This window comes from Staurois parvus, unplaced genomic scaffold, assembly GCF_062004578.1.
Source record: "Staurois parvus isolate SC_StPar_1 unplaced genomic scaffold, SC_StPar_1.0 ptg001396l, whole genome shotgun sequence".
In the NCBI taxonomy this organism is placed as follows: Eukaryota; Metazoa; Chordata; class Amphibia; order Anura; family Ranidae; genus Staurois; species Staurois parvus.
This window is the reverse complement of record NW_028319192.1, coordinates 1,181,552-1,325,730: the sequence shown is the minus strand read 5'-3', so window position 1 is coordinate 1,325,730 and position 144,179 is coordinate 1,181,552. Positions and strand designations below refer to the sequence as shown.

Below are 144,179 nucleotides of genomic sequence, written 5' to 3'. Positions count from 1 at the left end.
AGATGTTCTTACAGTCATGTAAATGATCCTGGCTGAAGCTGTAGGAACTCATGTTACATATACCTCATATAGAGGGGGAGGGGAGATGGGCGGGGTCAATGAGGGGAGGGGAGAAGGGTGGGGTCAATGAGGGGAGGGGAGAAGGGCGGGGTCAATGAGCAGAGGCTTTTTAAGCTGAAAGAGAGCTGAATATTGGGGCCAATTCAGCTCACACTGGACAAAGGGGCCACACAGGCAGAGGAGAGGAACCCGACCAGAGGAGAGTCATCAGAGGAGCTCCACATCCAGACCAGGACACCATCAGCCAGGTATTCATCCCCCAATTCACCCTACTACCCCCCCACTGCTCCTCATCCACCCGTCTGTCCCCCCCCCACTGCTCCTCGTCCACCCGTCTGCCCCCCCCACTGCTCCTCATCCACCCGTCTGTCCCCCCCACTGCTCCTCATCCACCCGTCTGTCCCCCCCACTGCTCCTCATCCACCCGTCTGTCCCCCCCCACTGCTCCTCATCCACCCGTCTGTCCCCCCCCCCCCACTGCTCCTCATCCACCCGTAATAAACCTCCTACAAAACAAATTGTGCAGCTAGCATATAATGTGTTCCCACATGGAAACCGTAAATCACAATACAAAATGCAGCGCAGCAATATAAACTCCAATGGTGCTAATAATACAAATGTACATATATGAAGAGTGAGAACAGAAATGGTGTTTGTGACAATAAATATGTGCTACACCCAATATCTTCACAATGCAGACACATAAATAATCACAGACTTGCACATAACAGTGCTGAAATAAACAGAAATACCAAATAAAATGTACTCAATAGTGAACTGTCCCTTTAACCACTTCCCGTCCGGCTGTTGTATATAAACGGCCGGACGGTGGCACTGCAGGGTCAGGTGTCCGTCTATAAACGGCCTCCCCGCACCCTGCTTGTGCGCGCTCCCTAGGAGCGTGCAGCACCGCGATCCGGTGCCCGCTGTGTCCTCCGGACACAGTGAAACACCGATCGTCGGACGGGACCTCTGTACGAGGTCCCGATCATGTGATCACTGATTGGCCAATCAGTGATCACATGCAAAGTGGTAAGCAAGATGTCACTTCTGACATCATTGCTTACTATGTGTGAAATCTGTGAATGATCACAGAGGTCACATGGTACAAGGCTATTCACAAAAGCCTTGTACCATGTGACAAGCTGTGACCAATCACAGCTCACTCAGTACTTCTCAATGAGTGCAGGAATGCAGACAGAGAGAAAGAGAAATGATTGCTTTTACATCCTATATGGGTGTGAAAGCAATCAGTGTAAAAAAAAAAAAAAAATCTCCATCACCCCTCACAAGTAGTACAGTGTCACCATGGTGACACTGTACTACTAGGGTGACAGTATGTAAAAAATAAAAATAAAAAATAACATATAAAAATGTAAAAAAAAATGTTTAAAAATTTATAATTTTTGCTTATAAACTAATTTGGATTTTTTTTTTTACTAAAAAGATAACGGAATATATTTTGGCTAAGATTTATGATGAAATATTATTTATTTGCAAAATGTTATAAAAAAAACACTTTTTTTCAAAATTTTTGGACATTTTCATTTACATAGAAAAAAAAATTAAAATCCCAGCGGTGAATAAATACCACCAAAATAAAGTTTTATCTGTCTCAAAAAATGGTAAAAAATTCATTTGGGTACAGTGTTGCATGACCGCGCAATTGTCATTCAAAGTGTGATAGCGCTAAAAGCTGAAAATTGCCCTGGTCAGGAAGGGGGGGAAAGTGTCCGGACAGGAAGTGGTTAAATCTCAGATATCTTCACATGAGCTTGTCCAGTATGTCTCCTATATATCGTGATCCAAATACACCGGCAACAAGTGTCTCATATATAAAATCTCCAAACATTGGTGAATGTTCCCTTTAAATCCGCTGTACTCCAAGTGGATCAGTGTAATCACACTACTGCATACACGTGTCCGGTGCTCCCGTGTCACCCCTTAGTGTACATCCACCTCCAACACACTATTGTGCTCACCTCCAGGTTTGACCCGTAATGCCAGGTCAGACTACGCTTCTCCCTTTAACACGGGAGGGTATACTGGTACACAGATCTTCACCATTGTCAGCACTTTAAAACTCTCCAAAATGCTCCACAATCATAGGAACAAAATGCTCCATATAGTGTAGTATTGCCAAGTAAAACGGACTTTATTAAAACAATCAAAATAAAGTCACATTTAAAAGTGTCCACCTGGGACACTGCAGGGTAAAAACTCACTATATAGTATGTCTTGTGAAATGGTGGCATGTGCACTTCCGGGTTGTGGCTTGACATCATTGGTGTACCCTACGCGTTACGTCACATGGTGGGTCTGGAAATGGTCAGTGGGGACAAGATCCAGACCCACACAGGCATCTGTGCAGCTTGAGATCATCTCTAATAGTGATCTATTGCTGGCTGCAACCAGCATCTCTAGAGTGGATATGTAACAGAACCGACCCGGCCTGTGCTGAGTACTTCCATTATAATACCGCTTCCCCGTGTGGACACCGACCACAGACACCACAGCCGACCGTACAAGACTAGACAACACCAGTCCTGAAGTAAACCAGGAAATAGACTATTTTTTGTTAACACAGATACAAGATATATACATTCAATGAAACAACCCCCCCTCCCTGCATAATGACACAGGGCGGGGCAATCTACCTTTAGTAACAAGAGATACACCAGCAGACAGTCCCATCAGGAGGGAGGGCTGCTGGAGACACCCTCACAAAGCCAATACACATACATCCCATAATAGTTTTCTCCCAAGCCAGACACACAATAGAACAATGGGATGCAACTACATGGCATTAAACAATCTACAACCCCCCCCCCAATATTAGGACAGATCACCCTGTACCCCTAACAGGCACAGGGTGACTTACACATAAGAGGGATATGGGGAGCTGAGACAGGGGTCTCCCCACCTCTCCAAAGGGGGCTGTGCTCCATGGGCCCCCCACCCAAAGTGAGCTGTGTTCCATGGGCCCCCCCACCCAAAGTGAGCTGTGTTCCATGGGCCCCCCACCCAAAGTGACCCCCATCACAGAATACATTGTATACAGCAAACTCTTCATAAACAGGATGGGGAATCTACATGACAAGTAAGGGGAACCTGCATACTGGAGTCACGGATCAGATCCCCATTAATGTTTTGTTTTCCAGTAATAATAATCAGGACATACAATTCGGTGACATTACCAGGACTGAGAAAGCATGCATGGCATGGAATGTGTTTCATCATCTAACAGGGAGATACAATACAGACATTGAGGGGATAATAGTCCGATGGAAGTGCTACATCCATATTCAGGAGAAGAGAACATGTCACAGAAAATTGCTTCAAGAAACTCCCAACTTGGACAAACCTCCAGTAATAAACAATCTTCAGTGTATTCACCTCATCAATATTGTGTTGTCCTGCAAAGTGTATGCCGGAGGGTTCAAATCGGATGTTGCAGCTTGGCAGGGTGTAGCTCAGCTCTGCCATAGAGGAAGCGGACAATTTGGGCAAGTGTGTGACCAGCACTTACACTGCCTGTAACGTCTACTTGTGTGTGGGGGAGGGTAGAAGGAGGGTGGGGAGAGGGTATAGGTAAAGGGGTGCAAGACCAGTGGGGGCTAAGGAAAAAAGGGGGATCTTAAACTGTGTATAAGTACAATGATCTTATGATCTTCGTTACGGGAGGGTTATGATTTGAGGTCAGCCATGAGGGGGAGGAGTCAGGTAATGTCTCAATAAATATCTACACAAGTATAATTGGATGTGTGAGACCCCATTATCCAGTATATTCATCAGAGGACTGGAAGTGGATCCAGCATGCCCAGATAGAGGTGACCCTAGAAGGGGAGCCGTGACAAATGGAAATGAGCTCTTCCATCTCTGCAACCATTGATGGTATATCAGAGCTGACACCAGAAGTGGCTCCATCACCTGAGGTGGTGTCACAGAACTGCATGGCGGCTGACTATCCCTCGGAAGCTCAAGGTGGAGTCTACAAACTGGTGTCACATAGATAGTGTTGTCCATTTATATGAGAACATGAGGATCTGAGAAGGAGATATCTACACAAGGTAAAGGAGATCCAACAGGCACCTGGGTGGGGGAAGTTGGATCCAATGTTTTTGGATGGGCTGAGCTGGAACTTGGTGGGTTTGCTGCTTAAGCCTTTAGATGTTACTAATAGTTCTGATAGTAATTCTACACATTGCTGGGATTTCTCTCGCTGCCAGAGTGGAGTTGGCCTCCACTGAACAAAGCTCATTTTAGGCCTTCAGCCTGGACATAGTTACATAACTAATCTGATAGAAAGAAGACACAAGTCCATCCAATTCCACCAATAGAGGGGGGGAGGGGCACACACATAGAAACCCTCCATATACACGATCCTATACCCACAGCTCATCCAGAGGAAGGAAAATCCAATCTGCTCAAACAAAGGAAAATCATTCCTTCCTGACCCCCCGAGAGGCAATCGGATATTCCCGGGATCACCTTCCCTATAAATGTTCTATCCAGTTATATTCTGTGTATCCAAGAAAGGATCCAGGACTTCTGTAACGCAATCCACCAAAAATACAGCAAGGGCAGCGAGGGGGGAGGGGGATTAGATATGCTGAAGCACCCCCATAATTCCCTCAGCACCCCCATAGATCCCCCAGCACCCCCATAATTCCCCCAGCACCCCCATAGATCTCCCAGCACTCCATAGATCCCCCATGGTCACAGTCAGGTCTTGAATATCTCTTTTTGTGTATCAGTTGCCCAGAACTGGGAGTATTGTAGATCCCAGACAGGGGACTTTGTCCTGATGTGCGGAGGGATCCAGCGGCTCAGAACTGCAGACCCCGATGCTGTGGTTCTAGTTGTGGCTGCAGGGACCCCGGTGGATTGCTATCTCCCTGTGCCCAGAAGAAGTCCTCTGAGGTCCTCGGGGTGAAGTGGTCACACCGGGAGGAGGATTGCAGCTGCCGGCATCCTCCCCATATCACAATGATCAGTCGGAGATTCAGCAGATATACAGCCACTCCATCCCTTCCACAATTGGAGGAAGGGGGTCCCCCCATCCCACTGTCCCCTTTCCTGGCCCCTCCCATCCCACCGGGGAGCCGGGACTCATCCAACTGGTGGCATCCTGAGCACTGAGCAGACACAGAGGAACTGACGTTGTCCCTCCTTCTCTGTGACATCAGAACCCGGAACCAACCAGGATTCCATCCCTTCCGCTTCTGCTTTGGTGACAACCTGTTAGTGGCTTGTCCAGCATGCCATCCAAGCCGTGCCACTTTTCTCCGATGCTTTGGAGGCCAGAGGAGAGGTCTAGGATCTCATAGAGGCCACACCTCTCCATAAAGAGGACCTGTCCCAGCCCATGATATCACCAGGTGAGCTGTTCATCCCGTGTCCTAGCAAGAGAGTTACCACCATCCAAAATAAAGGGGCATGTTAGAGAGAAACCAATCCTAAAAGGAATGAGTGACTCCACCCCCTGTGCTCATACATGTAGGTCCCGCCCACAAATGTACACAGTGGTGGAACACCGCACTCACACATGTAGGTCCTGCCCACACATGTACACAGTGATTGCCCCCCGCATCCACGCATGTAGGTCCCGCCCACACAGTGATTGACCCCCGCACTCATGCATGTAGGTCTCGCCCACACAGTGATGCCCCCCCGCACTCACACATGAAGGTCCCGGCCCACACATGTACACAGTGATGGCCCCCCGCACTCACACATGTAGGTCCCGCCCACACAGTGATGGCCCCCCGCACTCACGCATGTAGGTCCCGCCCACACAGTGATGCCCCCCGCACTCACACATGTAGGTCCTGCCCACACATGTACACAGTGATGGCCCCCTGCACTCACACATGTAGGTCCCGCCCACACATGTACAGTGATGGCCCCCCGCACTCACACATGTAGGTCTCGCCCACACATGTACACAGTGATGGCCCCCTGCACTCACACATGTAGGTCCCGCCCACACATGTACAGTGATGGCCCCCCGCACTCACACATGTAGGTCTCGCCCACACATGTACACAGTGATGGCCCCCTGCACTCACACATGTAGGTCCCGCCCACACATGTACAGTGATGGCCCCCCGCACTCACACATGTAGGTCCCGCCCACACATGTACAGTGATGGCCCCCCGCACTCACACATGTAGGTCCCGCTTACACATGTACAGTGATGGCCCCCCGCATTCACACATGTAGGTCCCGCCCACACATGTACACAATGATGGTCCCCGCACTCATACATGTAGGTCCCACCCACACATGTACAGTGATGGCCCCCCGCACTCACACATGTAGGTCCCGCCCACCACATGTACACAGTGATGGCCCCCCGCACTCACACATGTAGGTCCCGCCCCCACATGTCAGGGGTCTCCAGGAACATCATGGGTCTGTCAGCAGACCTCCTGTGTGACTCCAATCTGGGGCCCTGGAAAGGCGTTTCATGCGTATCCTATGGAGATTTCATGGACGCACTTTGCGGGTGATCACAGGCGTGTGCAATGTGAAGGCGTGACATGTGTGTGTAGAAAATGGCGGATTATTCCGTGTCGGTGTGACTAAAATCCAGGAAATAGAGATTTTCCGGAAAAGTGCGCCAATCCCGTGTGACATAAAACATTGCCACGCCCACCATTTTATTCTCTATGGTTCCTGCATAAAAACATGGAATCATGTCTGCCCCCCTACGGGAGGGGTTATATGGGGGCGGGGCCAGTGGAAGCTCTGTGATTGGCTGTGGGGGGGGTCGGTCGGCTCTGAGGACACTTTCCAGCTCTCGGGATGTTGGCTTTGCTCAGCTGTCTACACAATTCTGAAGAGGGGCAGTAATATACTGCAAGAGAGGCTTTACCGCCCCCCACTGCAGTCTGACCACAGAGCGGGGGCAGCACAGGGTCCCCCCACTTCCCATAGACTTCTCTTATGTCCCCCGTTTTTGGTGCCTTTTCTGAAAGTTCACCAAAGATGCCGCATGCAGGACTGCGGGGGAGGGAGGGGGGGTCAGAAAACGCACCAAAAACTTGATGTCATAGAAGTCTATGGGGCGTACACTGGGCAGACCGCAGGGCTCAGTGTGAAAGCATTCTTATGTTTCTCCATGAAGGTCTAAGGGCCGGCTCACACTTGCTTTGCCCTCTGAAGAATGATCTGGTTTTGGATCGCTCTTCAGAGGGCACATTACAGGCAGGGAGGTGTCATTATATGGCCTCCTCACATTCTGCTTGAATCCCTTCAGCCCCGCCCTGGCCTACCACACCCGCCCCATTCCCTGGAATCGGTGACATTGGCTGGGCCCGCTGATAGTGACAGTGGTGTCATTCCTGCCGCCGCACATAGACCCCCCTAGCTGAAAGGGGGGAGCAGGTCCATGGAGGTATAAGTGTGGCTCAGCCTTGGGGTATTACCATCCCCCAACAAGCCCTGACTGTCCTGTCCCCATAATACAGCCCAGCCCATTCTCTGCTCTCCCCTCCCCCTCCCCCATACACTCTTCTCTTCTCCCGGACTGATCCCGCCATGTTTTCTCTGTTCTCATACACGGTACAATCTGATTGGACGATCTCTTCTAGAATGACGGAAACTGTGTAATATGAGGACAAAGCTCAGCCAATCATTGTCTTCGTATCCAATCTGGCCTGTCCTTGTCCAATCAGATTGTACCGTGTTTTGTCCCCTCCCATCCCCCCACAGTCTCTATGAAGCCTGAACACAGGCCCCTCCCAGGCCCCTCCCATTCTGTCATCATTCCATTACCATCCCCTGTACAGAAATGGGGGGCGTCTAGCAGGTGGTACTGCTCACCACAGGACATGCTTTCCTCCCAGTGACACCACGAACACAGGACATTTCTTTCCTTCCAGTGACACCACCAACACGGGACATGTCTTTCCTTCCAGTGACACCACCAACACGGGACATTTCTTTCCTTCCAGTGACACCACCAACACAGGACATTTATTTCCTTCCAGTGACACCACCAACACAGGACATTTATTTCCTTCCAGTGACACCACCAACATGGGACATTTCTTTCCTTCCAGTGACACCACCAACACAGGACATTTATTTCCTTGCAGTGACACCACCAACACAGGACATTTCTATCCTTCCAGTGACACCACCAACACAGGACATTTCTATCCTTCCAGTGACACCACCAACACAGGACATTTCTATCCTTCCAGTGACACCACCAACACAGGACATTTCTATCCTTCCAGTGACACCACTAACACAGGACATTTATTTCCTTGCAGTGACACCACCAACACAGGACATTTCTATCCTTCCAGTGACACCAACACAGGACATTCTTTCCTTCCAGTGACACCACCAACACAGGACATTTCTTTCTGCTGATTGTCTCTCTGTGGAAACCAATCATTCCCATCCAGGACTCTCTGGGTTTTCTCTATGGAAGAAACAAATACAGAGAGAGGTGGGCTGAGAGAGAACTCCGCTTCTTTCAGTGTTTATGAGACAGAACCGGGAACTCGGGAAATGAATCGTCCAGCGTCGGTTATATTTATTTGATGGTAATTCTCCCACCAGAAGGATGGAGGCGCTGCTCTATGGAGATCCATTCAATCATCTCTCGCTTTCTTTCCCTCTCAATTCAATGAGCTTTATTGGCAGGAACAAATGACATTGTAGCATTGCCAAAGCAGTTTGTATGGGAAGAGGGGAAATATAAAGGGGGAGGGGTCCATGGGAAGGATTATGAAGTCCTCAGTGTTTCATGTCCTCTCAGTCTGTGGCATGGTGTCACATGTGGTGCAGCTATTTCCCCCATTGGCTCCTCTTCTCCCAGTAGAATTTGGAGTTTCCTCCTTTCTTCTATAGAAGTGAAGTCCGGGATGAGAGCGGAGAGTCTCTGGAAGTGAGTGTCCCTCACTTATGAGTACTTGGGGCCCCGTACTGTCCTCCTCCCTCTCTCCCCCCCAGGTCCCAGAGGATGGCAGCCCATTCACAAAGTGCAGTGCGATTGGCCCATGAGCAGGAGGAAACCGGCTGTGGGGAGTCATGAGAAACGTGCAGTTCCTGGTGGACCGGAGCCTGACCGGGAAAACGTTTATCTGGGGTGACGTTTGGGGACAATGTGATCAGTGACACCCACTTATGTCTGATCTCACTATTACTTTTCTATCCGAGTTTTCACTTCAATACGGGAAATAATGTGAAATCTGAGGGAAATGTGAGAGCCATATGAAGACTTTGGGCCGTTCTATTGTCTGTTCATATGTCTGTGTGTACATCACACCGAAAAGAGGGACATTTACAGGGCAAAGAGGGACAGAGAAATATGGTGTCACACAAGGGAGAGTGATGGGAGATATGATCAAATACAATCTCATTACCTCCTCTGCTCACACTTCCAGCAACGTCTCCTCTATAATTCCTCCCACATGGAGCTTCCTGCCTGTGCCTGACATCACTTCCTGTCTGTGCCTGAAATCACTTCCTGTGTGTGCCTGACCTCACTTCCTGTCTGTGCGTGACATCGCTTCCTGTGTGTGCCTAACCTCACTTCCTGTCTGTGCCAGCCATCCCTTCCTGTCTGTGCCTGACATCACTTCCCGTCTGTGCTAGACCTCACTTCTTGTCTGTGCCTGACATCACTTCCTGTCTGTGCCTGACATCACTTCCTGTGTGTGCCTGATGTCACTTCCTGTGTGTGCCTAACCTCACTTCCTGTCCGTGCCAGCCATCCCTTCCTGTCTGTGCCTGACATCACTTCCTGTGTGTGCCTGATGTCACTTCCTGTCTGTGCCCAACATCCCTTCCTGTCCTTGCCTGACATCACTTCCGGTGTGTGCCTGATGTCACTTCCTGTCTGTTCCTGATCTCATTTCCTGTCTGTGCCAGACCTCACTTCCTGTCTGTGACTGATGTCACTACCTGTCTGTGCCAGCCATCCCTTCCTGTCTGTGCCTGACATCACTTCCCGTCTGTGCTAGACCTCACTTCCTGTCTGTGCCTGACATCACTTCCTGTCTGTGCCGGACATCACTTCCCGTCTGTGCTGGACCTCACTTCCTGTCTGTGCCTGACATCACTTCCTGTGTGTGCCTGATGTCACTTCCTGTCTGTTCCTGATCTCACTTCCTGTCTGTGCCAGACCTCACTTCTTGTCTGTGCCTGAGGTCACTACCTGTCTGTGCCCGACGTCACCTCCTGTCTGTTCCTGATGTCACTTCCTGTCTGTGCCTGACCTCACTTCCTGTCTGTGCCTGACACCACTTCCTGTCTGTGCCTGACCTCACTTTCTGTCTCTGTATATGTGTGATCACCACCTTGTGGAGCTCAGAAGAACGGCATCCTGAGAAATGTAAGAAAATGAAACCAAACTGTACGATGACAGCAAGATTTATTACCTACTTCAGCTCCGGAATGTTTTACCCCCTTCATGACCAGGGTTTTTTTTATTTTGCTTTTCAGCACTGCACTACTTTAACTGACAATTGTGCGGTCATGCTACACTGTACACAAGTTTCACTGATATAAATAGAGCTTTCTATTGGTGATATTTGATCACCACTGGGGGGGGGGGGGGGGGGGGGGTTATTTTTTAATTTTGAAAACAAATATCTTCTACTTTGTTATAAAACATATCCCATAAAATCAGATTTCTTCATACATGTAGTACAACGTGTATTCTGCTCCGTGTCTTTGGTAGAAGCATAGCTGAATCCGTGGATATTGATTGGTCTGTGTGAAGTTATGGCGTCTACAAACTATGGGATATAGAATGGAATTTATGCAGCTTTTACGTCGCTGTTACTTTCTGACTGCCGATCACATTTCTTGAGGCAGTAAAATGCCCGGACCTTACAAACATCCCCAAATGTCCCCTTTATGGGAAGGATACATCCCAAGGTATGTGCTGAGAGGCATGTTGTGTCCATGGAACATTTACAGTTATTGCCATAAGTTATTGGAAAATGAAAAACAAAATCTATTTACACCAAGTTGTCATTTAATGAGCTATTTCTGGCACACGCCATGGGGAGATGTGGGATTACACCCCAAAACACATTCTGCTACTTCTCCCCAGTATGAGGACACCACAAGTGACAGACTTTCTGGCAGCCTTGCCACATACAGGTCCCAAAATCCAATGACCACCTTAAGGAGGCTTAGGAAACCATCTTAGGGTGCCAGGATAGGGGGGTGGTAAAATATGAACATGCAGCCACTTGCTGGGGATTTGGATATTTAACAATGCTGCAGACGTGTTATTTCCCCCCACACTCCCCACCGCTATACAGCCGGGAGTGTGAGGACTTTAGTAAATCCGAATGTCGGCTGTCATGTGGAAGTGATACAAGTGGCTGTGAAGCCGCCTATCATTCCCACACCCACCACTGAGATGTGCCCCTCCCCCTGACACCATGTGGGACAGCAGAGCCCGGTACTGTCATGGTGGGTGTCACAGGGAAGGACAGAGGGAGCTCAGCGGACCTCCTATACACAGACCAGGACATGACATGTACATTGGGGTGCCTACATAGGAACACAGTGATCCCCACACATGTTACATATCAGCGCACACGCCGGAGGGAGAGCAATGATTGGAGCACCAGTGCTCCTGTGTAACTCTATACTGATGACCTGGAGGGGCTATTAAAGCGTTCCAAGTGCACACAGTGTTACGGCTTGACATGTTGGGAATCCCATTTCCTCGGCACAACCTCATCTTTTATATTTCACCAGAAAATAGGTCATGAATTGCATTTATGTGCTCAGAAATAAACGTTACTATATTGTTCCTGAAATGTTGCCTTTCATAAACTGTTGTGCTAATATCATGTAACATAGAAAATGACAACTCCCAACATTGGATTATATAGGGTGTCTGCTATCAAAGAATACATCAGATTTGGGGTTTAGTGATTTTCAGGAATAAAATGATTTGGTGTAAAAGGTGTAAACAAAGAACAAAAAATGTCCCCAGGACTCCATGGACCCCTTCATTCCACGCCGTCTCCAGGAACCGGGAAACCACAGAGAAGCCAAGTGTCCCCCGACTTCCTCTACAGGCTGGGATGTCACTCTGGTTGGCGCCACCTACAGGGGAAGAAGCAGACTGCACCGGCCTACATCTGCTCTATGCTTTGTCTGATCAGGATGGCGGCCATTTCTCCCTGAACACAGAGCACCCTAAACACGAGGTAAACGTGGTGCAGCATTGAGCCCCGTCCAGCTGTAGTGTAGACTTTGACAGGCTGCAGGCAGCGGGGCTGGACGCTGTACCTGTGCCTACCAGGTGTATTATAATGCCAGCATTGCACCCACGGGGCCGGACCCCCCATGTACAAGGGGCCTAAGAGATACCATCAGCTTGTGTCCCATTCCACCAGACTCCTAGAACTGGAAGAGGACATTTTTGGGGGGATGTGTTGTAGAAGAACCCAGACCACGGTATTGTGCTGTGAAAATATCACCCAACTTTATTCATCATATATATGTGACACTTTAACAACAGAAGGAAAGAGACAGATTGTTTACATTTCAAGGATCTATTTATACCATTTATATCATCTATTATAAGAAATGATTAACATATGACACACCCCTCATTAATACCAGCCCCACCCACTTATGTAACCATCACTCACACTACACATTGTACATATCTCTGCACACACCAGAGGGAGAGGAATAACTCTAGGGCCATCATTCATGGTTCACTATATAAACTGATGACCTGTAAAGGCTGTTAAAGCGTCACCTATGGACAATTTTTGGTACTGAAGTTTGTCACCATTTCACAAGCACATGACATTTTAAAGCTTGACATGTTTGGTATCTATATACTTGATGCCAACCTCATCTTTCATTTTTCTTCAAATTGGGTCATATATTGTGTTTTTCCGAACTGGAATTATTGTTAGTGTTTTTTTACTGAAAATATGCATTTCATAGACAGCTGCGCTAATATTGTGTGCCAAAAATTTTAACCACCACCATTTTATTCTCCAGGGTCTCTGCTTTCAGAAAATAAAACACAATATTTAGGGGGCTTTAAATAATCTTCTGTTCTAACAATGTGAATGTAATCATGTGCATAAACAAGCAAAATCAACTGGCAGCGAAAGACACAACAGCAACAATGTATACGATTATCATCAAATCTATAGTAGCAACTAACGGCCTAAGAAGCAAAGCCACCATATTACTCAACCAAGTTCCAACTAAACCCATCCCAGAAAATGGATCCCACTTCCCCCCACCCAGGTGACTGTTGGAACTCCTTTACCTTGTGTAGATATCTCCTTCTGGGATCCTCATGATGTAATATAAATGTACAACACTCTCTGACACCAGTGTGTAGACTCCACCTTGATCTTCCGAGAGATAGTCAGCCACCATGCAGTTCTGTGACACCACCTTAGGTGATGGAGCCACTTCTGCTGTCAGCTCTGCTATACCATCAATGGTGTCATTGGTTATCTGATCCATGACTCCAGTACACCGGTTCATCTTACTTATCTTAGATTACTTAGATTCCCCATCCCGTCTATGAAGAGCTCACTGCATAAAACATCTCCACTCCAGAGAAAATGTTTCTTCTCACCGGAAGGCCAGAGGAGTATTGGGAGAAATTGAGGCTTTCCCTTACAGATATGGGGGAGGGGCAAAATCACCTAAAGTACAGCTATGGGTGGAATTGAAGGGAAGCCATTTTAGGGCGCTCCTTCCACACAAGAAGCAATGTATCTGGAAGAACTAGGAATCCATTGGACCAATGGGGATTAAACATTCTGCAATACATTGAGACACCATGAAATGTTACTGGCCTCTGATTGGCTCTCCTATTGTTAGTGAAGTGAGACTCTCCTTGTCGGTGTCAATAATGGAAAGAAACCATGTGAAATGTTTCCCCCAAATCCAAAAAGGTGACACCCTTGGATAGGTACCCATCCTACTATTCCTAAAAACTAAAAAACTAGTAGTTGGAAGCAATATAAAGCACTTTATACTGTTTTTAATTGATTATATATATATGTACGAATTTTTTCTTTTTTCTATTTTTTGTATATGCATTTTGTAATAAATTTTGGATTAAACCTTATTGTTAAAAGTAAATGTGACCGACTTCCCTGTTGCCAATTACATGCACAGTCTATATAGCCGACGTATACAGGGTTGTTAAACAGTGGATATAACTAGAGATGAGCGAAGAAATGAAAAATTTGATTCGGCTGATTCGGCGAATTCCAGTGTGAAATTCGATTCGATGCGAATTTCTCCGCTACGAAGATGGCTTATTTAAAGGGTTTCTAGGCTTCAGAGAGCCTTTAAATTAGTGCAGAACACTGTACCTTTAATTTAAATGCCCTTGGAGATGAGGAAGGAGAAGGAGAAGGATGAGAAGAAGGAGAAGGATGAGAAGGATGAGAAGAAGGAGAAGGATGAGAAGGATGAGAAGAAGGAGAAGGATGAGAAGGATGAGAAGAAGGAGAAGGATGAGAAGGATGAGAAGAAGGAGACGGATGAGAAGAAGGATGAGAAGGATGAGAAGAAGGATGAGAAGGATGAGAAGAAGGATGAGAAGGATGAGAAGAAGGATGAGAAGGATGAGAAGAAGGAGAAGGATGAGAAGAAGGAGAAGGATGAGAAGAAGGAGAAGGATGAGAAGAAGGAGAAGGATGAGAAGGATGAGAAGAAGGAGAAGGATGAGAAGGATGAGAAGAAGGAGAAGGATGAGAAGGATGAGAAGAAGGAGAAGGATGAGAAGGATGAGAAGAAGGAGAAGGATGAGAAGGATGAGAAGAAGGAGACGGATGAGAAGGATGAGAAGGATGAGAAGGATGAGAAGAAGGATGAGAAGGATGAGAAGAAGGATGAGAAGGATGAGAAGAAGGATGAGAAGGATGAGAAGAAGGATGAGAAGGATGAGAAGAAGGAGAAGGATGAGAAGAAGGAGAAGGATGAGAAGAAGGAGAAGGATGAGAAGAAGGAGAAGAAGGAGAAGGATGAGAAGAAGGAGAAGGATGAGAAGAAGGAGAAGGATGAGAAGAAGGAGAAGGATGAGAAGAAGGAGAAGGATGAGAAGAAGGAGAAGAAGGAGAAGGATGAGAAGAAGGAGAAGAAGGAGAAGGATGAGAAGAAGGAGAAGGATGAGAAGAAGGAGAAGGATGAGAAGAAGGAGAAGGATGAGAAGAAGGAGAAGGATGAGAAGAAGGAGAAGGATGAGAAGAAGGAGAAGGATGAGAAGAAGGAGAAGGATGAGAAGAAGGAGAAGGATGAGAAGGAGAAGGATGAGAAGAAGGAGAAGGAGAAGGATGAGAAGAAGGAGAAGGATGAGAAGAAGAAGGATGAGAAGAAGGAGAAGGATGAGAAGAAGAAGGATGAGAAGAAGGAGAAGGATGAGAAGAAGGATGAGAAGAAGGAGAATGATGAGAAGAAGGAGAAGGATGATAAGAAGGAGAAGGAGAAGGATGAGAAGGATGAGAAGAAGGAGAAGGATGAGAAGAAGGAGAAGGATGAGAAGAAGGAGAAGGATGAGAAGAAGGAGAAGGATGAGAAGAAGGAGAAGGAGAAGGATGAGAAGAAGGAGAAGGATGAGAAGAAGGAGAAGGATGAGAAGAAGGAGAAGGATGAGAAGAAGGAGAAGGAGAAGGATGAGAAGAAGGAGAAGGAGAAGGATGAGAAGAAGGAGAAGGAGAAGGATGAGAAGAAGGAGAAGGATGAGAAGAAGGAGAAGGAGAAGGATGAGAAGAAGGAGAAGGAGAAGGATGAGAAGAAGGAGAAGGATGAGAAGAAGAAGGATGAGAAGAAGGAGAAGGAGAAGGATGAGAAGGAGAAGGATGAGAAGAAGAAGGATGAGAAGAAGGAGAAGGATGAGAAGAAGGAGAATGATGAGAAGAAGGAGAAGGATGAGAAGAAGGAGAAGGATGAGAAGAAGGAGAAGGATGAGAAGAAGGAGAAGGATGAGAAGAAGGAGAAGGATGAGAAGAAGGAGAAGGATGAGAAGAAGGAGAAGGATGAGAAGAAGGAGAAGGAGAAGGATGAGAAGAAGAAGAATGAGAAGAAGGAGAAGGAGAAGGATGAGAAGAAGGAGAAGGATGAGAAGAAGAAGGATGAGAAGGAGAAGGATGAGAAGAAGAAGGATGAGAAGAAGGAGAAGGATGAGAAGAAGAAGGATGAGAAGAAGGAGAAGGATGAGAAGAAGGAGAAGGATGATAAGAAGGAGAAGGAAGAGAAGAAGGAGAAGGAGAAGGAGAAGGATGAGAAGAAGGAGAAGGATGAGAAGAAGGAGAAGGAGAAGGATGAGAAGGATGAGAAGAAGGAGAAGGAGAAGGATGAGAAGAAGGAGAAGGAGAAGGATGAGAAGAAGAAGGATGAGAAGAAGGAGAAGGATGAGAAGAAGAAGGATGAGAAGAAGGAGAAGGATGAGAAGAAGGAGAATGATGAGAAGAAGGAGAATGATGAGAAGAAGGAGAAGGATGAGAAGAAGGAGAAGGAGAAGGATGAGAAGAAGAAGGATGAGAAGAAGAAGGATGAGAAGAAGGAGAAGAAGAAGAAGGAGAAGAAGGAGAAGGAGAAGGATGAGAAGAAGGAGAAGGATGAGAAGAAGGAGAAGGATGAGAAGAAGGAGAAGGAGAAGGATGAGAAGAAGGAGGATGAGAAGAAGGAGAAGGATGAGAAGAAGGAGAAGGATGAGAAGAAGGAGAAGGATGAGAAGAAGAAGGATGAGAAGAAGAAGGATGAGAAGAAGGAGAAGGAGAAGGATGAGAAGAAGGAGAAGGATGAGAAGAAGGAGAAGGATGAGAAGAAGGAGAAGGATGAGAAGAAGGAGAAGGAGAAGGATGAGAAGAAGGAGAAGGATGAGAAGAAGGAGAAGGATGAGAAGAAGGAGAAGGATGAGAAGGAGAAGGAGAAGGATGAGAAGAAGGAGAAGGAGAAGGATGAGAAGAAGGAGAAGGATGAGAAGAAGGAGAAGGATGAGAAGAAGGAGAAGGATGAGAAGAAGGAGAAGGATGAGAAGAAGAAGGATGAGAAGAAGGAGAAGGATGAGAAGAAAAAGGATGAGAAGAAGGAGAAGGATGAGAAGGAGAAGGAGAAGGATGAGAAGGAGAAGGAGAAGGATGAGAAGGAGAAGGAGAAGGATGAGAAGAAGGAGAAGGATGAGAAGAAGGAGAAGGATGAGAAGAAGGAGAAGGATGAGAAGAAGGAGAAGGAGAAGCAGAAGAAGAAGGATGAGAAGAAGGAGAAGGATGAGAAGAAGGAGAAGGAGAAGGATGAGAAGAAGGAGAAGGAGGATGAGCAGAAGGAGAAGGATGAGAAGAAGGAGAAGGATGAGAAGAAGGAGAAGGATGAGAAGAAGGATGAGAAGAAGGATGAGAAGAAGGACAGTTCTGTGACAGTTTCTGTCTATTTCTGACAGTTCTGGGACATTCACTCCATACAGCGGTTTCAACCGCTGTATGGAGGGAATGTCATAGAACTGTCAGAAATAGACTATTAATGACAGTTCTGGGACTGTCCTTCCATGCAGCGGTTGAAACATTGTATGTATTTGTTTCCATAAATGGATCCATCCCCCACAGCCATCACCTCCTCCTTCCTCTAGATTGTAAGCTCCATGGGCCGAGCCCTCCTATCCCTTCTGTACTGAAATGTATTGTAATTGTACCGCCCCCCTTATATTGTACAGCGCTGCGCAGACTGTTATCCATCCTGTATAATAATAACAACATGGTGGGAGATCGGCCTGAATGTCCTTCCTAGGAGGGAATACCGGAGCCATTCTGAGGCCCATTTAATGGCCGGCAATGAGGAGGAAACCAACACTGAGAAGTAGATGCTGAGATATATATATATACATGTATACACGCAGATCGTCTATAGCCGGGACAGGAGCCGGGACCAGGAATAGGAGATCCACCTGACTTACCCGTGTGCTCTGACATGGAGAAGATCCCATGCTGGCCCTATGGTGGCCGTGTGTTCAGGATGGAGACCAACAATCACAGGACCTTCTAGAAGCCGATCTAAAATGGCTGAGAGGAGGAAAGTGTTCCCGGGACAGGAAGTGACAGAGACAGGAAGTGACTCGAACAGGAAGTGACACAGACAGGAAGTGACACCAGACAGGAAGTGACAGCAAGGAAGTGACATGAACAAGAAGTGACTCCAGACTGATAATACAGAGGGGGCAGTATGAAGAGCAGACACTAGATGGTGCTGGTCCAATTAGATAAACAAAATATAAAAACAAAAATTGATAAAAGAAGAGAAAAAAGGGGAAATGTGTGAAAGGAACACAGAAAAAGGACAAAGCACAAACCCCGCTGGGACTCCATGCTGTCCGCGCTGAACTGTTGGGGAACCAAAACAGTAAAACGATGAAAATAACAAAGAAAAATCAATGAGACGACAGAGCGGTGAGCGGGTTGTTGCTATTAGTGACGAGGTGAGCTGCGCTGTGTCCCGGATACAACACACGCCCACGGCGACTAGCTATCTCTGAGTGATCCTAAAGGGTCTGGATCAGAACTGGCCAGCAGATCGCCCTGCAGATCCACTTCATCCACTGGCCACCGACTACCTACTGGAAGGGTATAGGCAAACCTGTCATTGTGTTCTGTCATCATCTTCATCCCCTGGCCATGGTCACCTGGTGGGTCTCTATTAGTTACCGCACCCAGATGTTTGAGCCTGGCATAAGGTCGTTCCTGGGTGATCGGTCAATGTTCCCCCATCATCCTGCGGACCTTCCTCTGCTGTGCACAGCAATGAATCCTCAATCATGATACTCATAGCTGTGGGGACAAAGGATAAATCCACAGAAGACTTTATTCCACCAGAAGTCATCCTCTGACCCGTGCCACACCCTTCTACTCTGTCCTCCTCAGCAGGACGTCTGTCAGCACCACCCCTGAGCTCCTCCGGGCCAACATCAGATCTATCAGCCTGGAAGTCCTCAGTGATGTCAGCTGCAGCTCCTGAGGTGGAAGACACTGATTGGGCTGAATTTGCCCCAACATCCTGCAGACTTCCCTCTGCAACACACAGAAATGAGTCTGCACTGGCAGCACCCGCGACTGTGGTGACAGAGGGGAAAGAGACAGGAGAAAGGATTCCACCAGGGGTTGTCCTCTGACCCACGTCACACACCAGGGGATGCCCTCTGACCCACGTCACACACCAGGGGTTGTCCTCTGACCCACGTCACACACCAGGGGTTGTCCTCCGACCCACGTCACACACCAGGGGTTGTCCTCCGACCCACGTCACACACCAGGGGATGTCCTCTGACCCACGTCACACACCAGGGGTTGTCCTCTGACCCACGTCACACACCAGGGGTTGTCCTCTGACCCACGTCACACACCAGGGGTTGTCCTCTGACCCACGTCACACACCAGGGGTTGTCCTCTGACCCACGTCACACACCAGGGGTTGTCCTCCGACCCACATCACACACCAGGGGTTGTCCTCTGACCCACGTCACATACCAGGGCTTGTCCTCTGACCCACGTCACACACCAGGGGTTGTCCTCTGACCCACGTCACACACCAGGGGATGTCCTCCGACCCACGTCACACACCAGGGCTTGTCCTCCGACCCACGTCACACACCAGGGGATGTCCTCCGACCCACGTCACACACCAGGGGATGTCCTCTGACCCACGTCACACACCAGGGGTTGTCCTCTGACCCACGTCACACACCAGGGGTTGTCCTCTGACCCACGTCACACACCAGGGGTTGTCCTCCGACCCACGTCACACACCAGGGGTTGTCCTCCGACCCACGTCACACACCAGGGGTTGTCCTCTGACCCACGTCACACACCAGGGGTTGTCCTCTGACCCACGTCACACACCAGGGGATGTCCTCTGACCCACGTCACACACCAGGGGATGTCCTCTTACCCACGTCACACACCAGGGGATGTCCTCCGACCCACGTCACACACCAGGGGTTGTCCTCCGACCCACATCACACACCAGGGGTTGTCCTCTGACCCACGTCACACACCAGGGGTTGTCCTCCGACCCACGTCAAGCACCAGGGGTTGTCCTCCGACCCACGTCACACACCAGGGGTTGTCCTCTGACCCACGTCACACCAGGGGTTGTGTTCCGACCCACGTCACACACTTCTACCCCGTCCTTAGCCGACCTTCTGTTGGCACAACACCTGAGCTCTTCTGGGCTGGCATCAAATATATCCACCTCTAGAAACTCAGTGCCGTCAGCCGCAGCTGCTGAGGGAGTAGAGTCAGATTTAAACCCTCACCGTGTGGTCCCTCCTCTGTGCTCTACAGTCCAGGATCCAAAATGGCAGTACGGGTATCTGTGGTGACAGGGGAGCAGACAAAAGAAAACTTCCTCCCACAAGGGGATAGAGGCACACAATACGGGTCTATACCAGGACTTACTGAAACACAATGTGCCTCTTCACCAGGTACTTCAGAAGAACATTCTATTTCTTTACAAATGGGTAAAAAAACAAATTCCTGTTGCCTGTACACCCTCATCCTGCCATCCACTGCTGGTGGTCCTTCAGCCAGAACCCCGAGATCCTTCTCTCCTGCCATCAATTTTTAAAGCCTCGAGGGACTCAGAGCTATCTGCCACAGGTGCCAGGTGGACAACATTCTGAGGAGACCTCAGGCTCTCTGGGCCAGGTTCAGAGGGGTCTGACCTGAACTGATTAGCTCCCTCTTCAGACAGTTCCTCTGTAGCAGTGGGCAGGGGCCAGGGTGAGGATGACTGGTGGGTGCTGAGGGTCCTCACTACAACAGAGGGAGGGTCTGCACTGCACACGTCTTGATATTTTACATCACACAAACATTGTCAGTTTAAGAGTCTGTTATGGTTTTAAGTTCTTCCCCAGGCCTTGACTCCAGAGAGCCACTAGGGCCAGGACCTGGTACATGGTCATTCACCCCCTGACCCTCCCCAGAATTCTCAATGTGCGCTGAATCACCCAACAGTATGTTACATGAATCTGGGGCCTCAGGTGGAGATGTAGACCTCAGAGGGGTTGACTTTGGCTTGTTTTGGGCTACCAACTCCCCCAGGTCAGTACCCGACAGTATGTTAGTGGCATCTGTTCCACCCACTTCTCTCACTTTGTTTCTGGATCCTTGGGGCAAAGCAACACAAGCTGTAGGTAGCACAGAGGTGACTCCTCCCACCCCACCCCTGTGATAACTGTGGCTTCCTTTGTGACCACATCCTCACATCTCCCCAATCCTGGAAGAGCTAGGACATCCTCAGGTCCCGTATCTCAGAGTCCAGCTGAAACATTGTTACCTGCTGTAACTGGCTGCATACTATCCACAAGGCCTCCTTCATTGGTGGGATCTGCTCCGCCCATTTCTGTCACATGACTTTCAGATTTTTGGATCAAAGAAACACAAGCCATAGACACAGCAGGGATGGCTCCTCCACCCCATGTGACAACCATGGCTTCCAGTAGGATCACATAACAGCTCAACTAGCCTACTCCTACATTTATGTTACACCCCTCCCCCTCTCTGAGCTACAAGAACATGGAGGACACCCCCTCCCCCTCTCTGAGCTACAAGAACATGGAGGACACCCCTCCCCCTCTCTGAGCTACAAGAACATGGAGGACACCCCTCCCCCTCTCTGAGCTACAAGAACAGACACAGACAAGAAGCTGAATGAGAAACTTCTGGAGAGATCAGGAAAGAAGGGGGGCCATGGAGGGGGGTACAGGGGGACACTGGGGTGGGAGGAAAGGAACCATGGGGGGGCAATGTGGTGTCACTATGGGGGGAGGGGCAGTATAGGGAAGATCAAAAACAATCAGCTGATGGAGAACTTTTCACACAGGACATCCTAAGAGAGAAACATTATAATCCCCCATACAGTGAAGGAAATGCATATTCGCTCCCCGGCTGATGCTGAACGTTCGCCCCTCACACAGAAACGATCGGTCTAACAATGGAATGTTCGGTGTAACACTGAGAGACAGAATACAACAACAAATTCAGCAGAAATGCGTCTAACAAATGATGACTGATCTGCATGTTCATGAGGGAAAGAAGGATTTGATCCCCTATCATTCAGCAGGATTTCTGGCTCCCAGGTGTCTCTCATACAGGTAACAAGCTGAGATTAGAAGCAGTCTCTTAAAGGGAGCGCTGCTAATCTCATTGTGTTACCTGTATAAAAGACACCTGTCCACAGGAGCAATCAAACCATCAGATTCCAAACTCTCCACCATGGCAAAGACCAAAGAGCTGTCCAAGGATGTCAGGGACAAGATGGTAGACCTACACAAGGCTGGAATGGGCTACCAAACTATGGCCAAGCAGCTTGGTGAGAAGGTGACAACAGTTAGTGCAATCATTCACAAATGGAAGAAACACAAAACAAGTGTCAGTCTCCCTAGGTCTGGTGCACCATGCAAGATCTCACCTCGTGGAGTGTCAATGATCATGAGAACATTGAGGAATCATCCCAGAACTACACGTGAGGATCTTGTCAATGATATCCAGGCAGCTGGGACCACAGTCACCAAGAAAACAATTGGTAAAACACTACGCCGACAAGGACTGAAATCCTGCAGTGCCCGCAAGGTCCCTCTGCTCAAGAAAGCACATGTCCAGGCCCGTCTGAAGGTTGTCACTGAACATCTGAATGATGCAGAGGAGGACTGGTGGGAAGTGTTGTGGTCAGAGGAGACCAAAATCCAGCTCTTTGGCATCAACTCAACTCAACTCGCCGTGTTTGGAGGAGGAATGCTGCCTATGACCCCAAGAACACCATCCCAACTGAGAAACATGGTGGTGGAAACATTCTGCTTTGGGGGTGTTTTTCTGCTAAGGGGACAGGACAACTGCACCGCATCAAAGGGATGATAGACGGGGCAATGTACCATCAAATCTTGGGTGAGAACCTTCTTCCCTCAGCCAGGGCATTGAAAATGGGTGGTGGATGGGTGTTCCAGCATGACAATGACCCAAAACACACGGCCAAGGCAACAAAGGAGCGGCTCAAGAAGAAGTACATTAAGGTCCTGGAGTGGCCTAGCCAGTTTCCAGACCTTCATCCAATTGAAAATCTGTGGAGGGAGCTGAAAGTTCGAGTTGTCAAACGTCAGCCACCAAACCTTAATGACTTGTAGAGGATCTGCCAAGAGGAGTGGGCCAAAATCCCTCCTTAGATGTGTGCGAACCTGGGGGCCAACTCCAGGAAACGTCTGACCTCTGTGATGGCCAACAAGGGATTTGCCACCAACTACTAAGTCATGTTTTTTGAAGGGGATCAAATCCTTCTTTCCCTCATGAACATGCAGACCAGTCATCATTTGTTAGATGCATTTCTGCTGAATTTGTTGTTGTATTCTGTCTCTCAGTGTTACACCGAACATTCCATTGTTAGACCGATCATTTCTGTGTGAGGGGCGAACATTCAGCATCAGCCGGGGAGGAAATACGCATTTCCTTTACTGTACATTGTATTATCCCTCCAGCTGTATTGTATTACCCAGGAGGAGGGAGGGCTGTTGGAGGAACCCCCCCCCACCAAGCCAATACACAAACACATACATCCCATAATAGTTTGCTCCCAAGCAAGACACACAATAGAGCAAAGGGATGCAACTACATGGCATTAAACAATCAAAAAAACCCACCCCAATATTAGGACAGATCACCCTGTACCCCTAACAGGCACAGGGTGACTTACACATAAAAGGGATATGGGGAGCTGAGACAGGGGTCTCCCCACCTCTCCGTGGGCCCCCCACCCAAAGTGACTCCAAACACAAATTGTTTTTTTTTTTAATTTCAAAACTGTTTTTGTTTATAGCACCAAAAATAAGAAGCGCACAGGAGATCAAATACCAAAAAAAGCACTATTTGTGTGAAAAAAGTGCATAAATTTCATTTATGTATCGTATTGCACGACCGCGCAATTGTCAGTTAAACTAGCGCAGCGCTGTATAGCAAAAAAAAAGTCATAAATTCCATGATCTCCCCATAGTCTGCAGACGATATAACGGTCACACAAAGCAATCAATATCCACTTATTGGGGTCCTTTTCCCATAAACATGGAGCGGGAGACATTTTGGTGAAATTTATAACTAACTTTGAGGTTACTTTATAGATTTTATAGCCGAAAGTACAAAATATTGTTTTTCTTCAACATTTTTGGTCTTTTTTTGTTTATGGTGTGAAAAATAAAAAGCGCACAGGTGATGACATCCCACCGACAGAAAGCTCTATTTGTGTGAAGAAAGGACGGATATTTAGTTTGGGTGCAGCGTTGCACGACCGCGCAATTGTCAGTTACATAAAGAGGCGTGGCCATGAAGGGGTGTACATCCTGCGTAGGGGGAGGGGATAAGGACACAAATTGGCGCTTTATTCTCATGGAGATCACATGGTTATTACTAGGAGGAGACGGAAACATTTGCTGGGTATTGGAGCTTTTGTGAGATGGATGGATTGGATGGCGACTGATTTGTATGGAGACATAATATAGAGCGGGAGGAATCCATGGTGTATTGTCACATGTATGAATGCAGGATTGGGGTACTATCCGTGTATTAGGGGGACCAATGACACCTTGGCTAGTATTGTAGATGAATCTGGGGGCGTCGGGGGCAATCTTCTTATGTTTATGGCCCTTTAGGGCAGATGTGATTTCTATGTATTTTATGGGAGATTTTCTCTGTATATTGGGAGTTTCCATCTTGTTGTATCATGAATGTAGTATGGAAGATGAGTCCTATGTACTAGGAATGGTCATTGGAAGGACAGAATAGGAGCCACATGATTGGCTGGCCAACCCCGTGACAGTATAGACTAGTGGGTGACATTGATTGAGATCTGCCCGCTGTGTGTATACAATCACCCGGCTAATGTCTAATATCAGGGGACAAAATGTGCCAGCATTCATATCAGACTAAGGGAAAATGGCCGCCGGAGGAGGGAAAAACGGGCTACAACAAAATGGAGGACAAAGATCTAATCCACTGCACTGTAATGTGATAACTGGGAGAACATTGTATTAGACTAAGGGAAAATGGCCACCGGAGGAGGGACAGGCGGGCTACAGCAAAATGAAGGGAGATCTAATCCACTGCAGTGTGATAACTGTGATAATAGAAGTTTACGAGCCGCCATCATCTTTTGTTTTTCAGTTTTTTTTCTCTGTTGTTTTATGCTATTCAGCTTTTTTTGGACCAGCACCATCTAGTGTCTGCTCTCCATACTGCGGCCTCTGTATATATCTGTCTGGAGTCACTTCCTGTCTGTGTCACTTCCTGTCTGTGTCACTTCCTGTCTGTCACTTCCTGTCTGGTGTCACTTCCTGTCCCGGGAACACTTTCCTCCTTTCAGCCATTTTATATCTGCTTCCAGAAGGTCCTGTGATTGTCGGTCTCCATCCTGAACACACGGCCACCATAGGGCCAGCATGGGATCTTCTCCATGTCAGAGCACACGGGTAAGTCAGGTGGATCTCCTATTCCTGGTCCCGGCTCCTGTCCCTGCTATAGACGGACCAATCATCTGTGACCGAACCTTCCTCCTCGTCATCGATGATCTGGGTGTATTATTATTATTTATTCCAGGTACTTATATAGCGCCGTCAGTTTACATCTATATTGTACATTCCCATCAGTCCCCGCCCCCGAGGAGCGTACAATCTAAGGGCCCTAACTCACATTCATACATACATATACTAGAGACAACTTAGGAGACAATTCACCTCCCAGCATGTCTTTGTAGTGTAGGAGGAAACCTGAGGTCCCGGAGGAAACCCACACAGGAACAGGGAGAACATGCAAACTCCAGGCAGGTGGTGCCATGGTTGGGATTTGAACCAACAACCCGAGTACTGCCAGGTGGAAGTGCTAACCACTCAGCCACTGTGCTGCCCCGTGCTGTATATATCTCAGCATCTACTTCTCAGTGTTGGTTTCCTCCTCATTGCCGGCCATTAAATGGGCCTCAGAATGGCTCCGGTATTCCCTCCTAGGAAGGACATTCAGGCCGATCTCCCACCATGTTCCTCCGATGTGTCCGAGACAGAATAACAGGAGAGACACCAGGAGAACCCGCTGGGACCTGACACTCCGAGAACCAGAGTTATGGGGGAGTATAGACCCTTCCTGAGATACTCCTCCCTGGGAACGGTCATACCTCCGTACTCCTCTCCTGTACATACCCATCACTGTCATACCTCCGTACTCCTCTCCTGTACATACCCATCACTGTCATACCTCCATACTCCTCTCCTGTACATACCCATCACTGTCATACCTCCATACTCCTCTCCTGTACACACCGATCACTGTCATACCTCTGTACTCCTCTCCTGTACATACCCATCACTGTCATACCTCCACACTCCTCTCCTGTACATACCGATCACTGTCATACCTCCGTACTCCTCTCCTGTACATACCCATCACTGTCATACCTCCATACTCCTCTCCTGTACACACCCATCACTGTCATACCTCCACACTCCTCTCCTGTACATACCCATCACTGTCATACCTCCACACTCCTCTCCTGTACATACCCATCACTGTCATAACTCCGTACTCCTCTCCTGTACATACCCATCACTGTCATAACTCCGTACTCCTCTCCTGTACATACCCATCACTGTCATACCCCCCATACTCCTCTCCTGTACATACCGATCACTGTCATACCTCCGTACTCTCCTGTACATACCGATCACTGTCACACCTCCGTACTCCTCTCCTGCACATACCGATCACTGTCACACCTCCGTACTCCTCTCCTGTACATACCGATCACTGTCATACCTCCGTACTCCTCTCCTGTACATACCAATCACTGTCATACCTCCGTACTCCTCTCCTGTACATACCCATCACTGTCATACCTCCCACACTCCTCTCCTGTACATTCCCATCACTGTCACACCTCCGTACTCCTCTCCTGTACATACCCATCACTGTCATACCTCCGTACTCCTCTCCTGTACATACCCATCACTGTCATACCTCCCACACTCCTCTCCTGTACATACCCATCACTGTCATACCTCCCACACTCCTCTCCTGTACATACCCATCACTGTCATACCTCCGTACTCCTCTCCTGTACATACCCATCACTGTCATACCTCCCACACTCCTCTCCTGTACATACCCATCACTGTCATACCTCCCACACTCCTCTCCTGTACATACCGATCACTGTCATACCTCCACACTCCTCTCCTGTACATACCGATCACTGTCATACCTCCACACTCCTCTCCTATACATACCCATCACTGTCATACCTCCACACTCCTCTCCTGTACATACCGATCACTCTCATACCTCCGTACTCCTCTCCTGTACATACCGATCACTGTCATACCCCCATACTCCTCTCCTGTACATACTACCCACCATTGTATCATCTGCAACTCCTCTCTTACATTTACTACCTGCAGTTATGCTCTTCTTCTTAAATTGGGGAATAACTCGATGACTTACATACTTTTCAGACCTTGTGAAATATTCTTGGCTATTTTGATAATAATACACTTTAATTTGTATTTCATGATAAATCCTGCCTCATCTCTGCCTCTCTACCTACAGCCTAACAATGAGGCGTGCATGCAGCCACTGATCTATTTCTGGCTTTTGTCTCTCAGACATTCTAATGTTCATTTCTCCAAACGTCCTCCAGGACAGCCTTCCTGAGACAGAGCTCCTCCCTCTGGGACAGGAAACACGTAAGCACAGTACTATAGGAGGCGGACCACCAGGACTCCCTCTAGAGTTTTTAGTGTTTCCTCTGCAAGGATGGGTGCAGTCATCAAGGAACTGATTGTCTGGAAAACCTGGGCCCTAGAGGTTGCTGGTGGCTCCTGGTCTGTCTTACTTCCTCCTGCCTGACGTGATTCCTTCAGGGGGAGTGGGGCTTCTCTCCTGATATCTTTCCATGCCTCAGTGGATGATAACCATCATCGGGGGTGTCCTGGAGGGTCCAGGACCTTTGATGCCTGTCCTGCTTCCCATGTGGGGGGGCTCCAGCATCTGATGCACAGTGGGGCAGTGACTGCCAAGCGGGCGTGCGAGTAGCTGCAACTTCTGGGTGCTGTCCAGTAACCGGCCGTTCCGGCCGCGGAAATGTCGTCGACGGGCGCCGGAGACTCTTGGTTCCAGTCTCCATAGCTGCACAAGCATCTGGTCAGGCAGCCAGTCTGGTGTACAGACCCAGCAGAGCCTGTGGCTCCACACCAAGAGGGATGGATGGAAGGCGCTGGCACTTCTCAGGCATATCCTGGTCCTTCAGGCACTGGCTCCTCTAAGGTAAGCTTGGGGACTCTGATCCCTCTTGCTGACCCTGGTGGGCACACTTCCTTTTCTTGCTCCCCCAGCACAGTGGTTTTTGTATGAGGGGCCCTGGGCTGATTATTTTCTGTATTGTGTTTTTTCTTGCTTATTGTAGGTTAAAGCCCAGGACAAGGTGCAGAGTCAGACCCCCAAGAAGAAGTGTGCAGTTTGTGCAGCTAAATTGGGTTCAGCTTGGGAAAAACCCTTATGCTGCAATTGTGTGGCTAGCCTTATTAAGGATAAGTCATTTACAGCCTGCCATAAAGTGCTCACCTCCATTAAGGATGACATGTTGTCTACATTTCAATCCTTTAGATCCCTGTTGGAAAAATGCAGTCGCCACTGGGTCCTTGGACCCAATCGGCGGGTTTGTAGGTAGCAGATGCATTAAGAGGGGAGGAGGACCCGGAGGAGGATCCTAGGTCCCGGTTAGATTCAGGCTCATAAGAGGTGGACGGTGAAGTTTGCTCCTCCAGAGGTTCCAGGAACAAATTGCCCCTGGAAGATGTGGACAACCTCCTTAAAGTTATCTACAAAACCTTAGAAATCGAGGAGGAGGACGTTTGCCTATCTAAGCATGACCTCATGTATCAAGGTTTGTATGTTAGAAAAACTAGTGTCTTTCCAGTCCATAGTTCCCTGGTTGATACCATTAGGCATGAATGGGAAAGCCCTGAGATGTGGTGGTTTATGTAAGAATTTATTCTACTTATGAAGGGCGTGTCCCTCTCCCTTAAACAAAATATCGCAGTGCCTCCAGCCGTTAAGATACGGCAAATATTTAATGAACCAATAATTTGGACACCTTAATAATTTGATCACCACTTATTAATATACCTTGAGTCCTTTTAGCCAGTATGATTCGTACCATATACACAAGAATTGCCTTATAATAAATAAATAGATAAATTTATTTATGTACAAAAATTATATATATATTAACACAAAACGCAAAAGACTGGTGATGAATGGATACTGGTACACACGATCAAAGATATACGATACCAATTCTATATACCCAACAATTCTAATTAATAATAAAGATTAAAATTACATTTATTAATAAATGGTAATTTAGAGTACTTCAGAGGTCATTTCTCCCAAAACGTGGCCATAGAAATGGGAGAAAATATTCCCTGATAAATTGTACCCTAACCAATAAAAATGTATTAATTATGCAATATGTAAATTTTCATTATGACACCAAACAATTTTTTTAGCAGTAATAATATGGATCTCTCTATCTATATATGAACACCCAATGCAGTTATCACCCCAATGCAATGATTATCACTCTATACAAGAGAGGAGATATACCATACAATATTTAATTCTAAACAGTCTCACCACACCCAGAACCTGGATTATGACGCCTCCCCAGTGGATTCAGCTGGCAATTGAAACGCCTTCAGGAATGGCCGCAAGGAGCAAGTGAGAGATAGGTGGTAGTGTTGGAAAAATGTAGGATGGTAGAAGTTCAGAGATTTAGAAGTTTAGTAGAAGTTTGAAAAGTTTGAAAGGATTAAGTAGTGGTTCTTCAGAAGGGATAGATTTCAGCCTCGTCAGATTTCTTCAGCTTGTCGGTTTTCTTGGGTTTTTTCTGTGTTGTTTTTTGTAGCTTATTTTTTCTTTCAGCTTGTTTTTTTTCTAAATGAGGTGCATGGCTTTTTATACCATCCAAACCATTGTTCTAAAGACCCTCCCAACAGGCTATTTGATTGGCCGGTCGAGAGGTGTATGTACCTAAGATATCTCTCACCTGTCCACTGGGGGGCAGTCAGGGATCACAAAACAATTTGAGTATTTATGATGACTCATACCTCGGGTGGAAACCAAGGTGATTTTAGATATTAAATATACGTCTCATCCAAATATATTAGATTCTACCTATAATGTCCTGGATAGGAACCATAGAAGATATATGTGTATTCAGTTATTCATTTCCCTGAGGTTCACACTTGTGTGAAACATTTGCTTTCTGATGGAAACATACAACTGATACCAATTCACAAAATATCTTACTTTTCACCATTTCATACTTAATTTAGTGGTATGCAATCCCCAACTCTGCTGAATATATTTTTGTTTGAACAAGAGTGTGAATAATATGTCTCTTCTTTAATGTCTTTGTGGGTAAAAATATAAGTTCTAAGTTTCACCTTTTGGTCTTAGGAATGACACAGGAAACCTCTGTTTACTTGTCCATTGTTCAGATAATAGGGTAAACAACCAGTTGTCCTTGTAGCCTTCGTTTGAGAAGTCTGTTGGCTTATCACTCTCTCCAAGGTTTTGTTTAATCTTCTCAGACTTATAAGTATCGTCTCACTTATTGGTAATTTGGTCAGTGTGGTGACTCACTGTTTGGAAGTCCAATGTTGTATTTGACTTTCTAATTAGCTTTTTGTAGGTGAAATCTCCTCAACTCCGATAGACAAATTGCAATTTGTTGAGCAAACATACTTTGCCAGTCTTAGAGTCACCAACATAAGCTCTCAGGATTGTCTGTCTTGGGCCATGTTTAACTACCTGTAGAAATTCAAATAACCTATTGTCTCTGGAACACATCTCTTCCACTCATTGTGTGGGTAATTTCACTAGAAGGTCATTTGAATTTTCACCAAGAAAGGTTAACTCTTAACAGACGGCTGAGCTTGTTGCTGTTGGAATGAAATTATGTTTTTGATAACTAGTCCCCCAAAAGTCACTACAGAGAGGAAACCCTTTTTCTAAAGTAATCTTAAAAGGAGGTTTCCTTTTTAGGATAACGGGTCCCAGCAATGGAACAAGGTTCAGAAATTAGACACCCCCTTATCTAATGTCTCTAAAAGGACGGACTTAGCATTTGAAGATATGGGGGCTCTGAAAGACCCTATGGATAAGAGGGATGAAGTCTTACTCCGCAGGGCCTGGGATTCCACTTCCATCAGCTTTAGGCCACCTTTATCGGCTACCTGTGTCACCAGAAATCTGGAATGCTGGCTTACCCAGTTAGTCGCATCTTTCGGCAGGGACCTCCAGGCAGCAAATCCTGAAATAATTTCCTTTGCTGTTTAAAGCAGTTGGTTTCCTTGTGGATGCCTCGGCCAAATCAGTTAAGCTAGCGGCTCGAAACTGCCCTAGTGAATTCATCTAAAAGGGCATTTTGGTTAAAAACCTGGGCAGGGAACTCAGCATTCAAACTGCACCTTTGTGCCTTACCCTTTATTGGCGATAATCTTTTTGGTCCAGGTCTCGAGGAGGCTCTGGAATGTACAGCCCATTAAAAGAGGACATTCCCAGAGAGTAAGAAAAGGTTTTACTCTAGTAGGGTTTTTGTCAAAAAACACATGCCCAGCAGGCTAAAGAGGTTCAGCCTAAGAAACATTGGACAGGGCACAAGAATAGGGGAAGAGGAGGAATCTTATTCAATCCTCCTCAAGGCCCACCAAGTCTCATCTCAATGACTTGAACGTCCCAATGGAAAGAAGATTGGGGACCTTTCTCCCTCAGTAGGCTTCAATTTTCTCAAATCTGTACATCCTGGACTTGATCAAGAAGGGGTACAGGTTGGAGTTCAACTTCAGTCCCCCCATCAGATATCTGGTAACCCACCTTCCCAAGGATCGGGAAAGGGTGCAGGCCCTGCGTGTCCTAATTGGGGACCTGATAGATCAGCAGATCCTTACCAGAGTTCCCCGGGACGAGCAGGGCAGGGCATGTTATTCCCATGTGTTTGTAGTAAAAACACCCTCGGGCACGTGACCCTGAGGGCAGATTTATCATTATTAAAGGCACCCCCTCGGGTCGTGAACTCACGATCGCTAATGTCTATGCACCAAATTCGGTGCAAGCATCCTTCTTTTCCCGTTTATTTCAAAATTCTTGATCGGTTTCTATCCCCTCATTTATTGGTGGGAGGTGATTTTATTTGGCTAGCCCCCTTTTAGACCAAAGCTCATCCTCACCATCCTCCCAGGCCTTCCCAAAATCCCTTACCAAAAAGTTAGACACACTTCAACTGGTAGAGTCATGGAGGGCACATAATGTAGGAGCTAGAGATTATTCATTTTACTCCCACCCACATGACTCTTATGCTAGACTAGATTATATCTATTGCTCCCCCATTCTGCTGGCTAACTCTAGGAAAGCTTGCATTCATTTAAGCCCCTGGTCAGATCATAATATTATCGCGCTATCTATCACTTTTATAGGTCTAGCCCCTACTCCCTACTTCTGGAGACATAACGACTCTATGCTTACGGATACTAACACCCGCCATGAAGTAGTTACTTCCATTCAAGAATACTTTCAGTCAAACACAACTCCTGATATCTCCCCGGACATCTTGTGGGTAGTCCATAAGGCAGTCCTGCGATGCCTCCTTATTTCTATGGCTTCTTCTAGAAATAGAGAACGATGGAAACAAATTCAGAAACTTACCCAAAAATTAGAATTACATTATAGAGCTCATGTTGGCAATCCATCTCTTCGTAACAAAACGATGATATCGCACAGAAATTAAACCTTTCAATACAACCCCCACATATCTACAAGTTACGTACTAAATCCGGCAGTATCTCCTCTCTTCCTCGTGAAGTCCTGGGTATTTTTGAAAATTTTTATTCCACCCTATTAGCTCCCCTGCAACCAACTTCTGCTTCCTCAAATGGCTCGTGGCTTGATTCTATACCCCTCCCTGTTCTCTCACCCTCTCAGATATCCTCTCCCAATGCCCCATGCACTTTGAAGGAAATATCCTGTGTGATTAGCACACTAAGAACTTCCACAGCATCGGCCCTGATGGGTTCACGGCCAGTTATTATAAACATTTTGCTCCTACATTGGCTCCCTCTTTGATGTCATTATTCAATGATGATTTGCAGGGCGGTAGGTTTCCTGAGGAGATACTCTTGGCTAACCTGTCTCTATTACCTAAACCCCTGAAAGACCATCATTTACCTCAAAACTATAGACCAATCTCAGTGATGAACAATGATCTGAAAATATTTAGCCGCATTCTGGCAGATTGGTTGGCCTTATTATTAATATTATTATTGTTACAATATTTATATAGCGCCAAAGGGTATGCTCAGCGCTGTACAGTAGCAAGGGGGACAGAACATGGGACAAGACAGTAACAATACAACACACGAGGGGTTCGAGGGCCCTGCTCTTTCGAGCTTACAATTTAGGAGGGAGGGGAAGGTGGTACAGGAGGAGATGGCTGTGGTGGGAGGAGTGAAGGAGGTTAGTTGTTAGGTGAGGTTGGGTGTTAGGGGAGGTTGGGGTGGGCTTCCCTAAAGAGGAGGGTTTTATCCCAGGCAGACTTATCACGGACAATATTCCTCTCATATTAAATGTTATTCAGGATGCCAATTTGCATTCTAAAGAAGTTTTGTTATTGATAGTGTCCTCTGGCCCAGGGGCGGACTGACCATTCGAGCACTCGGGCACCACCTGAGGGCCCAGGGTCAGTAGGGGGCCCCATGAAATGCCCCTAGTACCTTTTTTATAGGCTTTTTTTGGGTGTGCTTTGAGTGTGGGCAAGGACACGGCCCCATGATCTCCTTTCGCGCCTTGGCCCCATGAGTTGTCAGTCCACTCCTGCTCTGGCCATACTTGTTTTCATTACTGCAGAAGATGGGCTTTAGTGATGAATTTCTGTCTGGTGTACATGCTTTGTATGACTCCCCCCAAAACAAGAATAAGACTTCCAGGCTGCAATTCTGTATTTTGTACACTAGGCGGAGGTACCCGTCAGGGTTGTCCTCTTTCACCCTTATTATTGGCGCTTGTTTTGGAACCCTTGGCAATTGCAATAATCACACTCAGACATTTCTGGTTCCCCATTATTGGTTCACATTTCACAATTTGTATGTATGCAGATGATGTTATGCTTTTCCTTACTAAACTGTTGGTGTCATTGCCTGACTTCTGCTCATTATTGAATGACTTTGTAACAGTATCAGGTCTTACTGTAAATTTTACTAAATCAGTAGTTCTGCTTATTAATGTTCCTGATTCCCTGGGTGCATCTCTCCGCAATTCTTTTCCATTTCGTTGGGCCACGGATCAGATTTCATACCTAGGTATAAACCTCACCCCCAGATACTCAAAATTATTTGCTGCTAATTGGCCACCATGTGTGTCACGCCTCTCACCTCTATTGAAGATCTGGCATGGATCCCCTATCTCATTCTTGGGCAGAGTCACGGCAGTAACAATGAATGTCTAGCCTAGATTACTTTATTTAGATCACTCCCAATCCCTGTCTCAAAAACGTTCTTAGATCACTTTCAACGGATTATTAATCATTTTATTTGGCATAACAAACGCCCTCGTTTTACTTCATCGGTCCTCTACCGGTCACAATGGGTGGGAGGCCTAAGTCTCCCCAATTTCTGGCTTTAATACCTGTCAGCCCATTTCGCACAGCTATCACAATGGGCGACTATTACTTCCCAGGTCCCATGGATCAGATTTGAATCTCAGTCTATACATCCATTCTATTTACCAGGTGTATTATGGTCCAAAATCCCCCCCCCCCCGCTCGTTATTGCTCTATAACTCCATTGTTGCCCAATCATTGATGTTTTGGTCCCGTTATAAACTTAAATTGAATCTTGTCTCCTCTGTCTCACCAGGTTCATCATTTTTTTTGGTGACCCAAATTTTATTACAGCATTCTCATCTTCACAGGTATTCTGTTGGTGGTATGATAGGTCCTTTATTAGGTCATCTGACTTTCAGAGAGGAGGATCTTGTATCACTTTTGAGATGCTACGCATACTTTTTGATATCCCGCTTCATGAATATTATCATTATCGACAGATTAGACATTTTTAAATTCACATTTTGGTGTAAGAGCTCTAGATCTTTCTGTCCGTGAGACGGCCCTCAAAGTAATAACCAGATGGTATCATACCCCATCTAGACTACACGCCATGTATCCAGGGACGTCCCACCTTTGTTTCCGGGGCTGTGGCCTTGCTGGTACTCTAGTGCATATATTTTGGGCCTGCCCAAGCCTCTCATTGGTGTGGCACAAAATTTCTGAAGTTGCCTCTGCAGTGGCAGGTGCTCCGGTGCATCTGTCTATGCAGTCCTGCCTACTGGGAGCCCCTATCTCGGGAGTTCAGACTGAGGTTATGAGGCTAATCCATAGCATTTGTATATCCACCCTATGGGCTATTGCCCTACATTGGAAATCCCTCACAGTACCATTGACCACAGTTCTGCAGAGTTGATGCGGTGATGCTCATGGAGAGAATTTATTATACTCTATTGGATAAGATGCATTTATTTGACAGAAAAGGGAACTTTGGAGAACTCACAGGCATTTACTAGATCAATAAGGACCATTTATGCTTTGATTGATTGAGTTACTTTGTTGGTCGTTTTATAACTCTGCCTACCTCTCTACCTATATTGCTCATGTACTAAATTTCTTTTCTCTTTCCCTTTATTCTACATAATTTCACCTTTGAAATGAATACTGCAGTTGTTCCTTGTTTCTGTTGTATATTCTATTTGAAGCTGTAATGCCATTTTGAAGTCTATTTCTTAAAAAATAAAAACGTTTGTAAACAAAAAAATATATATTTAGTATAATTCTACAATTTTTACAACTAACAGCTCAATGCTGTTAGCTAAACCTACTAATAGCTGGACAACAAAATAACAAACGGATCACCCTTTCATCCAGCCGTGGTCTAATGCTGTTTAATGCCCATGATACCCAGCCAAGCATAGCCTCTTTGAACAATGCATACACTTACCAACTGCTTATATCTGCAGGCTGACATCGTATTCCCAATAGTCTATCCTTGGCCTGACTCCTCTATACAACAGATGTTTAATATCCTGTTTTTGGCCTCTGTGGCTTCTGAAGATGTTCACTGCTCCCCCACATTTTCCTTGGTAGCCCGAGTTGGGCCTGCCCAGGACTGTTTTTTTCCCGTCCATTTATATCCCAGTGACATAGACAGATGGACAACCTACCTGTTTTCACATCATGGTCTTTTGGCCTCCTGACCTGTTTTGTCAGACATTTCTCAGTTTACTAACCTTGCTTCCCCCACTTTTCTCCTTTCTTTCTCTTATTCCTGTCCCAGGGGTGATGATGTCACCATGATGCGACACCTACAATCAGCTTTGCATCTGTCCTTTATCATGGCTCCAATAAATATACTTACCCTGAATGTTCGGGGAATAAAAAAAAATAAGGCCTTCAAATCCTTTGCCTCTGCCAAAGCACATGTGGTGTGCCTGCAGGAGACTCATTTCACTGCCAGCCATATGCCAAAATATCTCAGCTCTTCCTACCCACAGGTTTATATGGCTTCTACCGCAACTAAACACACAGGTGTACTCAAAGCTTTCCACTGCTCTACTCCCTTTACACCCAAGGCAGGGATCTGGGACCCAGAGGGCCGTTATATTTTCTAGTGGGTCACCTCCTTGACTCAGAGGTCACTGTAGCTTCATACTATGCCCCAATTGCAGTCCTAACTCCCATTTGCTACAAGTAATAGATTCCCATAAATTACACTTTTACTATGTGGCAATTCCAATGGCTAGTTTATCCCTTTCTAGACAAATCCCCCATAACCTCTTATCCATCCACATCCTCCTTCCAGCAACAACTCCAACAACGCTCTCTCATAGACACATGGCAAGAAGCTAACCCAGCTAGAAGACACTATACATACTACTCATATCCACATAAAACTTTCTCCAACATTGACCATATATTTCTGACTAGAGGTATGTCCCCAGCCCTCCTATCCTGAACCATCATACCTTACCCCTGGACTGGTCACAAAGCTGTCCTCTTGACCCTCTCCTCCTTAGTACCCCAACAAACTAGCACTACATGGAGTCTAAATGGCCCACCCATCCCACAGACTGGACATTGAACTAGCCATCAAAGAATACCTGACACATAACACAACTGATGACATCTCTCTCCTGACCTTTTGGGAACCCCATAAGTCTGTAATTAGAGGAGCCTGTATCAGCCAAGCCTCACATCTCAAGAAAGGACAGCGAGCAATCCATCACCGCTTAGAAACCTCATTTCATCAGGCCAACAAAGCCTTCCAATCAGACCCCTCACCTTCTCATAGATTGTCCTGGACAAGACCAGGCTAGAAATAGATGTTTTCTTGACAGAATCAGATGAAAAAGTTCTACGCCAATCCAGGCATGAACATTAAATGAACACAAACAAACCTGACACTTTTCTAGCCCTGGGACTGTGAACCTCAGACCACACACAGACTTGTCCATTTAAAGATTACAAAAACTTCACACACCAGCCATCCTAATAAAATATTACAGGTCTTCCACAAACAAACATTCTCTACCCTTCTCTTGGTCCAGTCAATATATTCCTGATTTAGGACCCAAGCTGATGGCAGACCTCAATATTCTATATTCTGCTAACTACCCTCCTATGTTAACACACCTTACTAATCTTATGACATCCTGGTCCAAACTACCCCTCTCATGGATGGTTGTATCATGATTGTAAAAACAAAAAGACAATTCTGCCCAAAATGTTATACCTTTTTTGGATTATATATATATATATATATATATATATATATATATATATATATATATATATATATATAGTGGGGATGGAAAGTTTGGGCACCCCAGCTAAAAATTTGTATTAATGTGCATAAAGAAGCCAAGGAAAGATGGAAAAGTCTCCAAAAGGCATCAAATTACAGATTAGACATTCTTATAATATGTCAACAAAAGTTAGATTTTATTTCCATCATTTACACTTTCAAAATAACAGAAAACAAAAAAATGGCATCTGCAAAAGTTTGGGCCCCCTGCAGAGTTAATATCTTGTACTGCCCCCTTTGGCAAGTATCACAGCTTGTAAACGCTTTTTGTAGCCAGCCAAGAGTCTTTCAATTCTTGTTTGAGGTATCTTTGCCCATTCTTCCTTACAAAAGTCTTCCAGTTCTTTGAGATTTCTGGGCTGTCTGTCACGCACGGCTCTTTTAAGGTCTATCCATAGATTTTCAATGATGTTGAGGTCAGGAGGTTGTGAAGGCCATGGCAAAACCTTCAGTTTACGCCTCTTGATGTAATCCCCCGTGGATTTCGAGGTGTGTTTAGGATCATTATCCATTTGTAGAATCATCCTCTCTTTAACTTCAGCATTTTCACAGATGGCATCAAGTTACCATCCAAAATTTGCTGAAATTTTATTGAATCCATTTTTCCTTCTACTCGTGAGATGTTCCCTGTGCCACTGGCTGCAACACAACCCCAAAGCATGATTGATCCAACCCCATGCTTCACAGTTGGACAGAGGTTCTTTTCATTCAATTCTGTGCCCCTTCTTCTCCAAACGTACCTTTGCTCATTCCGGCCAAAAAGTTCAATTTTAACCTCATCGGTCCACAGAACTTGTTTCCAAAATGCATCAGGATTGTCTATATGTTCATTTGCAAAGTTCAAACGATGATTTTTGTGGTGAGGACGTAGAAGAGGTTTTCTTCTGATGACTCTTCCATGAAGACCATATTTGTACAAGTATCTCTTTATAGTGGAATAGTGTACCACAACTCCAGTGTCTGCCAGATCTTTCTGGAGGGATCGTGCAGTCAAACGTGGGTTTTGAATTGTTTTTCTCACAATCCTGCGAGCTGTTCTGTCTGATATTTTTCTTGGTCTTCCAGATCTTGCTTTAACTTCCACTGTTCCTGATGACTGCCATTTCTTAATTACATTCCGAACAGAGGATATTGACATCTGAAAACGCTTTGCTATCTTCTTATAGCCTTCTCCAGCTTTGTGAGCGTCAACTATTTTCAGTTTCAGTTTTCTAGACAACTGCTTAGAAGAACCCAATGGTGCTGATTGTTGGGGCAAGGTCAGATGAGTCTGGGCATTTAAAACCTTTGAGATTGACATCAACTGGTCTTCCCAGACGATGATTGAGAACAATCCATGACACTGGCAGGTCTCAGCTTGGCAAAGGGGGCAGTGCATGCTATAAATTCTGCAGGGTGCCCAAACTTTTTCAGACGCTATTTTTTTGTTTTCTGTTATTTTGAAAGTGTAAATGATGGAAATAAAATCTAACTTTTTTTGACATATTATAAGAATGTCTAATCTGTAATTTGATGCCTTTTGGAGATTTTCCCATCTTTCCTTGGCCTCTTTATGCACATTAATACAAATTTTTAGCTGGGGTGCCCAAACTTTCCATCCCCACTGTGTATGTATGTGTATATATATATATATATATATATATATATATTCCTGTTTCCTCTGCATATTACAGTGTCATGCCACCACTTATGTATGGGGCACTATTAAACTGCATCTGCCCAGGTCCATCCGTACCTTACCGAAATTTAGAGTGGTCTGGGGCTTCCGAACTTTGCAAAATATTTCCAAGCTGCACATCTTGCTCAACTCCCTAAATATCACGCAGTAAAAGTGACCCCCTCCCATGGGTCGCTATAGAGTCAGTAGATTGTGACCACTTATCGGTTGTCAATTTACTTGTTCAAACATTTTATTGGGTTATAAGGGTATCGACATACAGCAGGAAGCAATAATCGTTTACAGTACACGAGGAAGATGAGAACATATGGCCCAAGGCCTTATAGTAACAATATGATTATTGAAAGCTTAATAAAACAATCAGTGTAAAGAGAGGGGGGAGGAAGAAAGAGGAGAGAGAGAGAGAGAGAAAAAAAATGGGGGGGGGGAGGAGGTAGGTAAGGTGTGAGACTTCCAGGGCAGGGAGGAGGGTGCGGGAACGGACCAGTGCTCCTGAGCAACTTCCAAGGGGGAAGGTATTAGTGAAGAAGCAGTGATTCATCGAAACCATGAGGGAGGAAGTGATCGACCCAGGGAGACCAGATAGACAAATTTGGGGACTGTATCTGTGATGGTAGCTTCCACCTTGGCATGTATCATAGCCTGTGTCTCCTAATTCCGGACCACCAATATGGTAAGAGAATGAGTTTTCCAAGATTTCGCTATATTTTGCTTGGCAGAGGTTGTGACCTGCAGAAGGTGCTTTAATCGGTGTTTAGGAATTGAGGGGGGTCGTAAATTGAGTAAGGCGATGTCCAGAGTTGGCGCTAGCGGTTTTTTGAGAAGGGTAGATAGCATGTGGAAGATACCAATCCAGAAGGTATGGGCTACTCGGCAGGACCACCAAGTGTGAAGGTAAGTGCCCCTCATCGCACAGCCTCGAAAACAGTCTGAGGAATACCCCGGAGTATATTTAGCAATCCTAGCCGGAAATCAGGTACCACTGGGAGAGGACCTTGTAATTTGTCTCAACTGCTACTACATTCTGTGAGGAGGATTTAGTAGCTTGCCATATGCAGTCCCAATCCTCCTGGGCTCAGCTGGAGGCCAAGATCCCTCTCTCACTTGGAGACATATGAAGGGCCAGGGGAGGACTCAGATATCGAGAGTAGGGTGTAGAAGATAGAGATAAGCCCACGTCTGTGCGGATAATTCTTGCAGGCACTTTCAAAGGAGGTCAGAGACCTAACGGAACATGAAGTAGCGGAGAGGGGGGAATAGAAGTATTTTAGTTGAAGGTAACAGAAGATTTCTGAAGCTTGAAGGGAGTGAGATTCTCGAAGAGATGGGAAGGCTTTGACACCAGAGTTGGTCAAAAAGTGATGGGCTCTAAGGAGGTTAGCTGAAGACCAAAGTGCAAAAGAGCGTGTAGAGAGCCAGGTAGGGGGGGAATGCCAGGTTGCGAAGGTGAGAGAGAAGAGAGTTGTGGGGGGATTGAAGGGGATATCGGGATTTGAGTATACCCCAAAGTGCTACAAAGTGGGAGGAGACTGGGTTCTGGATTGTGCGATGGTCAGAAGGACAGAGCCAGAGTATGTTAGCTAGGGAGAGGGGGTCCAAGATCACCCATTGCGGAATCTCATGGGATGTATGATACTTTAGAAGTTGCACTAAGTGGGCTGCTAGGTAATATTTTGCAAAATCCGGGAGACCCAGAGCTCCCTTTTAACTTTGGCATGTGGATGGTAGTAAGGGGGACTCGAGGATGAACAGGACCCCAGATATATGCGTGGGCCCGGCGCTGGAGCACTCGGAGATAATGAGTCGGGACAGGTATGGGGAGAACCCTGAAATGATAGAGGATTTTAGGTAAGATGGACATTTTCACTACTGCAATTCTACCCAACCACGCCAATGGAAGAGATGACCAATTGCGCATTAGACTAGCAAGGTGGGCGAGCATTGGCAGGTAGTTAGCAGAGTATAGATCAGATAGGGAGGCCATCAGTTTAATGCCTAGGTATGGGATAGCGTGGTGGTGACACGAAAAGGGGAGAACTTGTTGTAGATGGAGAGTCTCTTGAGGGGAGAGAGAAATATTCAGGACTGTAGATTTTTGGGTGTTGACTTGGAGACCCAAGATGGTGCCGAAGTTGTGTAGAAGCCGAAGTAGAGGCAGGGTGGAGGTAAGTGGCGAGGTCAAAAAAAGAAGTACATCGTCTGCAAAAAGGCAAAGTTTATGATGAGACCCTCCTACCTCCAAGCCTCAGATATCAGGGTTGACTCTGAGCAGAAGGGCGAGGGGTTCAACGACTAAGGCAAAAAGAATTGGGGAGAGTGGGCCTCCCTGGCGGGTACCACGGGCTATTGTTAATGGGGCTGATGAATGTCCCAAGTAGCGAACCTGAGCTGAGGGATTACGCTATAGGGATGAGATCCATTTTAGGAAGTGGGGACCGAAGCCCCAACGCCATAGAATAAAATGAAGAAAGGACCAGGAGACAGTGTCAAAGGCTTTTCTAATGTCTAGAGACAAAAAGCAAGTAGGGCTATTACGGCACGACAAGGTGGGAAAGAAGGGCCGCGCAACGTATATTATCTTGCCTAGAGAGGATAAAGCTAGTCTGATCGTTATGGACTAAGGAGCCTATAATTGGGTTCAAGCGGGTAGAGAGGATTTTAGCAAGGTGCTTGATGTCAATATTTAGAAGGGAGATCGGTCTATAGTTAGGCCAGGCTGAGTTGTCGGAATGGGGTTTTGGTATCATTGTGATAATGGCCGAGACTGTGTCTGAATTAAAAGAATGGCCTGAGAGGATGGCGTTGAAAGCTTTTGTAAGGATGGGGGAGAGTATGTGAGCGAACTTCTTATAGTAGGAAGCAGAGAAGCCATCTGGGCCGGGGCGCTTTCTAGGTTTAAGGTCTTTGATAGCGGACAAAGTTTCAGTTTGTGTAATCAGCTTCTCTAAAGCTTCCAGATGTTGGGCAGATAGAGTAGGAAAGGAAAGGTGGGCGAGAAGATTCTCAGCATGGGATTGGTCTAAGGACTCCGTACCCAGAGTACAGAGTACGTACCCGGGCTGGGTTACTGGTGTAAACGCCGCGGGTGAGTTTGAGGCGAATAGGCTTGGCGATGTGATCTAATCTTCGGAGAGAGAGCTAGGAAGGTGTCAGATTTTTTCGCTTTAGTGTAGTATTTGTGGTGAGATCAGCGAAGGGAAAGCTCAGTCTGGTCAGTCAGAAAGAGGTCAAGTTCCAAACGCGCTTGCTCCAATGCCTTGCGATGGGGAGGGGAAGGGTTGGTCTGAAACAGTAAATGGGACTGGTTGTAAGCCGCCTCAAGGTGGAGGCGAGTGTGCTGTCTCTCTTTACAGAGGAAGGACGACTTACTGATACAGAACCCTCAAGGACAGGTTTATTTGCTTCCCACAGCAAGAAAGGGGAGATATCTGGGGTGGAGTTCAACTCCAGGTATTCTTTAAGGTGGTTTTCGAGGTCGAGGCTATGTGTAGAATGAGAGAGTAGGTTGTCATTAATTACCCAGGAACTATCTGAAGCTAGGGGGGGCCAAGGATGAAAGAGACATGAGGACTGCACAATGATCGGACCATGGAAAAGGGAGAATATCAGAGGTAAGGAGTCTAGAGGAGGAGCCGACTGTCGTGAGTATATGGTCAATGTGAGAAAATGATTTGTGGGGGTGGGAATAGAAGGTGTATCTATGCTTTACTGGGTGGAGTTCTCTCCAAGAGTCTACTAAGGAGTGGAGATTGAGAAGTTGTTGGAAGGAGTATGAAGTGGCAGGAGGAGGGGCGGTTGGGGAGATTTGTCTAGAAAGGGATAGCTAGTGAGATTGGAGTCTCCGTAAATTAGCAAGGTGCCATGTTTGTGGTGGTCAATAATTGTCAGCAAGTGGGATAGGAATGGAAGAGGACCCTGATTGGGAGCATAATATGGGACGATTGTGACTGGAGTATCAAGGAGTGATCCCAATAGAATGCGGTAGCGGCCTTCTGGGTCTCCAAATTGGGCTTGGAGCAGAAAAGGGACTGTGTGATGAAATGCAATGAGGACTCCCCTACGCTTGGTGGTCGCGGAGGCAGTGAAAACTTGCGGGTAGAGGGGACCGAAAAATTTGGGCGTAGAAGTACCAGAAATAAATAGGTGAGGGTAAAAAGGGTATTAAGAGGACGGTCCTGGGAAGTGGGGGAAGAAGAAAGGGAGGTAGGAAAAGGAGGGACGTCACACCGGGGAAGGAAAAAAAAAGGGAGAACCAGGAACAGTAGATGGAAGGAACAAAAAGCAACCGAAAACAACTGTCTGGCCCCCGGGACTAAAATAATACGAACAGTCCGGGGGGCCAGGAACAGCCTGAGCGGTACAAAAAAACTGTACCACATGGGCCGAAGTAGAGTGCGTAGTGGCAAGCACAGGGGAGAAACCACACAGGTGAGAATAAAAACAAACCAGTGGACATCAATCATGAAAAAAACTGGTGTCCAGTGCTCCCATGATAGCCAAGAGGAGGTCTGGAGACTCGATCGAACCAAAGGAGAAGACACCAGGTGAAAAAAAGTGGTGCAAGGAAAAGATAAAACAAATGTGATTAGCCTCGAGACCGCCAGTCAGCTAGGAGGGGCTAACATGGTATGGGTAACTATGGGTTGAAGGACAAAATGACCTTAGCAACAACAATTACAAAATTAAAGGCACAGGCTCAAGGGTGGGCTCCAACAGGGGGAGGTGGGTTGGACCGGGAGACCAACTGAGTAAAGAGGTATTAGAAGGAGAGAGGGCCTGGTGGGCTGAACAGCAGGAAGGTGGTCGTAGAGGTGGCCCCCATGAGGAGGAGGGAGGGACCTCATACAGAATACACAGAGGAGGTAGGGGTCCATGTGGAATGTAGAGAGGAAGGCCGATGTGATCAAGTCCCGAAAGTCAACAATGAGCCAGGCGAGGCTGGAGAAGGATGTAGGCGACTGGAATGGGGTTCAGTCCATGGAATCCTGCGGGGCAGGTGCCGGAGAGATGTAACATCCGCGTTTGTGGATATTAGGTGGACCCGTTGCTGAAGCGGAGTGGTGGGCTTTCTGGGGCGAGCAGGAAGCAGACCTTCTGCGTGATCCCTCAGGGGTGTCCGCAAGAGTTGGAGGTGACGGAGGGCATCCAGTAGTTCCTCGGTAGATCTACAAATATAATCGCGGGATTGGTGGGAGAATCGAACAGCAAATGGAAAGTTCCAACAATACGTAATTCCATGTTGATGAAGGATTTGCAGGTGGGGTTTCATAGCCCGGCGTCTGGCAATGGTGGCGGGGCATAGATCATGGAATAGTTGGTAGGTATGTCCCTGGAAGGTTAGGGTGCCTGCATTTCGAGCCACTTGAACGATGTTTTCCTTGGTGCGGAAATAATGGAATTTAGCTATGATGTCGTGGGGAGGGCTGTTCGGTCTGCATGGGGCCAAAGCTCAGTGCACCCTATCTAGTTCTAAGCGTTCAATCGGGATAGCAGGAGAGAGTTCTTAGAGTAGGGCAGTAGTCGTGGAGAGGACGTCGGTGATGGTTTAAGGAAGTCCGCGGATGCGAATGTTTCAGCAGCGGGCCCTGTTTTCGAAATCCTCAAGGCGGGAGTAGAGCGTTAGGTTTTCATCATGCAATGCCTCAAGTTCATCTGAGTATGTGTGAACAGCTGCGTCCAGGTTGTCCACCCTGTGTTCTAGCTTAGATGCGCGGACCACTAGATCACGTATTTCTTTAGATAGTTTGTCTGTGATATGTTCGGAGGTCTGCTTTAGGGTTTGGTGCAGCATTTTCTCAAATTGTTTAAGAAAGTCATAAGGTACAGGATTAATGGGGTCAGCAGTAGGTGTAGCGTTAGGTGTCCCCTGGTCAGTGTCATTGTCAGACTCCATGATGCTATGGTCTGGATCAGGCTGCAGAGCTGAGAAGGAGGAACTTTGTGGAACTGAAGCTGGTGGCCGTTTTGGAGGAGGCACGGACCAAGGGCTTCCTTTATGGGCCGCGCCTGCGGCTGATGTTTTGCGGCTCCCCGGACCATTGTGGCCAGTTCCCGGGGTGCCGCTTATGGTGCGGAGGCGGTAGCGAGGATGGGGCGAGCTGGGAGTGGTGGCGAAGAGGCTGTTTCTCCCGCTGTGGTGCGGAGCCTCAGGGGGACATGTGTTCGCCAGAGATCCCATGCATGCACACTCCATCAGTTGTCAATTTGCTATGGCTACACTCCAGAGACCATCGCTCACTCCAAAACCCAATTACTAAACACTACCTGTCTATCTGGGACAGTCTAGAGTTCTGATACACCTTACAGTCACCCCATAACCCACTCATGGCATACCTCCTCAATCCAGGCTTTTATCCGGCATGGATGCCTCCATCTTCTTTTCATGCTTGTCCTAGAGCTAGTCTAGTTCAAACTTACAATTTCACAGCTCCAGACTCCTTTATACCCTTCCAAACCCTATGTGACGCCCATAAATATCTAGACCTGAAAGTTTTAGATATCTTCAGATCAATCACTTTTGTTCCTCCTACTTACACACCAACCCCCTCCCTCCCAGAAATGACAAGGTTTGAACACATATGTAAATGTGACCCCCATGTCACAGGTTTGATTTCCACCTTATATACACAGCTACCAGCTCCACCACCTTACACTTCATACCATATACATCCAAGTGGGAATGGGATTTAAATCTACATTTGGAAATCCTCCTCCCAAAATATATCAGCCATGGAGACTAACCACAAAACTCTCATGCTCTGGTAAAAAAGAAAAAAAATCACACAGGCGGTGCAAACACCTAGCGCATTATCCAAGCTTTATTTAAAAAAAAACAATTGGCAACAATCGAAACGTGGACTCAACATCCGATTTCGCCATAAGCGAACCGCGCCCATAATGACGAACCCAGAAAACCGCCACGTCAAACGACGTGTAAGACACCGAACATGACTGTGGATCGATAGCGTCATTCACCGACCCCCCCCCCCCTTTCGGGAAAGACAGGTGATGAATTAACCGAAACAAATTCGGCACCTTCTTGGGCACCACCCCCAAGGGGGAAACTACCAGATCCGAAAACGGGGCGCAAGAAAACGGGCCGCCCATACGTCCCAACCCCACTTCTTTTTGCAACTTTGCCAAAACAACCTCTGCATGCTGCAAGGCCGACCGTAAGTTCCAAGCTAAGGGGGGGAACCAAAGTCAAAGTGCACGGGATGCGGAAACCCTCCGAAAACCCTGCCAACACCAGCACAGCGGCTGCCCGATCAGGATATCTATTTAGGAAAGGCTGCATCCTTTCCACCCTCACCGGTGTCGTCCCTCTTACCCGCATGCTCTCCGGAAGGGTCTCTACCCCGCTTGAAACAGCGCGACAACGGATGGGAGCCGCCGCAACCGGAACACTCATGCTTAAAACGGCAGGACCCTCCGAAACGACAAGCGCCTTCCTGGAACTGCCAACAGAAGCCCCTACGCTTTGAGGCCGATTGTCCGGGGGAGAATGAACCACCGCCCCCCCCTGAAAAAACGGACCAGGAGGCCTCGCTGGAGTCATGAGGTGCATCCAAAGGCCAATGTCCTTATGGTCCCAATGCAACGAAGGGCAAACCGCCCGCCGCTGCCAAAACTGCTCATCGTACCGGAGCCATGCAGTCCCACCGTAAACCCTGTGAACCTCGCTAATGGCGTCAAGGTAACAAAAGAGCGCCGAGCAATGCTCAGGAGCCTTCTCCCCAATAACACTGGCCATGATCGCAAACGCCTGCATCCAATTCGCAAAAGTACGCGGGATAACTTGAAAATGCCGCTTCTCCGCTTCCTCCCGCCTGCCCTCGTCAACACGCAACCCCTCTAAAGGAAAACGCTCCAACGGCAAGAGCGTGAAGATCTCCACATACTCCCCTCTCCAAATCCTCTCCCGAACCTCCAACGGTAAGTGCGCACCTAAAGGGCCCTCGAAGCACACGTACACCTCGCACTTGGCCGAGTCCGCCAAGCCGACCGCTCCGGACACCCCCGCATCCCCATCCAAAGCCGTGGAACCCAGAGCCCCGGTTTCCGCCGCAACCACCCCTGGCCCAGAACCGGAGGGAGGAGAAACCCCCGAGCTCTGCACGCCCCCCCCTTCCTGCACTTGCACCCGGAACCCTTCCCCACCAGCCGGCGGGAGCCACGCCGAAGCAGGCCCAGGGCCCCCACTACCGCCCCGCTCAAGTCGCCGCAACAAGTCCCACAGACCGGAAATCAAATTGCAGAGCCCCCCCCCGAGACCCGACTCGGGAACGCCTACATCCCGCACCGCCGAGGCCCCGCCCCCCAACAGGTCCCGTAGCGCAGAAGAAAAGGAAACAGGTAACTAACCAGGCTGCCCAGGAGACGTCCCATCAGCTGCGCGACCCTTGTCCAGCAATGCTGAGCGGCCAGCTGTCGCCCCCGCATTGGGTTCCGACAGCTCGCCCTCTGATCTCTCGTCCTCCCCTCGATGGCTGCATGGCCTCCCAGTCCCATACGGGTCTATACGGGTCCTTGAGTGCTGTGCCGCTGCTGACTCTGCCTCCCAGCACCAGCCACGCCCATCGACGTCTCGGGGCTCTGTCCAGACACGCTCCCTGCAGCACTCCCCTTCTGCCTGTGTCTCTTCGGAGCCGCCGCTCCATGCTTCCCAGGGGGCCCGCCGGCTGCAGCAGGGACAGCCCGGCAGCCGCAGCGCTGCGTCTCCCTCGTTGGGCTCCCTCCCTGACAGGCACCTTGTCAGTGGAGGAGCCGGTGACATCCTGTCTCCTCAGCCGCGCGGGCGCTCCCTCCGGTGATAAACTCGGGTCCTGCGACAAGCCCGGGTCCTGTGACAAGCCCGGGTCCTGCAGGAAGGCAGAGACCCGGCTCTGCAGCCATTCTATCTATTCTAGCCATTCTACCGCCTCACACAGCTGGGCCACCAATCCATCCATGACAGCCCCACTGTCCGCACCAAGACCCCCAGGGAAAAGGCCCTAACAATATGCTGGTGTAGGGAGGGTGGGAGGGAATCTCACTCACCAACGTCCAGCTCCGAATGATGCCCCCCCCCACCAGGACACCCCACCCTAAGGTGCGGCAGAGCGCCACCATAGTAACATTGTACTACTTTGGGGAAGTGATCAGTATTTTTTTTTTTTTTTTACACAATTTGCTTATAGCAAAGAATTACTTTCCTACAAGCAAGCATTTACCTGAATGACATCGATTCATTCAGGGTTTTTTTTTTGTGCTTAGCTGTGATTTGGCCACAGCTAATCACATGACATGTGCATGTGATTAGCGTGCACCCGGAATGCTGCAGCGTTTTTGCGGCCGCCAAACGGCCATTGGCCGGGCGGCTAATGGTTAATAACAAGCCCCAAGAAGTATACCTTATGGTGTGTCTCCAAGCTATGGATGGAAGGAAAGGGATCACCCCACCGGCAAGTGAGAAGAGGGGAGCATGAGTCAGAGCGATTCCAGTGTCAGCCAATACAAGTAAAGGGATGGATGCAGTGTGACCAAGCCCTAGTGGGCGGGGTGAAATGCATCAGAGGGCGTGGCTAGAATGGCAGCTGAGGCCATTCCTCAACACTGGACTGGGGTCAGTTGACCAGTGTCCATTCCTTTACTTGCATAAGGCCCAAGAAGTGACACACTGGCAATTCAAACTACTCCTGTAGGTCACCACCACGGCTCAGCAAACCATAGCGAAGGCCTGGAAATCCCCCCACCTCAATACCACTGAAACTAAGAATAGTGTCACTCGAGCCACGATACATGTCAAAGTAGAAGCCGTCCTATTAGACAGAGTGCATAAAAATGAACAACTATGGCAACCATGGGTTGACCATTTCCTACCCTCAAACTCCGATGAAACCTTACTGTCTTTGTAGTCCTGAGTCCATTAGGTAACCCACTACTCAGTTGCTACTCTATACAGGCACACACCCTCCCCCCTGGGGACCTCCTCTCCTCCCCCCTTATCTGTACCCCTTTCTTCACTACTCTTGCTCTTATCTCTCCTTTGCTCTCTTCCTTTTCACCTTTCCTCTCATTAGCTCTTTATCCCTTTATGGGGTTTTCCCAATTGGGGGAACCTACACTATCAGTTTGAATTTTCAGTGAGGCGGACAGGTCACCCACTCGTCTGCCCCTGGTATCTGCATACAGGTTGAAGTACTAAATCTATACTCCCACTGTGAGAGTACCAGAAATGATATTATAGAGTATATAACATGTTTCAGTCTCTACATTCACTCCCCCCTTGATACTATAGCACTGTTATCTCTTGCTGAAGTTAAAGCAGAGCTCCACCCAAAAGGGGAAGTCCTGCTTTAAGGACCCCACTCTCCAATAAGAACTGGCACCTTTTGGGGTGGTGGAGTACCTGAAGTTGACAAGTACTCGTTCCCATTTCTGCTGCAATCACCTAGGTCAGGGATGGGCAAACTGCGGCTCTCCAGCTGTTGTGGAACTACATTTCCCATGAGGCATTGCAAATACCAGAAGTTACAAGCATGACTCCTATGACTTGCAGAGGCATGATGGAACTTGTAGTCCTGCAACAGCTGGAGAGCCGCAGTTATCCTACCCCTGACCTAGGTGATCAGTTGTCCTCCCCCCTCCCTCCCTGTAGTATTCTGGGACAGGACCATTCACAAAGCACAGAGATACTCGCTCATGAAGCCGCAAGCTGTCACAGCTGGGTGCCCACACTGAAGATACCGGCGCCGGGAACACAGGGCGGCCAGTGAAACGGGCTGCGGGGAGGACACCACGAGATCAAGGGACAGGTAAGTGTCCATTTTTTAAAAGTCATCAGCTACTGTTTTTGCAGCTGCTGACTTTTATTTTTTTTTATTTTCACTGGAACTCCACTTTAATGTATGAAGATATTATTTGTACTGTACAAATTACAACCTGTACGTTACCTCTAAGGGTTGTACCCCTTCTGACTTACTGTTGGTGAGTCCTGCAATCACATTGTTATGAGCTCCTTGTAAAACTATTATCTCTTTCCAATAAAATCTATGAACAAGAGAAGATATGGACCCCACAATTCCTCTATATACTCCACAATTCTCCCATGTGGACACCTCGTAAGTGGTTCTCCAGTATAGACTCCCAGTTTGGGGAACTCATTTAGAAGAAGCCGTCAGCTAGAATCAAACTCACTACTCTACAGTATGGTGAAGACCAAGGAGGCCTAGCAATACCAAATGTTAGACTTTATATTATAGCTGCCCAACTTCAACATCTTACCAGGTGGGACTTAGTAGACACATTAGATCCCATCCATCGATTGTTATTTCCATCAGATACAGATTTCACATCACTCTCACACTTGTTAATGGGCTTCAGATGACACCAGTGGGAAAGGCATGATCTCTCATCTATTTATTCCAGTCTTTTGACTCTTACTCAACTTGTAGAAGGAAATGGGAGACAGAGAAAATAAGAGCGAGTGGTGGGAGGTGATTGTGACCTCCATACCTCTCATCTCTCTCTCCTCTTCACAGAAACTCAGTCATTTCTTTTGCATAGAGCTTTCAGGACTCCAGCTCAATTGTTCAGCTAGGACAGGAGGGACTTCCCCTTATGACCCCAGTTGTATCGGTAATGTCGGGGATTTGATACACATGTTCTGGAGATGTCAAAAATTATTCAAAAAGTGGAACGATATGACTAGCATACATTGGTATTCAATATTCCTCGGGTGTGCCTCTTGGTGTCAATAGAGGAGGAATTATTTACACCTCCTCCTATTACAAGTCATATAGCAATAGTGAGGCTGCTTGACCACAAAAAATATCCCGATCTTGGCTATCATCTCAAACTCCCAGCAGACAACAGTGGATTGAGCAGGTGAACTCCACATTAACATGTGAAAAACGAACTTACCAACATTGTAATGTCCCCAGGAGATGTATGTCTGGCAGAACTGGCTGGAAACTCCTTGCTCTCTCCTAGTTAGTTCTTCATAGGCTTTTAAAATATTAGCTCTTTTAGCCCCATAGAAGGAGAACGGCCAGTTGTATCCTACTGAATGGTGACTACATTGGAGACTGATACTTGGGGTATGATCCTGGAGACACAGGCCTCATTGATTGGTGTCAGCTATCTATGTATGTACTGGGGGGAGTTACTTGCCGTGTACAGCTGAATTGTTCTAGGCTGTTTCTTCTTTTCTCTGTTCATTTGTTTATAAAAGGTAAAAGTGACACCATAGACAAAGCAAGTTATTGTTCTGTATGATCTGTAACAGTGCCACAACTGCCTATACGTGAGAATGTATGACTCCATTGTCTGGGCTGAATGTCGGGAATACTGTGCGCACTTATAAACTTTATTAATAAAATCTATTTGATTAAAAAAATACTGTAGATAATGCTGTACATATTCTTTCTATTCATAAGATATATTTAGTAATGAACATTAAAAATAGAAAGCAACTTTATGTAGCCCTTTATATAGAATTCTATTTGTTTTCTTTCTCTACAGGCAGATTGATGAATCTCGTTTTCGGTCATGTTGGTCTTCATGAGTCACAGGGAAAACAAGACATGTGAGTGTCTTAATTGACTGAAAGTCTTTACTGCAGTTCACTGGAGGATTCACACGGGATACAAGTCATATCTGTATTCTAAAAGTCATGGTTTGGACCCTCTTCCACATTGATCCAGCAGGAGAAAAGTAATTTCAGTGTTCTGGAAGTGACAATGGCTTTACAATAAAGTCCAACCCAAGTATACATAAGAGGAGTCATTTCATACTACTTGTTTGTAGATTTTACAATGGAGAGAAAATATATCACACACCAGAAGGTTCACAATGGAGGGAAGTCATATCATTGTTCTGAATGTTATAATGCTTTTACAGTGAAGTTAAATCTTATCACACACCAGATTGTTCACACTGAAGAGAAGTCATATCAGTGTTCTGAATGTGATAAAGCTTTTACACGGAAGTCACATCTTATCACACACCAGAGGATTCACACTGGAGAGAAGCCATATCAGTGTTCTGAATGTGATAAAGCTTTTACTGTGAAATCAAATCTTATCAGACACCAGAGTCGTCACGCTGGAGAGAAGCCATATCAGTGTTCTGATTGTGATAAAGTTTTTACTGTGAAATCAAGTCTTATCACACACCAGATTGTTCACACTGGAGAGAAGTCATATCATTGTTCTGAATGTGATAAAGCTTTTACTCAGAAGTCAGATCTTATCACACACCAGAGGATTCACACTGGAGAGAAGCCATATCAGTGTTCTGAATGTGATAAAGCTTTTACACGGAAGTCAGAACTTATCAGACACCAGAGTATTCACACTGGAGAGAAGTCATATCAGTGTTCTGAATGTGATAAAGCTTTTACTCAGAAGTCAGATCTTATCCCACACCAGATGATTCACACTGGAGAGAAGCCATATCAGTGTTCTGAATGTGATAAAGCTTTTACACAGAAGTCAGATCTTATCCGACACCAGAGGAGTCACACTGGAGAGAAGTCATATCAGTGTTCTGAATGTGATAAAGCTTTTACTCAGAAGTCAGATCTTATCCCACACCAGATGATTCACACTGGAGAAAAGCCATATCAGTGTTCTGAATGTGATAAAGCTTTTACACGGAAGTCAGATCTTATCCGACACCAGAGGATTCACACTGGAGCGAAGTCATATCAGTGTTCTGAATGTGATAAAGCTTTTACTCAGAAGTCAGATCTTATCAGACACCAGATGATTCACACTGGAGAGAAGTCATATCAGTGTTCTGAATGTCATAAAGCTTTTACTGTGAAGTCAAATCTTATCACACACCAGATGATTCACACTGGAGAGAAGTCATATCAGTGTTCTCAATGTGATAAAGCTTTTTCTCTGAAGTCAAATCTTCTCACACACCAGAGGATTCACACTGGAGAGAAGCCATATCAGTGTTCTGAATGTGATAAAGCTTTTACTCAGAAGTCAAGTCTTATCAGACACCAGAGGAGTCACAGTGGAGAGATGCCATTTTATTGCTCTCAATATGACAAAACTTTTACAGTTAATGCCGGTCTAATCTATCACCGGAGGATTCACAAATTTCTGCATTGATTACGTACCAGAGACTAGGATGGGGTCTATTGTCATCTTACCAAGTCTCTGAAGCCTCAGTGGGAGAGTCCATTCCAGGTTCTTCTGACTATTGATACATGATCAGCCAGGCTTGAGGTCTCCAGCTAAGCCCACCTTGTCCACTCCTCCCATTACATGTTCCATCTCCTCTCCCATTATCAATGCCTCCCTTCCACATTTCATCTCTCATTAATATTATTATTATACAGGATTTATAGTGCCAACAGTTTGCTCAGCGCTTTACAATATAACGGGAGACAATACAGTTCAATACAAGAGGGATAGGAGGGCCCTGTATTCTCAGAGCTTACAATCCAGGAGGGAGGGGCTAGTGGTACAAAAGGTAGTAACTGTAGGGGATGGACTGGTAGGAAGAGTAGAATATTCCATTATTAGCTGAGGGCAGGATAGGCTTCCCTAAACGGAGAGGTTTTCACAGTTCGCCTAAAAGTGAGCAGAGCAGGCAATATTATTATTATTATACAGTATTTAGAAAGCGCCAATAGTTCTCTCAGCGCTGTAATAGTCTTATAAATTGGGGTAGAGAGTTCCAGAGGATGGGGGAAGCTCTGGAGACAAGCATGGGAAGAGACAAGGGAGCTAGAGAGCAGGAGGTCATGCGAGGAGCGGAGAGGACAGTTTGGGTGATATTTTGGAGACAAGATTGGTGATGTAATTTGAGGCAGAGTTATAAATGGCTTTATATGTTATTAATGTTTTGAATTTTATCCGTTGGGCAATGGGAAGCCAGTGGAGGGATTGGCAGAGGGGGGTGGAGGTCATTGGAGGGATTGGCAGAGAGGGGTGGCTGATACAGAACGGTTAGTAAGGTGGATGAGTCTGGCAGCAGCATTCATGATAGACTGAAGAGGGGATAGTCTGCAATGAGGTCGGCCAATGAGGAGGGAGTTACAATAGTCAAGACGAGATATAACAAGGGATTGAATAAATTGCTTAGAACGGCCGTATCTTGGAGATGTTGTGAAGGTGAAGTCTACAAGATTTGGACAGTGGATTAGGGGCTGAAAGGACAGATGGGAGTCTAGGATTACACCTAGTACCCTGGCATGAGGGGAGGGACTGATGATTATGTTATTGATCTTGATGGATAAGTCAGGGAAGAGGGCACAGGCTGGAGGGAATACTAAGAGCTCAGTTTTGCTAAGATTGAGTTTGAGGAAGTGGAGTGACATCCATGCCGATTTGTCGCTTAGTAGGTTAGTAATGCCAGAGGAGACTGAAGGGGTGAGGTGAGGAGTAGAAAGATTTGTGTGTCATCAGCATAGAGATGGTACTTAAAACCATGGGAGTAGGGGGAGGAGGTGTAGATGTAGAAGAGTAGGGGTCCAAGGACGGAACCTTGAGGGACCCCTACGGAAATAGAGAGTGGAGAGGAGGAGGCAGAGGTGTAGATAACGCTGAACGAGCTCTGTGATAGGTAGGAGGAGAACTAGGAGAGAGCAGAGTCTTGGAGGCCAACTGAGTGGAGTTTTTTGAGGAGGAGGGGATGGTCAACCGTATCAAAAGCTGCAGAGAGGTCAAGTAGTAAGAGTATGGAGTAGTGGCCATTGGTTGGGATGAGTACGGAGTAGTGGCCATTGGTTGGGAGGAGTATGGAGTAGTGACCATTGGTTGGGATGAGTACGGAATAGTGGCCATTGGTTGGGATGAGTACGGAGTAGTGGCCATTGGTTGAGATGAGTACGGAGTAGTGGCCATTGGTTGGGATGAGTACGGAGTAGTGGCCATTGGTTTTAGCAGTTAGTAGATCATTAGTGAGGTTTAGTAGGATAGTTTCAGTGGAGTGTAGTGAGCGAAAGCCAGATTTTAAAGGGTGAAGAAGGTTGTTGTCGGTGAGTTAGGAGCTCAGGCGATTGTAGACTAAGCGTTCTAAGAGTTTAAAGGTAAACAAGAGCAGGGAGATGGGTCTTAAGTTGTTCAGGTTGGTGGAGTCCAGGGAGGGTTTTTTAAGTATGGGAGTGATGTGCGCATGCTTTAGAGGGGAGTGGAAGGCACCAGTAGAGAGGGAAAGATTGAAGATGTGAGTGAGGGAGCATAGGATGGAAGAAGAGGGTGACTGTAGTAGTTGTGAGGGGACAGGATCCAGGGGGCAGGTAGTGAGACGGGCTTCTGAGAAACCTTAGTGACCTCTTCGGTAGTAGGAAGGTCAGAAGAGGAAAGTGTTGAGGGAGGTTTAGTATGAGGTATGCTAAGTGGGATGGATGTCTGTGCAGTGGAGATGTCCCTACGAATTGTGTCAATCTTGTTTTTGAAATGATTTGCAATCTCGTGAGCAGTGAGTGAGGTGGAGAAAGTTGAGAGTTAGAAGTAGAGAAGAGACGACAAGGACTGGATGACAAGCTATTGATGAGAGTGACAAAGTAGGCTTGTCTGGCAGCATGGAGGGAGGAATTGTATGTGAAGAAAGCAGATTTATATCGGGCGAATGCTTGCTGAGATTTGGTTTTACGCCACATTCGCTCCAGCACACGACTATGTCGTTTAAGATGTCTGGTGTTGTCAGTCTGCCAAGGTTGTAATGGGCGGGGCCTGATGCTTCGTGTTGTTAGAGGAACAAGTGAGTCTAATGTGGATGATATTTACTGTCCTGCTGTAAAAGGTGTAAATGATCGCCCGCATGTTTCCTGTAGTAGCAGGGACTACAAACTCATATCAGGAATAGTAGGATGGCTACCTACCCAAGGGGGTTACCTTTTTGGATGTGGGGGAAGCATTTCACATGGTTTCTTTCCATTAATGACACCGACAAGGGGAGTCTCACTTCACTAACAATAGGAGAGCCAATCACAGGCCAGTAACATTTCATGGTGTCTCAATGTATTGCAGAATGTTTAATCCCCATTGGTCCAATGGATTCCTAGTCCTCCCAGATACATTGCTTCTTGTGTGGAAGGAGCACCCTAAAATGGCTTCCCTTCAATTCCACCCATAGCTGTACTTTAAGTTATGTTGCCCCTCCCCCATATCTGTAAGGGAAAGCCTCAATTTCTCCCAATACTCCCCTGGCCTTCCAGTGAGAAGAAACATTTTCTCTGGAGATGAGATGTTTTATGCAGTGAACCCTTCATAGATGGGATGGGGAATCTAAGTAATCTAAGATAAGTAAGATGAACCGGTGTACTGGAGTCATGGATCAGATAACCAATGACACCATTGATGGTATAGCAGAGCTGACACCAGAAGTGGCTCCAATCACCTAAGGTGGTGTCACAAAACTGCATGGCGGCTGATTATCTCTCGGAAGATCATGGTGGAGTCTTCAAACTGGTGTCAGAGAGTGTTGTACATTTATATTAGATCATGAGGCTCTCAGAAGGGGATATCTACACAAGGTAAAGGAGTTCCAACAGTCACCTGGGTGGGGGGAAGTGGGATCCATTTTCTTGGATGGGTTTAGTTGGAACTTTGTTGAGTAATATGGTGGCTTTGCTTCTTAGGCCATTAGTTGCTACTATAGATTTGGTGATAATTTTTTACATTGTTGCTGTTGTGTCTTTCGCTGCCAGTTGATTTTGCTTGTTTATGCACATGATTACATTCACATTGTTAGGCCAGAAGATTATTTAAAGCCCCCTAAATATTGTGTTTTATTTTCTGAAAGCAGAGACCCTGGAGAATAAAATGGTGGTGGTTACAATTTTTTGTCACACAATATTAGCGCAGCTGTCTTTGAAAAGGATATTTTCAGTAAAAAAACACTAACAATAATTCCAGTGCAGAAAAACACAATATATGACCCAATTTGATGAAAAATGAAAGATGAGGTTGGCATCAAGTATATAGATACCAAACATGTCAAGCTTTTAAAATGTCATGTGCTTGTGAAATGGTGACAAACTTCAGTACCAAATATTGTCCATAGGTGACGCTTTAAAAGCCTTTTACAGGTCATCAGTTTATATAGTGAACCATGAATGATGGCCCTAGAGTTATTCCTCTCCCTCTGGTGTGTGCAGAGATATGTACAACGTGTAGTGTGATTAATGGTTACATAAGTGGGTGGGGCTGGTATTAATGAGGGGCGTGTCATATGTTAATCAGTTTCTTAGCATTGATGATATGGTATAAATAGATCCTTGAAATGTAAATAATCTATCTCTTTCCTTCTGTTGTTAAAGTGTCACATATATATGATAAATAAAGTTGGATGATATTTTCTTTTTTTTTTTTCCATGAAGTTTATTAATAAACTCAGAGCATACAATAGGTCCAGGTAATACAAGGTATCAGTCGGAAATACAATAGGAGGTAATACACATACAGCAAACAAAAAGATACATAGCAATACATAGGCAAAGAATCAGACGTAATTCATCCCAGGGAAAAGAAAATGGGAAGAATGAGGACATGCGAACACAGGAACATAAAGGCATATCTGGTCTCAAGCCCTTTTTCAGCATATTGGAATCACAGCACTGGCAGGTCGATGATATATAACCTCAGTTACCGAGCAGCAGAGAGCGGGGGCAGTGAGTCAAAGGTATGCATTGGAAATGTATACAGTGGGTGTGGAGGGGGGTGCAAGGGCTTGTAGGATATGGCCTTTTACTTTTGATGAAACTGAGGTAACCCACTACAGGTTGCCAGCACGTGGGTAAAGGGTTCGGGAAAGGAGATATGTAAAAGTAAAACATATGTGCAGCTGGATTGCAGGTAGGGAGTAGGGCTCCTATGCGTAGAGAAGTGTACCAAAATGGAAAGGGGAGAATGAAAGCTAAACTGAGTAGGAAAGCAGGAAATGGGGATTAAGAATTTAAGAATAAGCATGAAAAAGAAGGGAAGAGAGGGGAAGAAGAAAAAAAAAAAGTGGAGGGGAGGGAGATGGGGGGTTGGGGACGGGGAGGAGGTGTGGAGGAGTAGGAGGGTAGGTGAGTCACCTTTACGCAAGACTCCCAGGACATGAGAGATACGCACAACCCTGGCAGAGAAGCGAGCTGGGGACAGTTGCAGGCGTATCAGGGTGCCAAGTGTAGCTTGCTCCAAGCAGTACAGGACATCGAGACAAAGGACTTCAATCACAACCTTAAAAAAAACAGCCGATATATCGCAAGAAACACTACGGGGTATCAGAGAGGTTCAGAATCAATCAGCAAGGCCCATGAAAGAACGATATTCAGGGGTCATTTGGAAGTCAATCCAACAGGACCACGTATGAGAACATTTAGTAGGGTTATCCAGAGAAGAAGCAATCAGCTCTTCCATTTCAGCAATTCTGTTCAAACGTATGAACCAATCTCGCACTGTGGAGGGGTGAACAGACCCCCAGAGAACCGGTAAGCAGAGTTTGGCCGCATTAAGCATATGCATAGCCAGAGATTTGAAATATAGATGTTTGGGAAGCGGAGTGTGGTGGAGGAGGAGTTGGGCTGGAGAGAACTCAATATCAAGAGTAGACACCGAAGAAGTAATCCGATGTACCTCCTGCCAAAAGGGCTGAACCATAGGGCAGTCCCACCAGATATGAAGAAGAGATCCAACAGGAGCCCCACATCTCCAACAATTACTAGGTCTGGATGGATCAAAATGATGGATTCTAGAAGGTGTATTGTACCAACGTGTCGCCAACTTGTATCCGTTTTCTTGTGCCGAAACATTCAAGGAGCACTTATGAGAAAAGGTAAAGATTTGGTCCAAATCAGAGGAAGAAAAGTCAATGTTTAAGTCTCTTTTCCAAGCTTTGCAGGTGGGAAGTGAGTCAGAGGTTCTGTCACCAAGAAGAAGCAGATAGGTAAATGATACTAAATGCCTCCGTGGTTCAGCCTTTGAACAGAGTGACTCAAAGGAGGTGAGAGGGCGGACCCATTTATGGCGATATGCAGGAGACAGAAGAAAATGTCTGATTTGAAGATAGGCCCAAAAGGGAAAGGTGAGATCACCCATAGTACTTGCCAGGGAAGAACAAGACTTCAGCTGACCTTTGTGGAAAAAGTGGTGCGCCAATACTTGACTGTGTGGCCAATGTGCTGAATGAAAGGACTTATGCATACCGGGAGGGAAATCCGGATTGAGGCGAAGAGAAGTTAGTGGGTTGGGGGCATCGGAAATGGAGGCCGATTTACAGGCTAAGCGAAAGGTTTTAAGGGAAGGACCGATTATTGTATGTAGGAGGAGGTCTTGAGGAATGTGTTTGGTCAGAAGCCACGGGATCGATGCCAAGGGGGAAGTGGAACAAGAGTGTTCCAGCTGGACCCACGCTTTGGTGGTAAAGTGAATATTTCAATCAATTATCCTAGTAAGATGGCAGGCCCGATGGTAAAGTTGCAGGTCAGGTAGTCCAATCCCCCTTTGGATTTGGGGAGCACAAGTTGGGAGAAAGAAATACGTGGCCGTTTATGATTCCAGAGAAAAAGAGAGCACATTCTTCTGCATGAAACGAAAAAGGCGGGTGGTAAATGGATAGGTAAGGTTTGAAATAGATAGAGGAGGTGCAGGAGGATATTCATTTTTAGTATAGCAGCCCTACCAAACCAGGAGAAGCATGGGCGATGCCACCTAGTTAGGTCTGCTCGGATGGCACCAAGGGTTGGAAGAAAGTTTTTGACATCAAGATCAGAGAGGTTACTCGTAAGCTGTATTCCCAGATAGGTAAGGGAGTCCCTTTCCCATTGAAACGGGAACTGTGACTGACAAAAGGAAACCAGGTCTGGAGGAAGAGTAATGTTTAAGTCATAGGATTTGGAATGATTAATTTTGAGGTTCGAGATATATTGAAAGAAGGAAAAATCCTTAAGTAGGTTGGGCAAGGGAATCCGGGGCTCCGTCAGAAACAAAAGAATGTCGTCTGCGTAGGCAGCAAGTTTGTATTCCTTGTTCGCCACGGAAATACCCCTGATATCTGGGCTTAAGCGGAGTTTGCATAACAATGGTTCTAGTGATATCACAAAAAGAAGCGGGGATAGGGGGCAACCTTGGCGCGTACCATTCCCAAGAGGGAACGGATGAGATAGATGCCAATTCACATGGAACTGAGGCGTTGGACCAGAATACAGTGCCATAATGAAATTGAGCATGGTGTCCCCTAAACCAATCGCCTGTAGGGATGCCTTTAAGTAATCCCAGGACACCCTATCAAAAGCCCTCTCGGCATCTAGGGAAAGAATAAATCCTGGACTGCGAGAATCGTGAAGTCGGTGGAGAAGGTTAAGAACCTTGATGGTGTTATCCCTTGCTTCCCTTCCCGGGATGAAGCCCACTTGGTCAAGGTCAATCAGGGAGGGTAACAAGGGAAGGAGATGGTTGGCTAGGATCTTTGCGTAGATTTTGATGTCTATGTTCAAAAGAGAGATGGGCCTCTAATTGGTAACCAAAGTGACATCTTTACCTTCTTTGGGGATGACAGTGATATGAGCTTCCAGGTGGCGATGATGTTGCGTGGAGGGTGAAGAGAAAGTGTTGAAGGCAGAGAGGAAGGGTCCACTCAAAATATCTAGAAACTCCTTGTAATATGCCACAGAAAGACCATCAGGGCCCGGGCTTTTACCAGGTTTCATTTGCTGGACGGCTCAGGAGAGTTCCTCCGCCGTGATATGATGTTTCAAATCCTGAATAGTATCATCAGGTACAGTGGAGGGACTATAGAGGCGAAGAAAGTCAGAGATTAGGGTGTCTCTAAGCTTATTGGCCTCAGAAGGGCGACGTTCTGGAGGGAGATCGTATAATGTTTTGTAGTATTGCTCAAAGTGAGATGCTATATCCGCATTTGAGGTGGCCAAAGAGCCATCCGAGCCCCTAATCTTGTGAACCGTTAAACTTGACTTTTTTGTCTGGAGGGATCTGGTTAAGAATCTCCCACTTTTGTTAGCAAACTCATAAAAAAGATTTTGCGACAAAATGAATCTGCGCTTAGCTGCCTTGCCTAGTTCGTTTAAGAGCTGTGTGCGGGTGTTCGTAAGATCAGATAAAGTCGAGGCGGCCTGATTATGTTTGTGTGCCTTTTCCAGGAATTTAATGCAATCTAAGAGTTGTTGTAAGCGAGTCTGTCTCTCTTTTTTACGTTTTGTGGCCATAGCTATTAGGACTCCTCGAATGACGCATTTATGTGCCTCCCCTTGAGTTAACGAAGAGGTATCTGGAGTTTGATTGTTCGAAAAGTAGTCCATTAATTGGGAGCGAACCTCTGCTTCATTGGCCAAGTCAGAAAGAAGAGAGGCATCCAAATGCCATATCTTAGAACGGGAATGTTTCTCCGGAAATCGTAATGTCATAGTGTCATGGAAATTTTGTATTGTTGGTTGAACTTTAAATGTGTCATATATGAGTGTTATTCATATGTCTCTCGTGTGGCTTAATTAAAGCTCTGAAGGCTGCAATTGGGCCATGCGCATGTACAATGTATGTATTACAGTACTCAGCTCAGTAATGGATGAGATAGCAGATCTGCGCTTATAGACTGGCGTGTATGCCACCACGGCATTCGATGCGAATGCCGCCGGCGGCAGGCCGCGGGCCTGTATCCACATATCAGCAGCATAGTACCACATGGACTTCATAACGCTAGGCACCAAGCGGTACGAACTCCGCGTGTAGGCTCATGCATATCTTACAACCCATTACCGACCTGAACTGTATCCGGATGGATGTGTTTTAATAAAGATCGTATCGGGCCCATCCAGGTACAGACTGGTGTTTCTAGGGGATGCTTGTACAAGGAATTTGCATACCAATAGGTGCTAGTAGGACAGGAAGTATGCCCTCCATAGAGGGCTCATGGGGGAAGGGGAGGAAGTCTGCTGACCTCAGAGGGCTCATAGGGGAGGACCAGTGATAGATAATAGGAAAGGCTATGCTCCAATCGGAATGTATATCCTGTGTATAGGCACTCCCCATTGCATTGTTCGGTGGGAGGGGATTGACTTTATTCATGTGGGGGGCGTGTGTCTGCTTGTAATAAAACCGGGGGCTGAGTCTGAAGCCGGCCCTTATGTGAATTCAAACATCATCCTGAGAGTGTCGCCTGATCATTCTAGGGTAACGGAGCTCCAATTCCCCACATTTCAACAGAAGCTAACCCAGTTGGATGGGCAGGAATCGTGTAGTTTAGCTGCAGTTGCGGTAAGCGAGATTCACACAGCTTTATGGGGGATTTCTGCGCATCCAACTACGAGTACTCACGGTAAGGAGAAATTTGTTAAAAGCGAATTTCCAAGACAGTTTGGCGAGTCAGTGGATAGTAACGCGAATTTTGCGCTAGCTAACCAAGTTCGAAGGGGGAATGAGCCATCATGAACTAGCAAAAAGTATGCCGGCATATTTCAGGTCTCTCTGCCATTAAGAGGATCGCTTTTTGCGCGTTCGTGTGGCTGATTTCGCTCTCTGTTAGCTAACGTGAATTCCGCTTAACAAGGACCTAGTTTTGTCCTAAAATCTTGATTTGTGGGTGAAAGACGAGGGTTTTCTCTGCTGAGAGCAGCAGAGGGGTGGGTTTGGTTGGCTGGATTTGGTCAAGTTTAAAAATCTTCCAACCAAAAATTAAACGGGTATATGTTTTAGCGGGTAAAAGTTGTTGCATAGTGTTAGGTAAGTATTTGTGGGTTGTAGGTACTGTGGTAATTGCTCTACCCCCCTCCACGTGAGGTAATTATTACAGTGCTGAAAGGTTTAGGTTAATTGTTAACTGTTGTAAGATCTCTGTGTGTATGTAGTCTGTGCCGTGTTTTGTCAGTACTCTGTTACATGTGCATGTTAGTGTGATATGTTGGTGTTTTATGTCTGTTCTGTGATCGTGCCAAATTGTGTTGTATGTGTGCTGTATATTGTTGTGTAATTGTCCAGTGTATGTTCTGTCCAAAAGTCTGTTTTATGTAAGAGGTTAGAGGCAATTTTGAGGCTAGTGTCTGCCGTGTGCTTTCCCTGTTGGTGGCCATTTTGTTGACTACCACATGTGCTTTCCCTGTCGGTGGCCATTTTGTTGACTACCACATGTGCTTTCCCTGTTGGTGGCCATTTTGTTGACTGCCATGTGCTTTCCCTGTTGGTGGCCATTTTGTTGACTACCACATGTGCAGTAATCTCTATGCAATGTGTATGCAGCTTTCTATATGCATTTGACCCATTTTGTGTTTTTAATCCAAATTTTTTACAGTTTAAGTTGTTTGCTTTTAGCTTTAAATTTGCGTATTGCCAGCCAATTTAAAGTGTGTTAAGCGAGTTTTCCCTTCACGTGTTCCACATTTAGTGAGCGCGGTGAAGTCGGGGTTTTTGCACATAGATTTCTTGTATAGTGATTATGTTTTTCTTGTGTTTTTCTTGTTAAAAGTAGTTCCTTATTGTAAAGCGGGTTTGTTTTAAGCTGCTGCGTCACGTGTTTCACGTCCAGCAGACTTTTTGCGTAAACGGTTTTAGGTAGTTACAGTGAAGATTGCGTGTGTAACGCAGATCGTTTAGCGGTGCTGGTATGAGTGATTTTTGCGTCAGCAACAAGGTTACTTTTGGAGCAGTTTTTCGGTTCACCTCTGTGTAATTGTTTTACTGTGAAACGTCCCGTGTTTTTCATAAGGATCCACTTTGTCCTTTTTAACGGTTTTTCAGGTTGAAAAGGGGGTTTTCTGTGTGTATTAGGAAAGTTTTTTTCTTTACACAAATTTCCTAAAGGTCAGTTAGCAGGTTTCTGGCCAACCAGTGACCCCTAAGTAACATCCAAGAACCCCTCTTTTTGTTTTGACTTGTGTTAGCTACTGTGTGCAGGGAGAGAAAAGCCACTTTTATCATTGTGCGGTGTGGCCTGCCAAACACAGTGGGTGATGAGAACCACATAAATTACGCTGTGGGAGTGGGCGGTCCAGGGAAGTGTAACGCTTAGCCTGGTTACCACAAACACTTCGGGTGGTCAGGATCACATAAATTGCGCTGTGCGAGTGGGCTGTCCAGGGAAGTATAACGCTTAGCCTGGTTACCACAAACACTTCGGGTGGTCAGGATCACACAAATTGCGCTGTGGGAGTGGGAGGTGTGCTCTCAGTCTGACCGCCACTTGATGCGCTTCGGGTGATCGATAAGTATCACATAAATTACGCTGTGCTGGGAAAGTGGTGGAATCAGGCCTCTCGGTAGGATCCCACCGAGTGCTCCAGGGGGTAAACAGGTACCCGGACGCGGGATATATACCAGTGACTAGTCACGATGGGCAGTAGTCAGTCCATGAAGAGAGAGGGGGAACCAACCCTCTTCAGGGTAAGGACAACTGCACAACTGATGAAGGTGAGTTTGGGGGGGAAGTCTACAGAACCCCTCAAAAGGTGGAATAAATGGTCGAAGGGTACCAGATGGGAAATTCCCCGGGAAGGTACATTTGACGCATGGAGGTGGGAAAAATTCATCTCTGAATTTGAACCACGGATGCAGGCGTCAGAACTAGAGATCGCACAGCTATGGCTTCACAGGTCAATCCAATTAGGGAAGCAGGGCATACATAAACTGGTGTCTGTCCGGAAGAACCAGGTGATGTATACCTGGCCTCCAGAGGGAATAAAACAGGAAGATCCGGTGTCAGAGGTGGAGGAAGCTCTTTCAGGGCTGACTCTACTAAGGCAGGCAGGATCAGGGTCTGCTGGGGTTCCCGAACAACCAACAGTGGCTGAGATAAGTATAACTGCACCTGTCTCTTCTGTTAGTGACGTCACTCTTGATGTACCTTCCGTGTCTTCTGTATCTATGCCTCAGCCTCTACCTCTACCTCTCCCTCCTCCCTGCTTCACCCCAGCTCCTTCTGTTTCCAACTATGAAGCCTTCTCAACAACTGATTTGCAGACTATCTGTGAATCAAGGGGAATAGACACCCGGTTAAGAAACAGGGCGGATTGCATCAAAGCACTACGAGCCACTGATCAGACCCCTGCCCCCCAGCTATACCCTGATCTGAGGGACCTCAAACCTGAAGGTGCAGTAAGCGAGGTGGTTAATCTAAGCCCACCGATGAAGCTGGGCCAACCCTTGCACTCTTCCCGGACCGAGGCCTATCCAGTCAGGGTGCAGCAATTTGAAGGTCCTCCCAATGCACAGGGGGAACGGACTTTAGGGGAACGGGTAGTTTGGCATGTCCCCTTCAACCCGGCAGAGATCCGCACTATTCTGGCTGAGCTCCCGGACTATCGAGTCAATCCGAGAGGATTTGCTCGAATGTTTGGACAAAACCAGTTCAGCTATGGTATGAGCGGGTCAGATTGTACGCAGATCCTGCGGGCGAAGGTGGGCATGGAAGTGGCCAGTGCAGTGATTGCAGGGTGCTCTATAACCACGCATGAGGAGATGACTTCAGGGGGCAAAGAGTTCTGTACACAGCTAAAGGCAAAGCTTCCAGAAATGTATGGTGCTACCTCTACTACGGACATGATGAAGCTCACCCAGGGTCCTAATGAGGAAAGCACCTGCTTCTGGCGCCGTCTCAAGCAGACGGCACTGGATTCGGATCTGGAAGTTGGACCTGATGCTCCAACTGAAGGGGTAAAGGTGACCGCGACGCACATTCTGTTGCGGGCCAAATTTTTGGAAGGCATCGATACTAAAATTCGGGAAAGGCTGGTTCTGGCCCGACCCGAATATAATGAGATGTCTATCCCTGCTATCCTCTCCACTCTTGCAGCAATAGAGAGGGAAATGGATAGAAGAAAACAAGACAAGGCCAAAGTTCTTATGTCCCAGACCCCACACGAAAAACCAAGGGATCTGGGTCACAGGAAGGATAGGCCCCCACCCAGGTGCTTCCAATGCCACCAAACGGGGCACATGAGGAGGAGCTGTCCCCAATTACCTAAAGGTCGGTGGCCGTTCATTCCTGATGAGTCCTCCGCCCCAGTGACCACCATGGTAAGTAACTCCTATGAATCCTCATAGGAAGTTGACAAATCGGTGTCGGCCCAGATCCATCTTTTTCTAGAGGAATTAAAATATCCCCTCCCTTGCCTCACCGACACCAGTGCAGCAAGAACGGTCTTGCGAAAATAGGACATCCAAGGCAAGGTACCCCTCTCAGGGGAAAACCCTCCTAACCCCTACTAACCTCACTATCAAACGATGCACTATTCTTAACCCAGCTTCTCTTCTTCCTGTGTCGGAAGATGAGAAGGGGGGGGAGGACAGCAATGACAGTGCTGAATTTTGCAACACGACTAACAATACTAACACCTCTTCTGCTAACATGTCTTCTTTGTCCACTACTAACCTCTCTTCCAAAGGACACGACTGCATTTCTTTGGTGGAACTGGAGTCAGCGGCGACACACCCCATATCACCCCGAGAGTAGCGGTAAGGTTGAACATTTTAACGGAATCCTTAAAAACAGGATCTCCAACATCATGGCCGATATCCAAAAACCTTGGCCTGAGTGTCCCCCATTGCCCTCTATTCCATCCGGAATGCCCCTCGGCAACCACATGGGCTGTCACCCTACGAGGTGTTGTTTGGGGGACCTCCCAAAAACAGGGTTGTACTTTCCTCAACAGTTGTCGTCTTTGCATTCACAACTAACAGGTTACATGCAATCTCTGCAACGGGAGCTGCAGAAGATACACCATCGGGTTTGCGAATCGCTCCCCGATCCAAATGCAATAACAGGTGTTCTTTCTATTGAGCCAGGTGATTGGGTCGTCCTAAAGAAACATCAAAGAACCGGACTCGAGCCACGGTTCACCGGACCATACCAAGTCCAGCTGACGACACCTACCTCACTCAAGCTCGAGGGACGAGACAACTGGGTGCACGCAAGCCACTGCAAGAAGCTTTTCAGCTACACCAGAGAATGAGGGGTGTCATTTTCCTTTTTCTTTTTGTTTGTATGTCTTACATGTGTGTGAACGGAGGAAAAGACGGCAGATACCCCAACCTTTTATTTAAAATGCATCTGCGTTAGCCAGAACCGCCAACAAAACCAACTGTTGGGTATGCTCTAAGCCCCCACCCAGTCATCACATGTCCGTAATGGCCGCTGTTCATGCCCTATATGACATCTGCGTCGGCATGAAAAAGCAAGGGACCCCTGGTCAGCCCCCACGTAGACATTTGTCGGTAGAACTTAATGACACATTTTTAGCAGGTAACATCAGTTTTAGCACCAATATTAGCTCTAGCTCCTGTAGGGCACTCATTACTCCATTATGAGTAACAGGACAGCGAAGCAGCCCTCAGGTGTGCTTTAACATCAGCTTTGGCACAGGTAACAAGTTTGTTGGCACTACCACTAGAGATGAGCGAATTATTCAAAAATTTGGTTCGGCTGATTCGCCGAATTCGCCAAAAAAATTTGCTTCGATCCGAATATATTCGCTGCGAATTTAACTTATAAAAAGGGTGTTTCTAGGCTTCAGAGAGCCTTAATATTAGTGCAGAACACTGTACCTTTAATTTAAATGCCCTTGGAGTCTGCCGGGGAAGAGAAAATAATACTGTCAGTCAGTATGACATGCAGATGAGTGCCGTCAATCTTAGAATCACCGCACACTTCACTCATTTGGGCAGTCACGGGGCCAAAACCAGAGTGTGGAGCCACAGTGTGGCGGTGGAGGCAGCAGCAATGGGAGGCCATACAGCACCCTATGACAAAATGGAACCCACCAGCAGTGTGAGGAGACCTGAAAGTGGCACATGGCAGAGTGTGGCGATGGAGACAGCAGCAATGGGAGGCCGTACAGGGACCCATGACACACTCTGGACCTGGCAGCAGCATGAGGAGGCGGTACAGGGGCCCATGACAGATTACGGGCCTGGCAACAGCATGAGGAGTCGGTACGGGGGCCCATGGCAGATTACGGGCCTGGCAGCAGCATGAGGAGGCGGTACAGGGGCCCATGGCAGAGTGTCTGAGGATGGACGTTGGCGCAGAAAGGCAGAGACCAACTGACTACATAGGTGGTTTTTATAGTACTTTATTTTGGCCTCCCTCTCAGCAGGTGTGAAAAAGGCCACCATTTTTGAACGGTACGAGGGTCCAACAAGGTGGACAGCCAAAAGTCATCCCTCTGTCTGATGGTTATTATTCGGCTGTCGCTACGCAAGCAACCGAGCATGCTATGGGCCATTTGTGCCAAGGAATGCGAGGGACTCCCTGCCTCCATCTCCACAGCATACTGCCATGGTTCGTCTGGGTCCTCTGTCTCCTCCTCCTCCTCTACCAGATGCTCCTGCTCCTCCACTCCTGTCCGCTGAGTGGAAAAACCACCCATTTCACTCAATAATTCCTGAGCACCAATGTCCTCCTCTACCTCCTCCTCTTCTTCCTGTCCTGCCCCCACAGGGGTCATGTGGCATTGAGATCTGTCTGCCAAGAATTGAAACTGAATTGACCCAGTTCTCCAGTTAATTTGGGGGTCATGTGCACGTAGCCAAGGCAGCCCCAAAATAACTGGGAATAGTGAGGACGCAATGGTGTCCAAGCGGAGGACTTCTTGCATATAGGAGAGGTCTCCCGATCTACCAACCCAGACTTAACTTGAGTCCCATCAGCCAAGAGGATGTTCAGGCCATGCTCCTTGGTCAGTAAGGGAATCTGCTGTTGCGCTGCAAAATTGAGGTCAACAAAACAACTACAGGCCCCTGAGTCAATAATGGCCGTCACCTGTATGGTTCTTCCGGGGAGTTGAAATGAGATTGGTATGGCTAAGAGAGAGGGTTTATCTACACAAGCACGAGTCATAGAAAAAGTAGGAGAAGAGCACTTACTTAACTTCTCCGGGCAGGAACGTACCACATGGCCTGCTGCTCCACAGTATAGGCAAAGGTTGTTTACCCGGCATCTCTGGCGCTCTTCAGACGTTAGGGAAGGCCGCATCAACCCAAGTTGCATTGGTTCGGCTCCCTCTGCTGGTTCCGGATTCCGAGTACTGGTAGGGGAGTTCGGAATAGTCAGAACTAGAGATGAGCGAATTTTTCAAAAATTCAATTCGGCTGATTCGGCGAATTTCAGGAAGAAATTTGATTCGATGTGAATTAATTCGCTACGAAGTTAACTTATAAAAAGGGTTTCTAGGCTTCAGAGAGCCTTTAAATTAGTGCAGAACACTGTACCTTTAATTTAAATGCCCTTGGAGAAGGAGAAGGATGAGAAGAAGGAGAAGGATGAGAAGAAGGATGAGAAGGAGAAGGATGAGAAGAAGGAGAAGGATGAGAAGGAGAAGGATGAGAAGGAGAAGGATGAGAAGAAGGAGAAGGATGAGAAGGAGAAGGATGAAAAGGAGAAGGATGAGAAGAAGGAGAAGGATGAGAAGAAGGAGAAGGATGAGAAGAAGGAGAAGGATGAGAAGAAGGAGAAGGATGAGAAGAAGGAGAAGGATGAGAAGAAGGAGAAGGATGAGAAGAAGGAGAAGGATGAGAAGAAGGAGAAGGATGAGAAGAAGGAGAAGGATGAGAAGAAGGAGAAGGATGAGAAGAAGAAGGAGAAGGATGAGAAGAAGGATGAGAAGAAGAAGGAGAAGGATGAGAAGAAGAAGGAGAAGGATGAGAAGAAGAAGGAGAAGGATGAGAAGAAGAAGGATGAGAAGAAGAAGGAGAAGGATGAGAAGAAGAAGGAGAAGGATGAGAAGAAGGAGAAGGATGAGAAGAAGGAGAAGGATGAGAAGAAGGAGAAGGATGAGAAGAAGGATGAGAAGAAGGAGAAGGATGAGAAGAAGGAGAAGGATGAGAAGAAGGAGAAGGATGAGAAGAAGGAGAAGGATGAGAAGAAGGAGAAGGATGAGAAGAAGGAGAAGGATGAGAAGAAGGAGAAGGATGAGAAGAAGGAGAAGGATGAGAAGAAGGATGAGAAGAAGGAGAAGGATGAGAAGAAGGATGAGAAGAAGGAGAAGGATGAGAAGAAGGAGAAGGATGAGAAGAAGGAGAAGGATGAGAAGAAGGAGAAGGATGAGAAGAAGGACAGTTCTGTGACAGTTTCTGTCTATTTCTGACAGTTCTGTGACATTCACTCCATACAGCGGTTTCAACTGCTGTATGGAGTGAGTGTCCCAGAACTGTCAGAAATAGCCTATTGCGGAGCTCTGCAGATACACTTAGAGTAGCTCTGCACATACACTTTTTGCCGGCTTGGAATTATTCTTATTTTCATCCTACTTCTTCTTCATCCTCATCCTCTTCTTCTTCTGAGGATGAGGATGAAGAAGAAGAAGAAGTAGGATGAAAATAAGAATAATTCCAAGCCGGCAAAAAGTGTATGTGCAGAGCTCCTCTAAGTGTATCTGCAGAGCTCCGCAATAGGCTATTTCTGACAGTTCTGGGACATTCACTCCATACAGCGGTTGAAACATTGTATCTATTTTTTTCCATAAATGACATTCTGCAGATACACTTAGAGGAGCTCTGCAGATACACTTTTTGCCGGCTTGGAATTATTCTTATTTTCATCCTACTTCTTCTTCTTCTTCATCCTCATAAGAAGAAGAAGAGGATGAGGATGAGGATGAAGAAGAAGAAGAAGAAGAAGTAGGATGAAAATAAGAATAATTCCAAGCCGGCAAAAAGTGTATGTGCAGAGTTCCTCTATTTCTGACAGTTCTCTCACAGCTTCTTCACATGTACAGCGGTTGAAACATCTGTATCCTAAATGGAAACTAATAGATACAATGTTTCAACCGCTGTACATGTGAAGGAACTGTCAGAGAAATGTCAGAAATAGCGGAGCTCTCTGCAAGGACACTTTTGCCGGCTGATCGGGAAAAATTCGATTCGCGCACCCGAAGTAGGCAAATATTCGGATTCGCCGCGAATCGAATTTTTCCTGAAATTCGTATCGAATTCCGGTTCGCCTGGTTCGATTCGCTCATCTCTAGTCAGAACCCGTGGTAGCATCCATGTGGGTTTTAACCCTGGACTGGATCTTTCAGACCTCCGTTCCTGAAGAACGCGGTCAATCTGAATTGCCAGAGTTATCAATCCTTCCAAGGAGTCAGGTACCCCTACTCTGGCTAGCTCGTTTTTTAGAGGTTCAGATAGGCCTAGGCGGAATTGGTAATGCAAAGCTGCGTCATTCCACTGGGTGTCCCCACTCCAGCGCCTAAATTCTGAGGCATAGTCCTCTGCTGCCCGGCGACCCTGCTGCAAGGTATGTAGCACTGCTCCGGCTGAAGCAGCTTGTTGCAGGTCATCGTATAATTCTGCCATTGCTCTGAAAAATTAGGAAACTGAGTCCAGATGTGAATGGCGACTCTCCAGCAGGCGGTGGGCCCAGCCTTGGGGTTCCCCCTGGAGTAAGGATATAATGAATCCCACCTTTACAGATTCTGACGAAAAAGTCAGTGGCTGTAGGTCAAAGTACAGCAGACAGGAATTCTGGAAGGCTCTGAACTTCCCTCAATCCCCACTGAACCGCTCGGGTGTTGGTACTCGAGGTTCTGGCGGAGGCATGGCGAACACTGCTCCAGCGGAAGGTTCTGCGCGGCCCCTGGCCAGAGTAGGATCAACTGGAGCTGATGGTGTGGTTGCTGGCATGGTTAGGGTCTGAATACATCCCTCCAGGTGGGTGTAGCTTTCTTGGAGTGTTTTGACAGCTTGGGTGAGTGCCGCCACGTGTTGGCATATCTCATCCCAGGGTGAGGGACCTCTTCTCGGCTCAGTCATGGCCGTATGGTTCTGTTAAGGACCGACTGGCAGTAGCCTCTAGCGACCCACAGGCTGGAATCCCTCAGGGCGTGGAATCTAAGCCTCAGTCTGCTGTTTCACCAGAGCCCCTGATGGTGGGGATGGACTTGAAGCAGCCTGAGCCCAGGTCGCGACCCCCGAGTTCAACCAGCTGTGGTAGAGGTGGATTTGCCAGTGATAGGTAATAAGTGAGAGCCAGATGTGAAGAGGTAGTGTGTAACGTAGTCAGACAGGCCAGGTCGGTAACAGCAGAGGCAGACGGTACAGATCAGCATGCAAAAGGATAAACGGGTCACAAGCCAGGTTCAGCAACAGGAGGTCAGGTAAACAGGAGAAAGCAGAAGAATGGTCAGACAAGCCAGGGATCAGGGCAGGAGAGAGTCACGATAATCCGGGTCAGGCAGGTTCGGCAACAAAGGCAATCTCAGGTACTAGGAACAGGAACACAGGAATAAGACCGGCAATGTGAGCATCGCAAGAGCTGGTTTAAATAGCCTGCCCGGTACTGACAGGTGTGCCTGGGTCCTAGTGCCTGCCAGCACTGTCATTGGTGACGGGCGCACCTGGGTCCTAGTGCCCGCCTGCCTCTATGTCTTGTTGGAATCCTATGCATGTGCAGATTTATGCGTCGTGGTGATCTTCTCGTTCCCTGATACTTTGACAGGCTACAGGCAGCGGAGCTGGATGCTTTGCCTACCAGGTGTATTATAAGGCCAGCATTGCACCCACAGGGGCCGGACCCCCCATGTACAAGGGGCCTAAGAGATACCATCAGCTTGTGTCCCATTCCACCAGACTCCTAGAACTGGAAGAGGACATTTTTGGGGGGATGTGTTGTAGAAGAACCCAGACCACAGTATTGTGCGGTGAAAATATCATCCAACTTTATTCATCATATATATGTGACACTTTAACAACAGAAGAAAAGAGATAGATTGTTTACATTTCAAGGATCTATTTATATCATCTATGCTAAGAAACTGATTAACATATGACACGCCCCTCATTAATACCAGCCCCACCCACTTATGTAACCCTCTAAACATCCAAATCCCTGTAACTTCCCAGAAGACACTTTCATCTTTTATCCATAAAAAGCTGATTGGGTACAAGAGAACCCCGAGCCCCTCCTGCTCATTCCCACACAAGTCCATGTCACCATCTACAAGGTGAGAGGACCTGAAGGAGAACAAGACCATGACCACCAGGACCATCGCCTGACTGAAGCCATGCTCACATTTCTTTCTAATGCTGCTTCTATGGTCTACTCAGATACAGATTTGGCAGATGTACATTCGTGTCTTCAAGGAGCTGATCAAACATGATCTGTGCTTGACTATCTTTTTTGGGGACCAGAGGTGACATTAGGGGTTAGATAGACCTCTTGTGTTTCTTTAAAGAGGATCTGTGACCAGCAATATGTTATCACATGCGAGGCTATTAACCCCCTATATGGCAATAATAAAGTTCAGAGAAAGAAAAGTGTAAAGTAACACACTGTAAATGAAAAAACACACAAAACACATTTTAAAGCCCCCAGTTCCCGTATACATGAGCAATTGCAAGGGTTGGGTGCGGTTATGTAGGAAAACATCAATCACACTACACATTGTACATATCTCTGCACACACCAGAGAGAGAGGAATAACTCTAGGGCCATCATTCATGGTTCACTATATAAACTGATGACTGTAAAGGCTTTTAAAGCGTCACCTATGGACAATATCTGGTACTGAAGTTTGTCACCATTTCACACATACGCACAATTTTGGCATGTTTGGTATCTATATACTTGATGCCAACTCAATATTTTACATTTCACCAAACAAATTGGGTCATATATTGTGTTTTTTGTGTATTAAAATTATCTTTAGTGGGATTTTTTTACAGAAAATATGCATTTGACAAATAGCTGTGCTAATATCCTGTGACATAGAAAATGGGAACCACCACCATTATATTCTCCAGGGTCTCTGCTTCAGAAAACAAAACGTTTGTGGGTTTCAAGTAATCTTCTGTTCTAAAATGTGAATGTAATCATGTGCATAAAAAAGCAAAATCAACTCAGCAAAACACACAACAGCAACAATGTATAAAATTATCATCAAATCTATAGTAGGAACTAATGGCCTAAGAAGCAAAGCCGCCATTTTACTCAACCAAGTTCCAACTAAACCCATCCAAGAAAATGGATCCCACTTCCCCCCACCCAGGTGACTGTTGGAACTCCTTTACCTTGTGTAGATATCTCCTTCTGAGATCCTCATGATCTAATATAAATGTACAACACTCTCTGACACCAGTTTTTAGACTCCGCCTTGATCTTCTGAGAGATAGTCAGCCACCATGCAGTTCTGTGACACCACCTTAGGTGATGGAGCCACTTCTGGTGTCAGCTCTGCTATACCATCAATGGTGTCATTGGTTATCTGATCCATGACTCCAGTACACCGGTTCATCTTACTTATCTTAGATTACTTAGATTCCCCATCCCGTCTATGAAGGGCTCACTGCATAAAACATCTCCACTCCAGAGAAAATGTTTCCTCTCACTGGAAGGCCAGGGGAGTATTGGGAGAAATTAAGGCTTTCCCTTACAGATATGGGGGAGGGGCAACATCACCTAAAGTACAGCTATGGGTGGAATTGAAGGGAAGGCATTTTAGGGTGCTCCTTCCACACAAGAAGCAATGCATCTATAAGGACTAGGAATCCATTGGACCAATGGGGATTAAACATTCTGCAATACATTGAGACACCATGAAATGTTACTGGCCTGTGAATGGCTCTCCTATTGTTAGTGAAGTGAGACTCCCCTTGTCGGTGTCATTAATGGAAAGAAACCATGTGAAATGTTTTCCCCAAATCCAAAAGGTGACCCCCCCATGGGTAGGTAGCCATCCTACTATTCCTGATATGAGTTTGTAGTCCCTGCTACTACAGGAAACATGCGGGCGATCATTTACACCTTTTACAGCAGGACAGTAAATATCAGAACACAATTCAAACATCAGACCAACAGCAGGAAGTCTGCTAACTGAATGTGTAATGCAATCTGTCATTAGCATTCCCAGAGTTCCCTCTGCAACATAGTTGTATCAGCTGTTGGTCCTGTCTGTAGATCTGTTATTTTCCCACCTTCTGTAACAGGGTGACAACCCTGATCATTCTGCAGGAACATTACACAGCAGCGTTGTCACCCTGTACAGGGAAGTCTTAGATAGATTATAAGTAAGACACACAACAAGTAAAGCCCAACTTCAGCTAACGCTTCTACAGCAGTTACAGCAACAGGTTCTCTATAAGGTCCAACCCCCCATATGAATGACAACTGACAGTTGTGAGCACCCCCAGCAGTGTTATCCCTCCACTCACTGAACAGAGACTTCTTTCTAGCTGGTGTCACAGACACAGACCTGCCTGAAAGGTTGTCACCCATGAGAGGATATCCTACAACCTCACAATCGCCCCCTTTCCTCTCTCTGATCACAATCTCATCACCTTCACAGTCTCCTCATCTTCAAACACTTATCCCTCCAATCAGCAATCACCTGCAGAAACCTTCACAACTTGAACCCTTCTCCTTTCCACTCTGCAACTGACCAACTCTATGACAGAATCTCTCCCCTGTCCTGCCCTGACCTGGCCACTGCTGTCTACAACAGTTCACTTTCATCCGCATTAGACTCACTTGCTCCTCTAACATGAAGCATCAGGCCCCGCCCATTACAACCTTGGCAGACTGACAACACCAGAGATCTTATAGACATAGTCGTGTGCTGGAGCGAATGTGGCGTAAAACCAAATCTCACCAAGCATTCACCCGATATAAATCTGCTTTCTTCACATACAATTCCTCCCTCCATGCGGCCAGACAAGCCTACTTTGTCATTCTCATCAATACCTTGTCATCCAGTCCTCGTCGTCTCTTCTCTACTTCTAACTCTCAACTTTCTCCACCCCCACCCAGTACCTCACTCACTGCTCACGAGATTGCAAATCATTTTAAAAACAAGATTGATGCAATTCGTAGGGACATCTCCACTGCACAGACATCCATCCCACTTAGCATACCTTATACTAAACCTCCCTCAACACTTTCCTCTTTTGACCTTCCTACTACCAAAGAGGTCACTAAGGTTTCCTCAGAAGCCCATCTCACTACCTGCCCCCTGGATCCTGCCCCCTCACAACTACTACGGTCATCCTCTTCTTCCATCCTATCCTCCCTCACTCACATCTTCAATCTCTCCCTCTCTACTGGTGCCTTCCACTCCTCTCTAAAGCATGCACACATCACTCCCATACTTAACAAGCCCTCCCTGGACCCCACCAACCTGAACAACTTAACACCCATCTCCCTGCTGCCATTTACCTCTAACCTATTACAACTCTTAGTCTACAATCGCCTGAGCTCCCACCTCACCGACAACAACCTTCTTGCCCCTTTACAGTCTGGCTTTCGCTCACTCCACTCCACTGAAACTGCCCTACTAAAACTTACTAATGATCTACTAACTGCTAAAACCAATGGCCACTACTCCGTACTCATCCCAACCAATGGCCACTACTCCGTACTCATCCCAACCAATGGCCACTACTCCGTACTCATCCCAACCAATGGTCACTGCTCCGTACTCATCCCAACCAATGGCCACTGCTCCGTACTCATCCCAAACAATGGCCACTGCTCCGTACTCATCCCAAACAATGGCCACTGCTCCGTACTCATCCCAAACAATGGCCACTGATTCGTACTCATCCCAACCAATGGTCACTGCTCCGTACTCATCCCAACCAATGGCCACTACTCCGTACTCATCCCAACCAATGGCCACTACTCCGTACTCATCCCAACCAATGGCCACTACACTGTACTCATCCCAACCAATGGCCACTGCTCTGTATTCATCCCAACCAATGGCCACTACTCCGTACTCATCCCAACCAATGGCCACTACTCCGTACTCATCCCAACCAATGGCCACTACACAGTACTCATCCCAACCAATGGCCACTACTCCGAACTCATCCCAACCAATGGCCACTACTCAGTACTCTTACTACTTGACCTCTCTGCAGCTTTTGATAGAGTTGACCATCCCCTCCTCCTCAAAAAACTCAACTCTTTTGGCCTCCAAGACTCTGCTCTCTCCTGGTTCTCCTCCTACCTATCGCAGCGCTCCATCAGCGTTACCTATAACTCTGCCTCCTCCTCTTCACTCCCTTTTTCTGTAGGGGTTCTTCAAGGTTCTGTCCTTGGTCCCCTACTCTTCTCCATCTACACCTCCTCCCTTTGTCACTTGATAAACTCCCATGGCTTTACGTACCACCTCTATGCTAATGACACACAAATCTATCTTTCTACCGCTCACCTCACCCCTTCAGTCTCCTCCTCACCTCACTCCTTTAGTCTTCTCTCGCATTACTAACCTACTAAGCGACATATCGGCATGGATGTCACTCCACTTCCTCAAACTCAATCTTTTTAAAACTGAGCTCTTAGTATTCCCTCCAGCCAGTTCCCCCTCCCCCGACTTCTCCATCAAGATCAATAACAAAATCATCAGTCCCTCCCCTCATGCCAGGGTACTAGGTGTAATCCTAAACTCCCATCTGTCTTTTCAGTCCCAAATCCACTGTCCAAATCTTGTAGACTTCACCTCCGCAACAGTTCCAAGATACGCCCGTTCTTAACCTCGGAAACCACTAAGCAACTTATTCACTCCCTTGTTATATCTTGCCTTAACTATTGTAACTCCCTCCTCATTGGCCGACCACATTGCAGGCTATCCCCTCTTCAGTCTATCATGAATGCTGCTGCCAGACTCATCCACCTTACTAACCATTCTGTATCAGCCACCCCTATCTGCCAATCCCTCCACTGGCCTCCATTCAGTGTCCTCCACCCCCTTCTGCCAATCCCTCCACTGGCTTCCCATTGCCCAACAGATAAAATTCAAAACATTAACAATAACATGTAATTTGGGGCAGAGTTATAAATGACTTTATATCACCAATATTGTCTCCAAATATCACCCAAACCGTACTCTCCGCTCCTCACATGACCACCTGCTCTCTAGCTCCCTTGTCTCCTCCTCCCATGCTCATCTCCAGAGCTTCCCCCCATCCTCTGGAACACTCTACCCCAATTTATCAGACTATCGCCTACTCTGCTGACTTTTAGGTGATCTCTGAAAACCGATCTCTTCAGGGAAGCCTATCCTGCCCTCAGCTAATAATGGAATCTTCTACTCTTCCAACCAATCCATCCCCCAGTTACTACCTTTTGTACCACTAGCCCCTCCCTCCTAGATTGTAAGCTCCTCCTATCCTTCTTGTATTTAACTGTATTGTTGCTGTATTGTCTCCCGTTATATTGTAAAGCGCTGAGCAAACTGTCAGCGCTATATAAATCCTGTATAATAATAATAATAATGAGAGGAGATGAAATGTGGAAAGAAGGCATTGATAATGGGAGAGGAGATGGAACATGTAATGGGAGGAATGGACAAGGTGGGCTTAGCTGGAGACCTCAAGCCTGGCTGATCATGTATCAATAGTCAGAAGAACCTGGAATGGACTCTCCCACTGAGGCTTCAGAGACTTGGTAAGATGACAATAGACCCCATCCTAGTCTCTGGTACTGAGGCAGTGCTGGTCATGTATTACTTCAGGATCCAGAAATGAAGAAAATGTTTGGAAACACAACTCAGTTGGTGAATTATGAAAATGCATTGCATGTTCATTCAAAGCTCCATAAAAAAGATAAAGATGAGAATCATGAGGGAAGCTGATCAGTTATTGATGCTTATCTTAAAGAAATTGTCAAAAGATAAAATATTCAAATCCCTTCTAGTTGTGTATTGATGGACATAAGCACTAAACTCAGTTCATCCAATCATTACATTCCAGTTTGCTCAGATTTTAGTTTGTTTCTTTTAAGGTAACATTTTATCTTCTCCCTTCTTCTCTAGCTTGTGGGATGACATTGGGGATGTGAAACTAACTTGTGACACCTGAAACTTATTTAATATCTCTTTTCTTCCAGAATTTAATCTATGCTGAAATTTGCGAATCCTCCGGTGATAGATTAGACCAGCATTAGCTGTAAAGTTTTGTCACATTGAGAGCATTAAAATTAATTCTCTCCAGTGTGAATCCTCTGGTGTCTGATAAGATGTGACTTCTGTGTAAAAGCATTGTGACATTCAGAACACTGATATGGCTTTTCTCCAGTGTGAATCCTCTGGTGTCTGATAAGATTTGACTTCACTGTAAAAGCTTTATCACATTCAGAACACTGATATGACTTCTCTCCAGTGTGAATCATCTGGTGTCTGATAAGATCTGACTTCTGTGTAAAAGCTTTATCACATTCAGAACACTGATATGACTTCTCTCCAGTGTGAATCCTCTGGTGTGTGATAAGATGTGACTTCACTGTAAAAGCTTTATGACATTCAGAACACTGATATGGCTTCTCTCCAGTGTGAATCCTCTGGTGTCTGATAAGATATGACGTCTGTGTAAAAGCTTTATCACATTCAGAACACTGATATGACTTCTCTCCAGTGTGAATCCTCTGGTGTATGATAAGATATGACTTCTGAGTAAAAGCTTTATCACATTCAGAACACTGATATGACTTCTCTCCAGTGTGAATCCTCTGGTGTTTGAGAAGATTTGACTTCACTGTAAAAGCTTTATCACATTCAGAACACTGATATGGCTTCTCTCCAGTGTGAACAATCTGGTGTTTGAGAAGATTTGACTTCTGTGTAAAAGCTTTATCACATTCAGAACACTGATATATCTCTCCAGTGTGAATCCTCTGGTGTATGATAAGATGTGACTTCACTGTAAAAGCTTTATCACATTCAGAACACTGATATGACTTCCCTCCAGTGTGAATCCTCTGGTGTCTGATAAGACTTGACTTCTGTGTAAAAGCTTTATCACATTCCGAACACTGATATGGCTTCTCTCCAGTGTGAATCCTCTGGTGTATTATAAGCTCCCTCTTGGTTTTAAAAGTTTTGCCACATTCAGAACACTGATATGACTTCTCTCCAGTGTGAATCCTCTGGTGTGTGATAAGATGTGACTTCTGTGTAAAAGCATTGTGACATTCAGTACACTGATATGGCGTCTCTCCAGTGTGAATCCTCTGGTGTGTGATAAGATGTGACTTCACTGTAAAAGCTTTATCACATTCAGAACACTGATATGACTTCCCTCCAGTGTGAATCCTCTGGTGTCTGATAAGACTTGACTTCTGTGTAAAAGCTTTATCACATTCCGAACACTGATATGGCTTCTCTCCAGTGTGAATCCTCTGGTGTATTATAAGCTCCCTCTTGGTTTTAAAAGTTTTGCCACATTCAGAACACTGATATGACTTCTCTCCAGTGTGAATCCTCTGGTGTGTGATAAGATGTGACTTCTGTGTAAAAGCATTGTGACATTCAGTACACTGATATGGCGTCTCTCCAGTGTGAATCCTCTGGTGTGTGATAAGATGTGACTTCACTGTAAAAGCTTTGTCACATTCAGAACACTGATATGACTTCTCTCCAGTGTGAACAATCTGGTGTGTGATAAAATTTGACTTTTGTGTAAAAGCTTTATCACATTTAGAACAATGATATGACTTCCCTCCATTGTGAACCTTCTGGTGTGTGATATATTTTCTCTCCATTGTAAAATCTCCAAACAAGAAGTTTGAAATGACTCCTCTTATGTATACTTGGGTTGGACTTTATTGTAACGCCATTGTCACTTCCAGAACACTGAAATTACTTTTCTCCTGCTGGATCAATGTGGAAGAGGATCCAAACCATGACTTTTAGAACACAGATATGACTTGTATCCCGTGTGAATCCTCCAGTGAACTGCAGTAAAGACTTTCAGTCAATTAAGACAACCATATGTCTTGTTTTCCATGTGAGCTGTATTCATGAAGATCAACATAACCAAAAACTTGGTTCATCAATCCACCTGTAGAGAAAGAAAAAAGATAGAATTCTATATAAAGGGCTACATAAAGTTGCTTTCTATTTTTAATGTTCATTACTAAATATATCTTATGAATAGAAAGAATATGTACAGCATTATCTACAGTATTTTTTTAATCAAATAGATTTATTAATAAAGTTTCTAAGTGCGCACAGTATTCCCAACATTCAGCCCAGACAATGGAGTCATACATTCTCACGTATAGGCAGTTGTGGCACTGTTACAGATCATACAGAACAATAACTTGCTTTGTCTATGGTGTCACTTTTACCTTTTATAAACAAATGAACAGAGAAAAGAAGAAACAACCTAGAACAATTCAGCTGTACACGGCAAGTAACTCCCCCAGTACATACATAGATATCTGACACCGTTCAATGAGGCCCGTGTCTCCAGGATCATACCCCAAGTATGGGTCTCCAATGTAGTTGGTCTCAGAGACTCCGCTCTCTCCTGGCTCTCCTATCTATCACAGCGCTCCTTCAGTGTTACCTATAATGCTGCCACATCCCCTTCACTCCCTCTCTCTGTCGGGGTCCCTCAAGGTTCTGTCCTCGGACCCCTCCTCTTCTCCATCTACACCTCCTCCCTTGGCCAATTGATACTCCCACGGCTTCAACTACCATCTCTATGCCGATGCCACACAAATCTATCTCTCTACCCCTCACCTCACCCCCTCAGTGTCCAATCACATCACCAGCCTACTAAGTGACATATCGGACTGGATGTCACTCAACTTCCTCAAACTCAACCTTTCCAAAACTGAGCTTCTAGTATTCCCCCCAACCCGTGCCCCCCCCCCTCCCGACTTCTCCATCAAGATCAGCAACACTATTATTATTATTATACAGTATTTATATAGCGCCAACAGTTTGCTCAGCTGTACATTATAATGGGAGACAGTACACGGTGGATGAGTCTGGTTGCAGAATTCAGGATAGACTGAAGCGGGGATAGCCTGTGTTGGGGTAGGCCGGTGAGGAGGGAGTTACAGTAGTCAAGTCGTGATATAATAAGAGAGTGAATGAGTTGCTTTGTAGTTTCTGGAGTTAGGAACGTGCGTATTTTGGAGATGTTAGAGAGGTGGAGTCTGTATGAATTTGTCAGCGATTGGACCTGGGGCTGGAAAGACAGATTGGAGTCTAGAATGACACCTAGTACTCTGGCTTGCGGGGTGGGACTGATGGTGATGTTGTTGGTCCTGATGAAGAGGTCAGGGGGGCACGGGCTGGGGGGAAAACTAGGAGCTAGGTTTTGGCAAGGTTTAATTTGAGGAATTGGAGTCTGATATGTCCAGTCTGATATGTCCTTCAGAAGGCTAGTGATTCAGGCGGAGACTGGAGGGGTGAGACGGGGAGTAGAGAGATAGATTTGAGTGTCATCGTCATACAGATGGTAGTTGAAGCCGTGAGAGTGTATCAGTTGACCAAGGGAGGAGGTGTAGATGGAGAAGAGAAGGGGCCCGAGGACAGAACCTTGAGGGACCCCAACAGAGAGGGGGAGGTGGCAGCATTATAGGTAACACTGAAGGAGCGTTGTGATAGATAGGAAGAGAGCCAGCCAGGAGAGAGCGGAGTCTCTGAGGCCAAAAGAGTATAGTTTTTTGAGGAGGAGGGGGTGGTTGACCGTGTCAAAAGCTGCAGAGAGGTTGAGGAGTAGTAGCACTGAGTAGTGGCCATTGGCTTTGGCGGTTAGCAGGTCATTGGTGAGTTTGAGTAGGGCGGTTTCGGTGGAGTGTAGGGGACGGAAGACAGATTGTAGGGGATTGAGGAGGTTGTTGTCGGTGAGGTGGGAACTCAGGTGATTATAGACTAAGCGTGCAAGGAGTTGGGATGTAAATGGCAGCAGGAAGATGGGTCTTAGGTTGTTTAGGTCAGAGGGATCCAGGGAGGGTTTTTAAAGTATGGGAGTGATGTGCGCATTCTTCAGAGGGGAGGGCAATGTGCCAGTAGAGAGGGAAAGATTAAAGCTGTGGGTGAGGGAGCGTAGGATGGAGGAGGAGGGTGATCGTAGGAGTTGTGTAGGGACAGGGTCAAGGGGGCAGGTGGTAAGGTGAGCTTCAGAGAAGAGCTTAGTGATTATCAGTCCCACCCCTCATGCCAGGGTACTAGGTGTCATCCTAGACTCCAATCTGTCCTTTCAGCCCCAGGTCCAATCACTGACAAACTCATGTAGACTTCACCTCCGCAACATCTCCAAGATACGGCCGTTCCTAACCTCGTAAACCACTAAGCAACTCATTCACTCCCTTATTATATCACGCCTTGACTATTGTAACTCCCTCCTCACTGGCCGACCTCATCGCAGACTATCTCCACTCCAGTTCATCATGAATGCTGCTGCCAGACTCATTCACCTTACTAACCGTTATGTATCAGCCACCTCTCTGCCAATCCCTCTACTGGCCTCCACTCAGTATCCTCCACCCCTCTCTGCCAATCCCTCCACTGGCCTCCACTCAGTATCCTCCATCCCTCTCTGCCAATCCCTCCACTGGCTTCCAATTGCCCAGCGGATTAAATTGAAAACACTAACACTGAAGTATAAAGCCGTTCATAACACTGTCCTCAACTACATCACCGACCTTGTCTCTAAATACCACCCAAACCGTACTCTCCACTCCTCGCAAGACCTCCTACTCTCTAGCTCCCTTGTCTCCTCCTCCCATGCTCATCTCCAGGATTTCTCACGGGCTTCACCCATCCTCTGGAACTCCCTACCCCAAGCTATCAGGCTATCGTCTCCTCTGCTCACTTTTAGGCGCACTCTAAAAACTCATCTCTTCAGGGAAGCCTACCCCGACCCCAGCTAACTACTGGAATCCCCTACTCCCCCAACCACTCCATCCCCCACAGCTAATTACCTCTTGTACCACTATCCCCTCTCTCCTAGATTGTAAGCTCCAAGGAGCAGGGCCCTCTAATCCCTCTTGTACTGAACTGTATTGTTACTGTACTGTCTCCCTCCATAAAGTAAAGAGACCAAGAGGCACACCCGAGGAATATTGAACACCAACATTATAATACTGGTCATATTGTTCCACTTTTTGAATAATTTTGGACATCTCCAAAACATGTGTATCAAGTCCCCGACATCAACACTACAATTGGGGTATTAAGGGGAAATCCCTCCTGTCCTAGCTGAACAATTGAGCTGGAGTCCTGAAAGCTCTATGCAAAATAAATGACTGAGTTTCTGTGAAGAGGACAGAGAGATGAGAGGTATGGAGGTCACAATCACCTCCCACCACTCTCTCTTAGAGTCAAAAGACTGGAATAAATATATGAGAGATCATGCCTTTCCCACTGGTGCCATCTGAAGCCCATTAACAAGTGTGAGAGTGATGTGAAATCTGTATCTGATGGAAGTAGACACCGATGGATGGGATCTAATGTGTCTACTAAGTCCCACCTGGTAAGATGTTGAAGTTGGGCAGCTATAAAATAAAGTCTAACATTTGGTATTGCTAGGCCTCCTTGGTCTTCACCATACTGTAGAGTAGTGAGTTTGATTCTAGCTGACGGCTTTTTCTATATGAGTTCCCCAAACTGGGAGTCTATACTGGAGAACCACTTACGAGGTGTCCACATGGGAGAATTGTGGAGTATACAGTTGAAACTCGAAAAATTAGAATATGGTGCAAAATTTCATTCATTTCAGTGCAGCAACTGAAAAGGTGACACTAATATATGAGATAGACTCATTACATGCAAATCAAGATAGTTCAAGCCGTGATTTGTCATCATTGTGATGATTATGGCTTACAGCTCATGAAAACCCCCAATCCACAATCTCAGAAAATGAGAATATTGTGAAAAGGTGGAATATTCTCGGCTCAAAGTGTCCCACTCTAATCAGCTCATTCAGCCATAACACCTGCAGAGGGTTCCTGAGCCTTTAAATGGTCTCTTAGTCTGGTTCAGTAGAAATCACAATCATGGGAAAGACATCATCACTGACACCCTCCATAAGGAGGGAAAGCCTCAAAAGATAATTGCAGAAGAAGGTGGATGTTCCCAAAGTGCTGTATCAAAGCACATTAATAAAAAGTTATGTGGAATTGAAAAGTGTGGAAGAAAAAGGTGCACAAGCAGCAGGGATGACCACAGCCTGGAGAGGATTGGCAGGAAAAGGCCATTCAAAAGTGTTGGGGACTTTAACAAGGAGTGGACTGAGGCTAGAGTCAGTGCATCAAGAGCCACCACACACAGACTGATCCTGGACATTGTCTTGGAAATTCGCTCTAACGAATTTCTCCTTACCGTGAGTACTCGCAGTTGGATGCGCAGAAATCCCCAATAAAGCTGTGCGAATCTCGCTTACCACGACTGCAGCTAAACTACACGATTCCTGCCCTTCCAACTGATTTAACTTCTGTTGAAATGTGGGGGATGGAGCTCCCTATACCCCAGAATGATCACACAACACTCTCAGGATGCTGTTGGAATTCACATAGAGGAAGTTTTCATTCTCACCCTCTGGTTTTATTACAAATACACACACGCCCCCCACATGAATAAAGTCAATCCCCTCCCACAGAACAATGCAATGGGGAGTGCCTATACACAGGATGTACATTCCGATTGGAGCATAGCCTTTCCTATTATCTATCACTGGTCCTCCCCCATGAGCCCTCTGAGGTCAGCAGACTTCCTCCCCTTCCCCCCATGAGCCCTCTATGGAGGGCATACTTCCTGTCCTACTAGCTCCTATTGGTATGCAAATTCCTTGTACAAGCATTCCCTAGAAACATCAGTCTGTACCTGGATGGGCCCAATACGATCTTTATTAAAACACATCCATCCGGATACAGTTCAGGTCGGTAATGGGTTGTAAGATATGCATAAGCCTACACGCGGAGTTCACACTGCTTGGCGCCTTGCGTTATGAAGTCCATGTGGTACTATGCTGCTGATATGTGGATACAGGCCCGCGGCATTCGCATCGATTGCTGTGGTGGTATACACGCCGGTCTATAAGCGCAGATCTGCCATCTCATCCATTACTGAGCTGAGTACTGTAATACATACATTGTACATGCGCATGGCCCAATTGCAGCCTTCAGAGCTTTAATTATACACACCAGAGACATATGAATAACACGAATATATGACACATTTAAAGTTCAACCAACAATACAAAATTTCCATGACAACATGAACTTCAAATGTCGTATTCCTCTTGTCAAGCCACTCCTGAACAACAAACAATGACAGAAGCATCTTACCTGGGCTAAAGAAAAACAGACCTGGTCTATTGATCAGTGGTCCAAAGTCCTCTTTTCTGATGAGAGCAACTTTTGCATCTCATTTTGAAACCAAGGATACCGAGTATGGAGGAAGAATGGAGAGGCCCAAGGACCCCGAGTATGGAGGAAGAATGGAGAGGCCCAAGGACCCCGAGTATGGAGGAAGAATGGAGAGGCCCAAGGACCCCGAGTATGGACGAAGAATGGAGAGGCCCAAGGACCCCGAGTATGGACGAAGAATGGAGAGGCCCAAGGACCCCGAGTATGGAGGAAGAATGGAGAGGCCCAAGGACCCCGAGTATGGAGGAAGAATGGAGAGGCCCAAGGACCCCGAGTATGGAGGAAGAATGGAGAGGCGCACACTGCAAGATGCTTGAAGTCCAGTGTGAAGTTTCCACAGTCTGTGTTGATTTGCGGAGCCATGTCATCTGCTGGTGTTGGCCCACTGTGCTTCATTAAGTCCAGGGTCACCACAGCCATCTACCAGGAGATTTTGGAGCACTTCATGCTTCCTTCCGCAGACGAGCTTTATGGGGATGCTGACTTCATTTTCCAGCAGGACTTGGCACCGCCCACACTGCCAAAATCACCAAAACCTGGTTCAATGACCGTGAGAAAGATGAGAGACATGAGACGGAACAATGCAGAAGAGCTGAAGGCCGCTATTGAAGCATCCTGGTCTTCCATAACACCTCAGCAGTGCCACAGGCTGATAGCTTCCATGCCACGCCGCAATGAACCAGTAATTGCTGCAAAAGGGGCCCAAACCAAGTACTGAGTACATATGCAGCTTCTACTTTTCAGAGGTGCGATATTGTTCTATGTACAATCCGTGTTTTATTGATTGCATGGAATATTCTCATTTTCTGAGATTGTGGATTTGGGGTTTTCATGAGCTGTAAGCCATAATCATCACAATGATGACAAATCACGGCTGGAACTATCTTGCTTTGCATGGAATGAGTCTCATATATTAGTTTCACCTTTTAAGTTGCTGCACTGAATCAATGAATGAATGCACCAGATTCTCATTTTTCTTGTTTCACCTGTATACCCTGATCCCACAGATCACCTACCTCCCCCATATCCCAAAGATCACCTACCTTTCCCATATACACCCAGATCCCATGGATCACCTACCTCCCCTGCACTCACATATCCCACAGATCACCTTCCTGCCCATATACATGCAGATGCCACAGATCACCTACCTCCCCCATATACACAAAGATCCCACTGATCACTTACCTCCCCCATACACTCCAAGTTCCCATAGATCATCTACATCCCCCATGTGCACTCAGATCCCCTACCTCCCCCATATACAGACAGATCACACAGGTCACCTACCTCCCCATAATCACCCAGATCCCTCAGATCAGCTACCTCCCCCATATACATCCAGATCACCTACCTCCCCCATATACACCCAGATCCCACAGACCACCTACCTCCCCCATATACACCCAGATCCCACAGATCACCTACCTACCCCATATACAGACAGATCACACAGACAACCTACCTCCCCATATACACCCAGATCCCACAGATCACCTACATCCCCATATACACCCAGATCCCACAGACCACCTACCTCCCTCATATACACCCAGATCACCTACCTACCCCATATACAGACAGATCACACATATAACCTACCTCCCCATATACACCCAGATCCCACAGATCACCTACATCCCCATATATACCCAGATCCCACAGATCACCTACCTACCCCATACATACACAAATCCCATATATCACCTACCTCTCCTTATACATCCAAATCCCAGAGATCACCGACCTCCCCCATATACACCCAGATCACCTACCGCCCCCATATACACCCAGATCCCACAGATCGCCTACCTCTTCCATATACACCCAGATCCCACATATCACCTACCTCTCCCATACATACACCCAGATCATCTACCTACAACATATACCCAGATCACCTACCTACAACATATACCCAGATCCCACAGATCACCTACCTCTCCCATACATACACCCAGATCATCTACCTACAACATACACCCAGATCCCACATATCACCTACCTCTCCCATACATACACACAGATCACCTACCTACAACATACACCCAGATCACCTACCTCCCTAAAACATAACCAGATCCCACAGATAACCTACCTTCCCCATACGCACGTACCTACTCCATATAAACCCAAACCCCACAGATCATCTACCTTCCCATATACACCCTCCACCCCTCTCTGCCAATCCCTCCACTGGCCTCCATTCAGTGTCCTCCACCGCTCTCTGCCAATCCCTTCACTGACCTCCACTCAGCGCCCTCTCTGCCAATTCCTTCACTGACCTCCACTCAGTGTCCTCCGCCCCTCTGCCAATCCCTTCACTGACCTCCGCCCCTCTCTGCCAATCCCCTCCCTGACCTCAGCTCAGCATCCTCCACCCCTCTCTGCCAATCCCTCCACTGGCCTCCACCCCTCTGTGCCAATCCCTCGACTGGCTTCCAGTAACCCAACCTATAAAATTCTAAATACTAACCACAGCATACAAAGCCGTCCACAACCCCGCCCCTAGATACCACTCAAAGTAAAACCAGGAAATAGACTGCTTTATTTTAACACAGACACAAGATATAAACATTCAAGGGAACAACCCACCTCCCTGCATATGGACACAGGGCGGGGCAAACCACATCTAGAAACCAGAGACACATCAGCAGACACCCCCCACCAAGCCAATACACAAACACATACATCCCATAATAGTTTGCTCCCAAGCCAGACACACAATAGAACAATGGGATACACCACATGGCAGTAAACAATGAACAACCCCCACCCCACCTATACATGTCTACACAATATCAGGACATTCCACCCTGTACCCCTAACAGGCAAAGGATGACTTACACATAAGAGGGATATGGGGAGCTGAGACAGGGATCTCCCTACTCCTCCAACGTGAGCTGTGTTCCATGGGCCCCCACCCAAAGTCACTCCCGTCACAGGAAGCACCTACAACAACAAATGGCAGAGTTGCCAGCTGACTGATTAAGCACTGAACCACCATTTACTAATGTTGGCATGGACATATGTGGCCCCTGGACTGTTGTTACACGCAGAACTCGTGGCGGAGTTGCTAACAATAAGCGATGGGCTGTGCTGTTCACTTGCTTGAGCATTGGTGCAGTGCACATTGATGTGATAGAATCAATGGACTCTTCTTGTATCATTAATGCTTTCAGAAGATTTGTTTCTGTACGAGGACCTGTAAAGTCCCTGAGATCTGACTGTGGGACTCATTTTACAGCAGCAGAAAAGATAGAGATCTTCTTGAGTGGCAATAAGTGTAAATGGGAACTCAACCCACCTCATTCCTCACATGGGAGGCTCCTCACGCTGCTGCCAGGTCCACAGTGTCTCATGGGTCCCTGTACCGCCTCCCATTGCTGCTGTCTCCATCGCCACACTCTGCCATGTGCCACTTTCAGGTGTCCTCACACTGCTGCTGGGTTCCATTTTGTCATAGGGTGCTGGCAGATTACGGGCCTCAAATTGCTGCGGCCAGGCCCCTAATCTTCCATGGGCCCCTGTACCGCCTCCTCACGCTGCTGCCAGGTCCACAGTCTCTCATGAGTCTCTGTACGGCCTCCCATTGCTGCTGTCTCCATCGCCACACTCTGCCATGTGCCACTTTCAGGTCTCCTCACACTGCTGCTGGGTTCCATTTTGTGATAGGATGCTGGCAGATTACGGGCCTCCCATTGCTGCGGCCAGGCCCCTAATCTGCCATGGTCCCCTGTACCGCCTCCTCACGCTGCTGCCAGGTCCACAGTGTCTCATGGGTCCCTGTACCGCCTCCCATTGCTGCTGTCTCCATCGCCACACTCTGCCATGTGCCACTTTCAGGTGTCCTCACACTGCTGCTGGGTTCCATTTTGTCATAGGGTGCTGGCAGATTACGGGCCTCCCATTGCTGCGGCCAGGCCCCTAATCTGCCATGGGCCCCTGTACCGACTCCTCATGCTGTGATGTTGCAACAAGGTGGAATTCAACCCTACATATGTTAGACCGCCTTTACGAACAGCGAAAGGCCATCACCGATTTCCTGATGTTACAAGCGGATAAAGGTACTCCCTGTGTAACTTAGATGTCCGCCATTGGCAGCTCATGCGTGACACCTGCCGCTTGCTCAGGCCCTTTGAGGAGGCCACGCTATTCGTGAGTCGGCAGGGCTATGGGATGAACGACGTCATTCCTCTGTTGCACGTCCTGGAACAAATGCTGTTAACAATGGCTGGTCAGGGTGCGGTAGACGTGGCGCACAGATCTCAACACCACATGACCCCTGTGGGGGCAGGACAGGAAGAAGAGGAGGAGGTAGAGGAGGACATTGGTGCTCAGGAATTATTGAGTGAAATGGGTGGTTTTTCCACTCAGCGGACAGGAGTGGAGGAGCAGGAGCATCTGGTAGAGGAGGAGGAGGAGACAGAGGACCCAGACGCACCGTGGCAGTATGCTGTGGAGATGGAGGCAGGGAGTCCCTCGCATTCCTTGGCACAAATGGCCCATAGCATGCTCGGTTGCTTGCGTAGCGACAGCCGAATAATAACCATCAGACAGAGGGATGACTTTTGGCTGTCCACCTTGTTGGACCCTCGCTACCGTTCAAAAATGGTTGCCTTTTTCAGACTTGCTGAGAGGGAGGCCAAAATAAAGTACTATAAAAACCACCTATGTAGTCAGTTGGTCTCTGCCTTTCTGTGCCAACGTCCATCCTCAGACACTGTGGGCCCTGTGCGCTCGCGTTCCGCTGCCATGGCAGCAGGGGAGGGGTGGGTTGGTAGGAGCAGTGGCAGCTCCACCAGCAGCGGCTGCCTCAGTCTGCAGTCGATGATGAGTAGCTTTCTTCACCAGCGCAGTGAGGAAACTACTAACCAGCCGCAGCAGCAGCATCAGGTGGACCTGGAGCAGGACCTCAAACAACAGGCTTGGGCCTACTTGGACAGCACCCTGCCAACCGAGGTAGACAATCCCCTTGACTACTGGGCAATGAAACTTGACCTTTGACCCCAACTAGTTGAATTTGCCCTTGAAAGGCTGTCATGCCCGGCCAGTAGCGTGGCATCGGAGCGCGTGTTTAGTGCGGCAGGAGGTATTGTAACTCCGCGGAGGACACGACTGTCCACCCAAAGTGTGGAGAGACTCACGTTTGTGAAAATGAATCAGGCGTGGATTAGTCTGGATTTCAAACCACCAGTTCCTGACACAACTGACTAAATCCGCCATGAATCATGCCCCAAACATGTGCCACTTTCAGGTCTCCTCACACTGCTGGTGGGTTCCATTTTGTCATAGGGTGCTGGCAGATTACGGGCCTCCCATTGCTGCTGCCAGGCCCCTAATCTGCCATGGGCCCCCGTACCGCCTCCTCACGCTGCTGCCAGGTCCACAATGTGTCATGGGTCCCTGTACGGCCTCCCATTGCTGCTGTCTCCATCGCCACACTCTGCCATGTGCCACTTTCAGGTCTCCTCACACTGCTGCTGGGTTCCATTTTGTCATAGGGTGCTGGCAGATTACGGGCCTCCTATTGCTGCGGCCAGGGCCCTAATCTGCCATGGGCCCCCGTACCGCCTCCTCACGCTGCTGCCAGGTCCACAGTGTGTCATGGGTCCCTGTACGGCCTCCCATTGCTGCTGTCTCCATTGCCACACTCTGCCATGTGCCACTTTCAGGTCTCCTCACACTGCTGGTGGGTTCCATTTTGTCATAGGGTGCTGTATGGCCTCCCATTGCTGCTGCCTCCACCGCCACACTGTGGCTCCACACTCTGGTTTTGGCCCCGTGACTGCCCAAATGAGTGAAGTGTGCGGTGATTCTAAGATCGACGGCACTCATCTGCATGTCATACTGACTGACAGTATTATTTCTCTTCCCCAGCAGACTCCAAGGGCATTTAAATTAAAGGTACAGTGTTCTACACTAATATAAAGGCTCTCTGAAGCCTAGAAACACCCTTTTATAAGTTAAATTCGCAGCGAATATATTCGACTCAAATCGATTTTTTTTCACGAATTCGCCGAATCAGTCGAATCGAATTTTTGAATACTTCGCTCATCTCTAATCACAATGATTACAAATCACGTCTTGAACTATCTTGCTTTGCATGTAATGAGTCTATCTCATATATTAGTTTCACCTTTTCAGTTGCTGCACTGAAATAAATGAAATTTTTCACCATATTCTAATTTTTCGAGTTTCAACTGTATACTCCACAATTCTCCCATGTGGACACCTTGTAAGTGGTTCTCCAGTATAGACTCCCACTTTGGAGAACTCATTTAGAAGAAGCCGTCAGCTAGAATCAAACTCCCTACTCTACAGTATGGTGAAGACCAAGGAGGCCTAGCAATACCAAATGTTAGACTTTATATTATAGCTGCCCAACTTCAACATCTTACCAGGTGGGACTTAGTAGACACATTAGATCCCATCCATCGGTTTCTACTTCCATCAGATACAGATTTCACATCACTCTCACACTTGTTAATGGGCTTCAGATGGCACCAGTGGGAAAGGCATGATCTCTCATATATTTATTCCAGTCTTTTGACTCTAAGAGAGAGTGGTGGGAGGTGATTGTGACCTCCATACCTCTCATCTCTCTGTCCTCTTCACAGAAACTCAGTCATTTCTTTTGCATAGATCATTTAGGACTCCAGCTCAATTGTTCAGCTAGGACAGGAGGGATTTCCCCTTAATACCCCATTTGTAGTGTTGATGTCAGGGATTTGATACACATGTTTTGGAGATGTCCAAAATTATTCAAAAAGTGGAACAATATGACCAGTATTATAATGTTGGTGTTCAATATTCCTCGGGTGTGCCTCTTGGTCTCTTTACTTTATGGAGGAAGACAATACAGTAACAATACAGTTCAGTACAAGAGGGATTAGAGGGCCCTGCTCCTTGGCGCTTACAATCTAGGAGAGAGGGGATAGTGGTACAAGAGGTAATTAGCTGTGGGGGATGGAGTGGTTGGGGGAGTAGGGGATTCCAGTAGTTAGCTGGGGTCGGGGTAGGCTTCCCTGAAGAGATGAGTTTTTAGAGTGCGCCTAAAAGTGAGTAGAGGAGGCGATAGCCTGATAGCTTGGGGTAGGGAGTTCCAGAGGATGGGTGAAGCCTGTGAGAAATCCTGGAGATGAGCATGGGAGGAGGAGACAAGGGAGCTAGAGAGTAGGAGGTCTTGCGAGGAGTGGAGAGTACGGTTTGGGTGGTATTTAGAGACAAGGTGGGTGATGTAGTTGAGGGCAGTGTTATGAACGGCTTTATACTTCAGTGTTTGTGTTTTCAATTTTATCCGCTGGGCGATTGGAAGCCATTGGAGGGATTGGCAGAGAGGGGTGGAGGACACTGAGTGGAGGCCAGTGGAGGGATTGGCAGAGAGGTGGCTGATACAGAACGGTTAGTAAGGTGAATGAGTCTGGCAGCAACATTCATGATGAACTGGAGTGGAGATAGTCTGCGATGAGGTCGGCCAGTGAGGAGGGAGTTACAATAGTCAAGGCGTGATATAATAAGGGAGTGAATGAGTTGCTTAGTGGTTTACAAGGTTAGGAACGAGTGTATATTGGAGATGTTGCGGAGGTGAAGTCTACATGAGTTTGTCAGTGATTAGACCTGGGGCTGAAAGGACAGATTGGAGTCTAGGATGACACCTAGTACCCTGGCATGAGAGGTGTCTTGGAAATTCGCTTTAACGAATTTCTCCTTACCGTGAGTACTCGCAGTTGGATGCGCAGAAATCCCCCATAAAGCTGTGCGAATCTCGCTTACCACGACTGCAGCTAAATTACACGATTCCTGCCCATCCAAATACTTTAGGTCTGTTGATATGTGGGGGAATTGGAGCTCCGTTACCCTAGAATGATCACACGACACTCTAAGGCTAGTGTTGCAATCCACATAAGGGCCGGTTTCATACTCAGCCCCTGGTTTTATTAAAAATACACACATGCCCCCCACATGAATAAAGTCAATCCCCTCCCACCGAACAATGCAATGGGGAGTGCCTATACACAGGATGTACATTCCGATTGGAGCATAGCCTTTCCTATTATCTATCACTGGTCCTCCCCCATGAGCCTTCTGAGGTCAGCAGACTTCCTCCCCTTCCCCCCCATGAGCCATCTGAGGTCATATTTCCTGTCCTACTAGCTCCCATTGGCATGCAAATCCTTTGTACAAGTATTCCCTAAGCTAAACACCAGTCTGTACCTGGATGGGCCCGATACGATCTTTATTAAAACACATCCATCCAAGATACAGTTTCAAGTCGGTAATGGGTTTTAAGATATGCATAAGCCTACACGTGGAGTTCACACCGCTTGGCGCCTTGCGTTATGAAGCCCATGTGGTACTATGCTGCTGATATGTGGATACAGGCCCACGGTCTACTGCCAGCAACATTCGCATCGAATGCCGTGGTGGTATACACGCCGGTCTATAAGCGCAGATCTGCCATCTCATCCATTACATCTCATTACATTGTCTGCACAAGCATCCCTTAGATTAAACAGTGTCAGTCTGTATCTGGATGGGCCCGATACGATCTTTATTAAAACACATCCATCCAGATACAGTTCAGGTCGGTAGTGGCTTGCAGAGATATCCATGAGCCTACACGCGGAGTTCGCACTGCCCAGCGCCTGGCTATACAAAGTCCATGTGGTACTATGCTGCTGATATGTGGATACAGGCCCGCGGCCTACTGCCGGCGGCATTCGCATCGAATGCCGTGGTGGTATACACGCCGGTCTATAAGCGCAGATCTGCCATCTCATCCATTACCAAGCTGAGTACTGTAATACATACATTGTACATGCGCATGGCCCAATTGCAGCCTTCAGAGCTTTAATTAAGCCACACGAGAGACATATGAATAACACGAATATATGACACATTTAAAGTTCGACCAACAATACAAAATTTCCATGACAGAGGTGGGACTGAAAATTACTAAGATCTTCTCTGAAGCTCACCTTACCACCTGCCCCCTTGACCCTGTCCCTACACAACTCCTACGATCACCATCCTCCTCCATCCTACGCTCCCTCACCCACATCTTTAATCTTTCCCTCTCTACTGGCACATTGCCCTCCCCTCTGAAGAATGCGCACATCACTCCCATACTTTAAAAACCCTCCCTGGATTCCTCTGACCTAAACAACCTAAGACCCATCTTCCTGCTGCCATTTACATCCCAACTCCTTGAACGCTTAGTCTATAATCACCGGAGTTCCCACCTCACCGACAACAACCTCCTTGATCCCCTACAATCTGTCTTCCGTCCCCTACACTCCACTGAAACCGCTCTACTCAAACTCACCAATGACCTGCTAGCCTCCAAAGCCAATGGCCACTACTCAGTCCTTCTACTCCTCGACCTCTCTGCAGCTTTCGACACGGTCAACCACCCCCTCCTCCTCAAAAAACGATACTCTTTTGGCCTCAGAGACTCCGCTCTCTTCCTATCTATCACAACGCTCCTTCAGTGTTACCTATAATGCTGCCACCTCTCCCTCTCTGTTGGGGTCCCTCAAGGTTCTGTCCTCGGGCCCCTTCTCTTCTCCATCTACGCCTCCTCCCTTGGTCAACTGATACACTTTCACGGCTTCAACTACCATCTCTATGACGATGACACTTAAATCTATCTCTCTACCCCCCGTCTCACCCCTTCAGTCTCCGCCCGAATCACTAGCCTTCTGAACGACATATCAGACTGGACATATCAGACTCCAATTCCTCAAATTAAACCTTGCCAAAACCGAGCTCCTAGTTTTCCCCCCAGCCCGTGCCCCCCCTGACCTCTTCATCACGACCAACAACATCACCATCAGTCCCACCCCACAAGTATTGGGTGTCATTCTAGACTCCAATCTGTCTTTCCAGCCCCAGGTCCAATCGCTGACAAATTCATTCAGACTCCACCTCTGTAACATCTCCAAAATACGCACGTTCCTAACTCCAGAAACTACAAAGCAACTCATTCACTCCCTTATTATATCACGACTTGACTACTGTAACTCCCTCCTCACCGGCCTACCCCAACACAGGCTATCCCCACTTCAGTCTATCCTGAATTCTGCAGCCAGACTCATCCACCGTGTACTGTCTCCCATTATAATGTACAGCTGAGCAAACTGTTGGCACTATATAAATACTGTATAATAATAATAATAGTGTTGTTGATCTTGATGGAAAAGTCGGGAGGGGGGGGGGGCACGGGTTGGGGGGAATACTAGAAGCTCAGTTTTGGAAAGGTTGAGTTTGAGGAAGTTGAGTGACATCCAGTCCGATATGTCACTTAGTACCCTGGTGATGCGATTGGAGACTGAGGGGGTGAGGTGAGGGGTAGAGAGATAGATTTGTGTGTCATTGCCATAGAGATGGTAGTTGAAGCCGTGGGAGTTTATCAATTGGCCAAGGGAGGAGGTGTAGATGGAGAAGAGGAGGGGTCCGAGGACAGAACCTTGAGGAACCCCGACAGAGAGAGGGAGTGAAGGGGATGTGGCAGCGTTATAGGTAACACTGAAGGAGCGCTGTGATAGATAGGAGAGCCAGGAGAGAGCGGAGTCTCTGAGACCAACTACATTGGAGACCCATACTTGGGGTATGATCCTGGAGACACAGGCCTCATTGATCGGTGTCAGCTATCTATGTATGTACTGGGGGAGTTACTTGCCGTGTACAGCTGAATTGTTCTAGGTTGTTTCTTCTTTTCTCTGTTCATTTGTTTATAAAAGGTAAAAGTGACACCATAGACAAAGCAAGTTATTGTTCTGTATGATCTGTAACAGTGCCACAACTGCCTATACGTGAGAATGTATGACTCCATTGTCTGGGCTGAATGTTGGGAATACTGTGCACACTTATAAACTTTATTAATACAATCTATTTGATTAAAAAATACTGTAGATAATGCTGTACATATTCTTTCTATTCATAAGATATATTTAGTAATGAACATTAAAAATAGAAAGCAACTTTATGTAACCCTTTATATAGAATTCTTTTTTCTTTCTCTACAGGTAGATTGATGAACCAGGTTTTAGGACATTTTGGTCTTCATGAATACAGCTGAGTCACATGGAAAACAAGACATATGGGTGTCTTAATTGACTGAAAGTCTTTACTGCAGCTCACTGGAGGATTCACACGGGATACAAGTCATATCTGTGTTCTAAAAGTCATGGTTTGGATCCTCTTCCACATTGATCCAGCAGGAGAAAAGTAATTTCAGTGTTCTGGAAGTGACAATGGCTTTACAATAAAGTCCAACCCAAGTATACATAAGAGCAGTCATTTCATACTACTTGTTTGGAGATTTTACAATGGAGAGAAAATATACCACACACCAGAAGGCTTGCAAGGGAGAGAAGCCATATCATTGTTCTGAATGTGGTAAAACATTTATAAGCAAGAGAGACCTTATAATACACCAAAGATTTCACACTGGAGAGAAGCCATATCAGTGTTCTGAATGTGATAAAGCTTTTACACGGAAGTCACATCTTCTCAGACACCAGATTGTTCACACTGGAGAGAAGCCATATCAGTGTTCTGAATGTGATAAAGCTTTTACTCTGAAGTCACATCTTATCACACACCAGAGGATTCACACTGGAGAGATATATCAGTGTTCTGAATGTGATAAAGCTTTTACAGATAAGTTACATCTTATCAGACACCAGAGGATTCACACTGGAGAGAAGCCATATCAGTGTTCTGAATGTGATAAAGCTTTTACAGTGAAGTCAGAGCTTATAACACACCAGAGGATTCACACTGGAGAGAAGCCATATCAGTGTTCTGAATGTGATAAAGCTTTTACACAGAAGTCAAATCTTATTAGACACCAGAGGATTCACACTGGAGAGAAGTCATATCAGTGTTCTGAATGTGATAAAGCTTTTACGCGGAAGTCACATCTTATCAGACACCAGAGGATTCACACTGGAGAGAAGTCATATCAGTGTTCTGAATGTGACAAAGCTTTTACACAGAAGTCAAATCTTATCACACACCAGAGGATTCACACTGGAGAGAAGCCATATCAGTGTTCTGAATGTGATAAAGCTTTTACACAGAAGGCAGATCTTATCACACACCAGAGGATTCACACTGGAGAGAAGTTATATCAGTGTTCTGAATGTGATAAAGCTTTTACACAGAAGTCAAATCTTATCACACACCAGAGGATTCACACTGGAGAGAAGCCATATCAGTGTTCTGAATGTGATAAAGCTTTTACACAGAAGGCAGATCTTATCACACACCAGAGGAGTCACACTGGAGAGAAGCCATATCAGTGTTCTGAATGTGATAAAGCTTTTACACAGAAGGCAGATCTTATCACACACCAGAGGAGTCACACTGGAGAGAAGTCATATCAGTGTTCTGAATGTAATAAAGCTTTTACTCAGAAGTCAGAGCTTATCAAACACCAGAGGAGTCACACTGGAGAGAAGTCATATCAGTGTTCTGAATGTAATAAAGCTTTTACTCAGAAGTCAGAGCTTATCAAACACCAGAGGATTCACACTGGAGAGAAGCCATATCAGTGTTCTGAATGTGATAAAGCTTTTACACGGAAGTCACATCTTATCACACACCAGAGGATTCACACTGGAGAGAAGCCATTTTAATGCTCTCAATGTGACAAAACTTTTACAGTTAATGCCGGTCTAATCTATCACCGGAGGATTCACAAATTTCTTCATTGATTAAATTCTGGAATAAAAGGGATATTAAAGATGTTTCAGGTGTCACAAGTTCGTTTCACATCCCCAATGTCATCCCACAAACTAGAGAAGAAGGGAGAAGATAAAATGATACTTTAAAAGACACAAACTAAAATCTGTGCAAACTGGAATGTAATGATTGGATGAACTGAGTTTAGTGCTTATGTCCATCATTACACAACTAGAAGGGATTTGAATATTTTATCTTTTGACAATCTTTTTAAGATGAGCATCAATAACTGAACAGCTTCCCTCATGATTCTCATCTTTATCTTTTTTTATGGAGCTTTGAATGTACATGTAATGCATTTTCATGATTCACCAACTGAGTTGTGTTTCCAAGCATTTTCTTCATTTCTGGATCCTGAGGTAAAACATGCCCAACACTGCCTCAGTACCAGAGACTAGGATGGGGTCTATTGTCATCTTACCAAGTCTCTGAAGCCTCAGTGGGAGAGTCCATTCCAGGTTCTTCTGACTATTGATACATGATCAGCCAGGCTTGAGGTCTCCAGCTAAGCCCACCTTGTCCATTCCTCCCATTACATGTTCCATCTCCTCTCCCATTATCAATGCCTTCTTTCCACATTTCATCTCTCATTAATATTATTTTTATACAGGATTTATGGTGCCAATAGTTTGCTCAGCGCTTTACAATATAACGGGAGACAATACAGTTCAATACAAGAGGGATAGGAGGGCCCTGCTCCTCGGAGCTTACAATCTAGGAGGGAGGAGTAGAAGATTCCATTATTAGCTGAGGGCAGGATATGCTTCCCTGAAGAGAGAGGTTTTCAGAGATCGCCTAAAAGTGAGCAGAATATGCAATAGTCTGATAAATTGGGGCAGAGAGTTCCAGAGGATGGGGGAAGCTCTGGAAACGAGCATGGGGGGAGGAGACAAGGGAGCAAGAGAGCAGGGGATCGTGCGAGAAACACAGAGGACTGTTTGGGTGATATTTGGAGACAAGATTGGTGATGTAATTTGGGGCAGAGTTATAAATGGCTTTATATGTTATTAATGTTTTGAATTTTATTCATTGGGCAATGGGAAGCCAGTGGAGGGATTGGCAGAGTGGGGTGAAGGACACTGAGTGGAGGCCAGTGGAGGGATTGGCAGAGTGGGGTAAAGGACACTGAGTGGAGGCCAGTGGAGGGATTGGCAGAGAGGGGTGTAGGCCAGTGGAGGGATTGGCAGAGAGGGGTGGAGGGATTGGCAGATAGGGGTGTCTGATACAGAACGGTAAGTAAGGTGGATGATGGCAGCAGCATTCATGATAGACTGAAGAGGGGATAGCCTGCAATGAGTGGCCAATGAGGAGGGAGTTACAATAGTCAAGGCGAGATATAACTTAGTGGTTTCCGAGGTTAAGAACGGCCGTATCTTGGAGATGTTGAGGAGGTGAAGTCTACAAGATTTGGACAGCGATTGGATTTGGGAATGAAAGGACAGATGGGAGTCTAGGATTACACTTAGCACCCTGGCATGAGGGGAGGGACTGATGATTGTGTTATTGATCTTGATGGAGAAGTCAGGGAGGGGGTACGGGCTGGAGGGAATACTAAGAGCTCAGTTTTGGAAAGATTGAGTTTGAGGAAGTGGAGTGACATCCATGCTGATATGTCGCTTTGTAGGGTAGTAATGCGAAAGGAGACTGAAGGGGTGAGGTGAGGAGGAAAAAGATAGATTTGTGTGTCATCAGCATAGAGATGGTACTTAAAGCCATGGGTGTTTATCAAGAGACCAAGGGAGGAGGTGTAGATTGAGAAGAGTAGGGGTCCAAGGACAGAACCTTGAGGAACCCCTACAGAAAGAGGGAGTGGAGAGGAGGAGACAGAGTTAAAGGTATTGCTGAAGGAGCACTGTGATAGGTAGGAGGAGAACCAGGAGAGAGCGGAGTCTTGGAGGCCAAGAGAGTGGAGTTTTTTGAGGAGGAGGGGATGGTTAACCGTATCAAAAGCCACGGAGAGTTCATGTAGTAAGAGTAAGGAGTAGTGGCCATTGGTTGGGATGAGTACGGAGTAGTGGCCATTGGTTTAGCAGGTAGTAGATCATTAGTGAGTTTTAGTAGGGCAGTTTCAGTGGAGTGTAGTGAGTGAAAGCCAGACTGTAAAGGGTCAAGAAGGTTGTTGTTGGTGAGGTGGGAGCTCAGGCGATTGTAGACTAAGCGTTCTAAGAGTTTAAAGGTAAACAAGAGCAGGGGTACGGGTCTTAAGTTGTTCAGGTTGGTGGGGTCCAGGGAGGGCTTTTTAAGTATGGGAGTGATGTGCGCATGCTTTAGAGGGGAGGGGAAGGCGCCAGTAGAGATGGAAAGATTGAAGATGTAAGGGAGCATAGGATGGAAGAAGAGGTGACCATAGTAGTTGTGAGGGGACAGGATCCAGGGGGCAGGTGGTGAGACGGGCTTCTGAGAAACCTTGTTTGGCAGCATGGAGGGAGGAATTGTATGTTAAGAAAGCAGATTTATATCGGGTGAATGTTTGGTGAGATTTGGTTTTACGCCACATTCGCTCCAGCACACGACTATGTCGTTTAAGATCTCTGGTGTTGTCAGTCTGCCAAGGTTGTAATGGTCGGGGCCTGATGCTTCATGTTAGAGGAGCAAGTGAGTCTAATGTGGATGAAAGTGAACTGTTGTAGACAGCAGTGGCCAGGTCAGGGCTGGACAGGGGAGAGATTCTGTCAAGAGTTGGTCAGTTGCAGAGTGGAAAGGAGAAGGGTTCAAGTTGTGAAGGTTTCTGCGGGTAATTGCAGCTTGGAGGGATAGGTGTTTGAAGATGAGGAGACTGTGAAGGTGATGAGATTGTGATCATAGAGGGAAAAGGGGGTGTTTGTGAGGTTGTAGGATATCATCTCATGGGTGACAATCTTTCAGGCAGGTCTGCGGCTGTGACACCAGCTAGAAAGAAGTCTCTGTTCAGTGAGAAAACAACATCCCAAGCTGATGCAGGCCTTCCAATACTGAGTTACTGCTGATTTAGGGGATGTATTCAGCAGTAAAACGTAAGCCCAGCTGGCCACTTGTGTTCCATGTGGTTCTGCCAAATGGGATTCCATCAGGTGAAGATCAGAAATCCTTGTTCCATGTTTTCTCTTTCCAGCTATTACTCCTCTCCATAGACTAATCACACAATACAACTGCCAGAGATCTGAACTTACAAAGTGCTGAGTGTGCGGTCATATTCCTACCACTTCTTCCGGGGGACTGACATTCCTCTGATTGGGGTTCACAATAATCACTCTGAGTGCACACATCTCTTTTTGGTGGAAAGTTTGTAAAGAAAACTTCTTCTCCCTGGAAATATTACAACGTTGGCACCAAAGTGTAACTATGGGCAAAATCAATAATGACATTAATAATGAAATCTGTCATTAGCAGAGCAGGTTTTGTTTTTCCGAGTCTCCTATTGTTTTATGTTTTGTTGTCACTCCCAGTAGATTTTTTTGTCTACTTCCTGTAGAAGGCCAAGTCTTTTGGGAAAAATGGCAGTTGGAGGGGTCGGGGCAAATCCTATAACACTGCTGGGGGTGCTCACAACTCTCAGTTGTCATTCATATGGGGGGTTGGACCTTATAGAGAACCTGTTGCTGTAACTGCTGTAGAAGCGTTAGCTGAAGTTGGGCTTTACTTGTTGTGTGTCTTACTTATAATCTATCTAAGACTTCCCTGTACAGGGTGACAACGCTGCTGTGTAATGTTCCTGCAGAATGATCAGGGTTGTCACCCTGTTACAGAAGGTAAGAAAATAACAGATGTACAGACAGGACCAACAGCTGATACAACTATGTTGCAGAGGGAACTCTGGGAATGCTAATGACAGATTGCATTACACATTCAGTTAGCAGACTTCCTGCTGTTGGTCTGATGTTTGAATTGTGTTCTGATATTTACTGTCCTGCTGTAAAAGGTGTAAATGATCGCCCGCATGTTTCCTGTAGTAGCAGGGACTACAAACTCCTATCAGGAATAGTAGGATGATAAAATGTAAGTTAATAGATAGGGCCGCGCCCTTACAATAAGGTATATCTATATAAATGATATATTAGATTGTTATTAATAAACACTGGCTGGATTTTATCATGAATAATTCACATATGAAAAAATAAGAGAAATCCTTATAAAGTACAGAAAAAAGATTTTCTGGATATATATGTGTGAATTTTTGTTTTTAAATAAGAAATGAATAATAAATATGAATAATAGAAAAATATATAAAACATAAATAAAAATAAAAAATATAAATGAAATATAATCACAAAATTTTGAAAATGAAAAGATGAAAAAGAATGTAAAAATGAAATGGTGTCCAAAGTCTATGAATAATAGCGGAGTATTCTATTCGTGTCCACAATAGTAATTGCTGTATATAAGGAACTGTAGAAATAAATCCTTGCTTGAATATTGACCCTTTTATGGGCTCACCTTCTTGTTAGCCTATTGCTGGGCTGACACAGCTTTTAAGAGGTTTGTATTGATGAGATCCTTTGGACCTCCCCTGGGTTTTCCTGGATTGGTCACTTCTAATGTGCTTGTATGGACATGATGATCTCTGCTTCCTTCTGATGCTGGATGTGGCTCCATCTCCCTATTTTTCTCCTCGTTAGTATAGTGGAAGAAAGAAGAGATATTTGGTGCCTTATCGTTTTAATAAAAAGATTTATTTAATGCCCTCTATATGACCTCACATGTCAATAATTTCAATGCGCTTTGTAATAGATAAAACCGCTAAATGCGGATGTGACAGGCTTCCTCTGTGTGTCTACACACACTGTCTATACCTGCCGTTACTGAAGTTGGGTTGCCGTGGTGACGTCAAAGCCCCTCCCCAATGCGTTGCGCCACAGGGTCACGTGGCTTCTTCCGGGGGATGTGATAGGACAATCACCTTGCCTGGACTTCTTTTATAATAGTTTGGCGCCATTTTCTTGAAGTATGTATGGTCGCAGCCATCTTTTTGGGGTCAAACCTTTATAGCTATCATTACGGACAGCTGTATTGGTCAAATTGAGACAATGTTGCTAATTGTGATGTTGTTTGTGTGAAAACATGTAACGGTTATATCCACTGTTTAACAACCCTGTATACGTCGGCTATATAGACTGTGCATGTAATTGGCAACAGGGAAGTCGGTCACATTTACTTTTAACAATAAGGTTTTATCCAAAATTTATTACAAAATGCATATACAAAAATAGAAAAAATACAAAATACGTACATATATATATATAATCAATTAAAAACAGTATAAAGTGCTTTATATTGACTTCCAACTACTAGTTTTTTAGTTTTTAGGAATAGTAGGATGGCTACCTACCCAGGGGGGTCACCTTTTTGGATTTGGGGGGAAACATTTCACATGGTTTCTTTCCATTGATGACACCGACAAGGGGAGTCTCACTTCACTAACAATAGGAAAGCCAATCAGAGGCCAGTAACATTTCATGGTGTCTCAATGTATTGCAGAATGTTTAATCCCCATTGGTCCAATGGATTACTAGTCCTTCCAGATGCATTGCTTTTTGTGTGGAAGGAGCACCCTAAAATGGCTTCCCTTCAATTCCACCCATAGCTGTACTTTAGGTTATGTTGCCCCTCCCCCATATCTGTAAGGGAAAGCCTCAATTTCTCCCAATACTCCCCTGGCCTTCCAGTGAGAGGAAACATTTTCTCTGGAGTGGAGATGTTTTATGCAGTGAGCCCTTCATAGACGGGATGGGGAATCTAAGTAATCTAAGATAAGTAAGATGAACCGGTGTACTGGAGTCATGGATCAGATAACCAATGACACCATTGATGGTATAGCAGAGCTGACACCAGAAGTGGCTCCATCACCTAAGGTGGTGTCACAGAACTGCATGGCGGCTGACTCTCTCTCAGAAGATCAATGCAGAGTCTACAATCTGGTGTCAGAGAGTGTTGTACATTTATATTAGATCATGAGGATCTCAGAAGGGGATATCTACACAAGGTAAAGGAGTTCCAACAGTCACCTGGGTGGGGGGAAGTGGGATCCATTTTCTTGGATGGGTTTAGTTGGAACTTGGTTGAGTAATATGGTGGCTTTGCTTCTTAGGCCATTAGTTCCTACTATAGATTTGATGATAATCGTATACATTGCTGCTGTTGTGTCTTTCACTGCCAGTTGATTTTGCTTGTTTATGCACATGATTACATTCACATTGTTAGAACAGAAGATTATTTAAAGCCCCTAAATATTGTGTTTTATTTTCTGAAAGCAGAGACCCTGGAGAATAAAATGGTGGTGGTTACAATTTTTGGCACACAATATTAGCGCAGCTGTCTATGAAATGCATATTTTCAGTAAATGACACTAACAATAATTCCAGTTCAGAAAAACACAATATATGACCCAATTTGAAGAAAAATGAAAGATGAGGTTGGCATCAAGTATATAGATACCAAACATGTCAAGCTTTAAAATGTCATGTGCTTGTGAAATGGTGACAAACTTCAGTACCAAATATTGTCCATAGGGGACGCTTTAAAAGCCTTTACAGGTCATCAGTTTATATAGTGAACCATGAATGATGGCCCTAGAGTTATTCCTCTCCCTCTGGTGTGTGCAGAGATATGTACAATGTGTAGTGTGAGTGATGGTTACATAAGTGGGTGGGGCTGGTATTAATGAGGGGCGTGTCATCTGTTAATCAGTTTCTTAGCATAGATGATATAAATGGTATAAATAGATCCTTGAAATGTAAACAATCTATCTCTTTTCTTCTGTTGTTAAAGTGTCACATATATATGATGAATAAAGTTGGGTGATATTTTCACCGCACAATACCGTGGTCTGGGTTCTTCTACAATACATCCCCCCAAAATTGTCCTCTTCCAGTTCTAGGAGTCTGGTGGAATGGCACACAAGCTGATGGTATCTCTTAGGCCCCTTGTACATGGGGGGTCCGGCCCCTGTGGGTGCAATGCTGGCATTATATTACACCTGGTAGGCACAGGTACAGCGTCCAGCCCCGCTGCCTGCAGCCTGTCAAAGTCTACACTACAGCTGGACGGGGCTCAATGCTGCACCACGTTTACCTCGTGTTTAGGGCGCTCTGTGTTCAGGGAGAAATGGCCGCCATCCTGATCAGACAAAGCATAGAGCAGATGTAGGCCGGTGCAGTCTGCTTCTTCCCCTGTAGGTGGCGCCCGACCAGAGTGACATCCCAGCCTGGAGAGGAAGTCGGGGGACACTTGGCTTCTCTGTGGTTTCCCGGTTCCTGGAGACGGCGTGGAATGAAGGGGTCCATGGAGTCCTAGAGATTTTTTTTATTTTTGTTTACACCTTTTAAAAATAATTTTATTCCTGAAGATCACTAAACCCCAAATCTGATGTATTCTTTGATAGCAGACACCCTATATAATCCAATGTTGGGAGTTGTCATTTTCTATGTTACATGATATTAGCACAACAGTTTATGAAAGGCAACATTTCAGGAACAATATAGTAACGTTTATTTCTGAGCACATAAATGCAATTCATGACCTATTTTCTGGTGAAATATAAAAGATGAGGTTGTGCCGAGGAAATGGGATTCCCAACATGTCAAGCCGTAACACTGTGTGCACTTGGAACGCTTTAATAGCCCCTCCAGGTCATCAGTATAGAGTTACACAGGAGCACTGGTGCTCCAATCATTGCTCTCCCTCCGGCGTGTGCGCTGATATGTAACGTGTGTGGGGATCACTGTTCCTATGTAGGCACCCCAATGTACATGTCATGTCCTGGTCTGTGTATAGGAGGTGCGCTGAGCTCCCTCTGTCCTTCCCAGTGACACCCATCATGGCAGCACATGGCTATGGTGTCAGGGGGAGGGCACATCTTAATGGTGGGAATGATAGGCGACTTCACAGCCACTTGTATCACTTCCACATGACAGCCGACATTCAGATTTACTAAAGTCCTCACACTCCCGGCTGTATAGCGGTGGGGAGTGTGGGGGGAAATAACATGTCTGCAGCATTGTTAAAAATCTGAATCCCCAGCAAGTTTACCCCCCATCCTGGCACCCTAAGATGGTTGCCTAAGCCTCCTTAAGGTGGTCATTGGATTTTGGGACCTGTATGTGGTCAGGCTGCCAGAAAGTCTGTCACTTGGGGTGTCCTCATACTGGGGAGAAGTAGCAGAATGTGTTTTGGGGTGTAATTCCACATCTCCCCATGGCGTGTGCCAGAAATAGCTCATTAAATGACAACTTGGTGTAAATAGATTTTGTTTTTCATTTTCCAATAACTTATGGCAAAAACTGTAAATGTTCCATGGACACAACATGCCTCTCAGCACATACCTTGGGATGTATCCTTCCCATAAAGGGGACATTTGGGGGTGTTTGTAAGGTCCGGGCATTTTAATGCCTCAAGAAATGTGATCGGCAGTCAGAAAGTAACAGCGACGTAAAAGCTGCATAAATTCCATTCTATATCCCATAGTTTGTAGACGCCATAACTTCACACAGACCAATCAATATCCACGGATTCAGCTATGCTTCTACCAAAGACACGGAGCAGAATACACGTTGTACTACATGTATGAAGAAATCTGATTTTATGGGATATGTTTTATAACAAAGTAGAAGATATCATTTGTTTTCATAATTAAAAAATAACCCCCCCCCCCCCCAGTGGTGATCAAATACCACCAAAGAAAGCTCTATTTATATCAGTAAAACTTGTGTACAGTGTAGCATGACCGCACAATTGTCAGTTAAAGAAGTGCAGTGCTGAACAGAAAATAAAAATTCCCTGGTCATGAAGGGGGTAAAACATTCTGGAGCTGAAGTAGGTAATAAATCTTCCTGTCATCATACAGTTTGGTTTCATTTTCTTACATTTCTCAGGATGCCGTTCTTCTGAGCTCCACAAGGTGGTGATCACACATATACAGAGACAGGAAGTGATGTCAGGCACAGATGGGAAGTGATGTCAGGCACAGACAGGAAATGAGGTAAGGCTCAGATGGGAAGCAATGTGGGGCACAGACAGGAAGTGATGTCAGGCACAGACAGGAAGTGAGGTCAGGTACAGGAAGTGACTTCAGGCACAGACGGGAAGTGACGTCAGGCACAGACATGAAAAGAGGTCGGGCACAGATGGGAAGTGAGGTCAGGCACACACAGGAAGTGACATTAGGCACAGACATGAATATAGGTCGGGCACAGACGGGAAGTGAGGTCAGGCACACACAGGAAGTGATGTCATGCACAGACAGGAAGTGATGTCAGGCACAGACGGGAAGGGATGTCAGGCACACACAGGAAGTGACATCAGGCACAGACAGGAAGTGATGTCAGGCACAGACAGGAAGTGACGTCAGGCACAGACAGGAAGCTCCATGTGGGAGGAATTATAGAGGAGACATTGCTGGAAGTGTGAGCAGAGGAGGTAATGAGATTGTATTTGATCATTTCTCCCATCACTCTCGCTTGTGTGACACCATATTTCTCTGTCCCTCTTTGCCCTGTAAATGTCCCTCTTTTCGGTGTGATGTACACACAGACATATGAACAGACAATAGAACGGCCCAAAGTCTTCATATGGCTCTCACATTTCCCTCAGATTTCACATTATTTCCTGTATTGAAGTGAAAACTCGGATAGAAAAGTAATAGTGAGATCAGACATAAATGGGTGTCACTGATCACATTGTCCCCAAACGTCACCTCAGATAAACGTTTTCCAATCTCTTTTGGCACTCCGTGCAGCCTCACAATCTCTTTAATAAATACTTGGGCTGTTTCGGAGGCCGATGGTGTCTTGGCTAGTGGCAGAAAATGGGCCATTTTAGACAGGTGGTCCACAACCAAAGATCACGGTGTGGTCTCGTGAGGGTGGCAAGTCAACAATAAAATCTAACGAGATCATACTCCAGGGTCGGTCAGGTATTGGCAGTGGTTTCAATAGGCCCCTGTCAAGGTCCTACCTTTTCCCTGAAGTTTTGTTACTCCATGTGCTGGCGTCCATCTTGGATTCTGCTGTGCATGGTGGGAATCCTTTTATGCCTTCAGGTCTCTGAGGTCCATCCCCCAGAGGGGTGTGGCTGATGACATATAAGCCTGTGGCCCGCACATGCTCTTTGCACTTGTGTCTTGTGTCTTGGTCTTCCTACAGCTCTGTGTATACGCTCGTGACTCTTCTGGTATTCTGACTCGGCTTGTGATTAAGACCATTCTCTGTGTTTTCCTTCGATCTGACCTTCCGTTGCTGAACCCGGCCCGTGACCTGTGATTCTCTGTCTACTGTTCTGTACCGTTTTGTCCCGTTGTTGTCGACCCAGCTTGCCTGACTACGCTATTGTCATTCTCACCAGCTACACGCCATTGGCGGTGGCCATTACCGCAGCCGGGGTGTCTCGGGGGCTGCGACCTGGTACCTGGCTGCGTCAAGTCCATCCCCACCATCAGGGGCCCTGGTGAAGGGCAGCCTGGGACTTAGACTCCGCGCCCTGAGGGACTTCGGTCTGTTGGTGGTGGTTGTCGTCAGCCAGTGCGTTACCCTGCCACTAGGCCTACCTGTCCGTTCCACAGCCCTGCCCTGACAGCCCCAGGCTTTGTCTCTGGTGGGTTTGTTTCGGTTACAGACGGGGAAAGATTTCACATATGCTTCACAGTCCTTGGCCATGTTTGGCCACCAAAATGTGCGTCGTGTCAGCTCTAACATCTTATGTATCCCGAAGTGTCCTGCTAGGGGATGGTCATGACAAAACCCCAACACCAGGGATTGGACCTCCTTGGGTACCACAACCTGTTCCCCTCTCCAAAAGAGACCCTCCTTGTTCAGCAGGGAGACCCCAGGCAGGTCAGGAACCCGGTTGGATGCTGCCTGCAATTTAGACAGTAGTTCCGACTGTAGCAATAGAAAGCTACCTGCCGGCAGGATGGTGTCTGGCTGGGGCGTCTCCCTAGGATCCTCGAACATCCGAGAAAGGGCATCAGGCTTAGTGTTCTTTGACCCAGGACGATACGTTATGTGAAGACTAAATCTCGCGAAAAACAGTGCCCATCTGGCCTGGCGTGGACGGAGGCGTTTGGCTGTTTTTAAATACTCCAGGTTTTTGTGGTCAGTATAGACCAGAATGGGGTGTAGGGCCCCCTCTAGCAGATAACGCCATTCCTCCAGAGCTGTCTTAATGGCTAGTAACTCCCTATCCCCAATATCGTAGTTCCTTTCAGAAGGGGAGAGCTTCCTGGAGAAAAAAGCCACTGGATGCATTAGCTCCTTGGCCCCTACCCTCTGTGACAATACTGCTCCAACAGCCACTTCTGATGCGTCTACCTCTAGTATGTAGGGTAGGGATGCATCAGGGTGGCTCAGAATGGAAGCCGTTGTAAATAGTTTTTTCAATGCATCAAAAGCTGCCTGTGCAGCTGGAGTCCATTGGAAACAAACTCCTACCTTGGTGAGCTGGGTAATGGGCGCTACCAAGCCTGAGAAGTTCTTTATGAACTTTCTATAAAAATTGGCGAACCCAATAAATCTCTGAACTCCCTTCTTATCCGTGGGGGCAGGCCATGCCAGGATAGCCGAGATTTTTTGTGGGTTCATAGCGATCCCCGTAGTGGAGATGATTAAACCAAGAAATGAAATGCTTTCCTGTTCAAAGCAGCATTTCTTGGCTTTCGCATAAAGGCCATGATGACGGAGGCGTTCCAGCACACTTTTAACATGTCCCCGATGTGCTTCCAGGGAAGAGGAAAATATCAGGATATCGTCCAAATAGACAATGACAAAGATATCCAGAAAGTCCCTGAAAATGTCATTGACAAAGTGCTGGAAGGTGCATTATTTTCCACTCGTCCCCCTCACGTATCCGAACCAAGTTATAGGCACCCCTGAGGTCCAACTTGGAGAAGATGGATGCCGTCCTCAATCTCTGAAATAATTCTGGGACCAAAGGAAGGGGGTAGCGGATTTTGACAGTAATCCTATTGAGGTCTCTGTATACCACACACGGTATCAGGGATCCGTCCTTCTTTTCAACAAAGAAAATCCCTGCCCCGGCCGGGGATGTGGAAGGGCGGATAAATCCCTTCCGGAGGCTCTCGTCGATATATTCTCTTAATGCCCCTAGTTCCCGCTCAGATAAGGGAAAAATGCGGCCAAAAGGAATCTCGGAGCCTGGGAGCAGATCGATGGGGCAATCATAGGCCCGATGTGGGGGAAGAACCTCTGCCCCCCGTGGACTAAACACGTCCAGGAATTTGTGGTAAGCTGCAGGTACCATTTGAGTTAACTCAGCCTCAGAGCTTACAGTTAACAAGGCCGGGGTATCTAGTGATGCCCTAGGTAGACAATGTTCCTGACAGTATAGTGAGTGGAACTGGATCGACCCGGACTTCCAGTCAATTTGGGGGTCGTGAGCTCGTAGCCAAGGGAGCCCCAGAATAACTGGAAATAGAGGGGACGCGATGGCGTCCAAGCGGAGAAACTCCTGGTGATAACCTGCCACCGTGGTATGTATAGGAGGGGTTTCCCGGTCTACCGTCCCCGATTTTATCTGAGACCCATCAGCCAGAAAAATATTCACCCTGTGTTCTTTGGTGAGCAACGGTATCTGGTGCTGGGTAGCGAAACCGAGATCGACAAAGCAACTACAGGCCCCGGAATCAATGATAGCCATCACCTGTGTGCTTCCTCTGGGAAGCCGAAAAGACACAGGTACAGCCAAGTGAGTGGGGTTGCCTGCACATACAGTAGATATATTAAAAGGAATAGGAGAGAACTTAGTCTTTCTCCGGACAGGAGCTCACCATATGACCCGCTGCTCCGCAGTAAAGACACAGGTTATTGGCTCGACGCCTCTGTCGTTCCTCAGTAGAAAGAGTAGGCCGCATCAGGCCGAGTTGCATAGGTTCGGCCCCCTCGGACGGTTCGGAGCTCCGACTGCCGACACTGACCCTTGGCATGACTATTACTCTGGGTATCATCCATGAAGTTCTCTGCCCCTGGCTGGACCTCTCCTGTCTCCTTTCCCGCAGTCGGCGATCAATCTGTATGGCCCGATCAATTAAACCTTCCAAGGAGTCTGGAATTTCTGTTCTTGCTAACTCGTCCTTCAGTGGTCCTGACATTCCCAACCGGAACTGGTGGCGTAAAGCTGCATCATTCCACTGTGTGTCTCCACTCCATTGCCTGAACTCAGCGGCATAGTCCTCCGCTGCCCGGCGTCCCTGTTGTAATGAATAGAGAGCTGCTTCGGCCGAGTCGGCTCGATGTGGGTCATCGTACAGTTGTGCCATCGCCTTAAAGAATGTGGCGACAGTATTTAAATGTGGGTGGTGGGCCTCCATCAGGCGATGAGCCCATCCCTGGGGCTCCCCCTGCAGCATGGATATGACAAATCCTACCTTCACCAATTCGGAAGAGAAGGTCCGGTGTTGCAGGTCAAAGTACAGCTGGCAGGAATTTTGGAAGGCCCTGAATTTCCCTCGGTCCCCACTGAACCGCTCAGGGGTCGGTACTCTTGGCTCTGGCGGGGGGATGGTAAATGCTGCTCCAACTGCAGACCCCGCTGCACCCATGGTCGAAGGAGTACCCACTGGGCCTGGAGTTGTGGGTGTTGGTGCGGCCAGGCTCTGGACCTGTCCCTCCAGGTGCTTGTATCCCTCTTCCAGGGTCTTCACTGCCCGTGTGAGTGCCGCCAGATGTTGGCACATCTCTTCCCAGGGTGAAGGTCCTCCTCCAGACTCTGACATGGCCGTATGGTTCTGTCAGGGATCCCACTGCGGTAGCCTCTAGCACTCCACAGACCGGATTCCCCCAAGGCGCGGAATCTAAGCTCCGACCTGCTTGTTCACCAGGGCCCCTGATGGTGGGGATGGACTTGGAGCAGGCCGAGACCAGGTCGCGGCACCTGGGTTCACCCAGCTGTGGTAGAAGCACCGTTGGAGGTGTATAGCAGGTGAGAGTCTGATGTGAGGAGGTAACAGGAGCAGCGTCGGGCAGGCCGGGTCGGTAACAGTGGTGGCGGCATAGTACAAAATCAGCAGGCAGAGGGATAAACAGGTCACAAGCCGGGTTCGTTAACAGCAGGTCAGAACGTACAGGGTTAAGCAGGAGAATGGTCAGACAAAGCCAGGGATCAGAGCAGGAGACGGACAGCAAAGCAGGGTCAGGTAGGGTCAGCTACAAACAATCTACTCACAGGAACTCAGGAACACAGATAAGACCATATGGCACTTGAACATTGCAAGAGCTGAATTTAAATAGCCCGCCCGACTCCTGACAGGCGCTCCTGGGTCCTAGTGCTTGCCCTGCGCCGTCATTGATGACAGGCACGCCTGGGTCCTAGTGCCTCCCTGCCTGTACGTTTTGTCAGGATTCTACGCATATGCAGATTCGATCGCTGCCGCAATCTTCCCATTCCCTGACAGTCTCTCTCTCTGATATGAAGGACGGGACATTCTGAGTAGTCTCTCTCTCTCTGATGTGAAGGATGGGACATTCTGGGTAGTCTTTCTTGGTCTCTGATATGAAGGATGGGACATTCTGGGTAGTCTGTCTCTCTCTGATATGAAGGATGGGACATTCTGGGTAGTCTGTCTCTCTCCCTGATATGAAGGACGGGATATTCTGGGTAGACTGTCTCTCTCTGATATGAAGGACGGGACATTCTGGGTAGTCTGTCTCTCTCTCTGATATGAAGGACGGGACATTCTGGGTAGTCTGTCTCAGTCTCTGATATGAAGGACGGGACATTCTGGGTAGTCTTTCTCTCTCTGATATGAAGGACGGGACATTCTGGGTAGTCTATCTAAGTCTTTGTTATGAAGGATGGGACATTCTGGGTAGTCTGTCTCTCTCTGATATGAAGGATGGGACATTCTGGGTAGTCTGTCTCTCTCCCTGATATGAAGGACGGGACATTCTGGGTAGTCTGTCTCTCTGTTATGAAGGACGGGACATTCTGGGTAGTCTGTCTCTCTCTGATATGAAGGATGGGACATTCTGGGTAGTCTGTCTCTCTCTGATATGAAGGACGGGACATTCTGGGTAGTCTGTCTCTCTGATATGAAGGACAAGACATTCTGGGTAGTCTGTCTCAGTCTCTGATATGAAGGATGGGACATTCTGGGTAGTTTGTCTCTCTCTCTCTCTCTGATATGAAGGACGGGACATTCTGGGTAGTCAGTCTCTCTCTCTCTGATATGAAGGACGGGACATTCTGGGTAGTCTGTCTCTCTCTCTGATATGAAGGACGGGACATTCTGGGTAGTCTGTCTCTCTGATATGAAGGACGGGACATTCTGGGTAGTCTGTCTCTCTGATATGAAGGATGGGACATTCTGGGTAGTCTGTCTCTCTATCTGATATGAAGGACGGGACATTCTGGGTAGTCTGTCTCTCTCTCTGATATGAAGGACGGGACATTCTGGGTAGTCTGTCTCTCTCTCTGATATGAAGGACGGGACATTCTGGGTAGTCTGTCTCTCTGATATGAAGGACGGGACATTCTGGGTAGTCTGTCTCTCTCTGATATGAAGGATGGGAAATTCTGGGTAGTCTGTCTCTCTATCTGATATGAAGGACGGGACATTCTGGGTAGTCTGTCTCTCTCTCTGATATGAAGGACGGGACATTCTGGGTAGTCTGTCTCTCTCTCTGATATGAAGGACGGGACATTCTGGGTAGTCTGTCTCTCTCTCTGATATGAAGGATGGGAGATTCTGGGTAGTTTGTGTCGGTCTCTGATAGGAAGGATGGGACATTCTGGGTAGTCTGTCTCGGTCTCTGATATGAAGGACTGAATATTCTGGATAGTCTTTCTCTCTCTGATATGAAGGACGGGACATTCTGGGTAGTCTGTCTCTCTCTGATATGAAGGACGGGACATTCTGGGTAGTCTGTCTCTCTCTGATATGAAGGACGGGACATTCTGGGTAGTCTGTCTCTCTGATATGAAGGACGGTACATTCTGGGTAGTCTGTCTCTCTCTCTGATATGAAGGACGGGACATTCTGGGTAGTCTGTCTCTCTCTCTGATATGAAGGACGGGACATTCTGGGTAGTCTGTCTCTCTCTCTGATATGAAGGACGGGACATTCTGGGTCGTCTGTCTCTCTCTCTGATATGAAGGATGGGACATTCTGGGTAGTCTGTCTCTCTCTGATATGAAGGATGGGACATTCTGGGTAGTCTGTCTCTCTCTCTGATATGAAGGACGGGACATTCTGGGTAGTCTGTCTCTCTGATATGAAGGACGGGACATTCTGGGTAGTCTGTCTAAGTCTTTGTTATGAAGGATGGGACATTCTGGGTAGTCTGTCACTCTCTGATATGAAGGACGGGACATTCAAGGTAGTCTCTCTCTATCTCTGATATGAAGGATGGGACATTCTGGGTAGTCTGTCTCTCTGTTATGAAGGACGGGACATTCTGGGTAGTCTGTCTCTCTCTGATATGAAGGACGGGACATTCTGGGTAGTCTGTCTCTCTGATATGAAGGACAAGACATTCTGGGTAGTCTGTCTCAGTCTCTGATATGGAGGACGGGACATTCTGGGTAGTTTGTCTCTCTCTCTCTCTGATATGAAGGACGGGACATTCTGGGTAGTCTGTCTCTCTCTCTGATATGAAGGACGGGACATTCTGGGTAGTCTGTCTCTCTCTCTGATATGAAGGACGGGACATTCTGGGTAGTCTGTCTCTCTGATATGAAGGACGGGACATTCTGGGTAGTCTGTCTCTCTGATATGAAGGACGGGACATTCTGGGTAGTCTGTCTCTCTCTGATATGAAGGACGGGACATTCTGGGTAGTCTGTCTCGGTCCCTGATATGAAGGACTGAATATTCTGGATAGTCTTTCTCTCTCTCTGATATGAAGGACGGGACATTCTGGGTAGTCTGTCTCTCTGATATGAAGGACGGTACATTCTGGGTAGTCTGTCTCTCTGATATGAAGGACGGGACATTCTGGGTAGTCTGTCTCTCTGATATGAAGGACGGTACATTCTGGGTAGTCTGTCTCTCTCTCTGATATGAAGGATGGGACATTCTGGGTAGTCTGTCTCTCTCTCTGATATGAAGGACGGGACATTCTGGGTAGTCTGTCTCTCTGATATGAAGGACGGGACATTCTGGGTAGTCTGTCTCTCTGATATGAAGGATGGGACATTCTGGGTAGTCTGTCTCTCTCTGATATGAAGGATGGGACATTCTGGGTAGTCTGTCTCTCTCTGATATGAAGGACGGGACATTCTGGGTAGTCTGTCTCTCTGATATGAAGGACGGGACATTCTGGGTAGTCTGTCTCTCTCTGATATGAAGGACGGGACATTCTGGGTAGTCTGTCTCTCTCTCTGATATGAAGGATGGGACATTCTGGGTAGTCTGTCTCTCTCTCTGATATGAAGGACGGGACATTCTGGGTAGTCTGTCTCTCTCTGATATGAAGGACGGGACATTCTGGGTAGTCTGTCTCTCTGATATGAAGGACGGGACATTCTGGGTAGTCTGTCTCTCTCTCTGATATGAAGGACGGGACATTCTGGGTAGTCTGTCTCTCTCTCTGATATGAAGGACGGGACATTCTGGGTAGTCTGTCTCTCTCTCTGATATGAAGGACGGGACATTCTGGGTAGTCTGTCTCTCTCTGATATGAAGGACGGGACATTCTGGGTAGTCTGTCTCTCTCTGATATGAAGGACGGGACATTCTGGGTTTTCTGTCTCTCTCTGATATGGAGGATGGGACATTCTGGGTAGTTTGTCTGATTTTGGGGGTCTCTGTTTTATTAGGTATCTTTTCTTTTTATCTTGTGTTCTGTGTCTTTAAGACTTTTCTATCTGTAGTAAAATATATTTTTTAAACAGTTGGTTGCATAAGAGTTGGTTTATTGTTTCTTACTTTTTTGTAGTTATTTTGGCTCCTCCCTGATATCTCTGTAAGGTAATACAATGCAGGAATGGGTATTAGGGGACATTTCTCGGGGCTGCAGTTCCTCTGAACTCCACAAGATGGTGATCTCATTTCTGCTACCCAGACAGGACTTCTCTATGGAATACAGACAGAAAGTGATGTCAGGAACAGACAGGAAGTGATGTCAGGAACAGACAGGAAGTGATGTCAGGAACAGACAGGAAGTGATGTGGAATAAAGACAGGCTGTGCCATTTGGTGTGAATGAGATCGGAGACATTGCAGGAAATAGCAGCAGAGGAGGTAATAAGATGTTATGTTCTATTTACACCCAGTAACCCCCCGTCATGTCCGTCCTCTTCCTCCAGTCATGTCTGTCCTCTTCCTCCTTAGTCACGTGACGTCTTTTATCTCCAGTTGATGATGATACACATCAATATTTAGAAGGACACAAGGATATCTACAAAGACGTCATGATGGAGGACCACCAGAGAGGACACAAGGATCTCTACAAGGACGTTATGATGGAGGACCACTAGAGAGGACACAAGGACCTCTACAAGGACGTCATGATGGAGGACCACCAGAGAGGACACAAGGACCTCTACAAGGACGTCATGATGGACAATCAGCCGCCCCTCACATCACCGGGTAAGAGGAGACTTTATTGTAAAGGAGAGAGCAGTACGGAGGATCCACCTAGATCCCCCATCATCTGATAAACACATAGAAACAATGGATTCAGTCAGTGTGTGTGTTTCCTACAGATGGATCCAGTCATGGGAACCCACCAGAGAGATGTCCCCGTCCTCTGTATTCCCGGGATTCCACACAGGAAGGTCACACCATCCCTCACCATCATCAGGTAGGTTATTATTATACAGGATTTATATAGCGGCAGAAGGTTTGCTCAGCGCTGTACATTATAGTGGGGGACAGAACATGAGACAATACAGTAACAATACAATACACGAGGGGTGCGAGGGCCCTGATCCTTGGAGCTTACAGTCTAGGAGGGAGGGGGTAGTGGTACAGGAGGAAGTGGCTGTGGGGGATGGAATGGACTGAGGAGTGTAGGAGATCGGTTGTTAGGTGAGGGTGGGGTAGGCTTCCCTGAAGAGATGGGTTTTCAAGGTGCGACTAAAGGTGAGGAGGGTAGGTGACAGTCTGATGGATTGGGGTAGTGAGTTCCAGAGGATGGGAGAAGTCGTGCAGTCGGGTGTGGGAGGAGGAGACCAGGGAGCTAGAAAGTAGGAGGTCTTGTGAGAAACGAAGATTACGGGTTGGGTGGTATTTGGGTATCAGGTCGGTGAGGTAGTTTGGGGCGGAGTTATGAATGGCTTTGTATGTCAGAGTTAGGAGTTTGAATTTAATGAGTTGGGCCAGTGGAGGGAATGACAGAGGGGGGTGGAGTCAGTGGAGGGAATGACAGAGGTGGGTGGAGTCAGTGGAGGGAATGACAGAGGGGGTGGAGGGCAATCGGGAGCCAGTGGAGGGAATGACAGAAGGGGGTGGAGGCCAGTGGAGGGAATGACAGAGGGGGGTGGCAGAAGCGGAGCGGTTGGTGAGGTGGATGAGTCTGGCGCTGAGTTCAGGATAGACTGAAACGGGGATAGTCGGTGAGGAGGGGAGGCCGGCGAGGAGGGGAGGCCGGCGAGGAGGGATGGCCGGCGAGGAGGGATGGCCGGCGAGGAGGGTGGCCGGTGGTGCGGGAGGCCGGTGATGAGGTCGGCCGGTGAGGAGGGAGTTGCAGTAGTCCACACGTGAGATGATAATGGGGTAGATGATGACAATTATTGGTAGGTGGGATTTATACTCGGCATGTTGGTTACAATGAATGTTTTATTATATCTCTCAGAGTGGAATCCTCGGGGATGATAATATTGATGGTAAAGAGGAGGATGAGGAGGATGGAGTGATGGAGGAGTTTTCAGAAGGACACAAGGAGATGATGGAGCCACCTAATACCAGGAAGCCACCAGAGAGATGTCCCCGTCCTCTGTATTCCCGGGATTCCACACAGGAAGGTCACACCATCCCTCACCATTGTAAGGTTGGTGGGATGGAGCATCTAGAACATGGATTCATACAGACAATGTGTGGAGTTTCTGTGACCTTCTATCTTCCAGATGATATTTTCTCTCCTTCTCTTGATGTAGAGTGGAGATCCAATCGATATAGAATTTGAGGTGAGAGCAGAAGAAGAAGAGGCGTATGTGAGGGATGATCAGCAGTCTATGGAGGAGGATGGAATAACGGGGACATTTATAGAGGAGGACACTCCTACAGAGATCAGCACAGGTGGGTCATGAACACCAAATCCATTCCTCCACCCATACTGCTCACTGATTGGTCCAGAGTAGGGCAGGGGCGGGGTGATATCAGCCTGTAATACATCAGAAGAAACAATGCCGTCCCGATTGATCCGGTAAACGTATCTGGATTATATCTGCGACTCACTTCAATAAAAGCGTGGATTGTAAACCTGAAATACTGGAACTCAGAAAAAATGGCGGCTGACTGGCGCATTACCGCCTACAAAGTGGTTCCTTCCATCCCATGCGGAGTCATGTGACCTACAAACGTCCAATGCCATGTTGTATGTATTAGATCACACGGGTCATAGAAAGGTTGTCATTCACATGGTGGACGTGCTGTAATCATAGAGGGGAGTGGAGGGAATGACAGAGGGGGGTGGAGGTCAGTGGAGGGATTGGTAGAGAGGGGTGGAGGGATTGGCAGAGAGGGGTGGAGGTCAGTGGAGGGATTGGCAGAGAGGGGTGGAGGTCAGTGGAGGGATTGGCAGAGGGGGGTGGAGGTCAGTGGAGGGATTGGTAGAGAGGGGTGGAGGTCAGTGTAGGGATTGGCAGAGAGGGGTAGAGGACACTGAATGGAGGTCAGTGGAGGGATTGGCAGAGAGGGGTGGAGGTCAGTGGAGGGATTGGCAGAGAGGGGCGGCAGTCACTGATTGGTTGGTAAGGTGTATGAGTCTAGCAGCAGCATTCATAATAGAGTGAAGGGGGTGTGGCCTGTGTGACGGTAGACCAGTGAGGAGGGAGTTGCAGTAATGGAGGCGGGATATAACAAGGCGTGGATGAGTTGTTTGTGGTGTCATTGGTCAGGAAGGGGTGGAGTTTGGCGATGTTCCGGGGGTTGAGGCAGCAGGATTTAGCCGGTGATTGGATGTGGGGGCTGGAAGGAGGGGTCAGAGTCTAGGGTAACGCCCATCCCCCCAACATGAGGGGCTTATTAGAGGCTCAGTGCGCTTCCTCTAGGGGTGTATGAGACCTGCGTCCCGTATCACTGACTGTATACAACATAGTATATACTATATACCACCTAGAGCCCAAACATTTCCCTCACACTCGGGCTGCAGGCAGAACAACCAACGTTCCGGATTCCCATCTAAAGTCACTCAGCCAATCAGACTGTTACTGGCCACCGGAGGAAGTGAGCCGTGTCTCTGAAATCACCGAAAAGACTTCTTAGAACGGTTGCCTCGTCATATTCTAGATTGCCTCGTGCTCATCCAAGATGGAGCTGCATCTCATGCCTCTTCCCTTCTCGTGGATACCGCACCCTATGAAGACGCCGAGCGTGATGACGTCATATCCCGTTTCCCTGCATTCATCATTTTTCCATGATTTCATCCCTCGGAGGTAATACATACAACATGGCATTGAAGGTTTGTAGGTCACATGACTCCGCATGGGATGGAATGAAGCACTTTGTAGGCGGTAATGCGCCAGTCAGCCGCCATTTGTTCTGTGTTCAGCCTGTAATCCCGGGTCACTTCCCTGAGCTGTGTTCCCCGTCCTGTATTCCTGGATTTCTCTCCCATAATCTTCCTTCTCTGTAATCTGCTGGCTGTGCCGGGTGGAGGGATATGTCTGTAGTGTCTCAGACCCAAGTCACTGAATGCCGTCTCAGGAGATGGGAGGCAGCGGTGTGGGACCTACATAGTTACATAGTTAGTCTGGCTGAAAAAAGACATCCATCTAGTTGTACCATTAATAATAAAAGTTATAATCCGACACCCACAGCTGATCCACCAGAAGGCAAAACCCAGCAAAGCACGATCCGATCTCCTCCTGCAGGGGAAACATTCCTCCCTGACCCCCCGAGAGGCAATCGGATATTCCCGGGATCAACTTTCCCTATAAATGTTATATCCAGTTATATTCTGTGTATCCAAGAAAGGATCCAGGACTTTCCTACAGCAACCCCCCCTTATGTATTATACATGGAGATCATATCCCCCTTATGTATTATACATGGAGATCATATCCCCCTTATGTATTATACATGGAGATCATATCCCCCCTTATGTATTATACATGGAGATCACATCCCCCCCTTATGTATTATACATGGAGATCATATCCCCCCCTTATGTATTATACATGGAGATCATATCCCCCCTTATGTATTATACATGGAGATCATATCCCCCTTATGTATTATACATGGAGATCATATCCCCCCCTTATGTATTATACATGGAGATCATATCCCCCCTTATGTATTATACATGGTGATCATATCCCCCCCTTATGTATTATACATGGAGATCATATCCCCCCTTATGTATTATACATGGTGATCATATCCCCCCCTTATGTATTATACATGGAGATCATATCCCCCCCTTATGTATTATACATGGAGATCATATCCCCCCTTATGTATTATACATGGAGATCATATCCCCCCCCCTTATGTATTATACATGGAGATCATATCCCCCCCTTATGTATTATACATGGAGATCATATCCCCCCTTATGTATTATACATGGAGATCATATCCCCCCTTTTGTATTATACATGGAGATCATATCCCCCCCCCCTTATGTATTATATATGGAGATCATATCCCCTTATGTATTATACATGGAGATCATATCCCCCCTTATGTATTATACATGGAGATCATATCCCCCCCCTTATGTATTATATATGGAGATCATATCCCCCCCCTTATGTATTATACATGGTGATCATATCCCCCCCTTATGTATTATACATGGAGATCATATCCCCCTTATGTATTATACATGGAGATCATATCCCCCCCTTATGTATTATACATGGAGATCATATCCCTCCTTATGTATTATACATGGTGATCATATCCCCCCCCTTATGTATTATACATGGAGATCATATCCCCCCTTATGTATTATACATGGAGATCATATCCCCCCTTATGTATTATACATGGAGATCATATCCCCCTTATGTATTATACATGGAGATCATATCCCCCTTATGTATTATACATGGAGATCATATCACCCCCCTTATGTATTATACATGGAGATCATATCCCCCCCTTATGTATTATACATGGAGATCATATCCCCCTTATGTATTATACATGGAGATCATATCCCCCTTATGTATTATACATGGAGATCATATCCCCCCCTTATGTATTATACATGGAGATCATATCCCCCTTATGTATTATACATGGAGATCATATCACCCCCCTTATGTATTATACATGGTGATCATATCACCCCCCTTATGTATTATACATGGTGATCATATCCCCCCTTATGTATTATACATGGAGATCATATCCCCCCTTATGTATTATACATGGAGATCATATCACCCCTTATGTATTATACATGGAGATCATATCCCCCCTTATGTATTATACATGGAGATCATATCCCCCCTTATGTATTATACATGGAGATCATATCCCCCCTTATGTATTATACATGGAGATCATATCCCCCCCCTTATGTATTATACATGGAGATCATTCCCCCCCCCCCTTATGTATTATACATGGAGATCATATCCCCCCTTATGTATTATACATGGAGATCATATCCCCCCTTATGTATTATACATGGAGATCATATCCCCCCTTATGTATTATACATGGTGATCATATCCCCCCTTATGTATTATACATGGAGATCATACCCCCCCCCCCCCCTTATGTATTATACATGGAGATCATATCCCCCTTATGTATTATACATAGAGATCACATCCCCCCCTTATGTATTATACATGGAGATCACATCCCCCCCATATGTATTATACATGGAGATCATATCCCCCTTATGTATTATACATGGAGATCATATCCCCCCTTATGTATTATACATGGAGATCATATCCCCCTTATGTATTATACATAGAGATCATATCCCCCTTATGTATTATACATGGTGATCATATCCCCCTTATGTATTATACATGGAGATCATATCCCCCCTTTATGTATTATACATGGAGATCATATCCCCCTTATGTATTATACACGGAGATCATATCCCCCCTTATGTATTATACACGGAGATCATATCCCCCCTTATGTATTATACATGGAGATCATATCCCCCCTTATGTATTATACATGGAGATCATATCCCCCTTATGTATTATACATGGAGATCATATCCCTCCTTATGTATTATACATGGAGATCATATCCCCCTTATGTATTATACATGGAGATCACATCCCCCCTTATGTATTATACATGGAGATCATATCCCCCCTTATGTATTATACGTGGTGATCATATCCCCCCCTTATGTATTATACATGGAGATCATATCCCCCCTTATGTATTATACATGGAGATCATATCCCCCCTTATGTATTATACATGGAGATCATATCCCCCCTTATGTATTATACATGGTGATCATATCCCCCCTTATGTATTATACATGGAGATCATATCACCCCTTATGTATTATACATGGTGATCATATCCCCCCCTTATGTATTATACATGGAGATCATATCCCCCCTTATGTATTATACATGGAGATCATATCCCCCCTTATGTATTATACATGGAGATCATATCCCCCCCCCTATGTATTATACATGGAGATCATATCCCCCCCCCTATGTATTATACATGGAGATCATATCCCCCCTTATGTATTATACATGGAGATCATATCCCCCCCTTATGTATTATACATGGAGATCATATCCCCCCCTTATGTATTTATACATGGAGATCATATCCCCCCTTATGTATTATACATGGAGATCATATCCCCCCTTATGTATTATACATGGAGATTTTGTTACGGGCCCAATAAAATCCATCTGAAGGTCTGACCAAGGCATACATATCCCCCTTTTCTGGAGAGGTGCTCTGTGAGTTGGTTTGGTGGGTTGAACTTGGGGACATATCAGGCAACCTTGGCAGTACGCCTTCACATCACGTAACATATGAGGCCAGTAGGCATAATCCGGCAGGATCTCGTACGTGATTTTCTCTCCGCGATGCCCGGAAGTAGGAGCATCATGGGCATGCTGTAGCATCAAACCTCTAAATTTAAGTGGGACGACCCATTGTTGGATACCACCCTTTGAGGTTCCTGTCAACAATCCCTGGTACAAAAAGAATTGGGATTTGGATTTCATTAAAATACGTAAATCCCCTTTCCCGGTACATATTTCCTGATTGAGGGGATCATGGTTGGGATCTTCTATATGTCTATAAAACAAGCCAATTATTGGGTCTTCTTTCTGGGCAGTAATTAAATCCTCACTAGGAGAATCGTGACTCCACTGTAACACGTTAGGATCACCAGCTGTTCTGGCCTGTTGCCTGGTGATAGCTTCAATCTGTACGGTACCTAAGAGATGATCTATGTCTAGTAATTCACCGGTGATTGCCCCTTCCTTGGCTAGAGAATCGGCCAAATCGTTCCCTTCTTTTTCGGCCCCTAGGACCTTGGAGTGGCCTCGGGTCTTCTTGAAGTGCAGGGTGATATCATTGGACCTCACTAGCTCATCGATGTGACAAAAGAGCTTACCATGTTTGACGGGTTTGTGATTACTCTTGGTCATGTTGTTTCGCTTCAACCTGGGGAAATACTCCACAAAACTATTCCTGACATAATTGGAATCGGTTATGATGGCACATTCTTTAATGTTGAACTCTATAGCCATCTCAACTGCTCTTAGGATTGCAGTGAGTTCAGCAACCTGACTGCTTTTTGGTCCAAGTTTGTATCCCACAGAAATCGGGGTGACACCTTGGGTCCAAACGATTCCAATACCTGCCACTAGTTGGAGCTGTTCCCCATCCTTGTGATGGAAATCACAACCATCTACATAAACGCACGGCAGCTGTTTACAGTATTCTTCATCATAAACCTTGTAGGGAGAGAACAGTTGTTCTTCCAGAAAGTCAGTGTCCGGGGCCCCCATAGCAGGCGTAGTTGTGGAACAATCATGGCGCTCAGCTAGGCCCTGGGCTACTGGACTTTCCTTGTTCTGTTTTATAATGAATTTCAAGAGGCCACCCTTGCAAAGACAAAGTCCAAGCACTGATGCGGCTATTAGACACATTTCCTCCCCTGATACGTTCACTCTTTAAATACTGTAAAGGCTGGTGTGCCGTTTCAACAATGATTCTCTCTCCCTGAATGTAACTGTGGAAATTCTGTAATGCCCACACGGTGGACAATAGAGCTTTTCGCAGTCACTGAATTTCATTTCTACCGGGGACAAAGTTTTACTGGCATAGGCAATCACCTTACTGACATTATCTTGTTTTTGGTAAAGAACAGAACTCATACTTACCTGCGTGAACCCTGTCTCTATATAGAAGTTTTTACCTCCCTCTGGATACACGAGACATGGGGCCTGTGTGAGACGTTCCTTCAACTCCTTCATGGCGTCTTCCTGTTTCTTACCCCGCGACCATTCCACATCTTTCTTTAGTAGGTGAAGCAACGGCTTGCTTATCTCGGCGTAATTATCGATGAATTTACACGAGTAATTTACCATACCTAGGAATGATCTCAATTCTTTAAGGTTAGTAGGGACTTTACAGTTTAGAACCGCCTCAACCCTCTTCTTTTGTGGGTTCAAACCTTCAGCGGTCACTTCGTGGCCTAGGGAATTTACCCTTGTGAGACACCATTGGGCTTTTTGTAAGGATAGTTTAGCCCCTGCTGCTTTTAGTTGGCCCAAAACGTGTCAAAGTTCCGTAATATGATTGGCCATATCAGGACTTTTGATCAGGATATCATCCACATATGCCAACGCTCGAGGGCATCTGGCATGGCCTTGTGCAAAACACGGCAAACTCATGTCCGGAATTTATAAATCCGAAAGGCATTCGCACCCAACAATACTGTCGGTTGCCAAAACTCACCTTGATGGTCCAATACCCCTGGGCACAGTCCAAGGCTGTAAAAACTCGGGATCCTTGGAGCTGAGCGAGACATTGGTCTATGTATGGGACAGGCCATCCTGACATGTAAACACGCTTGTTTAGCTGACGGAGGTCAGCGCACAAACGCCATTGTCCATTGGGTTTTAAAATACCCAGGATCGGGTGGATATAGGAGCTGTGGATGGGCTTAATTATACCCCTTTCATGTAACTTCCTGATAATCTCAGCTAGAGATTCATAGGAAGCTAATGGTAACCTATACTGTCTGACGAATACTGGTGGGGCATCTGGATCTGTTTGGATCCTGGCAATGTGTAGGTCAGTAGTCCCACAATCGTAAGAATCCTTGGCAAATATCTCTTGGAATTCAAGGAGAAGCTCTCGGAGCAATTGTCGGTCGAGATCATTGGACCACGCATCGGGGAGGGCTACCATCTCTTCGACTAACTCCTTGAATCCAGGAAAGCTTTCTGGCTGACCTATCTCATAGGCCTCTTCAAGTTTTGTGGTGAGGTCATTGGGCATGTGATGTGCGTTCTCCTGCCATCCAGGTCCCTTGGGGTACTCTTGTTCTTTGATTGGTTGATCAGACAATTGATGTCTCTTCAATTCTACAGGTACCATCTTTAGAATCGAAGGGATAAATGGACTCTACGGTGAAGATACCCTCTGGTAATGAATGGAACGATTGTTCAATTAATTGTTCCTCCGATAAATATTCATCGGGGATGAGTCCAATCACCTGGTTAGTGACTCCAAAAGTGTGATATTCTGTCTCTACCACTAGACCAATGAGGGTCTCCTTGGGTAAGACGATGTCCTGATTGGACAGATTATGTATGTAAATGTACATTGGGGACTGATGTGTGTTGACTAGGGGTGTGTGTGATGTTCAGTCCTTCCCCCTGCACTTTATGGGAGAGGCATACTAATGCATCTGACCCCTTCAGTTTATGTCCCTTTTTAACTTGGATGAGGAGTATGAAATTATTTATGCCCTTAGGAATTGTCATCCTCTGGGCTACCTGGACTTCAACAGGCTAAGGCATCTGTTGCTGGGATTTTAATGCTAAGTCCAGATTTTGGTATTTCTCGGGGTCCCCCTTTAGTCGACTCCATAAACAGTCATTAATTAGGTCGACTTGCATTGCAAAGCGATGTAACACATCATTGCCAAAATAAATTTTAGTCTGGGGATTATCCAAGACTAGGAACACATGGGTGGCTGTTTTATTCCCTATAGTGACGTTTAAGAGACACCTAGCTATTGAATTGTAATCATCAGAGTCATCAATGGAGTCTGAAATCCAATGACACTGAGGTGTGGAGAAACGGATCATTTCCATCTCGGTCAGGTGTTTTATCAGCCCATGGCTTACAAAGCTGTGTTCCTGTCTCAGATCTAGTTTGGCATATTTTGACCTATTAAGACCATTTATCTGGATGGGGATAAACAAATCACTGTTAACCCTTTCAATACCTGTCAAGAATTGGGCGTGATTCCCCCCTTTTCTTGGTTTATCCTCCTGATGAAAAGATATGGTAAGAATATCATCTTGGAGGGAAATATCTTTTATTTTATTTCTGGGAATTTTAAAAATGTGATCCTCATCACTTCTGGTCGGGTTATGGTCATCAGGTTGGATAACCGTGACATCAGGAAGTTGACTATTACTGAAATGGATTTCCAAGGAACCAGGCCTTTCTTCCACCAGGTGGCAGTGTTGCCGGGAATGGGGAGGGTTAAGTTTCCCATATTTAATCGGGGTATTTACCTGTGACCACAGTACTTGGTTCACACAGTCAACTATTGTGTTCAGCCTTTTCAGGACGTCTATCCCGATTATCATGTAGTGCTGGGAGAGATTGGCAATGATAATGGGGTGTCTAAGTTCCTTATTACCCAGTGTAACGGAACCGGAACCCAGACCGCACTGAGTTTTTCCGTTATAGCACAACTTCCCCTGTCCGAACACCATCCACGGACCACGCCCTTAAAATCCCTCAGGAAAAGACAGCACCCAGCTCTTCTTAAGACAGAAAGCCAACTACTTTTATTGTACACATAAAAACATGTTATATACAGAGGGCGGGGAAAGACAACCAGGGACAGGAAACACATCATCAGCCCACCCTGTCAGTGGGAAGGGCTACAGTATAGGCAGGAAACACCTCATCACCCCTCCCCATCCAACCAAGACACAGAACAATGGGATGCAGCCATGCGGCAAAGGACATTGACCAACCCCCACACCAATACACAAACAGTACATCCCATAATAGTTTGCTGGACAGGAAGGCACAGCACCATGGGGGGGAGCACATGGCAAACAAACAATGGACAGTGGACAATGGACAATGGACAACACACAAATACACAATACTGGGACATTCACATGTACACCCTGTACCCCTTAAACAGGCACAGGGTGGGTTAAACATAATGATTTGGGGAGATGATACAGGGGTCCCCCCACCCCCAAAAGTCGCTCCCGTCACACCCAGTTTATGTCTAAGCCAGGTGGTACCCATGACCTGTAATGCGTCTCCACCTACACCAATCAGTGAGCTGTCAAAGCTTTTACGTTTTGGCTTATTGGGCATGACATTCACCACTCTATTAATGTTCCTGTGACATGATGGTTGCTTGGGATCCAGTGTCTATTAGGCCGACAATGGAAAGATCACTGGCATCCTGCACTGTGGCATAATATCTCCCATCAGATTCAGTCAGCTCACACATGAAATTAGCGTGGTTGAAGATCTGTGGGCCCTTCAGTGACATGTGATTGGCTCTTATCTCACCGCATGTTGCAGACACATCACCCTTATCCTCCCTGGCGGGATTCTTGGACTGTTTCAAGACAGAAGCACAACTAGAAGTTGGCGTTCCGTCTGGCTTGTCAATCGCGACGACTTCCGATGCAGCGACTATATTAAGGGAAATAGATGGACACTGAAAAACAGGAGAAGAATTCATAACCAACAACTGGTCCCCCTTGGCCCGAGAACTAGATTGTCCATTAGTGGGCATGTCAGGGACGGGACATACATCTCCTGTCGTCTCATTCAGTGTTCTCCCCTGTTGGGTTAAGGCTTGGTTACTTATTAATTCTGGGACCCTTGGTTGGTCACAGGAGCTGCTCCTAAAAAAGGATTGGAAGAATGATTAGTGACAAGCCTGTCCATTTGTTCAGCCATTTTCCTGATCTGCGCCTCTATTTGTTCAATGCGCTTAGAGGAGGCATTCTGGAGATTCTCCCTTTTCCTGTACTTGCGGTTGTACTGCGGACGGGATTGGCTAGGAGACCCGGAGTCAGAACTGCTGCTCCGGTCCCGACACCATGGCCTTGCTCCCTGAGGTTTCTGGTTCTCCCCGTAATTGAGGGGAACCTAGGGTACTGTATCCACCCTTTGAGCTTGAGGGTGTTCCTGGTTTTGAGGGAATCTTTGGAAGTCAGGGTTCCTGTTGAAATTGGCATTCCTATTAAAATTGGGGTTCCTATTAAAATTGTTGTTTCTATAAAAATTTCTCTGTTGGTTCTGGCGAGGATCGTAGAACCTCCGAGGATACCATTGACCCCTTCGGTTCTCATCACTATACTGGGCATTTTCATACCTTTTTTATTCTTTTCACTTCCACTACCGTAATTCCTTGGCTCTTGTCTATCCTTCCTCACCCACTGGGTTTGAGGGGCATAGCTGGGGGCCTCCTTCACTTGCGGGGTTTGAGGGGCAAATCTAGGGGAACCATTGGGTTTACCCCCACGGACTACTTCCGCATATGATTTCTTCTCCGCCTGCAAATTTAGATTTGGAGGGGAAACGGTAGTGGCTGCCACTATCTTGGGACTATTCTTGGGCTTTCTTTTTATCCCGCCCTCACTGGACTGTTGGATTGAGAACAAATAGTCACTTTCTTTCACCAACCAATCAAGAGAGCGTCCCTTCCTGTAATCCTGGGCAAGTCCCAGGTAATGCTTCATAAAATAGAGTCTTGAATTCTGGCTGGTCAGGATTGGGATCCTTCTCAGCCAGGAAATATGCATTTCTGAGGACGGCCAGAAATTCTGCAGGGCTTTGGTTAGGACCACACTTTAAATTGTAGGCCGCAGCCTTGGCAGAGGTAACAGTTCTATAAGGCCCAAATTCCATGTGGCACCTATGTTTTACCTCCCTCCAGGACTGTTTGGAGAAGGCCTTCAAGGTATCAAAGAATTGTCGGTATTTCTCTTCAAATACCCATGGCAATAATCCAATTTTGATGCGGTCATCCCTAATGCCCAGAATTTCTAAGGTTTGTTCATATGTTTCCATATGTTCGGTAATCTCTAGGGACCCTTTCTTGGTGAAAATAGGAACGGTGTCTTTCAAAAACGTAATGACCTTTGGGGTGTCATATCTTTTGAATGACCCCCGGGACTTCCCTTCCTGCCTATATGAAGCCTCGTATTCTTCCTCTGCACGCTCTGGGGTATATCTTGGGAGCCTAGGGGGGGACCTATATTCTGTCTCTGCCTCACTATCAGGTACTTCACTGTGATATGGGTATTCCCGTTCATCAGCCTCCTGCTTAGCTGGGTTGGTCCGGTTCCGGACCCCAGCATTTACTTGGGCAGTTAACCTCACAATCTGCTCCTCCAGTGCTTTCTGCTCAGATCTTACAAAAGCAAGTTCTGATTGGTCATGCTTATCCCCGGGATGAACTTTAATTTCAACAGGAGATATCCTTCCTGATATAAAGAATTCCACTTCTTGTTTTAAATCTTGGTATTTCTTTATAAACTGTTTTTTAGTTCCTGAAAACATTCCTCATATAAACCCTGAGCACATTGAATGTCTCTGACCAAGCCAGCTTGATGTTCCTTGGATTCGTCTAGACGACCACATGTATGGCCAAGCTTCGCCCTCAAAGACTCAATTTCCTGATCTCTGTCTCTCAACAGGTGACGGGGTCCTGACAAGTCCTCCCTTAAAGCTGGCGTTTGCTGGGCGGCTTCACTGCTCAGAAACCATAACATGGGCCATGCTTCTAGGAGACGTCTGTCACGGCTTTTATTATTTTCTGCTTCAGAAAATACAAATAACAACCTGACAGCCCGACCTTCTGGTTAAACAGGTCCCCATATGTGCTCTGAGCTTGGACCTTCTCTTCTGCTAATTCCTCAATGCCGTCCCTTCTCTTCTGCTACTAATTCCTCAATGCCGTCCCTTCTCTTCTACTACTAATTCCTCAATGCCGTCCCTTCTCTTCTACTACTAATTCCTCAATGCCGTCCCTTCTCTTCTTCTACTAATTCCTCAATGCCGTCCCTTCTCTTCTGCTACTAATTCCTCAATGCCGTCCCTTCTCTTCTGCTAATTCCTCAATGCCGTCCCTTCTCTTCTACTACTAATTCCTCAATGCCGTCCCTTCTCTTCTACTACTAATTCCTCAATGCCGTCCCTTCTCTTCCGCTACTAATTCCTCAATGCCGTCCCTTCTCTTCTACTACTAATTCCTCAATGCCGTCCCTTCTCTTCCACTACTAATTCCTCAATGCCGTCCCTTCTCTTCTACTACTAATTCCTCAATGCCGTCCCTTCTCTTCTACTACTAATTCCTCAATGCCGTCCCTTCTCTTCTTCTACTAATTCCTCAATGCCGTCCCTTCTCTTCTGCTACTAATTCCTCAATGCCGTCCCTTCTCTTCTGCTAATTCCTCAATGCCGTCCCTTCTCTTCTACTACTAATTCCTCAATGCCGTCCCTTCTCTTCTACTACTAATTCCTCAATGCCGTCCCTTCTCTTCCGCTACTAATTCCTCAATGCCGTCCCTTCTCTTCTACTACTAATTCCTCAATGCCGTCCCTTCTCTTCCACTACTAATTCCTCAATGCCGTCCCTTCTCTTCTACTACTAATTCCTCAATGCCGTCCCTTCTCTTCTGCTACTAATTCCTCAATGCCGTCCCTTCTCTTCTACTACTAATTCCTCAATGCCGTCCCTTCTCTTCTACTACTAATTCCTCAATGCCGTCCCTTCTCTTCTGCTACTAATTCCTCAATGCCGTCCCTTCTCTTCTACTACTAATTCCTCAATGCCGTCCCTTCTCTTCTACTACTAATTCCTCAATGCCGTCCCTTCTCTTCTACTACTAATTCCTCAATGCCGTCCCTTCTCTTCTGCTACTAATTCCTCAATGCCGTCCCTTCTCTTCTGCTACTAATTCCTCAATGCCGTCCCTTCTCTTCTACTACTAATTCCTCAATGCCGTCCCTTCTCTTCTACTACTAATTCCTCAATGCCTTCCCTTCTCTTCTACTACTAATTCCTCAATGCCTTCCCTTCTCTTCTACTACTAATTCCTCAATGCCGTCCCTTCTCTTCTACCACTAATTCCTCAATGCCGTCCCTTCTCTTCTACTACTAATTCCTCAATGCCGTCCCTTCTCTTCTACTACTAATTCCTCAATGCCGTCCCTTCTCTTCTACTACTAATTCCTCAATGCCGTCCCTTCTCTTCTACTACTAATTCCTCAATGCCGTCCCTTCTCTTCTCCTACTAATTCCTCAATGCCGTCCCTTCTCTTCTGCTACTAATTCCTCAATGCTGTCCCTTCTCTTCTACTACTAATTCCTCAATGCCGTCCCTTCTCTTCTACTACTAATTCCTCAATGCCGTCCCTTCTCTTCTACTACTAATTCCTCAATGCCGTCCCTTCTCTTCTACTACTAATTCCTCAATGCCGTCCCTTCTCTTCTGCTACTAATTCCTCAATGCCGTCCCTTCTCTTCTGCTACTAATTCCTCAATGCCGTCCCTTCTCTTCTGCTACTAATTCCTCAATGCCGTCCCTTCTCTTCTACTACTAATTCCTCAATGCCGTCCCTTCTCTTCTACTACTAATTCCTCAATGCCGTCCCTTCTCTTCTACTACTAATTCCTCAATGCCGTCCCTTCTCTTCTCCTACTAATTCCTCAATGCCGTCCCTTCTCTTCTACTACTAATTCCTCAATGCCGTCCCTTCTCTTCTGCTACTAATTCCTCAATGCCGTCCCTTCTCTTCTGCTACTAATTCCTCAATGCCGTCCCTTCTCTTCTACTACTAATTCCTCAATGCCGTCCCTTCTCTTCTACTAATTCCTCAATGGTGTCCCTTCTCTTCTACTACTAATTCCTCAATGCCGTCCCTTCTCTTCTACTACTAATTCCTCAATGCCGTCCCTTCTCTTCTACTACTAATTCCTCAATGCCGTCCCTTCTCTTCTGCTACTAATTCCTCAATGCCTTCCCTTCTCTTCTACCACTAATTCCTCAATGCCGTCCCTTCTCTTCCGCTACTAATTCCTCAATGCCGTCCCTTCTCTTCTGCTACTAATTCCTCAATGCCGTCCCTTCTCTTCTACTACTAATTCCTCAATGCCGTCCCTTCTCTTCTGCTACTAATTCCTCAATGCCGTCCCTTCTCTTCTACTACTAATTCCTCAATGCCGTCCCTTCTCTTCTACTACTAATTCCTCAATGCCGTCCCTTCTCTTCTACTACTAATTCCTCAATGCCGTCCCTTCTCTTCTACTAATTCCTCAATGCCGTCCCTTCTCTTCTACTACTAATTCCTCAATGGTGTCCCTTCTCTTCTACTAATTCCTCAATGCCGTCCCTTCTCTTCTGCTACTAATTCCTCAATGCCGTCCCTTCTCTTCTACTACTAATTCCTCAATGCCGTCCCTTCTCTTCTACTAATTCCTCAATGGTGTCCCTTCTCTTCTACTACTAATTCCTCAATGCCGTCCCTTCTCTTCTACTACTAATTCCTCAATGCCGTCCCTTCTCTTCTACTACTAATTCCTCAATGCCGTCCCTTCTCTTCTACTACTAATTCCTCAATGCCGTCCCTTCTCTTCTACTACTAATTCCTCAATGGTGTCCCTTCTCTTCTACTAATTCCTCAATGCCGTCCCTTCTCTTCTGCTACTAATTCCTCAATGCCGTCCCTTCTCTTCTGCTACTAATTCCTCAATACCGTCCCTTCTCTTCTGCTACTAATTCCTCAATGGTGTCCCTTCTCTTCTACTACTAATTCCTCAATGGTGTCCCTTCTCTTCTACTACTAATTCCTCAATGCCGTCCCTTCTCTTCTACTACTAATTCCTCAATGCCGTCCCTTCTCTTCTACTACTAATTCCTCAATGCCGTCCCTTCTCTTCTACTACTAATTCCTCAATGCCGTCCCTTCTCTTCTGCTACTAATTCCTCAATACCGTCCCTTCTCTTCTGCTACTAATTCCTCAATGGTGTCCCTTCTCTTCTACTACTAATTCCTCAATGGTGTCCCTTCTCTTCTACTACTAATTCCTCAATGCCGTCCCTTCTCTTCTACTACTAATTCCTCAATGCCGTCCCTTCTCTTCTACTACTAATTCCTCAATGCCGTCCCTTCTCTTCTACTACTAATTCCTCAATGCCGTCCCTTCTCTTCTACTACTAATTCCTCAATGCCTTCCCTTCTCTTCTACTACTAATTCCTCAATGCCGTCCCTTCTCTTCTACTACTAATTCCTCAATGGTATCCCTTCTCTTCTGCTACTAATTCCTCAATGCCGTCCCTTCTCTTCTGCTACTAATTCCTCAATGCCGTCCCTTCTCTTCTGCTACTAATTCCTCAATGCCGTCCCTTCTCTTCTACTACTAATTCCTCAATGCCGTCCCTTCTCTTCTACTACTAATTCCTCAATGCCGTCCCTTCTCTTCTACTACTAATTCCTCAATGCCGTCCCTTCTCTTCTACTACTAATTCCTCAATGCCGTCCCTTCTCTTCTACTACTAATTCCTCAATGCCGTCCCTTCTCTTCTGCTACTAATTCCTCAATGCCGTCCCTTCTCTTCTACTACTAATTCCTCAATGCCGTCCCTTCTCTTCTACTACTAATTCCTCAATGCCGTCCCTTCTCTTCTACTACTAATTCCTCAATGCCGTCCCTTCTCTTCTGCTAATAATTCCTCAATGCTGTCCCCTAAATCCAATCTTTGGCGTAGATAATCTATTAGCGCACATTCTGTATACCTTTGCCAAGCATCGTGGGATTTTCTAGCTCTCTTCGGAGTTTCCTCCTCACCATTCTGAACGTCTCCCTTTTCCTCGCTATGCTTGGAATAGGCGGATCCGCGGTTACTGGATGCCATTTTTATACAGAATATATTTTTGACAATGTGTACAAGTATACAATCACCGGTGCGTTTTGTATTATGGTGCGATTTCTTTGTATCTCAGCAGTGCCTCCAAATTTATCCTGTGGTGGTTTATGTAAAAATTTATTCTAAGTACGTAGGGCGTGTCATCTCCCTTAATAAAATATCGTAGTGCCTCCAGCCGCTAAAATACGGCAAATATTTAATGAACCAATAATTTGGACATCTTAATAATATACCTGAGTCCTTTTCACCAATATGATTTCGTACCATAGAAACAAAAATTGCCTTTTTGATAAATAAATAAATTTATGTACAAAATGAATATATACAGTTGCAAGAAAAAGTATGTGAACCCCTTGGGATTACGTGGAGTTTTGCATGAATTGGGCATAAAATGTGCTCTGAACGTCATCTAAGTAACAACAATAGAAGAACACAGTCTGCTGAACATAATACTACACAAACATTAGATGTTGCCATGGTTTAATTGCACATAACATGTAAACATTCACAGAGCAGGGAGGAAAAAGTATGTGAGGCCCTAGCTTAATGACTTCTCCCAGAGCTAATTGGAGCCAGGAGTGAGCCAACCTTGACTCCAATCAGTGTGATGATATTGGATGTGTTGCTGACAGCTGTCCTGCCCTTAAAAAACGCACACCTGTTTTGGGTTTACTGGTTTCAAGAAGCACTGTCTGATGTGAACCATGCCTCGCAGAAAAGAGCTCTCAGAAGACCTACGATCAACAATTGTTGACTTGCATGAAGCTGGAAAGGGTTACAAAAGTATCTCCAAAAGCCTTGATGTTCATGTGTCCACGGTAAGACAGACTGTCTACAAATGGAGAAAGTTTAGCACTGTTGCTACTCTACCTAGGCGTGGTCGTCCTGTAAAAATGACTGCAAGACCACAGTGCAGAATGCTGCATGAGGTAAAGAAGAATCCCAGAGTGTCAGCTAAAGACCTACAGAAATCTCTGGCACATGATAACATTTTTGTTGACACATCTACAATAAGGAAAACATTAAACAAGAATGGAGTACATGGGAGGACACCACGGAGGAAGCCATTGCTGTCCAAAAGGAATATTGCAGCACGTTTGAAGTTTGCAAAAGAGCACCTGGATGTTCCACAGCACTACTGGCAAAATATACTGTGGACAGATGAAACCAAGATTGAGTTGTTTGGGAAGAACACACAACACTACGTGTGGAGAAAAAAAGGCACAGCACACCAACATCAAAACCTCATCCCCACTGAAAAACATGGCGGAGGGAGCATCATGGTTTGGGGCTGCTTTGCTGCCTCAGGGCCTGGGCGGATTGCTGTCATTGATGGGAAAATAAATTCCAGAGTTTATCAAGACATTTTGCAGGAAAACGTAGGACCATCTGTCCGCCAACTGAAGCTCCGCAGAGGATGGGTGATGCAACAGGACAATGACCCAAAGCATACAAGTAATTCAACAAAACAATGGCTGCAACAGCACAGAATATGCCTTCTGGAGTGGCCCAGTCAGAGTCCTGACCTCAACCAGATTGAAATGCTGTGGCATGACCTTAAGAGAGCGATTCACACCAGACATCCCAAGAATATTGCTACACTGAAACAGTTTTGTGAAGAGGAGTGGTCCAAAATTACTCCAGATCGTTGTGCAGGTCTGATCTGCAACTACAGGAAACGTTTGGTTGAGGTTATTGCTACCAAAGGAGGGTCAACCAGTTATTAAGTCCAAAGGTTCACATACTTTTTCCTCCCTGCACTGTGAATGTTTACATGTTATGTGCAATTAAACCATGGCAACATCTAATGTTTGTGTAGTATTATGTTCAGCAGACTGTGTTCTTCTATTGTTGTGACTTAGATGACGTTCAGAGCACATTTTATGCCCAATTCATGCAAAACTCCACGTAATCCCAAGGGGTTCACATACTTTTTCTTGCAACTGTATATTAATAGAAACGCAGAATCCTGGTGATGAATGTATACTTGTACATACAATCAGACATATGATCGGTAATTTCTATGTTATCACACAATAGATGATTATATATTAATAGAAACGCAGAATCCTGGTGATGAATGTATACTTGTACATACAATCAGACATATGATCGGTAATTTCTATGTTATCACACAATAGATGATTACAGATGACGGGAAATATAGAAAAAACAAATTTCGGTGTAAGTTGTCACCTTATAGTGCCTCAAATGATTTCTCATATTCCGTGGCCATAGGAATAGAAAGTATTCTGTGATAACTCGCACTACAACAAAACTACAAATCAGTAAATCTGCAATATATACTCTCAATACCAAATCAAACAATTATTAGTGATCATTACGTATGTATGACCTTAATATTCCTAAACACACAATAAATTTTATAATCTTAGAAAATTGGAAATAACCAAAGAAAATGATACTCTAGCAGTCTCAGCACTCCCAGAATCTTGAGTTTGAGGTTTCCCCAGTGGGGTGCAGTTGGGCCTTCAAATGGTCCTGAAGACACAATGGCAGCTGGAAGTCCTTCAGCAAGATGGCCACAGGTAACAAGTGAGGGATGGTGCAGTAGGTGTTAGTAATAGGATACATGAGATATATTGGACGTTGGAGGAGTCTTGATTGTAGTGTTTAGGGTAGAGTGTAGCTATAATGAGTAAAGTAGATCAGAAGGAGGAGTTCAGTCTAGTCATAGACGTGTTGATAGAAGTCTAGATCACAAGTGTCATAGAAGAAGTTCAGAGGTTCGGAAGTTTAGCAGAAGATTTGAAGTGTCTAAGTCTTGAAGTCCTTGAAGTGTTGAAGTCTGAGGTGTTTGGCACTTTTATACCATACAATCCTTTGTTTCAAGGGACCCTCCCACCAGGCTTGTTGATTGGCCGGTGGAGAATTGTGCGTACCTAGAGACATTCCTCACCTATCCACTGGGGACAGTCAGGTATCACAAATATTGGTGTCTTAATGATGAGTCATAATTTGATGGAAACCAAAATGTCTTTAGGTATGAAATATATACGTCCTATTGAAGTCTATGTGATCTCACTACTAATTCACTTCATTGAGTGGGATGCAATACCTAACCTTCTGAAAGATATTTTCCCTTGATAAAGTGTCAGTAATCTGCCTTTTGATCAGGTCTCTGTTGGTATCAAACTTTATATTTCCAATGTCCCGGCTCTCAGCGCAAGGGTCACATGACTGGGAAACCCTTTATTGACCTGCCCTATGGTGTAGGAATTGGGGGGAATAGACCGGACAGGAATTAATCCTCAGGATTCAATAGCTATTGTGACATTTCCAGGAGTCTGTTTGTTCATCACACTTTCCAAGGTATTGTGTGAGCTTTCAGACAATCAGGTTTGGTTCCCCACTTCCAGACCTCGTATATGTTCACCTGCAGACCTCCCAGTAGTGGTGGGACACCGTATAATGAAGTCTCCTGGCTTCCCATAGACAATGGGACTTGTTTAGATGACATACACCTGCAAGGTCTTAGAATGACCACAATCACATCCCACCGTTGTCTTTTCTGGGACTTTGTTTCATCACCTGTAGAAGGTCACATAGTGATCTTGCGTCGGGAACACGTTCTTCCACTCATTGTGTGTGTGTGTGTGGTAATCTCTGGAAATATCCCATGAAATTCCCCCGAGAATGTTACCCCTGACAGTCAGCCGGGATTCACAATTTTGGGATAATATCATTTTCTTCATAACCATTCTCCCAAAAGTCACTACAGTAGGAGGTCGGAGGAGCCATTTCCTAGTTCCCTTGAGGGTGGACTTGTAAGCTCCTCAGAGACCAAGCTGCCTGATGTGGGCGGAGTCCTGGTTTGGGGGAGCCAATCAGCTCCTGTCTAGTAATCCTCTTTGTCTTTGTATTTTAGTCCATGGCCGGGAGATGAGGAAAACCTCCAAGGATTGTCTCACTTTGTCTCCAGACTGGAAAGTAGAAGATGAGGACATCACACAGTATAGTCCAGGAGAAAACCCGGCTCCCTCCAATGTCCATCCGGCACCACCCAGTGTAGATGGACCATCGGATTCCTCGTATCCTGAGGAACCTCAGACTGTGCGGGACCGGGCCGGCCTTCCAACAGGGAAGAGGTTCTCCTGTCCTGAGTGTGGGAAATGTTTCCAATTTAAATCCAATCTTAATCAGCATATAAAATCTCACACGGGGGAGAAGTCGTATTCCTGCCCTGAGTGCGGGAAATGTTTCCAATATAAATCCCGTCTTAATGTGCATATAAGATGTCACACGGGAGAGAAGCCGTATTCCTGTCCTGAGTGCGGGAAATGTTTCCAATATAAATCCCGTCTTAATGTGCATATCAGATCTCACACGGGAGAGAAGCCGTATTCCTGTCCTGAGTGCGGGAAATGTTTCCAATATAAATTCCATCTTAATAGGCATGAAAGAGCTCACATGGGAGAGAAGCCATATTCCTGTCCTGAGTGCGGGAAATGTTTCCAATATAAATCCCGTCTTAATAAGCATGAAAGAGCTCACACGGGAGAGAAGCCGTATTCCTGTCCTGAATGCGGGAAATGTTTCCAATATAAATCCCGTCTTAATGTGCATATCAGATCTCACACGGGAGAGAAGCCGTATTCCTGTTCTGAGTGCGAGAAATGTTTCCAATATAAATCCAATCTTATTGAGCATATAAGATCTCACACGGGAGAGAAGCCGTATTCCTGTTCTGAGTGCGGGAAATGTTTTTCAAAGAAGTCCTATCATCACTCACATCAAAGATCTCACACGGGGGAGAAGCCGTATTCCTGTCCTGAGTGCGGGAAATGTTTTTCAAAGAAGTCCTATCTTCACTCGCATCAAAGATCTCACACGGGGGAGAAGCCGTATTTCTGTCCTGAGTGCGGGAAATGTTTTTCACAGAAGTCCCATCTTCACTCACATCAAAGATCTCACACGGGGGAGAAGCCGTATTCCTGTCTTGAGTGCGGAAAATGTTTCCAATATAAATCCAATCTTATTGAGCATATAAGATCTCACACGGGAGAGAAGCCGTATTCCTGTTCTGAGTGCGGGAAATGTTTTTCAAAGAAGTCCTATCATCACTCACATCAAAGATCTCACACGGGGGAGAAGCCGTATTCCTGTCCTGAGTGCGGGAAATGTTTTTCAAAGAAGTCCTATCTTCACTCGCATCAAAGATCTCACACGGGGGAGAAGCCGTATTTCTGTCCTGAGTGCGGGAAATGTTTTTCACAGAAGTCCCATCTTCACTCACATCAAAGATCTCACACGGGGGAGAAGCCGTATTCCTGTCTTGAGTGCGGAAAATGTTTCCAATATAAATCCAATCTTATTGAGCATATAAGATCTCACACGGGAGAGAAGCCGTATTCCTGTTCTGAGTGCGGGAAATGTTTTTCAAAGAAGTCCTATCATCACTCACATCAAAGATCTCACACGGGGGAGAAGCCGTATTCCTGTCCTGAGTGCGGGAAATGTTTTTCAAAGAAGTCCTATCTTCACTCGCATCAAAGATCTCACACGGGGGAGAAGCCGTATTTCTGTCCTGAGTGCGGGAAATGTTTTTCACAGAAGTCCCATCTTCACTCACATCAAATATCTCACACGGGGGAGAAGCCGTATTCCTGTCTTGAGTGCGGAAAATGTTTCCAATATAAATCCAAACTTATTGAGCATATAAGATCTCACACGGGGGAGAAGCCGTATTCCTGTTCTGACTGCGGGAAATGTTTTGTAGAAAAATCAACACTTATCATACATCAGAGGTCTCACAGGGGGGAGAAGCCACATTCCTGTCCTGAGTGTGGAAAATGTTTTTCAAAGAAGTCCTATCTTCACACACATCAAAGATCTCACACGGGGGAGAAGCCGTATTCCTGTCCTGAGTGCGAGAAATGTTTTTCAACGAAGTCCAATCTTCACAAACATCAGAGATCTCACACGGGGGAGAAGCCATGTTCCTGTCCTGAGTGCGGGAAATGTTTTTCAGCGAAGTCCTCTCTTTACAAACATCAAAGATCTCACACGGGGAAGAAGCCGTATTCCTGTCCTGAGTGCGGGAAATGTTTCCAATATAAATCTGATCTTAATATGCATGAAAGATCTCACACGGGGGAGAAGCCGTATTCCTGTTCTGAGTGCGGGAAATGTTTCCAATCGAAATCTAAACTTAATGTGCATATAAGATCTCACACGGGGGAGAAGCCGTATTCCTGTTCTGAGTGCGGGAAATGTTTCCAATCTAAATCTAAACTTAATGTGCATAAAAGATCTCACACGGGGGAGAAGCCGCATTCCTGTTCTGAGTGCGGGAAATGTTTCCAATCTAAATCTAAACTAAATGTGCATATAAGATCTCACACGGGGGAGAAGCCGTATTCCTGTTCTGAGTGCGGGAAATGTTTTGTAGAAAAATCAATACTTATCAAACATCAGAGGTCTCACACAGGGGAGAAGCCATATTCCTGTCCTGAGTGCGGGAAATGTTTTGCAGGAAAATCAGCACTTATCATACATCAGATGTCTCACACAGGGGAGAAGCCACATTCCTGTCCTGAGTGTGGGAAATGTTTCCAATCTAAATCTCAACTTAATGTGCATAAAAGATCTCACATGGGGGAGAAGCCGTATTCCTGTTCTGAGTGCGGGAAATGTTTTGTAGCAAAATCAACACTTCTCATACATCACAGGTCTCACACGGGGGAGAAGCCATATTCCTGTCCTGACTGTGGGAAATGTTTTTCCTATAAGTTCTATCTTTCCAGACATCAGAGATCTCACACTGGAGAGAAGCCGTATTCCTGTCCTGAGTGCGGGAAATGTTTTTCACAGAATTCCTATCTTCACATGCATCAGAGGTCTCACACGGGGGAGAAGCCACATTTTTGTCCTGAGTGCGGGAAATGTTTCCAATATAAATCTCAACTTAATGTGCATAAAAGATCTCACACGGGGGAGAAGCCGTATTCCTGTCCTGAGTGTGGGAAATGTTTTTCCTATAAGTTCTATCTTTCCACACATCAGAGATCTCACACGGGGGAAAAGCCGTATTCCTGTCCTGAGTGCGGGAAATGTTTCCAATATAAATCTCAACTTAATGTGCATAAAAGATCTCACACGGGGGAGAAGCCGTATTCCTGTCCTGAGTGAGGGAAATGTTTTTCCTATAAGTTCTATCTTTCCACACATCAGAGATCTCACACGGGGGAGAAGCCACTTTCCTGTCCAGAGTGAGGGAAATGTTCCTCACTGAAGTCCTGTCTTCCTGTACATCAGGAATTATATCGTGGTAGACAGATCAGACCGGGGTCAGTCCTTATTGGGGGACGGAATGGGGAAAGATGGGGGGAGGGCTATGGCAGATGGTAAGAAGGTTCCCATGTTACAAACAACCAGTGGAATTGGTACCATTTGTATGAGAATAAAAAATACACAAAATCCGTGTGAACAAGGTATCAGTGAATGAAGGTGTCAATGAATGAAGGAGGTATCAGTGAATGAAGGAAGTATCAGTGATTGGACAAGGTGTCAGTGAATGAAGGAGGTGTCAGTGAATGAACAAGGTGTCAGTGAATGAAGGAGGTGTCAGTGAATGGAGGAGGTGTCAGTGAATGGACAAGGTGTCAGTGAATGAAGGAGGTGTCAGTGAATGAAGGAGGTGTCAGTGAATGGAAGTGTTTTTTCCCCAATGCCAGAAGTCTGCCCAGCACAATAGGTGAGTTGGAAGGTTTGGTGAATGAAGAGAACTAGGATTGAATTGGTATTGCTGAATCTTGGCTTCATTCCTCACATGACTGGGCCATTCATATTCCTGGCTAGGTTCTCTTTCGGAGAGACGGGGGAAATAGGAAAGGGGGTGGAGTCTGTCTGGAATAGGAAATGGGGTGGGGTCTGCCTGTAATAGGAAAGGGGGTGGAGTCTGCCTGTAATAGGAAAGGGGTGGAGTCTGTCTCTATGTGAGAAGTGATCTCAGCGAGTGTGAGAGGACCTAGTTGATGGAGGCTGAAGTATTATGTGTGATGTGTGATGAGGCTGAAGTATTATGGGTGGAGCTGCACTTGGGGGGCGGTACTACAAAGGTCATCATTGGAGTTTGTTATAGGCCTTCCAGTGTTAATGAGGAGGGGGAGACTCAGCTCCTCCCACAGATGGAAAGGGCGGGGACAATGATAATAATGAGGGATGGTAACTACCCGGAAACTGACTGGAGTATTGGGACTGCAGGAACAGTTAAAGGGCAAAAATGTATAAACCTACTACAGGACAATTGTATGGTTCAGTTCATAGAGGCCCCAACTAGGAATGATGCTCTGCCGGACCTGTGTCATAGAGGCCCCAACTAGGAATGATGCTCTGCTGGACCTGTGTCATAGAGGCCCCAACTAGGAATGATGCTCTGCCGGACCTGTGTCATAGAGGCCCCAACTAGGAATCATGCTCTGCTGGACCTGGTCATAGAGGCCCCA

At 46.3% G+C, this 144,179-nt stretch overlaps 2 protein-coding genes and 1 long non-coding RNA gene across 4 annotated transcripts; all 3 read left to right on the top strand.

Moving 5' to 3' along the window:
- Nucleotides 1-25,417: 25,417 nt before the first annotated feature.
- Nucleotides 25,418-143,145, top strand: LOC149436240 (uncharacterized). The gene is given in 7 exon segments (XM_089661842.1): nucleotides 25,418-25,538; nucleotides 52,207-53,507; nucleotides 57,849-57,851; nucleotides 78,940-78,969; nucleotides 98,097-98,993; nucleotides 99,162-99,386; nucleotides 139,504-143,145. Coding segments are annotated over 6 exon segments (5,523 nt in total). The 5' UTR covers nucleotides 25,418-25,538; nucleotides 52,207-52,499; the 3' UTR covers nucleotides 142,864-143,145.
- On the top strand, nucleotides 117,546-118,343 carry LOC149436242 (uncharacterized). 2 transcript variants are annotated; one of them, XR_016308321.1, is made up of 3 exons: nucleotides 117,546-117,651; nucleotides 117,742-117,999; nucleotides 118,116-118,343. It is a non-coding gene; the product is annotated as an uncharacterized LOC149436242 (long non-coding RNA). The 2 variants fall into 2 exon arrangements; XR_016308322.1 differs by having other exon boundaries at nucleotides 117,547-117,651; nucleotides 117,766-117,999.
- Nucleotides 119,122-119,839, top strand: LOC149436241 (uncharacterized). The gene is made up of 2 exons (XM_089661838.1): nucleotides 119,122-119,401; nucleotides 119,508-119,839. The coding sequence occupies exons 1-2, from the start codon at nucleotides 119,186-119,188 to the stop codon at nucleotides 119,658-119,660; spliced, it is 369 nt and encodes a 122-aa protein (XP_089517964.1). The 5' UTR covers nucleotides 119,122-119,185; the 3' UTR covers nucleotides 119,661-119,839.
- Nucleotides 143,146-144,179: the final 1,034 nt, after the last annotated feature.

What these genes read in the sequence shown, in the direction of transcription:
- LOC149436241 (XM_089661838.1), top strand. Translation starts at nt 119,186, where the DNA reads ATGTTTTATTATATCTCTCAGAGTGGAATCCTCGGGGATGATAATATT. An exon ending in CCATCCCTCACCATTGTAAG is followed by an intron (nt 119,402 to 119,507) that starts GTTGGTGGGATG and finishes CTCTTGATGTAG; the next exon opens with AGTGGAGATCCAATCGATAT.